General features: G+C 41.0%; 4 protein-coding genes and 2 pseudogenes across 11 annotated transcripts; 2 read left to right on the top strand and 4 right to left on the bottom strand.

Annotated features, from left to right (window-relative positions):
* The first annotated feature begins 44,886 nt into the window (after nt 1–44,886).
* Nucleotides 44,887–75,995, top strand: LOC144312042 (zinc finger protein 248-like). Of its 6 annotated transcripts, XM_077894345.1 has the most exons (7): nt 45,448–45,991; nt 46,819–46,920; nt 47,017–47,058; nt 57,791–57,917; nt 58,205–58,300; nt 67,896–69,333; nt 71,356–72,510. In XM_077894345.1, exons 3-7 carry the CDS (start codon nt 47,044–47,046, stop codon nt 71,477–71,479), a joined length of 1,800 nt encoding a protein of 599 aa, XP_077750471.1. In that variant the 5' UTR covers nt 45,448–45,991; nt 46,819–46,920; nt 47,017–47,043; the 3' UTR covers nt 71,480–72,510. The 6 variants fall into 6 exon arrangements, with proteins under 6 accessions (XP_077750472.1, XP_077750471.1, XP_077750473.1 ...); XM_077894346.1 differs by lacking the exons at nt 45,448–45,991; nt 46,819–46,920 and adding an exon at nt 44,887–44,994; XM_077894347.1 differs by lacking the exon at nt 46,819–46,920.
* Nucleotides 75,996–82,012: 6,017 nt separating this feature from the next.
* On the bottom strand, nt 82,013–84,427 carry LOC144312053 (interferon-induced protein with tetratricopeptide repeats 5-like). 2 transcript variants are annotated; one of them, XM_077894369.1, is made up of 2 exons: nt 82,887–84,427; nt 82,013–82,307 (listed from the first exon to the last, which is right to left on the bottom strand). In XM_077894369.1, exons 1-2 carry the CDS (start codon nt 83,298–83,300, stop codon nt 82,170–82,172), a joined length of 552 nt encoding a protein of 183 aa, XP_077750495.1. In that variant the 5' UTR covers nt 83,301–84,427; the 3' UTR covers nt 82,013–82,169. The 2 variants fall into 2 exon arrangements, with proteins under 2 accessions (XP_077750495.1, XP_077750496.1); XM_077894370.1 differs by having other exon boundaries at nt 82,013–82,220.
* Nucleotides 84,428–89,143: 4,716 nt separating this feature from the next.
* Nucleotides 89,144–97,137, bottom strand: IFIT1 (interferon induced protein with tetratricopeptide repeats 1). The gene is made up of 2 exons (XM_077894364.1): nt 96,896–97,137; nt 89,144–91,848 (listed from the first exon to the last, which is right to left on the bottom strand). The coding sequence occupies exons 1-2, from the start codon at nt 96,898–96,900 to the stop codon at nt 90,411–90,413; spliced, it is 1,443 nt and encodes a 480-aa protein (XP_077750490.1). The 5' UTR covers nt 96,901–97,137; the 3' UTR covers nt 89,144–90,410.
* A 380-nt stretch (nt 97,138–97,517) lies between these two features.
* On the top strand, nt 97,518–97,594 carry LOC144313118 (U4 spliceosomal RNA; annotated as a pseudogene).
* An 8,266-nt stretch (nt 97,595–105,860) lies between these two features.
* Nucleotides 105,861–107,221, bottom strand: LOC144311759 (protein IFIT1 homolog B pseudogene; annotated as a pseudogene).
* A 9,781-nt stretch (nt 107,222–117,002) lies between these two features.
* Nucleotides 117,003–143,086, bottom strand: IFIT3 (interferon induced protein with tetratricopeptide repeats 3). 2 transcript variants are annotated; one of them, XM_077894362.1, is made up of 2 exons: nt 142,841–143,086; nt 117,003–118,952 (listed from the first exon to the last, which is right to left on the bottom strand). In XM_077894362.1, exons 1-2 carry the CDS (start codon nt 142,843–142,845, stop codon nt 117,488–117,490), a joined length of 1,470 nt encoding a protein of 489 aa, XP_077750488.1. In that variant the 5' UTR covers nt 142,846–143,086; the 3' UTR covers nt 117,003–117,487. The 2 variants fall into 2 exon arrangements, with proteins under 2 accessions (XP_077750488.1, XP_077750489.1); XM_077894363.1 differs by lacking the exon at nt 142,841–143,086 and adding an exon at nt 139,971–140,115.
* Nucleotides 143,087–144,179: the final 1,093 nt, after the last annotated feature.

Genomic DNA, 144,179 nt, shown 5'->3' with positions numbered 1-144,179 from the left:
AGCCTCCGCCCGAGCACCCCGAGCTGCTCCTGGAACCGCGCAGCCCCCTCTGCACGGAGCCTCTTCCTCTGCCCGAGACCCTCCGAGCTGCTCCCGGGGCCGTGCAGCCCCCTCTGCAGAGCCGCCGCCCGAGCCCCTCCAGCTGCTCTGGGTCCGCCGGTCCCGCCGTGCGCGCTGCAGCCCTTAGGGAGCTCGGCGCACTCTCCTGGGCGCGCAGTTGCTGTTACTGTCCCGGGGAGCCCGAGGGCATCCCCGCCCTCCTGGGTCCTGCTCCAACTCCCTGCGAGCCCCTTTCCCCCGGGAAGGTTGGTGCAGCTCCTGCTTCTCCGGGACGGGGCTCTCCTGTCCTGGGGACACTCGCCCCGGCCTCAGCCCGGCTCCTCGCGGGGCCCCTCCCCCTTGGAGGCCTTTTGTTTCTTTATTTCTTTTTCCCCGTCTTCCTACCTTGATAGAAGCGCGAACTCTTCTCACTGTTGCATTCCAGGTGTTCTCTCTTTAATTCTCAGGCCGAATTCATAGATTTTCAGGATGATTGGAAGGTTTTCTAGGTAATTTGGTGGAGACAGGTGATTTGGGGACCATACTCTTCCGCCGTCTTGCCCCTCTCCGGTCAATAATTTTCTTAATGTACTTTTGGATCCTATTGGCTAGTATCTTGTTGAGAATTTTTGCATCCATGTTCTTTGCAAATGACGTATCAGATAAAGGGCTAGTTTGCAAGATCTATAAAGAACTTATTAAACTCAACACCAAAGAAACAAACAATCCAATCATGAAATGGGCAAAAGACATGAAGAGAAATCTCACAGAGGAAGACATAGACATGGCCAACAAGCACATGAGAAAATGCTCCGCATCACTTGCCATCAGGGAAATGGAAATCAAAACTACAATGAGATACCACCTCACACCAGTGAGAATGGGGAAAATTAACAAGGCAGGAAACCACAAATATTGGAGAGGATGCGGAGAAAAGGGAACCCTCTTGCACTGTTGGTGGGAATGTGAACTGGTGTAGCCACTCTGGAAAACCGTGTGGAGGTTCCTCAAAGAGTGAAAAATAGACCTGCCCTACAACCCAGCAATTGCACTGTTGGGGATTTACCCCAAAGATACAGATGCAATGAAACGCCGGGACACCTGCACCCCGATGTTTCTAGCAGCAATGTCCACAATAGCCAAACTGTGGAAGGAGCCTCAGTGTCCATCAAAAGATGAATGGATAAAGAAGATGTGGTTTATGTATACAATGGAATATTACTCAGCCATTAGAAACGACAAATACCCACCATTTGCTTCAACGTGGATGGAACTGGAGGGTATTATGCTGAGTGAAGTAAGTCAATTGGAGAAGGATAAACATTATATGTTCTCATTCATTTGGGGAATATAAATAATAGTGAAAGGGAATATAAGGGAAGGGAGAAGAAATTTGTGGGAAATATCAGAAAGGGAGACAGACATAAAGACTCCTAACTCTGGGAACGAACTAGGAGTGGTGGAAGGGGAGGAGGGCGGGGGGTGGGGGTGACTGGGTGACGGGCACTGAGGGGGGCACTTGACGGGATGAGAACTGGGTGTTATTCTGTATGTTGGTAAATTGAACACCAATAAAAATTAAAAAAATAAAAAATTAAAATACAAAGAAGACTCATAGAAGGTAACAAATGAAACAATAAATTTATGATTTGTGAGTGCTCATTTTGATATTACTGCTTGCTACATACACTCTGATGGGATCAGGATATACTGTATATTCTGTATATAACAGGTATAACACTGAATGTTAAGTAGAGAAACGATGCTGAAAATATAAATATGTAGTTATCAGAATAAATGAAAACCTATTATCTCAGATATAGCAAGGTATTATTGTATTTTCAATATCTGATTTGACAATTTGTATTTTAACAGGCAAATTTAGTCTGTTTCCATTTATGGGGATTACTGAAATATATCAAGTCATCTCTTACATTTCACTTGGTACTTTATATTTGTCAGTTTTACTATCAATTATATTGTACTTTTCTTCCTACCTTTTGAAATAACTTCATATCTTTCCCATTTGTTCTTGTTTTAGGAGTCATGCATACCTGTTTCTCAGCTTTAGATGGCTATTATATCATATCATGAATTTTTAACTTAAAATCTGAAGTAATTCAGTGTCTTAAACCTCTTTTTCTGAATAACAGAAGTATCAAACTCAATTTGATCACCTCTCACCTCATTTATATGCAGTTATTGCTTTGTGTCTCATGGGGTTTTTTTAGCCCTACATATTAGGTATCATAATCATTTTATACATCTATTGTTTCAGATTTAAATGTAAGTTTTTTCATTTCTTATCACTTACTGCTCCTTCTCTCATCTCAAGCACTCTCTGGGATTTCATTTTTCTCTTTTCTTATAGTATCTCCATTAGAATTTTACAATGAAAAAAAAAAGAATTTTACAACGAAATTATACAATAAAAGGTATGGATTCTATAATTTATTTCATTATCAACCCAAATTTTATCATACAGTCTGACAAGACCTCTCCCACTGATTAACCCTTGGTAGGCTCCTCTGAACCCTATTCTCAACCAGGCCTTGATGAAGCCTTCTAGGTCTGTCCAGGCTGAGCTCAGTTTTAGCAGGAATCCATTTAAGTCAGTCTAGTGACAATCCCCTCACCCTTGATATCTGATCAGGTTCCTTACACCCCACCCCTAATGTATGAGTGCCTGGTCCCTATTGTTGATATTTTTCTTAGTGATCTTCTATCCAGTGATGCCCCCATCTTACCCGCTGGCTGTAAATCCCTGGCTGTCTTAGCTGTATTTGGAGTTGAGCTGAGTCTTTCTGAAATGTCTTGCCTCCTATTCCAATAGCTACTGAATAAAATGTGTATCTATCACTGTTAGCTGGTGTCTGGTTTTATTTCTCAGTGATTCAGCATGAGCTCAGTGATTGCTGGAAGAGAAATAGGAGCAGAGAGATAAACTGTCTGTGACACAGGCTTGGATGGGGAGCCAAAAGCTGAATATGGAGCACAGACACTGAGGAAATTCTCCTGACATGATAGAGCCAAAACCTAGGAACAGTGCCAAACATAGCCACACATAAGTAACTGTAGTCTCAGGAAAAAATAAAGGATGAAATATATCAAACCACGCATTTAGGAAACTGAGAAAACAACAAGAAAAATACCTAGGACACCCCCTAAAATAAATCAAAGGTAAACATGGAAACATCAGAGTTGAATCGCCAAAAACCAGAGATGAAAAGAAAATTTTGAAGGTAACAAGAAAAAATAGAATATTAAACACAGAAGAACAAAGATTTAAAAATCATAAAAGGAAGTAGGTATGTAAGCCAGAAAACACTGAGGTAAATCAAGGATGGACAGAAAAAAGAGTGTCAATTCAGATTTTTGTAACAGGAGAAAATATGTTGCACAAATGAAGACCTGTGGGCAGAAACAGCTGCTACTTTGTGGGTTTTTTTTTAAAGATTTTATTTACTTATTATAGAGACACACAGAGAGAGAGGCAGAGACACAGGCAGAGGGAGAAGCAAGCTCCATGCAGGAAGCCCAACGTGGGACTCGATCCCGGATCTCCAGGATCACGCCCTGGGCTGCAGGCAGCACTAAACCACTGCACCACCAGGGCTGCCCTACTTTGTGGGGTTTGATGTAAAATATCACAGAAAGGGAGAGAGGAACAGAGGTATATTGCTAAAACATTGCACAGCTGCATATTAAATAGTACGACATCATTTGAAATCAGACTGTGATAAACTGAAGATATTGTAGGCCATAAGGCAACCTATATAGTGGCTAAAATATTCCCATTAAAAAGTAGAGGTTTTCACATTAGTTTAAAAAAGACCCCACTATGTGCTATCTATAGGAAATCCATTCTAAATATATGTAGGTTAAAAATAAAGAGATGGAAGAAGATATACCATGTAAACATTACAAGAAAGCTAAAGGTACTGGGACACCTGCATGGCTCAGCAGTTGAGTGTCTGCCTTCGGGTCAGGGTATGATCTTGGGTCTGGGGATCAAGTCCCCCATGAGGAGTCTGCTTCTCCCTTTGTCTCTGCCTTTCTCTGTGTGTCTCTCATGAATAAATAAATAAAATCTTTAGAAAGCAAGCAAGCTAGCTAGCTACAGGTACTATATTCGTTTTTTCTTCTTTTGCCTCTAGTACTTCTGACTACACTGCGGGTTCCTGTAACTATTCATCCTACCTCAGATTTGATAATTCACTAGAACAGCTCACAGAACTTAGAAAAACAATTTACTTATATAGTTTGCTCTAAAGGATTCAACTCTGGAGTAGCCAAACAGAAGAGGCATATGAGTAAGGTTTGGGGATGTGTGTGGTATGTGGAATTGCCATACCATCTCTGGGGCACACCACTCGAAGCTCCCCAAACTCTGTTGCTTAGAGGCTCTTATAGAGGTTTCATTACCTAGGCTTGATTAAATCACTGGCCTTGGTGATGGCAACCCCCAATACTGAAGTGATCTAGTGTCATGTCAGTACAAAAGACACTCTTCACACTAGAAACTCCAAGGGTCTTAGGAGCTGTGTAAGTGGAATTGCGGGCAAAGATGAAAGATTTGTTTTTTCTTTGCTTTATTATATTCTCATTACTAAAAACTACAATGGACCCCTATTTTTTTTAATGAAATTTAGATTTTTCAGAATGGCCTAGAACTGTAAGAATAAGTTTATGCCGATTCCTCCAACCTTATTTCAAACTTGCTCACTGTTCTTGTAGAAATACACTAGCCATCTTGCTATTGATTGAACTAATTAAGTGTGCACCAGCCCAGAGCATTCCTTCCTGTCTCAGGATCCATCTTCTCATGGATCTTTGCTATCAATATTTTTCATATAATTTAGCACCTTTTCAAATACAATTCTGAAGAGGCTACCCTTGGCTGAAACAGTCTACTTATCCTCAATACCCTCTATCACATCATCTTATTTTCTTGTCTTTAAAATCCTTCATAGCATTCAGCATGATTTGAAATTATACAATTAATTTATTTGCATCCTTGTTTATTGTCTACTTCTTCCTCTGTGGTCCTTACCTCTATACCTCCCTCCTGAATCTAAGCTCCACAAAAGCAAAATCCTTGGCTTTCTTATTCATTGAGGTATCCTGAGCTTTTAGGAGGGCATCTGTTAAATACTAATTATAAGTATAAACTTCCTGACTGCCTATTTTAGCAAGGCACTGTGTATTTGTATATTGCCTCATCTGATGCTCACAAATACTGTGACAAAGGCCTTATTATCTAAATTTATAGTGAGGAAACAGAGGCTCATAGAGGTTAAGTGACTTGTCTAAGCTAATAAATGGCTTAGCTAGGATTTGCAGAGTGGCTGTATTAATATCAAAGTAGGGTTCAGAACAAAAAGTTCTACCAGCAAGAGAGACATCATCATAAAGGAGTAAACTCATCAAGAGGACATAAAGATTCTAATACTTATACACTCAAAAATTCTTTAAATTGATAAAGCAAAAACCTATAGGAATGAAAGGAGAAATAAATACAAAGTTATACCTGGAGACTTCAATGCTGCCTTTCATTGTATCACTGACAACCCCATTTTTCCATTAACCCTGTCATTTTCAGTACACTAATTTATAGGGAGCAGCAGATTTTTTTTTGTAGGAATACACACGTTATTTTATAACAGAATACTGCATTCATATACCTTCTTTCCTCTCAATTTGTTTTTAGCCTCTTCTTAAATACATAGATACACAACCTTTCTGTGTTGCCCAGATTTATAACTGGTACAATCTTTTCTGTCATCTAGCTCCCACATTTGCTTTAAAATTAATTCTTTGGGGGCACCAAGGTGGACTCTTGGTTTCAGCTTGGGTCATGATCTCAGGATTGCGAGATCAAGCCCCCCATCAGGCTCCATGCTCAGCATCTGCTTGCTTTTCTCTCCCTCTCCCTCTGCCTCTCTCCACCATGCTTGCTCGCTCTCTTTCTCAAACAAATAAATCTTTAAAAAACATTATAAAATAAAATTGGATCTTCAGTTAAATTCAGAGCCCACCATCAGTCTTCTAACCGTGCTTTTTTATGTCCTTCCTTGGTTACCTGATATTCACTACTCTAATAGAGACTTCTAGGCACAAAGATCCTACAGTTCTTGTCTATTCAAAAAATATCTCCTGTTTTTGTTAAAAAATATCTTAACTGGGCATAATATTCTCAATGTGACACCTTGGGGATTTTGTAGAAACTGTTCCACTGACCCTTAGCTATAGATTTTACTATGGAAAAGTATGAGGCTAGTTAGGACTTCCTCTTATATTGGCTGGTTGTCAAAATGACTTTGTTTTTGAAACCTAGTCCCTTTATTAGAATATATACTAATGTTGATGAGGATTGGCTCTTTTAGGGATATGTAGATTCAATTATACAACTCTTCCCCGACAAAAAGCATTACTGAAATATTTCAAATACTTGTTCTATTTCTTTTCCTTTCTATTTTGGAGAATGAATTGTATGTATATATTTATGTGAACTCTTTTTTTTAATGTAATCTTCAAAATTTATTTCATTTTCTTCTTGCTCACATTTCTCATGTCTTTCTGTACAGAATTTTGACAGTACCTATTCTTCCCTGGGATTCCTCTAATTTGCTTTCCTTACTGTGATTTTATTTTCTGTTCCAATTCTTGTCTGAGTATGACACCTCACAATTATTATCAAAGAGACAATTAATTAATTAATAATTCAATTAGTTCACCTTTTTGAAATTCATGGTTTAATATTTGGTCACATTGTTTATCTACTTTATTACTGCTTTGATCAGATGACAATTCAAAAACCAACTAGCTTTCTTCCCAATTTTTTTCACCTCTTTTTTCTTGTAACAGTTTTGTATGCATTTTGTGCTGGTTCCTTTTCAATTACTCAGACTGAAAGGATGTCAGCTTTTTAAGGAACAGCACACTGCAAAAGGTTTATCTGGAAGAGGGAATAGAGTCATAGAGTCTTAGGCTAATATGGTAATTCATTATGAACAAATGTTTTGCATATGTACTGGACTCAGTTTATAAATCAATCAAAATGTGCCTTTCTTCCTAGCTAGAGTAGCCTTAGCAATGGCTGGCTCTTTTGGTCATCACAGTCAGGTCGCTGGGGTTGGCACTTCTGCAGCTCCAAAGTAAGGAACACAAGTGCTAAGCTGACTTCCCCAAAACTACAAGCCCAAGAGGCTGAATTGGGCCCATGGAGGCTCTGACTTCCCTAGCATCTGCCGAGACAAACAGTCTGATGCAATCCAGAAAAGAAAGGTAGACTCTATGGACCAGTTTCATCTAATGAGAGACAGAAACATGAAGATAAAAGATGTAGAGGAGGAGGGGCAAGATGGCAGAAGAGTAGGGTCCCCAAATCACCTGTCCCCACCAAATTACCTAGATAACCTTCAAACCATCCTGAAAATTACGAATTCGGCCTGAGATTTAAAGAGAGAACAGCTGGAAAGCTACAGTGAGAAGAGTTCAGGCTTCTATCAAGGTAGGAAGATGGGGAAAAAGAAATAAAGAAACAAAAGGCCTCCAAGGGGGAAGGGCCCCACCAGGAGCCGGGCTGAGGCCGGGGGGAGTGTCCCCAGGACAGGAGAGCCCCGTCCCGGAGACGCAGGAGCTGCACCAACCTCCCCGGGGGAAAGGGACTCGCAGGGAGTTGGAGCAGGACCCAGGAGGGCGGGGATGCCCTCGGGCTCCCCGGGGACACTAACAGACACCTGCGCCCCGGGAGAGTGCGCCGAGCTCCCTAAGGGCTGCAGCGCGCACGGCGGGACCCGGAGCAGCTCGAGGGGGGCTCGGGGGCGGCTCCGCGGAGGGGGCTGCGGGGCGGGAGCGAATCCAACAGCGCAGGCGCCGGAGCACAGGGCGCCGGGACACAGCCCAGGATCCGGCCTCCCCCGGGACAGGCAGAGCCGGGAGGGCCCAGGACAGCAGGACGCTCCTGCCCCGAGCTGAGCAGATCAGCGGCCCCGCCCCGGAGCCTCCAGGCCCTGCAGACGGAGAGCTCTGGAGCTACTGCGGGAGCTGACTCCAGGGCTGCAGAGCTGGCCCCGCCACTGGGGTTGTTCCTCCTGGGGCCTCACGGGGTAAACAACCCCCACTGAGCCCTGCACCAGGAGGGGCAGAGCAGCTCCCCCAAGTGCTAACACCTGAAAATCAGCACAGCAGGCCCCTCCCCCAGAAGACCAGCTAGACGGACAAGTTCCAGGGGAAGTCAAGGGACTTAAGTACACAGAATCAGAAGATACTCCCCCGTGTTTTTTTTTTCTTTTTGATTTGTTTGCTTCCCCCACCCCCTTTTATTTCCTTTCTTTCTTTTTCTTTCTCTTTCTCTTCTCTTTTTTTTTCTTTTTTCTTTTTCTCTTTTCTTTCCTTCTTTCTCTCAGTTTTTCTCCTTTTCCCAATACAACTTGTTTTTGGCCACTGCACTGAGCAAAATGACTAGAAGGAAAACCTCACCTCAAAAGAAAGAATCAGAAACAGTCATCTCTCCCACAGAGTTACAAAATCTGGATTATAATTAAGTGTCAGAAAGCCAATTCAGAAGCACTATTATACAGCTACTGGTGGCTCTAGAAAAAAGCATAAAGGACTCTAGAGACTTCATGACTGCAGAATTTAGATCTAATCAGGCAGAAATTAAAAATCAATTGAATGGGATGCAATCCAAACTAGAAGTCCTAATGACGAGGGTTAACGAGGTGGAAGAATGAGTGAGTGACATAGAAGACAAGTTGATGGCAAAGAGGGAAACTGAGGAAAAAAGAGACAGACAATTAAAAGACCATGAAGACAGATTAAGGGAAATGAACGATGGCTTGAGGAAGAAAAACCTACGTTTAATTGGGGTTCCCGAGGGTGCTGAAAGGGACAGAGGGCCAGAATACGTATTTGAACAAATCATACCTGAAAACTTTCCTAATCTGGGAAGGGAAACAGGCATTCAGATCCAGGAAATAGAGAGATACCCCCTAAAATCAATAAAAACCGTTCAACACCTCGACATTTAATAGTGAAGCTTGCAAATTCCAAAGATAAAGAGAAGATCCTTAAAGCAGCAAGAGACAAGAAATCCCTGACTTTTATGGGGAGGAATATTAGAGTAACAGCAGACCTCTCCACAGAGACCTGGCAGGCCAGAAAGGGCTGGCAGGATATATTCAGGGTCCTAAATGAGAAGAACATGCAACCAAGAATACTTTATCCAGCAAGGCTCTCATTCAGAATAGAGAGATTAACAACTTCCAAGACAGGCAGCAACTGAAAGAATATGTGACCTCCAAACCAGCTCTGCAAGAAATTTTAAGGGGGACTCTTAAAATTCCCCTTTAAGAAGAAGTTCAGTGAAAAAAAAAAAGAAGAAGTTCAGTGGAACAGTCCCAAAAACAAGGACTGAATAGATATCATGATGACACAAAACTCATATCTTTCAATAGTAACTCTGAACATGAACGGGCTTAATGACCCCATCAAAGGGCGCAGGGTTTCAGACTGGATAAAAAAGCAGGACCCATCTATTTGCTGTCTACAAGAGACTCATTTTAGACAGATGGACACCTATAGCCTGAAAATAAAAGGTTGGAGAACCATTTACCATTCAAATGGTCCTCAAAAGAAAGCAGGGGTAGCCATCCTTATATCAGATAAACTAAAATTTACCCCAAAGACTGTAATGAGAGATGAAGAGGGACACTATATCATACTTAAAGGATCTATCCAATAAGAGGACTTAACAATCCTCAATATATATGCCCTGAATGTGGGAGCTGCCAAATATTTAAATAAATTAATAACCAAAGTTAAGACATACTTAGATAATAATACACTTATACTCGGTGACTTCAATCTAGCACTTTCTATACTCGATAGGTTTTCTAAGCAAAACATCTCCAAAGAAACGAGAGCTTTAAATGATACACTGGACCAGATGGATTTCACAGATATCTACAGAACTTTACATCCAAACTCAACTGAATACACATTCTTCTCAAGTGCACATGGAACTTTCTCCAGAATAGACCATGTACTGGGTCACAAATCGGGTCTGAACCGATACCAAAAGATTGGGATCGTCCCCTGCATATTCTCAGACCATAATGCCTTGAAATTAGAACTAAATCACAACAAGAAGTTTGGAAGGACTTCAAACACGTGGCAGTTAAGGACGATCCTGCTTAAAGATGAAAGGGTCAACAAGGAAATTAAGGAAGAATTAAAAAGATTCATGGAAACTAATGAGAATGAAGATACAACCATTCAAAATCTTTGGGATTCAGCAAAAGCAGTCCTAAGGGGGAAATACATCGCAATACAAGCATCCATCCAAAAACTGGAAAGAACTCAAATACAAAAGCTAACCTTACACATAAAGGAGCTAGAGAAAAAATAGCAAATAGATCCTACACCCAGCAGAAGAAGAGAGTTAATAAAGATTCAAGCAGAAGGCAACGAAATCGAAACCAGAAGAACTGTGGAACAGATCAACAGAACCAGGAGTTGGTTCTTTGAAAGAATTAATAAGATAGATAAACCATTAGCCAGCTTTATTAAAAAGAAGAGAGAAGAGACTCAAATTAATAAAATCATGAATGAGAAAGGAGAGATCACTACCAACACCAAGGAAATACAATCAATTCTAAAAACATATTATGAACAGCTATATGCCAATAAATTAGGCAATCTAGAAGATATGGACACATTCCTGGAAAGCCACAAACTACCAAAACTGCAACAGGAGGAAATAGAAAACCTTAACAGGCCAATAACCAGGGAGGAAATCGAAGCAGTCATCAAATTCCTCCCAAGACCTAAAATCCAGGGCCAGATGACATCCCAGGGGAATTCTATCAAACGTTTAAAGAAGAAATCATACCTATTCTACAAAAGCTGTTTGGAAAGATAGAAAGAGATGGGGTACTTCCAAATTCGTTCTATGAGGCCAGCATTACCTAGATTCCAAAATCAGAAAAGGACCCCACCAAAAAGGAGAATTACAGACCAATATCCCTGACCAACATGGTGCAAAAATTCTCAACAAGATACTAGCCAATAGGATCCAACAGCACATTAAGAAAATTATTCACCATGACCAATTAGGATTTATCCCCGGGACACAAGGCTGGTTCAACACTCATAAAACAATCAATGTGATTCATCATATCAGCAAGAGAAAAACCAAGAACCATATGATCCTCTCATTAGATGCAGAGAAAGCATTTGACAAAATACAGCATCCATTCCTGATCAAAACTCTTCAGAGTGTAGGGATAGAGGGAACATTCCTCAGCATCTTAAAAGCCATCTATGAAAAGCCCACAGCAAATATCATTCTCAATGGGAAAGCACTGGGAGCCTTTCCCCTAAGATCAGGAACAAGACAGGGATGTCCACTCTCACTACTGCTATTCAACATAGTACTGGAAGTCCAGCCTCAGCAATCAGACAACAAAAAGACATTAAAGGCATTCAAATTGGCAAAGAAGAAGTCAAACTCTCCCTCTTCGCCGATGACATGATACTCTATATAGAAAACCCAAAAGCCTCCACGCCAAGATTGCTAGAACTCATACAGCAATTTGGCAGCGTGGCAGGATACAAAATCAATGCCTAGAAATCACTGGCATTTCTATACACTAACAATGAGACTGAAAAAAGAGAAATTAAGGAGTCAATCCCATTTACAATTGCACCCAAAAGCATAAGATACCTAGGAATAAACCTAACCAAAGAGGTAAAGGATCTATACCCTAAAAACTATAGAACACTTCTGAAAGAAATTGAGGAAGACACAAAGAGTTGGAAAAATACTCCATGCTCATCAATTGGCAGAATTAATATTGTGAAAATGTCAATGTTACTCAGGGAAATTTACACGTTTAATGCAATCCCTATCAAAATACCATGGACTTTCTTCAGAGAGTTAGAACAAATTATTTTAAGATTTGTGTGGCATCAGAAAAGACCCCAAATAGCCAGGGTAATTTTAAAAAAGTAAACCATATCTGGGGGCATCACAATGCCAGATTTCAGGTTGTACTACAAAGCTGTGGTCATCAAGACAGTGTGGTACTGGCACAAAAACAGACACATAGATCAATGGAACAGAATAGAGAACCCAGAAGTGGACCCTGAACTTTATGGTCAACTAATATTCGATAAAGGAGGAAAGACTATCCACTGGAAGAAAGACAGTCTCTTCAATAAATGGTGCTGGGAAAATTGGACATCCACATGCAGAAGAATGAAACTAGACCACTCTCTTGCACCATACACAAAGATAAACTCAAAATGGATGAAAGATCTAAATGTGAGACAAGAGTCCATCAAAATCCTAGAGGAGAACACAGGCCACACCCTTTTTGAACTCAGCCACAGTAACTTCTTGCAAGATACATCCATGAAGCCAAAAGAAACAAAAGCAAAAATGAACTATTGGGACTTCATCAAGATAAGAAGCTTTTGCACAGCAAAGGATACAGTCAACAAAACTCAAAGACAACCTACAGAATGGGAGAAGATATTTGCAAATGACGTTATCAGATAAAGGGCTAGTTTCCAAGATCTATAAAGAACTTATTAAACTCAACACCAAAGAAACAAACAATCCAATCATGAAATGGGCAAAAGACATGAAGAGAAATCTCACAGAGGAAGACAGAGACATGGCCAACACGCACATGAGAAAATGCTCCGCATCACTTGCCATCAGGAAATACAAATCAAAACCACAATGAGATACCACCTCACGCCAGTGAGAATGGAGAAAATTAACAAGGCAGGAAACCACACATGTTGGAGAGGATGCAGAGAAAAGGGAACCCTCTTACACTGTTGGTGGGAATGTGAGGGAATGCCCTACGACCCAGCAATTGCACTGTTGGGGATTTACCCCAAAGATACAGATGCAATGAAACGCCGGGACACCTGCACCCCGATGTTTCTAGCAGCAATGGCCACAATAGCCAAGCTGTGGAAGGAGCCTCGGTGTCCATCGAAAGATGAATGGATAAAGAAGATGTGGTTTATGTATACAATGGAATATTCCTCAGCCATTAGAAACAACAAATACCCACCATCTGCTTCAACGTGGATGGGACTGGAGGGTATTATGCTGAGTGAAGTAAGTCAATCGGAGAAGGACAAACATATGTTCTCATTCATTTGGGGAATATAAATAATAGTGAAAGGGAATATAAGGGAAGGGAGAAGAAGTGTGTGGGAAATATCAGAAAAGGAGACAGAACATAAAGACTCCTAACTCTGGGAAACGAACTAGGGGTGGTGGAAGGGGAGGAGGGCGGGGGATGGCATTGAATGGGTGATGGGCACTGAGGGTGGCACTTGATGGGATGAGCAGTGGGTGTTATTCTGTATGTTGGTAAATTGAACACCAATAAAAAATAAATTTATTATAAAAAAATAATAAAAACAGGGATCCCTGGGTGGCGCAGCAGTTTGGCGCCTGCCTTTGGCCCAGGGCGGGATTCTGGAGACCCGGGATCGAATCCCCATGTCGGTCTCCCGGTGCATGGAGCCTGCTTCTCCCTCTGCCTCTCTCTCTCTCTCTCTCTCTCTCTCTCTCTCTGTGACTATCATAAATAAATAAAAAATAAAAAAATAATAAAAACAAAAGAAAAAGATGTATCATTTTTCCTTCCACTATTCTGACTAGCTTCTCTGGCACACAGTGGTTCACATCAAGATTCCAAAAATATCCTGGTGGTCTGAGCAATCAGATGTGCTAATTACAGAGTTACAGCTAACAATGTAATCACCCCCATGAACTTTCCCTTCCTCTGAACCAGCATTACTCCCCAGCTTCCCTCATTTTTGCAGGATGTCTGAACATCCTGACCAACTTTTATCAAGTAAGGTTTGGCTTCAAATTCTGTGTCCTAGGAGTAGCCACTAAGATAGCACTTAAGATTCTATCTCTATATTTGGTGTCTGTGAGGTGGTTTTCCCAAATGTAAAGTGTCTCTTGCACTGTCACAGAAACAGAGAGCTACTGAAAATATGGTTTGTGCTATACTTTACTATGTCTTCTTGCAAAACCAAACTGTGTCCAAAGAAGCTCAGCTATGTTGTGTGCACCACTGTTGTTAATATAAATTTTAAGATTTCACACCTAAGAATATGTGCTCTGTTCATGGAAACACTCTGCCAGTCCCCGTGAGCATCAGAAATCCTTTTGTTTTCTACTCATCTGCTGATACACATACTCCTTGATTAATCAATTTTGCTACATTTATTTGGGATTTCAGATATCCACTAGTGTCATATAATGAAGTTTGTGTTGCTCATTTTCCTTAATGCTTCTGGATGATTTGCAGGCAGAGACAGGAAATGCTGACTTTATATATTCTTCTTCAAGAAGTTCATTTTGTCTGCAAACTGTCTTAACTTGGCTACAGGATACCACATTCTCTGTTTCCACCTTATCCCCACACAGTTCTTCTTTCTTCCTTGCTGAGCTTTCTCATTTCCAGGACTTCTGAAAGTTAGTGTCCCAGGGGACAGCCTTCAGACCTCTCAAATCTGTTCATCCTTACATCTAAGGGAGAGGTAGTTACCCAATCCCTTAGCTTCAAACACTAAATTTAAAAACTTTAAATATTACCATAAGTTGATCATTTCCAAACAAATACCTTCAACTTGGGGTCTCCCCTAAACTACCTCTATTTACACAGCCAAATGCTTATTCCTATGTAAACCTGTGTATTTTATAATTACCTGAAATTTGATGTGTGCAATCTAAACTCCTAGTAACCCCTCCAAATTTGTTCCTCTCCAGTATCCTCAATCTTGGGAACTGGCACTCACTCATCCCATTGCTCTAATGAACTCCTTCAAGTTATTTTTGACTCCTTTCTTTCTCTAACAGTCCTTATCCAACCCACAGAAAATCTTAAGAGGTCCCACCTTTAAAACACATCCAGAAGCCAACCACTTTTAATCTTCTTCACCAATCCCAACCAAGGGAAGTGATCATCACCTTTTCATATATTGAAATACTGTCTTGATGGTCTCACTTTCATCCCCATGCCTCTATTAGTATTTTCTTTGCCCAGCAGCCAGAGAGAAAAGTTTAAACATAACTAAGCATATGTCACTTATATTAGGTAAAATTGCCCCAAGGGTTTCTCAATTCACTCAGAATAAAATCAAAGTCTTTATCACAGTCAAAATGGCTCTACATAATTTGAGCTCCATTGCCTCAACAATGCCAAATCTTACCAGTCTCTGCTCATTTATCACCCCCAATGCACATTGATACTTGTGTGTCCTCAAAAACACCAAATACATTCCTGCCTTGGTAGACTGACATTTAGTGTCACCTCTGCTATCAAGATTCCCCATGATGTTCACCCTCATTTAATTCAAACTGATATCTCATCAAAAATGCCTTCTTGAACCTCCTTTCTCAAGTATTACACTTCATTATTTTCAACCTATAACTTCCTTGCTATTTTATGGACACATCATGTGTTTGTGTGTACATATGTACTGTTGTTTGTTTCTTATCTTTCCCTATCAGAATGTAAGCTCCATGAGGTCAGGAACAAACTTAGTTTGCTGATGTGTTTTGGCACCTAAAACTTGAGTGAAGCAGAGGAGGTCCCCAGTATTTGTTAAATGTGAAAATGAACATATAGGCAAACACATAAGAATAAAAACAATTCATATGATGTCATCTGCTGTCCACCTATTTAATACGTACTAACTCACCTGGGTAGCTCTGACTTGGTGATTCTTCCTCTAATATCCATGGCTGGTCTACTTCTTCCAACTTCAAGATCACTTCTGGTTTAGGGATGCAACACCCTGTAATTGGGAAATGACATGGGAATTGGGCTTGGCTCACTGGCTTCAGGGCCCTTAAATAAGACAGAAAATGAAGCTTCAGGGGCCAGTTACAATCTTTCTTTGAAGAAGAAAACAATCTTTATGGTGTTTCAACAATCCTGCTTAAGCAGAAGCTTGAATCTAAAGCCTAAATATCATTAAACTCAACAAAGCTGCTACAGATGTGAAACCAAGAAAGGAAGTGCATACTAAAAGTCCACATGGAAAACAATCCCTACCCACTGAGATGAGATGGCTATAGTTCTCCAGCATCTCATCCCTGTACAGGGTCCTCTGAGCATGGTCCAGGTGCTGCCACTCCTCCTGAGTGAAGCCCACAGTCACATCCTCAAATGATAAGGATCCCTGAAACAGCGTATTTGTGTTCAAATGTAAGTAATCAGAATGGGAAGACATGGAAAAGCTGTCAGAGAACTGTCATGTAGCTCACTATTCAGTTAATTAGAAAGTGTCCTCTGGCATGTCTACTTTTGTACTTGGTCAGAGAAGAAATCATGATAGACATTCCTCACTGCTGTGATAAGTTATTGGTGTCCCATTATGTGCCTGTATGCCATAAGAACTCTCCTACTTAGAGAATCCAAAAACCAGGGGCATGTGGGTAGCTCAGTTAAGTGGCTGCCTTCAGCTCAGGTCATGATCCCAGGGTCCTGGGTTTCAGCCCCACATCAGGCTCCCTGCTCAGCCTGCTTCTCTCTCCCTCTGCCTGATGCTCCCCCTGTTTGCTTTTGCCCTCTCTGTCAAATAAATAAAATTTTAAAAATCTGAAAACTGATTAAAATCGTATCACTGTTCTTAAGGAGCATATAATCTGATAAACAGACACAAACATTAAGTATCCAACTACCATGTAGCATACCATGTTACTACAGTAAACAGATGTGCAAAGGAGACCTAGGTTACAGAGGGGAGAAAAGTTCTATTACTGCTATTGGGGTGGGTTTCATTGATAACAGATAATCATGATAATCATGACACCTGGAGCAACAGAATAACCATGTGTAATCTAAAATATGTAGTTAGAGAGGTGAGTGAACACACAAGAAAGTACTATTTGGACTATGATCACATAAAGAGCTATAATGGTCTTCAGGGAATACTTTATTGAGTAATTCTAGACATAATTCCTGTAGAATAGGGGAGTCCAAAACATTTGATTACTCTTCCATCAAGGAAAACTTTTTTTTATATAAATAGTAAACTTATAATGTCAATCTATATTAAATTGTCTTTTTTTTCCTAAATCACTTTAATTTTTTTCAACTGAATAAATTTGGCATGTAACATTGTGTAACTTTGATATATTTATATATTGTAATGGTTGCCAGTGTAATTGTATTTATCATATTACATAATTATAGTACAATACTACAGCCTATATTCATTTCACTGCATATTAGATTTCTTCATTCTTATTTTTATGGATTAAAATAAACCTAGGGAGTCATCTGAATATTTTCTTCCCATAACTAAAGAGACTGTCTTGCACAGTTCCTAAGTTATATACTATCCACAGATGACCACTGTGAAAAATACTGCAACAGACATAAGCAAGCAGAGACAGAGATGTATCATTCCCAGGTTATCAAAACAAATAGCTAATCAATACTCATGCCATATACTAAAAATTAGTTAACAGAAAAAATCCTATTTTTCAGAAATGTATAAAGTATTATTGAGAAAAAACAAAGAATACCTAAACAAATGAAGGAATACATTATATTCATGGTTTAAACAATTCAATATTACAGAAGTCTCATTTCTCTACAAATTGGCCTATAAATTCAAGACAAAGCAGAATTAAAATCTTAGCAGATATTTTATGGAAACTGGTAAGCTGATTCTCAAACTTATAAAGATATTCAAATGGCCAAGAACAACCAAAGCTATCTTGGAGAACGAAAGGATAAACTCACACTATGTGTGTTAGGCAGAATCTAAGCTGACTTCCAGTGGATCCAACACCCTGATATAAACTCCTCTTTAGTGGAAAAGACTTATGTCTCTGTGATTATGTTACATTCTATGGCAAAGCAGATTTTGCAATTAATCAGTTGACTTTGGTCTAAAAGGGAGATTGACTTAGGTGGGCCTGACCTAATCATGTGAGTCTTTTTAAAGAAGGTACAATATCAGAAACACTCTTCTACTGACCTCAAAGAAGGAAGCTACTGTGAGTTTTAAGGCTTGCAGAAATAAATTCTACCACATATCTACAGAAGGGAATCCAACCAAGCCTCAGTTAAGGAGTCCCAGGTGACACCCTGACTGCAGTATTGTGCCTAAGAGAACCTGCTAACTTATGCTTAGACTCCTGATCCACAAAAACTGTGAGATGACAAATTTGTGTTGTTCTTACCTGTAAAATTTGAGGTGACTTACTACAAAGTAGAAAACTGATGTACTAGTGAATATAAAAACTTATTCTGAAGTTAGAGTAATTTAACAGTGTGCTATCAGTAAAAGAATAAACTGAAAGATCATTGGAACTAAATTTATAGTATAGAAACTGACTCACAAACATGGACACCTGGTTTATAAAATAATGTGTTACAGCAGGGCAGTGAGAAAGGACATGAAAAAAAAACAAATTTGATTTCAATCTCAAATAATATGTGGAAATCAATTCCAGAGATGGATTATAGATCAAAATGTGATCAGTAAAACTTCCAAAAGATAACATGATAAACTTATCTTCACAATCTGTAGACAATCAAAAAAAATTTAAGCAAGAAACCAAAAACACTAACCATAAAGAAAAAGACTGAAATAAGTTGGATGACATTAAAAATAAGAACTTCTATTAATCTAAAGGAAACCATTAATTAAAAGCAAATCAGAGAGCAAGAAATGTTGGCAACACATTTAAATGATAAAGGGATTATATACCCAGAATGTATTTCTAAAATCAGTATGAACAACGCAATCTAATGGAAAAATGGGAAAAGGATCTAACAATAACTTTACAAAAGATCAGTGACCAATAAACACGGTAAAAGAGGGATCCCTGGGTGGCGCAGTGGTTTGGTGCCTGCCTTTGGCCCAGAGCGCGATCCTGGAGACCCGGGATCGAATCCCACATCGGGCTCCCGGTGCATGGAGCCTGCTTCTCCCTCTGCCTATGTCTCTGCCCCTCTCTCTCTCTCTCTGTGACTATCATAGATAAATAAAAAAATATATATCTTTAAAAAAATAATAAAAAAAATAAACACGGTAAAAGGTGCTCAACCTAAACAGTCAACCACTGGATGAAAGGTCATAGGGAATAAGAACATTCACAGTCTCCAAATGTCACCTGACAGATTATTAGTTTACAAAAGGAAAAAAGAAGACTACTTTTCAAGTGGAGATTATTTGGTGGTATTTAGATAATGGTACAGTCAGACGACATAAGAAATATACAATAAATGAGCCTAATAAAAATATATATTCTGAATCTAATCATGAGGAAAAACAGATCAGTCAACACAAATGTGGGGGCATTCTATAATCATGCTTCTTAACATGGCTGCACACTGCCAGGTGTCACTCCCCAGAGTTTCTGACTTAACTGGTATGGAGTGCAGTCCAGGTATAGGAATATTCAAAGAGTTCCAGATGATTCTAAAGTATAATTAAGTTCAAGAATAACTATTCAACAAGACATGACCAGGACTTTAAAAAGTCCATAATATGAAAGAATACAAGGGCATAATCTTTGCATTCTGAACAGGATATGAGGATGCTTTTATGCCTGTAGCAAATTAAATTAAGTGTATGTGTTGTTAGATCTTTTGGATTTCTGTCAGTCCAACAGGAGTGAAATGGTTCAGTCTAATTTTTACTTACATTCTTCTTTTTTAAAGAGTAAGCTTGATTTTATAAGTTTTAGTGCCATTTGCATTTCTCTTTCTGTGAGTTTTCTCTTCACAGTTCTTGCCCATATTTAGAATGTTATTGGTTTTTCCCTTTTTAGAAACTCTTTACATAGGGAAATTAAAAGAAAAACTTAAAAAAAAGGTCACCCTCATGGTAAGGGAAGGAATAGGATGGAGGGGATGGAGATAGAAGCCAGACTTATCTCTGAATACACTTTGCTTTATATTCACAGTCCGTCTTCAGAAAAATTTAAATATTTTTTATACTTATATAAAAATAATTATGAAAATAAAAGCAAAACCTTAAACAAAAGGAACAAATGAAACAAATGAATTGAATTGTGTCTCAATTTGATGGTATACCTCAGAGAGAAAATACCTGCTAAATTTAAGACAGGAATGTGACTATGTATCACAATGGGAATATACCTAAGGATAAAAGAACTGTAAAAAACCCAAATAAACTCAACAAACCAGAAAAAAAAGAAAGAAAGAAAAAAGAACAAAACAAAAAGAAAAAATACAGTAAAAAACAAAAATAATAAAAAAATTTCATAAATCTGACTACATCAAACTGTAAAACTTTCATATGACCAATGCTATCATAAAGTGAACAGAGAAGACAAATCCTGGGAAAGATATTTACAGTGAATCTATTTAAAACAAAGATTACTATACAAAACTCATAAATATGAGTTATTAAGAACAAAATCAATAGAAAAAATGTAAAAATATACAAAATATATAAACCAACATTTACAGAAGAAAACCGAAAGGCCCAATCTTATCCATAATCAGAGAAATACAAATCAAAACAATAAGGTTTTCATTATCCATCAGACTGGCCATAATTTTTGAATAACAGTATCAACTATCAACAAGGAGGCAAAGAAAGATGTCCTATCATATAAGAGCTGGTATGAGTCATCTGGTCACTTAGACCAACTTGGCAGGAGACAAGTGACATTGGGAGTCTTGTCCTTATGACCCAACAATATTAATCATGTGTGTACTATGGAATGCTTGAAATGCTTCCTTTTATACAGGGAGAGAAAATGTAAAAGACAGTCACTGAAGAATTATACATAATAATGATAAATGGAAATGACATAAATGTCTTTCAAATGAAGAAATGGACAGGAAAAATTACACTTGTATAACAGGATATTAAAAAGATCAAGTATTAACCAATCTGGACAGATCTTAAATGAAATATTAAATTTTAAATACAGGGGTGCCAGGGTGGCTCAGTCAGTTAAGCATCTGGTCTTGATTTTGGTTCAGGTTATGATTTAGGGGTCAAAGGATTGAACTCCGCATTGGGCTCTGCTCAGCACAGTGTGCTTAAGATTCTTTCCCCTCCCTCTCCTCCCCGCCCCCCCCCCCCCGCTGTTTGTTCTCTCTCTCTGAAATAAAATCTTTTAAAAGAAATTAAAAATAAATTTTAAACAGAGCTGCAGGAACATACATAGCAAATAAGAGAGCCTTCATAATTCTAAAAATCATATAAAACAAAAATACATTATTATTTTACGATATATACATACAGTTCTGTCTACCTACACAAATAGAACAACAAATCAATGTACATATACAAATAGAAAGGAACAGTGAGTCAGGGATGAAAACGCAGTAGTGGACTGATTTAATGGCCCCAGAAATATTCATGGCCTAATCCCCGGAACCTGTGAACATTACCATATATGGCCAGAGAGACTTTACAGATAAGATTAAGCTAAGAATCGAAAAGAGGAAATGTTCCTGGATGATCCAGATCAGGCCTGGAGCTTAATCACAAGCATCCTAACAAGCCTTCAGACAGAGCCTGGACTACAGAAGAGAAGGCAATGTAAAGACAAAGTGGAGACTGAAGTAATGCACTTTGAAAACGAAGGAAGTTGCCAGATAGCTTAAAAAAAAAAAAAAAGCCAGAGACTCTCCGCCTCAGAGCCTCCAGAAGATACCAACCCTGCCACTGCCTTGGTTTTAGACCCATAAGGTTAATCTCAGACTTCTGACTTCCAAGAACTCTAAGAGGATAAATCTGTGTTGGCTTAAGCCACTACATTTGTGGTCATTTGTTATAGCTTTTAATGCAGTTATACGTTTCTACCAAGTCAAGACTCCATAAAGGAGCTATCACTATCATTAGACAGGTAGGAAGGGGCTACGTGGAGTCACAGGAGCCTACAGTAGACTGCAGAGGAGCACAGGCAATGAAGTCAAATGCTACAGAAGTCAAGGAACTCAAACACTGCAAAATATCACTGAAGCAAACCTTGTTCAGGAAAAGAGGTATGACAGGAAACTCCCAGAGTGCCAGCCCTCCCCAGAAATATCAAAAAAAACCCCACAACTATCAGAATGAATTTTATCAGAACCCTGGAAAAGAGGCAAAGGCTGACAACCATCAAGCAAATGACTGACCGAGAAGGCGGCAAGTGAAACCTGGTGGGAGAGATCCGTTTCATTTTAACTCCATCTTGCTCCACCACACCCTCTCAGGCCGCACACAACTGCTAGGGCTACCAGAACAAACAACTATAAAAACTGAGTGGCTTACATGACATAAATTTACTGTTTGCAGTTGCAGTTCAGAAGACTGGAGTCCAAGAGTTTGGTGTTGGCACAGTGGTTTCTTCTGAGCACTGTGAGGGAAGAAGGTGTTTGAGGCCTCTCTCAAGGGCTTGCAGAAGGCCATCTTCTCCCTATGACACATCATCTTCCCTATGTATGCAATTCTGTGCCCAAATCTCCCTTTAATGGGGACTCCAGCTTAATGACCTCAGTTTAACTTGATTGCCTCTGTAAAAACCCTGTCTCCAAATGAGGTCATATTCTAAGGTACTGGGTAGGGGGTTAGGACTTGTACATATGACTCTTCAGCAAACAAAATTTAATCCATGACACTAGCTCAGCAACAGTCTTAGAAGATGAAATCCCATATTCTTGGTGTGGATTCCTGGTGCTAGAGAGAGTAAAACAGAGCTGGTTCTCAAACAATTGGGATTGTTTGTTTTGACCTGTCTAGTGGTGATCTGCAAGACTAATGCAGAATGCTAATAACTCTCTCACATTGGAGAAATGACTATGGGGAAAGCATCTAAAACAGTTAAAGGCAAATGAGCCAGCTGTTGCCACCAGGGGCAAAAGATATCAGCTGGGGCAAACAAGATATGACAAAAAAGTCTGGGAAGAAAAGCTGGGGAGTGAAATGGTTTGAGATTTTGAAAAACATCTGTATACTCCTGGAAATCTGGAAGACACCACACATATTCAGGATGAGGCACATGTTCAAAAAAGCCCCAAGCTCACTTCTAATGGCCACCAGCTGTGGGTAAGCAAAAAGTGAGGGTGAAGGAAGAGTTGTAAATGACCCAGCTTGTTATTGGAGGTGTACCCCAATGCACCTAGACCCCAGCAGCAAGGACTCAAGAGATTTTTGGTTTTGTTGGCCCTAGGCATTTAAATCTCTGTTAAATCACTAGTTCAACACTGGCAGATGAAATAGAGACTTTGGTAAAGACATGGAACAATCAGTCTTTATAGAAATAGTTTAGAAACTCATTACACAACCACAAAACTATGCTTCACACAACAGTAACAAGTCTGGGGTATAGCATAAGGGATGACTTGATTTCTGAGTTAACATAATATTCAAAATGTCTGGTCTTCACCAAAAAATATCAGGGCACTTAAATGGGAAAATATACTCCATTCATAAAAATTAATAGATGCTTTCTCTGAGAAGTGCTAGGCTATGGACTTACAAAACAAAGATTATAAGTCAACTGTCTTAAATAGGTTTAAAGAGATAAAGGGAACCATGAAAAAAAAAACTAAAGAAAAACAGAAGAATGATGTTCCACCAAAGCAAGCATCAACAGAGAGATAGGAAGTATAAAAGGGAACCAAACAGAAACTCCCAAGTTGAAAAAATAATTAAAATGAAAGATTCACTAGAGGTTTCTGCTGCAGATACAAGAAGGTAGGAAAGGAAATCAACAAACTCTAAGATCGGTAAACTGAAATTATACAGTCTAAAGGGTGGAAAGAAAAAAGACTGAAGAAGAATACAGACAGCCTAAGAGATCTGTGGGACAGCAACAAGCATACCAGCAGCTACATAATGGGATCCCAGAGGGATGAGCAAAAAAAAAATTTAAAAAAAATAATAGCTGAAACCTCCCAAAGTTGATGAAAAAGATTAATCTATACATCCAAGAAGCTCAAGGAACTACAAATAGGATAAACACTGAGATACAGCATACCAACTGTCAAGACAACAAAAAGAATCTTGAGAGAACAGGGAAGACTCATCATGTACAAGACAATGTTAGAAAAATTAATAGCCAATTTCTCATCAGAAAAGGTGCTAAAAGAAGAACATTCAATGAAGAATTCTATATTCAGCAAAACTATTCTTCAAAATGACAAAAGTAGGGGCACCAGGGTGGCTCAGTTAGTTGAGCATCCAACTCTTGATTTCAGCTTAGGTCTTGATCTTGGGGTCATGAGTTAGAGCTCCATGTTGGGCTCCACACTAGGTGTGGAGCCTACTTAAAAAAAAAGAAAAAATTAAGCCATTCTCAGACAAAGGCTGAGAGAGTTTGTTGTTAATACACCTATCCTACAAGAAATGCTAAAAGGAGTCCTTGATGAATGGAAGACATTAACTCAAAGCCATTAGAAGAAATAAGGAACACCATTAAACTAAACTACAAAGGTAAACATAAAAGCCAACAGTATTGTATTTTTAGTTAATAAGCTTCGTTTTTTTCCTCTGATTTAAAAGATAAAAGCATTAAATAATAACTACAAATCTGTTAATGGGCACACATATGAGATTCCCAGAGCTGCTACAACAAATTCCCACAAATTGGTAGTTTTGTAATGAGAAATATATTCTCTCACAGTTCTGGAAGCTGGAAGTCCAAAAGCAAGGCATCACCAAGGCCATGCTCCCATCTGGGACTCTGGGTAGACTCTCTCCTTGCCTCTTTCTAGCTTCCAATAATGACCAGCAACAGTTGACATTCCTTGGTTTGCAGCTGCATTATTCCAATCTCTTATCACATGGTGTCTTCCCTGTTTGTCTCTCTCCTTGTGATAGAGTAAGAAATATGTGTTTTTGTCTTTGTCTCAGGAAGGACAAAGAATAATAAAAATCATAATTAACAAAACTGAAAGTTGCTTCTTTGGGAAAAAAATCAACAAAATTGAAACACCTTTATCTAGATTGACAAGTAAAAATTAGAGAAAGCTCAAAATATTCAAATCAGAAATTGAGACACTACTACCAACCTAACAGAAATAAAAAGGGTTGTTAAAAAATACTATGAACAATTAATTATATACCAAAAAATTAGGTAACTTAGATGAAATGAATAAATTCCTAGGAACACACAAATTACCACAGACTCAAGAAAAAAATACAAAATGTGAATAGTAAGCAAAGAGATAGAATTAGTAATCAAAAACCTCCCAACAAAGAAATGTACAGAACCAGATGACCTCACTGGTGAATTTTAACAAAGATAAAGAAGAAACAACAATAATCTTTCCCAAACTCCTCATCAAAAAAGAAGATAAATAAATACTTCTTAACACTATGAAACTGGTATTAATTACCCTTATAGTAAAGCCAGATGAAGGCATCACAATAAAAGAAAATGATAGAACAATGCATCTTATGGATACAGATGTAAAATTCTCAACCAAATACTATGAATTTGAGGCAAATGACATACTAAAAGGATCATGAATCATGACAAAGTGGAATTTACATGGGGAATGCAAGAGCAGTTTAACATAAGAACATTAATATATCACACCAATAAAGAACATATACACATACAGTTCTCAATTGAAGCAGAAAAAATAACTACATATAAAAACTTTTTCAGAATACAAATCACTCAATAAATTAGGAGTAAAAGCGAACTCCACCACATGAGAAAAGATATTTATGAAAAACAGCTAATATATTTATTAATAGTGAAAGACTCAATGCTTTCCAGTGAGATCAGGAACAAGACAAGAATACCCACTTAGACCACTCCAAGTCATCACTGTTAGAGAAATCCCAGCCAGAGCAATTAGGTATGATAAAGAAATAAAGATGCACAAATTAGAAAGAGTGAAGTAAAACTTTCCCTATTTATAGAAGACATGATCTTTTAAATAGAAAATCCTAAAGAATCCACAAAAAAACCCTATTAGAGCTAATAAGCGAATTCAGCAGAATTGTAGAACACTAGATGAATACACAAAAAGCAGTTGTTTTTCAATACACTAATAATGAACAATCCAAAAGTAAATTAAGAAAACAATTCTATTTACAATATCATAAAAAAATAAAATACTTAGGAACAGATTTAATCAAAGTGGTCCAAGACTTGCACACTGAAAACCACAAAACTGTGCTGAAAGAAATTTTATTTTTTTATTTTTATTTTTATTTTTTTAAGATTTTATTTATTTATTCACGAGAGACATACAGAGACAGGCAGAGACTCAGGCAGAGGCAGAGGGAGAAGCAGGCCCCACACAGGGAGCCCAATGCAGGACTCGATCCCAGGTCCCCAGGATCATGCCCTGGGCTGAAGGCAGACACTCAACTGCTGAGCCACCCAGGCGTCCCAAAATTTTATTTTTTTAAAAGATTTATTTAAAAAATAAAAAATAAAAGATTTATTTATTTATTTATTTATTTATTTATTTATTTATTTATTCATGATAGACATAGAGAGAGAGAAAGAGAGGCAGAGACACAGGCAGAGGGAGAAGTAGACTCCATGCCGGGAGCCTGACGCGGGGCTTGATCCCGGGACCCAGGATTGCGCCCTGGGCCAAAGGCAGGTGCCAAACTGCTGAGCCACCCAGGGATCCCCCTGAAAGAAATTTTAAAAGATTAAATAAATGGACACTCTTTTTTCTTGAAATGGAATATTTAATATAGATAACACGGTGATGCTCCTCCAGTGTTCTACACATTCAATGAAAAATCCAGCAGCCATTTTTTTGCAGAAATGGACAGGATCTTCAAATTCATATGTAATTGCAGAGGACATCAAATAGCCAAAACAGGGGTACCTGCATGTTGCAGTCGGTTAAGCACCTGATTCTTGGTTTCAACTCAGGTAGTGATCTCAGAGTCATGAGATCGAGCCCCATGTCAGGCTCTGTACTCAGTGTGGAGTCTACTTGAGATTCTCTCTCCCTCTCACTGCCTCTCCTGCTTGTATGCACTCTCTCTCTCTAAAATAAATAAGTCTTTTAACAAAAATAGCCAAAACAATACTGGCAAATTTGTTCAGGAAAACAAATTAGAGAACTCACACTTCTTGACTTCAAACATGCTACAAAGCTACAGTATCAAAACGGGATAGAACTGGCATAATAATATACACATAGAGCAAATGAACAGAATTGACAGTCCAGAAATAAACCCACACATCTATGGTCAACTGATTCTCAACAAAGGTGCCAAGGTCATTCAATGGGAGAAAAAATAGTCTCAATAGATCAAAGACCTAAATGTAAGAGTTATTACATTTAAGAGTATTAACACTCTTAGAAGAAAACAGGAGTGAATCTTCATGATCTTAGATTGACAGTGGATTCGTAGATATGACATCAAAAGCAAATGCAACAAAGTAAAAGAGATAAGCCAGACTTTACCAAATTAAAACCTTTTGTGAATCAAAGGACATACTTTCAAGAGAATGAAAAGATAACTCACAAAACGGGAAGAATATTTGAAAATATATTTGAAAATATATCTGATAAAAGTCTAGTCTCCAAAATACCCTTACAATAAATCGAATTTAAAAATGAGCCAAGGGGATCCCTGGGTGGCGCAGCGGTTTGGCGCCTGTCTTTGGCCCAGGGCGCGATCCCGGAGACCTGGGATCGAATCCCACGTCGGGCTTCCGGTGCATGGAGCCTGCTTCTCCCTCTGCCTGTGTCTCTGCCCCCCTCTCTCTCTCTCTCTCTCTCTGTGACTATCATAAATAAATAAAAATTTAAAAAAAAATAAAATAAAAAATAAAAATGAGCCAAGGATTTAAATGGACATATCTGCAAAGCAGATACACAAATATCCAATAAGCATATGAAAAGATACTCATTAGTCATTAGGAAAAAAGCGAATCAAAACCACAATGAAATAATACTTCATACCCACCAGGGTGGCTATAATAAAGACAATAAGCTTTGTCAATAATGAGGAAAAACGAACTCTTATACATTGTTGGTGGAAATATAAAATTGTGCAGGCATGGTGAAAAACAGTTTGGCATTGTGAAAAACAGTTTGGCTGTTCCTCAAAAAATTAAAACTACAACTGGGGCATCTGGGTGGCTCAGTGACTGAGCATCTGCCTTTGGCTCAGGTCATGATCCCAGTGTCTTGGGATCAAGTCCTGCATTGGGCTCCCTGCAGGGAGCCTGCTTCTCCCTCTGCCTATGTCTCTCCCTCTCTCTCTGTGTCTCCCATGAATAAATAAAAAATCTTAAAAAAAGTTAAAACTACAACAAAAAGTACAATCCAGCATTTCACTTCTCAGTAAATACCCAGAAGAACTAAAGACATATTCAAGAAAACTTGCACATGAATGTTCAAAGCAGCACAATTCACAATAGTGGGAAGGCAGAAATAAGCCAAATGTCTGTTAACTGATAAGTAAACAGAATATAGTCCATTTATACGATGGAATATTATTCAGCAATAAAAAGGAACAAAGTAAAAAAAAAAGGAACAAAGTCTTGGTAAAAAGGTACAAACATTCAGCTATAAAATGAAGAAGGTCTGAGGATCTAATGTATAACATGGGGACTATAGTTGATACCACTGCATTGTACCACTAAAATTTTCTAAGAGAGAACTTAAAAGTTTCTCACCAAAAAAACAAAAACAAAAACAAAAAACATACAAAAAAAGAAATATATGAGGTGATAGATGTGTTAGCAGATTAGATGGGAAGAATCCTCTGACAATGTATACAAAAATCAAAATCACGATGTTTGCAAAGTATCTTACAGTTTTGTCAAATATACCTTAGTAAAGATGGAAAAGAAAAAGAATGACATCTGTAACACGCCCAATATGGACGCATTTTTAAAACATTATACTAAGTGAAGGAAGACACATAAAACAATACATATTGTATGACTGCATTTATATAAAAGACCCAGAAGACAAAAGTCCATACTGAGGGAAAGGAGATGAATTCCCAGGGACTGGGAATTCTGAAGTTGTTTTAAGAACATGTAGTCAGGGATCCCTGGGTGGCGCAGCGGTTTAGCGCCTGCCTTTGGCCCAGGGTGTGATCCTGGAGACCTGGGATCGAATCCCATGTCGGGCTCCCGGTGCATGGAGCCTGCTTCTCCCTCTGCCTATGTCTCTGCCTCTCTCTCTCTGTGACTATCATAAATAAATAAAAAATTAAAAAAAAAGAACATGTAGTCAAATTATTCCAAAGAAATTCTAGGTTATCAAAGGAAAACAAAACAAACTAAGACCAATGGAAAGCTGTCTACATGGGCTTCAGTCATACATCCTCCTAAGAAACCTCACTTAACTAGGTTCCTCTTGGTACTGTTTCTTGCTTCCATTAAAGAATAATTACAGGCATTTAGTTCATGGTTGCCAACAGAAGGTTGTTCATCATTTATATAAACAGAAACAAAATTTTTTTATTCAGCTTTCAAAACCAGAAAGTCTTTAGGTTCCAAAAAAAAAGCGGGCTGCTCTATGCATGTCTTTTTTTTTTTTAGAGGTGGGGGGAGGAAATCAAGGCTAAAAGGCCAGAAATATTTGCAAGTTAAGTTTGATAACCATCTAACTTCATATGATGTGTGTGTGCATCTATCTCCTGCCAACTTTGCCTTATTGATCTGCAAATCCAATGCTACTGGTCATACACCTCATCACCTAAAATTCTATTCAAAAATGAAAATCCTCAGGCCCCACTCTATGGTTGAAAAAACTTCCCAGTTTTGATCTGATGCACACTAAAGTTTGAGAACTACTGTGCTATGCTGTTTTCTTCAGGTTCATTATAGTTCTACTTTTCCATTTTAAATATAGGCATCATTAACCTTATAAAATCCATTATAAAACAAACCAGAAAATGACTTCAACAACTCACACAGGATTTCTTCATATTTTGCTGATCTCTCTTGGAAAAATATAGAGGTCTCTGAAGGTAGAGCTGGGATAGAAAAAGAGGAATGAAGTCATTAGAGGTACAGATTGCCTTACAGTTCTTGGACTTGTCTTTTTTTGTTTTTAAGATTTTATTTATTTATGAGACACAGAGAGAGAGGGGCAGAAACACAAGCATAGGGAGAAGCAGACTCCACACAGGGAATCTGATGCGGGACTTGATCCTGGGACTAGATCCCAGGACTCCAGCCAGGTTCACGCCCTGAGCCAAAGGCAAGCGCTAAACCACTGACCCACCCAGCAATCCCCTTGGACTTGTCTTCATAAAAATCTGCAAACATCACCAGGGTGAAATGCCTCTCTGTGGGAGAGTATCCTTTTCACCTTACAGATCGGGCAGGAAAGGACATAGGATAAAGCACCCACACATCCACATGTGACTGTGACTTGGCCATGCAGAGCTTGGGTGTGCAACTTTTCATGGGATGAATGGAAGTATTGTCGAGGACATTTTAAAAAAGATTTTATTTATTCATGAGAGACACAGAGAGAGAGAGACAGGCAGAGGGAGAAGCAAGCTCCCTGTAGGGAGCCCCAATGTGGAACTCCATCCCAGGACCGCGGGAACATGCTGAGCTGAAGGCAGATGCTCAACCGCTGAGCCACCCAGGGTGTCCCTTGTGTAGGACACTTTTAAAACAATGTCTATACCCCTTTCTTCTGTTTCAAAGAAATTTTTAAAATGAGAAAATTGGTTAGACAAATTGCACTATGTTAAATGAAGCAACACTAAACCTTCAGCAAAGGTTGTATAACAAAAGTTGTTACATGTACATTTCCTTGTTTACTCCTCCAGTTAGAGAACCCAACCAAAGCTATGAAAAAAAGGAGGGAGGTACTTTCAGGTAAGGGTACTTTTTAATTGGTTTTCTAAAGGACGTGCAGATTCTCCAATGGCTGTCTTTTAAGGAATGTATGTTACCAGTGATGATGTACCATTGAATTGGAGAGGCTCAACATCTCTTCTGGGTTCCACCCCTAACACAATGCCAGGGAAACTCACGTATACTCTTGGCATCTATTTCTCCTCAACTTTTAAGAAGAAACATAACTCTTCTTGTACTGTTGTCCTATAAAGAACTCATCAACACATCTTTAAATGCTAGATTCATTGTATGGGAAGAGCTCAGAATTGGGAAAGAGGGAAAAATAAAGACAGTGGGGATTGAACTGGGATTGGTGAGACAAAACTGACTCACATCTAGTGTTAAGGCCCTTCCCCACATATCCCTGGAAGGCCTCCACTGAAGTTTTATTTCCTGTGTTGGAAAACTGCCCTTCACTCCTTTCACCCTGGTTGCCCTCCTCCAGGCCTCCCATCATTGGGCAGCCTGGGAAAGCCTCTGAATGTGGCAACACTCTCAAATCTCACTCATTCTGAACAGGCTGTGAAAATCTAGGGTCTCCTCGTCTCCAGGAACACAGAGGCAGCATAGTTTAAGAGGCATCTTGGGTGGCTGGGTGGGTTAAGCAACTGACTGGGTCTCAGCTGAAGTCTTGATCTCAGGGTCATGAGCTGAGTCCCACACTGACCCTATTTAAAAACAAACTCAAATAGTGGGAAGGTTCTCTCCACCTAACATTCTGTTCTTAGAGACTCCTCCTTACTTCACCTCCTTGTTCTAAGGTAGATGAGAAATGAGCCTGAAGGGCAAATTCATTTTAACTGCAATTGTCACGCAGGCCCACAGTTCAAACGTATTTGTTATTATATAGAATCTGAGGTCAGACTATCAATAAACTCAAATCAAGGCTGCTGAAAACACTGTTACAGACCTAATTTGGAAACAGTTATGCTATCCCTATCAAAAGCTCTGAAGACACCTAGGAATCCCCGAAACTGAACTACTACATGGTAAGATTCCAGCATTCAAAATTGTTTTTTCACATGTCAAATTATTTCTTTTAAGTGCTATGCAGGATGCAATGTTTGCTTTTTATAACCAAGAAACTAAATCGCAGAGACTACGATATTTGAGAAACAACTAAAATTGTCTTCTAGTTTGCTAGCGTTGTGACCCAGGGGTATGTAACATTCCTCGCCGTCTCCGTGTTCTTTTTCGTTACAAGGAGAGCTGCACCGACCTAAGTGAGCGTAAAGTGATGAGCGCTAGGAGTGAGTCTATTAACTACAGCAGTTGGTATCTACTGCTAGGCTCTGAGCTGCAGTATTTAATCCTCCGAACAATCTTCAGTTTTACAGACGTGAAGTCTCGGCGTCGGCGCGGGTCACCACCGCAGAGGATTCTTTCTTGCCCAGCACGAGCCGAGGCACCTGCCCAAGCCCGCCCCGCTCCACCGGGCGCTGCTCCCACGGCCGCCCCCCGCCGCCCCCCGCCGCCCCGTGGTCCCTCCGCGCAGCCGGCGCCTCCTCGTACCGCCTCTCGGTGGAACAGCCGAGTCCCGCCGAGGCCCGCGGGTCGGTCGGTTCCCGCTGCCGGGCACTGCCGCCTGCGCCCGCTTCCTGGGGCCACGCAGGGGCCGCCCAGATCTCCCCACTCGGGCGCGCCGGCTCCCAGGGCGGCGGGCGGACCCGCGGGCTCCAACCCGCAGGCTCCTGGAAACTCCGACCCGTGCCTCGCCGTCGGCGGCGGGGCCTGAGCGAGCCCGCGAGGTGACGCACAGGCGCGAAAGGAGCGGCGGAAGGCCGGGTCCCGGGACCTCGGGCGGCGCGCTCCCAGCCGTCCGCGCCGCAGTGCCCGTGAGCCCGCTCGCCCAGGGCTTCGGAGAATAGCTGAAACATCGCTTCTTCAGCGATTCAGATTGTGGCTTGGGTCGGTGGCTTCTGTACGCAGCCCTGAGTTTTTCAGTACCTCAACGAAATGTCTCACAATCAGTGTGCCTTTTGAACCAAGCTAAATGTAAATCAGTGTGCATTTTGAATATAGGTAGGGTATATTCAAGGGTACTGTAAATACTAGAAATCGAATTAAATAGGAAATACTAGCCATAAAATAAAAATAACTGTTTCAAAGTAAACAACAGATAAAATAACGTTTCAGCTGTGAAGAAGGGTAAGCAACTGGGACCTTCAAATATCAAATAAAAATAAATCCAGACTTCAGTAAAGGGAACCTTATTTCAAAAAGACTATTTCAATAAGAACAACGCTCTGACTTCAGGAACTAAAAGCATCTCAAAATTCAATAGAAGAAAGCTTCTCTGGGGCACCTCACTGGCTCAGTTGGGGGGAGTGTGTGACTCTTGATCTTAGATTGTGAGTTTGAGCCCCACTTGGGTGTAGAGATTACTTACGTAAGTAAACTTTAGAAAAAGGCATTTCTTTTAGAAGGAGGAGTAAGAAGTCTGATAGGAGTACATGATAAGACATTTACAAATAAGCAGGAACTTTTGAGAGGAAACTGGGCAAGTGAGTGCGGAAAATGAACTAAAAGCATGATGGGATAGTCTGATATGAAATGTTCCAGCTGTGGTCAGCCAACCACGGGTAGAGCTGTTCAGGGTGTTTGCTCAGACCTGGGGATGAAACAAATGCAGGGGCTTGTGAAGGGAAGTGAAGCCAGACCAAAGTTTAGTCAAGCTAAGTCAGTGTGGATTTGACGTATAAAAAAATTCTAAAAGCTGTCCTTTAAGCATAAAGAGAGCACTAGACATTATGTAGTAACTTGAAGCCATATTTTTAATTTAAATTAACATATAATGTATTTATTTCAGAGGTAGAAGTCAGTGATTCATCAGTCTTATATAATACCCAGTGCTGTTTAAGTCACAAGGGCATCACCCAGTTACCCATCTCCCCACCCCCCTTCCCTCCAACAATCCTGTTTTTTTCCTATGATTAAGAGTTTCTTATGGTTTGTCTCCCTCTCTCAGTTCATTGTTTTATTTTTTCTTCTCTTCCCCTATGATCCTCTGTTTTGTTTCTTAAATTCCACACATGAATGAAATCATATAATTGTCTTTGATTGACTTACTTCACTTGGCATAATACCTTCTAGTTCCAGCATGTCTTTGCAAATGGCAAGATTTCATTTTTTTTGGATGGCTTAGTAGTATTCCATTGTATATATAGACCACATTTTCTTTATCCATTCATCTGTTGTGGACATTGCTGTATAAACATTGGGTTGCAGGTGCCCTTCAGAATACTGCATTTATGTCTCTGGGCTAGTTCTATTTTTTACTTTTTGAGGAGCCTCCATACTGTTTTCCAGAGTAGCTACACCAACTTGCATTCCCACCAACACCACATCCTTGCCAACATCTGCTGTTTCCTGAATTGTTAATTTTAGCCATTCTCTTGAGATTTTGATTTGTATTTCCCTGACGCTAGGTGATGTTGAGCATTTTTTCATGTATCTGTTGGCCATTTGCATGTCTCCTTTGGAGAAATGCCTATTCATGCCTACTGCCCATTTCTTGATTGGATTATTTGTTCTTTGGGTGTTGAGTTTGATGAGCTCTTTATAGATGATGAATACTAGCCCTTTATCTGATAAGACATTTGCAAATATCTTCTGCCATTCTGTTGGTTGTCTTGATTTTGTCGAATGGTTCCTTTGCTGTGCAAAAGCCTTTATCTTGATGAAGTCCCAATAGTTCATTTTTGCCTTTGTTTCCCTTATGTTTGGAAATGTGTCTAGCAAGAAGTTGCTGAAGCTGAAGTCACAGAGGTTGCTGCCTATGTTCTCCTCTAGGGTGGATTCCTGTCTCACATTTAGGTCTTTCATCCACTTTGAGTCCATTTTTGTATATGGTGTGAGGAAATAGTCCAGTTTCATTCTTCTGCATGTGGCTGTCCAATTTTCCCAAACTGTTGAAGAGACTGTCTTTTTTCTGTTGGACAGTCTTTCCTGCTTTGTCAAAAATTAGTTGACCATAGAGTTGAGGGTCCAATTCTGGGTTTTCTATTAAGTTCCATTGATCTATGTGTCTGTTTTTGTGCCAGTTCCATACTGTCTTGATGATTACAGCTGTGTAATATAGCTTGAAGTCTGGGATTATGATGCCACTAGTTTTGGTTTTTTTTAACTTGAAGTCACGTTAAGAAATAAAGAATACCAGTAAAGATAGCTACATAAGTAAATATAAAAACCAGTATCACTTTATTTTTTATTAGTAACTCCTCTACCTTTTTCTAATATAAGGTAAAAGATAAATGCACCAACGATAAATATAAAACAATGTTAATACCAAGAAACACATAAATTAGCAGAACTCAAGAAGAAATAGAATATCTCAACAGATACATAACAAATAGAGATTGAATCAGTAATGAAAAACCCCTCAACAACAAAGAGCCTAGGATCAGATGGCTTTACTGGTGAATTCAACCAAATATTTAAAAGAGTAATTAACATCAATACTTTCCAAACTCTCACATAAAATAATGGAGGAGAGAACACTTCACTCATTCTATGATGCCAACATTCTCCTTATTAAAAACCAAATGACAAAGCCCTCACCAAGAAAAACTATAGATGAAAATTATCAGTATAGTTATAAAAACCCTCAAAAAAGTACTAACAATCACACACACACACACACACACACACACACACTCATATACATACTCTACTGGCCCTGATATATGAATTAGGTTAGTTTTAAGATACAAGATCAATACTGAAAAATCACTTGTGTTTCTATATAGCAGCAATGGATAATCTGAAAAGGAAATTAAATTCCATTTCTAATAGTATGTATGCTAAAGAATAAAATATCTAGGAATAATCTTAAGGAGATAAAGAAATTGTACACTGAAATCTGTACAACATTACTAAAAGAATTGAAGTAGACTGAAATAAATGGAAAGACATTCCATTTTCATCCTATGGAAGACATAATGTTAAGATGGCAATATTACTCAAAGCATCTACAGATTGAATGCAATATCTATCAAAATTTTACAGCTGTTTTGCAGAAATGAAAAAGCTAATCCTCAAATTCCTAAAGAGTATGAAGCATCTCAGCCAAAGCAATGTTTAAAATGAACAAAGTTGAATGATGCACACCTCATGATTTCTAAACTTACCACATAGCTACATAAAAGAAATAGTAGGAGATATCCAGGTTTGATGTGGATCTGTGCAACTGTTTACGCCCACCAAATTTTTGTGTAAGCAATAACAAACTTTCTAGAAGCTTCTTTATATCATACTTCAAAATGAACATGCTCCTTATCTAGTAATCCTACGTTTGGTACAATGCTAATAAAATAATTGTCAAGATGAAGATAAAAATAGATATAAATCATCAATGTGATTAAACAAACAGGGGAATTTCATTACAGAATATTGCAGCAATACTGTGAACAACTTTCTATGTACAAATTCAACAGCGTAGAAGAAATGGATTTCTTGAAAATCACAAACTTCCAAAACTCAACCAAAGTGAAATTGGCAATCTGAATAGTCCTACTACCATTTAAAAACTGGATTTGTACTTAAAAATCTCCTAAAAAAGAAAATTCAGGACCCAGATTATTTCACTGGAGAATTGCCCCATTTAAAGAAGAATTCATTCCATTTTACACAATACTGTTCAGAAAATAGAAGAGAAGGAAACACTCCCCATCTAATTTTATGAGATGTATGTTATCCTGATACCAATATCAACCAAGAAGTACAAAAATAAACCTACAGACCAATGTCCTCATGAACTTAGATGCAACAATCCTCAAAAAAAATACCAGCAAATTGAATCCAGCTGTACAGATAGATCTATCTACCTACCTATCTATCTATCTATCTATCTATCTACCTATCTATCATCTATCTATAAAATACACCTTGACCAAGTAGAATTTATTCCTGGTAGACAAAGCTAGTTTAACATCAAAAATAAATCATGTAATCCACTATATCTACAGGCTAAAAGTTACCAGCAATTCTACATAAAATCAGTTTTTACTTTCAGGATTTCTCCATTACCCATATAGGCACCAACTGGCCTTCACTGTGATGCCCCATGGTTAGGAGATTGGAGAATCAGTGCTATGAAGTTACTCTGACCTAAAGACTTTGTGTTTTCTGTATTTTTTAAAAAGATTTTATTTATTTATTCATGAGAGACACAGAGAGAAAGAGAGGCAGACACAGGCAGAGGGAGAAGCAGGCTTCATGCAGGGAGCCCGACGTGGGACTCGATCCCTGGTCTCCAGGATCACGCCCTGGGCTGAAGGCGGCGCTAAACCACTGAGCCACCAGGGCTGCCCTGTGTGTTCTGTATTTGTGTGCAAGTGTACATTAGTGATTTTATCTTTCTGACAGCTAATAATTTATCTATATGGCAAGCTAACTTGTTAGCTTGCAAGTTAAGATGAAAATTTCATACCTTCACTATTTATGACTTAATAGCTTAATGTCCACCAAAGGTACTCTTGATCAAGTGCACAAAGTAGTATGGTCTATGAATGTCAGCAAGCCTCTTTCCTCATCTACTACAGTGATCATGGTCTCAATAAATCCATGAATAAAGTACCCATGTTAGCAGGGATAGACATTATATATGGGCAACAATATGGACCTCCCCTTACCAAGGCTGACTTAGTTAATGCTACTGCTTAGTGCCAAATTAGTCATCAAGAATAGATAGGGATAGACATTATACATGGACAACAATAGGGACTTCCCCTTACCAAGACTGACTTAGATAATGCTACTGCTAAGTGCCAAGTCAGTCATCAAGAACAGAGATTAACACCAAGTTCTGATACGGCAACATTATCTGGGAGAACTAGTAAGCTACCTCCTGGCAGGCTGATTTATATTTGACCTCTTCCATCATGGAAAGGACAGAGATTTATTCTTTTTGGAACAGATACATATTCTGGATATGGATTTGTCTTTCTTATCTGCATTGCTCCTATCAGCACCACTAGTCATGGTCTCAAAGAATGCCTTATTCACCATCATAGTATTCCTTTGGTCAAGAAATTCATTTCATAGCAAAGGAAGTGCACCATTAAGTTCATGTCCATTGAATTAACTGGTCTTACCAAATACTTTATTACACTGAAACAGCTAGCCTAACTGAAAAGTAGAATGGCTTACTGGAGATTCAGTTATGTTGCCAATTGGAAGATAACATCCTCAGAAAATAGATGCGGTCTTTAGGAATGTAATACATACTTTCAAGTGAGCAAAGTTACTGCCACTTTCCCAGTGGCTGCTAGGCTCCTGGCACCAAGAGCATTATTGACCCTACCAAATCAATGGGAGGATTTTTTGTATACTCTCACCACCCCAAGATTTCAGGTCTTCAAGGGTCTTAGACTCAAAGACTCCTTAACCCCGAGAAGACTTTATAGGCCTCAGAGCCCACACACGTTTTCTCCTTTAATGCAAATGTAGTAGGAACAGTAGGACCAAGGTAATGTTGTTCTTGATTCATAGGCAAATATTTGCAAATACCATTCTCAACAATGTTTTTTATTTAGGTCTTGGTTCATGTTGAAAATAGTTGTGATGGTTGTTCATGCAATATTATGAATGTACACTCACATCATGTACAATAGTTATCAAAAAGATTACCATTGGAGGCCTGGGTGGTTCAGTGGTCTGCCTTTGACTCAGGGTGTGATCCTGGGGTCCTGAGATCAAGTTCCACATTGGGCTTCCTGCGAGGAGGCTGCTTCTCCCTCTGCTTGTGTCTCTGCCCCCCTCTCTCTCTCTGTGTCTCTCATGAGCAAATAAATAAAATCTTAAAAAAAAAAAGATTACCATGAATAAATGCTCACAAAAAGAGATGTTCACACAAAAGCAAATAATATGCAAACACTTTCAGCAGCTTTCAGAAGCTTTCTCACTAGAAACTAAGCAGACAGCAATAGAATGGCATATATAAAGTGCTTAAAGAAATATCTAACTATTCTCTTAAGAAACCCAAATTACATCTGAATATACATACAGGTTTAGAGAAAAGAATGGAAATATACCATGCAATTGCTAACCAGAAAAACCTGAAAAAACCTATATAAATACTAGATAAACTCATGTCACAAGGAATATTATCCAAGATGAGGAGCAACATTACACAGGGTAAATGAGACCAATTACCAAGAAAGCATAACAATTCTAAATGTGTATGCATCTAACAACAGAGCTTCAAAATACAGGAGGCAAAAACTGATAGAATTGAAAGAAAAAAAATAGAAAAATCCTAATTGAAGACATTGGCATTTTTTTCAGTGGAAAGAAAATCAGTCAGGATTTCAACATAAATAGCACTACCATCCAAATACCTAATTGACATTGATAGAACATTTCACCTAACAGTGGCCAAATACATTTTTAAAAAGATTTTGTTTATTTATTTAGAAAGCAGGTGAGCAGGGGGAGGGAGAGAAAGAAACTTAAGCTCATGCCGAGAACAGAGCCTGATGCGGAGCTTGATCTCATGACCCTGAGATCATGACCTGAGCTGAAACCAAGAGTCTGACACTTAACCAATTGAGCCACCCAGGTGCCCTGTGTATAATTTTTAAAAGTACCAAAACCCAGAATATTTATGCAAAAACTTAACAAATATATACAAGATCTATATGCTTAACTCTATAAGCACTGATGAAAGAAATTAAGGAAAATCCAAAAAAAAAAAAAAAAAGGAAAGATATACAGTGTTCCTTGCTTGTAACCCTCAATATTTTTTTCTTTTTTTAAGATTTTATTTATTTGAGAGAGAGATAGCAAGAGAGAGCATGAGTTGGGGGGAGGGACAGAGGGAGAGGGAAAGAAGTAGGCTCCCCAACTGAGCAGGGAACCCAAAGTGTAACCCTCAATATTATGCGTTAATCCCTCCCAACTTAATCTATAGATCCAGTGTAGTTCCAGTAAAAATCCAAGCAAACCTATGTATTGTTATGACAAGCTTATTATAAAATTAATGTGGAAATGCAAAAGATCTAGAATAGTCAAAACAATTTTGCAGAAAAATAAAGTTGATGGTCTCACGCTACCCAATCTCAAGACTTACTCTAAACCAGTAATATTAAAGATTGTGATATTGGGGATGCCTGGGTGGTTCAGTGGTTGAGCATCTCCCTTTGCCCCAGGACATGGTCCTGGGATCTGGGATTGGGATCGAGTCCCACATCAGGCTCCTTGTAGGGAGCCTGCTTATCCCTTGGCCTGTGTCTCTGCCTCTCTCTCTCTCTGTGTGTCTCTCCTGAATAAATAAAATCTTAAAAAAAAAAAAAAAGACTGTTATATTGGTGAAAGGATGAATACAGAAATCAGTGATGGAACAGAATAGAGGGAACAAAAATAAACCCACACAAATATGTCCACTTGGCTGCTGACATAGGTACAGAGCCAGTTCAGTGAGAAAAGACAGTCTTTTCAGCAAATGGTGCTGGAACATTTAAACATCCAAATGCAAAACATGAAAACAAAATAAAAACACCAATCTATACTTCATACCTCCTCCAAAAGTTAACTCAAACTGGATTTTAGACTTAAATAAACTTATAATTCTAAAACTTCAAGATGAATGGGTAGGAGAAAATTTCTGTGACCTTGGGTTATGCAAAGAGTATTTTTGAGTTTTACACCAAAATTGCAATCCATGAAAGGAAAAACTGATAAAGTGGACTTTATGAAAATGGAAACCTCTTGCTCCGTTCAGAAACTGTTAAAATGACAAGACAAGCCACATACTGGTAATAATAAAATAAAATAATAAAAAAATTAAAATAGAATAAAATAAAATAAAATAAAAAATAAATAAAATAAAATAAAATACCAATCACATCTCTGACAAAGTATTTGTATTAGAATATATAGTTATTAAAAACAAAAATAAAATAAATGATTGAACTTTAAAACAGACAAAAGGTGTGAAATGTTACTAAAGAAGATTCAGACCTAGCACATAAGCATGTGAAAAACATGTACAACATCAGTTTATAAGGAAATGCAGATTTAAACTGCCATAAGGCTATTACACGCCTATTAGAATAGAAAAACGAAACAAAACAAAAAACAGACAAACATTAAACATACAAAATGCCGCTGTGGATTTTGAGAAATAAGAACTCTCATTCACTGGAGCCCACCTGGGTGGCTCAGGTAGTGATCCCAGAGTCCTGGGATACCACTCTGCGTTGTTGGGCTCCCTGGTCAGCAGAAAAGCTGCTTCTCCCTCTGCCTCTCCCCACTGCTTGTGCTCATGATTTCTCTGAAATAAATGAAATCTTACACACTCACACACACACACACACACATACACACACAAACCTCTTATTCATTGTTGATGGGAATGCAAAAATATATAAACATTTTGGAAAACAGTTTTAAAGTTTCTTATAAATTTAAACATATACTTACCATAAATTACCATAAATCCTACTCCTGTGTATTTACTCAAGTGAAATGAAAACTAAGTCAACACAAAATCCTCAACACAATGTATAATATATAGTATAATTATATATATATAAAATGTATAGTATATCTATTCATAATCACGAAAACAGGTAAAAACTCAAGTATCCTTCAACAGGTGAATAAACCGTAATATTTAAAATAGAATACTATTCAGTAATAAAAAAGGAATGAAGGAATGAACTAATGCCTCACACTATCATAGGAAAAATCTTTTTTTTAAAGATTTTACTTATTTATTCATGAGAGACACACAGAGAGAGGCAGAGACATAGGCAGAGGGGGAAGCAGGCTCCATGCAAGGAGTCCGATGTGGGACTCGATCCCAGGGCCCTGGGATCAAGACTTGAGCCAAAGGCAGATGCTCAACCACTGAGCCACCCAGGCATCCCAGGAAAAAAAAAATCTTAAATGATTTTTGCTTAAGTGAAAGAAGTTAAACCTAAAAACTGCATTTTATATCATTCAATCTATTTTGACATTTTTGAAAAGGTTAAATTATAGGACAGAGAACAAATCAGTGGATGCCAGGGGTTTGGGGCGAAAGGGGCAGCTGAGTAAGAACAGGTCACCTGAGGGGAACCTAGTAATTAGGATTATGGCACATGGTACCATGGGGATGCATTCATCAAAACTCAGAGCTGTACACCATGAAGAGAGAATGTAACTCTATTCAAATAAAGAAAAGAAATCAAACAGGGTACAAATACAATGCAGACTGTGACAAGCCATTCTGTGTTTACAATTTTTACAAATGTATCACATAATCTTAATTGTTTTAAAATGGGAGTAAAAGAGCTAACCTAAATAATTCCGTAAACCAATACTTTGACTGGATGTGTTGAGACTGAAAACAAACAGAACTGTACATAAACACTCTAGTTGGTAAATTCTCCAGGAGTTAGCAATTCTGAAACTACGTGTATGCAAGGGCAAGAAGAATATATATATATTGTAGATAATGGTAACCAGGTATCTTGGTGTCTATGAAGTTAAAAATAAGCAAGGGGTGGGTGGGAAGGCTAGAATGAACCTTGGGTTAAACTAAAATATTTTAGTATTAGCTCACTAATTTTCATATATGTAGTCCTGTGTGTGTATACAGATAGGTATAGAAGTATGGATAGTGTGATGCAGATGACTAGCACGGATTGGTACACATACATATATTTCTTAGCTGGGGTCAGCTGAGAGGGTCTAGAAAGTTTCACCCAGGACCGATCAGCACACCTAGAGCTCAGATTTTGATTTCTCCAATTAAAAGGAATCAGGACTCTGAAAAAATGCCTGATCCTGGGGCTGGGGCACAGAAAATACAAGGAGCCTGAAGCATCCTGTGTGACAAAAAGTAAGAAGTACTTCAGAAACAATTATAAGAGGGACGCCTGGGTGGCTCAGTGGTTGAGCATCTGCCTTTGGCTCAGGGCATGATTCCAGGATCTGGGATCGAGTCCCACATTGGGCTCCCTGCATGGAGCCTGCTTCTCTGCCTCTGTCTCTGCCTCTCTCTCTCTCTGTGTCTCTCATGAATAAATAATAAAATCTTAAAAAAAAAAAAAAAACAATTATAAGAATTTGGAGAAAGGACCCAGAGGCCAACCTGTGAGATAGCTCTTAATGCCCAAACTGGAACAACATGAGCAACATAACACAATAGTATCAGATGAAATGAAAAGAGGGAGGAGAAAGGAGCTGATTTGTGAAAAGGAGCAACAATAGGGATGAATCTTAAATGAATTTTGCTAAGTGAAAATAGCCAAACTCAGGAAATACTTTTTTCTTTTTAAAGAAAAAATGTATAATGTACTATATATATATATAGTACATCTATTCATAATCACCAAAACAGGTAAAAACTCAAGTATCCTTCAACAGGTGAATAAAATGTAATATCTAAAATGGAATCCTATTCAGTAATAAAAAAGGAATGAACCTCATTAGAGGTACACAGAGAGAGAGGCAGAGAGACAGGCTGAGGGAGAAGCAGGCTCCCTGCAAGGAGCCCAATGTGGGACTCGATCCTGGACCCTGGGATCATGCCCTGAGCTAAAGGGATGCTCAACCGCTCAGCCACCCAGGCGTCCCAGGAGATACTTATTATATAATTCTGTTGACATTCTGAAAAAGTCAAAACCTTAAGACATAAAACAGATGAAAGGGTTGGGTGAGAAAGGTGGGGTTAACAATGGCGAAGAGTAAAATAAACATGTCTGTACTGATATAAATGACAGAATTAATAAATGGGGGAAATGAAAATCTTTCCTTTACAGAAGAATCCCAATAAATATTGAAGTAAAATAGAAATAGCCCTTTAGAACACCACAGTAAAAGTTGCAGGCAAGATTCAGCAATGAATGATAAAATTAGTGGCCAAAGCTCTAAATAGAAACAGTATTCTTGGGTAGCCTGTTTCTCCTCAAATTTACTAATACATGCGGTGCTTTTAAAATATGACCACAAATTCCAGATGGAGCTTATTGCCTGTGTCTTGGAGTGTGCATGAGACTTAGCAACCCACTTTTTAGTGTAGACCGGAAAGGGAAAAATCCTAACTATATAGTGGAGAAACCTGTCAGACACCAGTTTAACCAAGTGATTAGAGGTAGTATGACAAATCGTGTTGATATCATGTCACCTGATCTATAGCACATCCTCTCTGGGATTTATTTCCTCAAAATTTATAACCTCAGTCCAGTAAGGAGAAAACGTCAGACAAACGTAAATTTAAGGATATTCTTCACTATACCTAACTACTCTTCTTCAACCATGTGAAGGTTATGAAAGACAGGAAAGGCAAAAAAAAAAAAAAAAATCTCTTAGAGATTGGAGCAGATATAATTCAATGTACTGTGGTTCCTGGATTGGATCCCTGGGTCAGTAAAAGGACATGGGCGGGAAAACTGACGGAATGTGAATAAACCCTGTAATCTAGTCAACAGAATCGCACCCGAGTTACCTTACTGGTTGACAAAAGTACCGCAGTTCTCTAGCATGTCAACATCGGGCAACTGTCGGGGAAGCCTGTGTAGGCCGTATACGGGGGTGGGGGGGGGCGTGCTTTCCTCAGGTCTGGTGTACCAACAGTCCCTTACAGAAGAACGGCTTTTCGTCTTGTGTGATACCGAATGGCTAGCTTGCGGCGTCCGCCACTCGGGAACGGGCCTGCTGATCGCAGACACCGCGTACTCCAGGACACTCCTGCACAGCCCCCTCCTAGGGGCCGGCTGAGGCGAGGCGCGCGCCTAGGTGCAAGGACAGAATCCCGGCTCCAGGAAGCAGGAGCCAAGCTGGCAGGGGCTCCCCAGCCCTCTGCTCAGGATGGGCACGGAGCACACCGGGGAAGGGAATCTTGAGGAAGGCGCTGAACGCCCTGTCCTCCCGCCCCTAATCCGCGCTGAGGTCCTGCTAGGGGCTGGCGTCCCACGGCTCCGGAGCGAGGCATCCCTCCCCGCGCGCGGCACGTCCCCAGCGCCCGCGGCCAGGAGCAGATCCCGCTACCCGCCGCCGCGCCGCTCGGGTCCCTCTGCGCATGTGCATCCCCGCCTTCTCCTGCCGGCTCGCCTTTCCCCGGCTCCAGCCCCTCGTGGGAAACCTGCCCTGGCTTCCGGGTCCACGCGGCGAGGGAGCTGCGGGTGAGGCCCAGGGGGTGGGGGCGCGGGCCGCGAGGGCCCCGCGTGGCTCGGGGGTCCGACGGGGGGGCGGTGCCGGGTGGCGGGTGGGAGCCCGCGGAGCCCGGAGGGACCCCGGCGTCTGCGGCGCCTGCGGAGTTGAAGGGACGGCGGGCGGGGCCGTCTCGGACTAGAAGACCGGAGTCCCGCGTGGGAACGAGGGCGCTCGGGCTCGCAGGGCCCGCGGAGTCCAGCCCCAGCGACCAGCGGGCTGCGTCGTCGTGCGGCCGCGGGTGGAGAGTGCGCGTGTGTGACGTGTGCGCGCCGGGCCCACGGAGAGGGGGTGGGCCGCGGGGCGGCGCGAGTGCGCGTGCACGATATGCGTGCGCGCCTGACGTTGTGACGTGCGTCCCTGCGTCCCTGCGTCCCTGCGTCCCTGCGTCCCTGCGTCCCTGCGTCCCTGCGTCCCTGGTGAGCCGGGCTTGCTTCCTCGGAGGGGTGCGGTTGCGGGCCGCCTGGAGCCGGCCGGGCCGGGCGTCTGGTGGGGTGAACCGCTCTGGCCGAATGGTCACGCCAGACTCGGCGTCCTCATCTGTGAAGTGTGGACGTCAGTCGTCCCTGCCGCACGGCGTCGTTCTGAGCACTCCCGTTTTGTCAGCTGCTGTTGCATTGATCTGTTACCTCCGTGATTCAGGAGGCTGGGGCTACCAGTCTCTAGGGCCCTCGCTTCTCAATTCCCTCATTGTGCAGTGGAGGAGGGGAGAGGCTGGACTAGGCAGTCCCCACGGCCCTCGGCCCTCTCCTGGCCCTGGCATTCCCCAGCCCCCAGTGGTCATGTATTAGGTATTCATTTGTTATTTGTTATGTATGAGCATGACGGTATCCTGAAGCCATCGAAGGCTGAGTGACGGTGGAAGGTCTGGGACAAATTTAAGAAGAGCGCGGTGAGCCGGAGCTGAGAGGGGAGGACAGACAGGCCACACAGGAGATGGCACCTCTTCGGAGAGTTCGTGAGGGCATGGTGAGGGCATGGTCGGGAATGAAAGGCTTACCAGCCAGCGCCCAGGAAGCTCCGTCATCACTCCTCGGGGAGCACCCCCGACTCCCCTCATTTTCCGTTCACTATTTCCAGAAGCAAACTGCCCTCAAACAGCGCCCTGTTGTTGATGGCATCTAGAAAGATGCTGAGGGTCCCGCTCTCCTGGCCTGATAGACGCACAGGATGGTAGTGCAGGCAAGTCTTTTTGGAGGTCATCTGTTCTGACCTTAATTGAAAAACGGGGGGAAACAGTTGAGTTTGAGAAGGTGACAAAGTGAGACGGTGCAGTTTGTTAGGGGCAGAACCTAACAGGTTAGGTTAGAGGCCAAGTCTGCAGATTCCCAGGCCACTGCCCATCTTGTCACTGTTAAGTCAAAGATAGTTTCTCTTCTTTTCCTTTTTTAGGACTTTATTTACTTATTCAGGAGAGACACAGAAACACAGGCAGAGGGAAAAGCAGGCTCCCCGTGGGGAACCGGATGTGGGACTCCATCCCAGGACCCTGGGATCACAGCCTGAGCCTCCCAGGTGCCCCTCAAAGATAGTTTCTTACTAAGTTGTAAGCAGGTTAGAACAATTTTTTATCTTGCCTTGAACACTCCCATCTCTTTTTTTCCAGAGGTTTCTTCGATTCTCTGACCTCAAGGGATTAATGGTATTAGAAGGAAAACAGATTAACAATGTGGCTTGGGTTTTTGATTTTTTTCCCTACCACATCAGTTCTGACAAATCCATAGTGTTTCCTCCTTTTAGGTTACTGTAAAATGTTAAACTCATCTTCTCATGTTTTTAATTTTTCTGTGTCACAGAACCTAAATTGGTAATAAATCAATAAGAAACAAATGTTTACATTCACTCAGTGAAAAGTATCATGTCTAAGCTCAACATATATCGGAGCCACACATGGACACGTAAGTATCTTGTATGTGATGCTGTGAAGGCAGGTAAATCCAGGAACCGCAAGGCAGGCCAAGTGTCTCCTAACTTCTTCCTTCCTTCTTCCTCAGCTCTCCCTCCTCCACTAAGAGTGGAAAATGAACAGATCTCAGGTAAGCTTTTTGTTTGTTTATTCCTGCTTTGCTTTAAGATGGGTTTTCTAAAGTTTGTATGGATTCATGTTTTTAAAAAGGAAAAGAAGGAATAGGCAAGAATTACTTTAAGGGAAAAATGTTGAGAGTAGCAAATCAAAGAGCATCTGGCAGAATTAAATGCAGGACTCTTAAATTTACAGAGTTGTGCAAGTTGTAAAATTTTCTCTGATCTTTTTAATAACAAAATTGCCTGTGATCATTTCTGATAGACACAGCAGCGTGCAAAGACATGTGGATGCTTTTCAGGGGACCAAACAATGAGATTTGAGTAGACAGCTCTCTCAGGGTCCTGTTTGATCCAAGAATAAAACTTTGAAGATCTGGCAGAATGGTGGGGACTGCACGTCTTCCAAGTAACTCTCCATAGTATTTGTGTCAGCTTCTTTGTAGTCCTAGCTTGAGTGGCAGAGTTCTGGCTTTGATCACTGTGTTTCTTTCTTTTTTCTTTTAAGATTTTATTTATTTTCATTAGAGATATGGAGAAAGGCAGAGACATAGGAAGAGGCTCCCTGCAGGGATCCCACTGTGGGACTCAATCCTGGGACCCTGGGATCACGCCCTGAAGCAGAAGGCTCAACCACTGAGCCACCCAGGTGTTCCTGGTCTCTGCATTTGTCTTTTACATTTCAACCACGGGAACACATTCTTGTTCCTTAACCACCACCGCTCACCTGAATCAGTTCTAGAAAAGGCCACCAACTTGTCATCAAATCCAATTTTTGTTTTGGTCTTACTTAACTGTCCTGAGGCATAATCCTCGGTCTCTGTTGTCTCTGACACCCCCATCCTAGCTCTCCTAGCTTTCTGTTCCTCACAATGGTGTCTTTCCCTTTTGCCCCAGACTTTGCCTCTCCTTGGGTTTATTGCTGATCCATCCTTGGCTCACTGCTTTTTTTTTTTTTTTTTTTTTTTTTCCAGTCTGTCTTTTTTTCCTGATTGGCTTTGTCTCTCTCTCTCCTTTTTTTTTTTTTTTTTTTTTTTTTTTTAATAAAATACTTCTGGGAGCACCTGGGTGCCTCAGTGGTTGAGCGTCTGCCTTCAGCTCAGGTCATGATTCTGGAGTCCCAGGATCAAGGCCTGCATCGGGCTCCTCATGGGGAGCCTGCTTCTCCCTCTGCTTGTGTCTCTGCCTCTCTCTCTCTCTCTCTGTGAGTCTCTCATGAATGAATAAATAAAATCTTTAAAATAAAATCCTTCTGAATTAGTAATATGTTAACATGGTTAAAGATTAAGTCACATTCCCTCCAGGAAGGGTGACATTTATTTCTCATCTACACTGAGACATTTTCACTGAGAATGAAAGAGGTTCTCTACAGTTCTGATGAGATGATGAGACAGCTGGCATATATTGCGACAGTCCCTGACAAACCTGAGTGGATGGTCACCCTCCTGTAGATGTCAGCCTTTCTTGTTTGTCCTCCCAGTGTTTCTTTATTCAGTTAAAATGTATCCTTATATGCCTTCTACTTTTATTTAGAAGGGAACCCATCATACTCAGGGCTCTTCAAACTTAGGTGCTCCCGTACATCACTGGTATCCTGTTAAATGCAGATTTTGATTTAGTGGATCTGTGGGACCCTGGGTTTTACAGTTCTAAAAACCTAGGTGAAGCTGACTCTGCTGCCCAGGGAACCACACTTTGAGTAGCGAGTCTAAACACTATCTTCCATTCTTTCTTTGCTTTTATTCTCTTTTTTCAGCCTGTCCCAGGCATCTTTCTGTAAACAGAACGTGGATTGCTTCTTTCTTTCTTATAACTGCATAGTAATTCAAGCATGGATGTTCCATAGTTTTTAAAACTGATAACCAGTTCTGATATTAGTTCTGAACTATTTCAAACCTTTTGCTACTACAAACCACATTCTAACGAATGACCTTGTACATATAAGTGTTATTTGTCAGGTAAATTCCCAGAAGTGTGATGCCAGGCCAAAGGGTGAATACAATTGATAAATGTGATCAGTTGGGATTATGGTATCATTTTATATTCCCATTGATACTGCATGAGTGTGTGTCCACAGCTGAGTCTCCCATAGGACACGTGGTTCAACTTTTGGAACTTTGGCAACTGATAGATAAAAAGTGGTATTTTATAAAGTTTGTATCTGTAATTTTTTAAACTATGAGTGAGGTTGAATATTTTTTCACATATCTGAAAGATGTATTTACGTTTCTGTGAACCATTTGTTCATATCTTTTGCCCATTTTGCCCTTGGGTTTCTGGCTGCTGCTCCTCCTCCTCCTCCTCTTCTCCTTCTCCTCTTCTCCTTCTCCTTCTTCTTCTTCTTGCTCCTTCCTCCTTTTCTTTCTTCTTTCTTCTTCCTCCTCCCTCCTTCTTCTTCCTCCTTCTTTCTCTTCTTATTTAGCTCTTTATATATTAGGGATACTAATACTTGCCTATTATATGGTTGCAAACTATTATGGTATATAATTTGTCTTTTGATAATTGATCTGTGTGTGTCCCCCCCCCCCCCCTTGCAGGTATTCTGTTCCAGGATACCACATTTCACTTAGTCGTTTCCTTAGGCTCCCCTTGGCTATGACAGTTCAGACTTTTCTTGTTTATGATAACGTTGGCAGTTTTGAGGAGTATATTCAGGTGTTTTGTAGAATGTCCCTCAATTGGGAATTGTCTGCTGCTGTTTTTGTGATTCGACTGAGGTTATGGGTTTCTTGGAGGAAGAACACAGAGATATAATGTCATTTGGTCACATCATATCAAGGGTGAGTGCTTTCAACATGATTCATTACAGTGATATATTACTGTTGATCACTTGGCTGAAGTAATGTGGTCACAAGTAGCAGTAAAGCTACTCTTTGTTTTGTCTGTTCTTTTTGTGTGTTTTTTTTTTTAAAGATTTATTTATTTATTTATTTATTCATTCATTCATTTATTCATGAGAGAAAGAGAGGGAGGCAAAGACATAGGCAAAGGGAGAAGCAGGCTCCTTGCAAGAAACCCAATGTGGGACTTGATCCTGGATCCCGGGATCATGCCCTGAGCCGAAGGCAGATAGTCAACCGCTGAGCCACCCAGGCGTCCCAATTTAGTCTGTTTTCATACTGTACTCTTGGGAAGGAATTGAGAACTTAAACTCTACCTCCTTCATGCTGGAGTAGCTACATAAATTATCAGGAATTCTGTTTAGGAGATTTTTCTATTCTCTTCTACTTACTAATTCATTTATTTATATCAATATGAATTCATGGCTAGTTATTTTACATTTTACATTTGGTTATGGTACAATGCTACCTTGTTCATTTGTTGCTCAGGTTGGTTATTAAAAAGCATCTTCTAGGGGCACCTCGGTGGCTCAGTCGGCTGAGCATCTGACTCTTTATTTCAGCTCAGGTCATGATCTCAGGGTCCTGAGATTGGGCCCCATGTCAGGCTCTTTGCTGAAGGTAGAGGCTGCTTGAGATTCTCTCCGTTTCTCCCTCTGCTCCTCCCCCTGCTCATGTGTGTGCTCTCTCTCTCTCTCTAAATCAATAAATTTTTTTAAAAAGCATTTTTTGTTGGTTTCTGTCTTTTGACATCTGCCATTATTTTTTGAATATTTCTTACTTCCTACTAGTAGATTTTCCAGATTCATCTTACGTATTTCTTGCTCTAGAATTAGGCTTCTTTTTTTTTCTCCTAAATAGCTCTGGTTCTTTTTTTTTTTTTTTTTTTAAGATTATTTATTTATTTATTTATTCATGACAGAGAGAGAGAGAGAGAGAGAGAGAGAGGCAGAGACACAAGCAGAAGGAGAAGCAGGCTCCATGCAGGGAGCCCGACGTGGGACTCAATCCTGGGTCTCCTGTTCTGGTTCTTTTCATTGGAGCATAGTGTTGAAACCAAGATTAGGGGACTAGGTGTGTCTTTTGCTCCTGGTGTGTCATTGCTTGCAGGCCCTCTCAGTTAACTGAACAAGGAAATATATGCATATATTCAATCATGTATATACTTATATGTACATATAAGTATTTCAATATTAACCATCTATATATTAAGCTAAATATTAGTTTATACTCTTATCTCTTGTTGTAATCATTACCACATGGAACATTCTAACCTCCTCTCCTTGCTTGTGTGTAATCTCATGCTCTAACATTGAGAATCTGCCTATCATCACCTGGATTTCATTTATTTGATTGTTCAATTCCAGCATACATGCACATGATTTCAGAGTTGTTAACTCATGGACTCTTTATTCTTCCAGCTTGGGGTCATTATGAATTAAGGGGCAGAAATTTTCATGTGTAGGTTTTTAAGCAGATGTAAGTTTTCAGGCACATAGGGTATGAAATTGCTGGGTGGTTATGTATGTATGTATGTTTAGCTTTGCAAGAAACCGCCAAACTATTTTTACAAAAGTCCAGTATCAGTTTGCATTCCTACCAACTACAAATCAGAATCCTTGTTCTGATTCTGGAACTGAAATTGTCATTATCTTAGATTTAACTATTCTAATAAATATGTTGTCTCGTTTTTGTTTTAATTTGCATTTTCCCACTAACAGGTGATGTTGAGCATCTGTTCATGTTCATATCCTTATATCTTTGGTGACCTGTTTGTTCAGATCTCTTGCCCAATTTTCAGCTTTTTTTTTCAATAGCTTTAAGAGTTCTTTTGTGGGGCCCTGGGTGGCTCAGCAGTTGAGCATCTGCTCAGGGCATGATCCTGGGGCCCTGGGACTGAGTTCCATATCAGGCTCCCTGCAGGAACCTGCTTCTCCCTCTGGCTGTCTTTGAATAAAATTTTTTTTAAAAATGTTTTTTTGTATTTTTTTGGATGTAAATCCTTTATTAGATACATGTATTGCAAATGTCTTTTCTCAGTCTCTGCCTTGTCCTTTCATTTTCTTAGAAATGTGTTTTGCAGAGCAAAAGATTTTATTTTTAATAATATTCATTCCCGCCATGGAATAATATACTTTATTGTATCTAAAAATTCATCACTAAGTCCAGGGTCACAGGGATTTTTCTCCTATATTCTGTGTTCTGTATTTTCCCCTAGAAGGTTTATAGTTTGCATTTTACACTTAGATCTCTGCTTCACTTTTAGTTAATATTTGTGTAAGGCCTGTTTCTAGGTTAATTTGTTTTACATGAACATCTAATTGCTTAAGCACCATGGTTGAAAGACCATCTTTTCTCCTTTTGTTGCCTTTGTTGAATTTATCTTGGTAGATCTATTCCTGGACCCTCTATTCTGTTCTTTTGATCTGTGTGTCTCTTTCAGCACTAATATGCTGTCTTGATTATTTGTAGCTTTATTGTAAATCTCAAGATCAGGTAATGTGAATTCTCATTTTTCTCCCATGTGTTGGCTATTCTAGATCTTTTCTTTTCTATATAAACTTCAGAATCATTTTGTCAATATCTGCAAAATAGCTGGGGGGTGGTTATTTATATTGCATTAAATTTATAGATTAAGTTGGAGAGAATTGACATTTTAGCCATATTGAGTCTTCCTATTGATGAATATGGACTGTCTCTATTTATTTAGATCTTTGATTTCTTCCATCACTTGTCTTTTTTCTGCATATACATACTGTGTTAGATTTTACACTTGAGTACCTTTTTTTGAGGTGCTTTCGTAAATGATATTTTTTTCAGTTGAAAATTTGGAATTCCAGTTCTTTATTCAGACATAGGAAAACAGTTAACTTTTTTATATCATCACTTTGTATCATGTGATATTGCAATATTTCCTTATTACTTCCAGTAGATTTTTTTCTTTCTTTTTGTAGATTCCTTGAGATTTTCTACATAGACAACAATATTGACTTCAAATAAATGGAGTTTTGTTTTTCCTTTTCAGTGATACTCACTTTTTTGATCTCCTCCTCCCTCCCACCTACCCTCTGGCAATCATCAGTTCTCTATATTTAGCAGTCTCTTTTTTTCATCTCTTTTTTACTTTTTTTTCCTTAAATTCTACATATGAGTGAAATCATATGATATTTGTCTTTCTTTCTTAGTCTGACTTATTTCACTTGGTATTATACCCTCTAGATCCATTCATGTATTGCAAATGTCAAGATTTTGTTCTTTTTTTCTGGCTGAGTAATATTCCACTGTGTATATCTATATACCACATCTTCGTTATCCATTTATCTTATCGATGGACTTTTGAGTTGCTTCCATATCTTGCCTACTGTAAATAGTGCTGCAAAATAACATCTTTTCTTTTCTTTTTTTTTTTTTTTTTTTTTTATTTATTTATGACAGTCAGAGAGAGAGAGAGAGAGGCAGAGACACAGGCAGAGGGAGAAGCAGGCTCATGCACTGGGAGCCTGACGTGGGATTCGATCCCGGGTCTCCAGGATCGCGCCCTGGGCCAAAGGCAGGCGCCAAACCGCTGCGCCACCCAGGGATCCCCAAAATAACATCTTTTCGATCAGTGTTTCCATTGTCATTGGGTAAATACCCAGTAGTGGAATTACTGGATTATAAGATGGTTCTGTTTTAGTTTTTTGAGGAAGCTCCATACTGTTTTCCATAATGGCTGCATCAGTTTTCATCCCTACCATCAGTACACAAGGATTCCTTCTTATTCACATTATCACCAACTCTTGGAATTTCTCTTTTTGATTTTAACCATTTTGACTGGTGTGAGGTATTATCTTGTGGTTTTGATTCAAGTTTCCCTAATGATTAGTGATACTGAGCATCTCTTCATGTGTCTCTTGATCATCTGTATATCTTCTTTGGAAAAATGTTTATTGAGATCCTTTGCCCAGTTTTTAATCAGCTTATTTGGGGTTTTTTTGGTGTTGAGTTGTAGAAATTATATATTTTGGATATCAAATCCTTTTTTTTTTTTAAGTTTTTATTTATTTATGATAGTCACACACAGAGAGAGAGAGAGAGAGAGAGAGGCAGAGACACAGGCAGAGGGAGAAGCAGGCTCCATGCAGGAAGCCTGATGTGGGACTCAACCCCGGGTCTCCAGGATCACACCCCGGGCTGCAGGCGGCGCTAAACTGCTGCGCCACCGGGGCTGCCCTGGATATCAAATCCTTAATGGATATATCATTTGCACATATCTTCTCCCATTAGTAGGTTGTCTTTCTGTTTTATTGATGGTTACCTTTGCTTTTTGTTTTGGTGTAGTCCCAATAATTTATTTTTGCTTTTGTTTCCCTTGTCTGAGGACACATACCTAGAAAAAGTTGTTATGGTCATTGTCAAAGAAGTTACTACCTGTGTTCTAATCTAGGATTTTTATGATTTCAGGTCTCACATGTAGGTCTTTAATCTATTTTGAGTGTTTTTTTCTGTATGGTGTAAGAAAATGGTCCAGTTCCATTGTTTTGCATGTAGCTGTCCAGTTTTCCCAGCACCATTTGTTGAAGAAACTGTCTTTTTCCCATTGGATATTTGTCCTCCTTTGTTGAAGATTAACTGACCATATAACTGAACTGGGTTTATTTCTGGGCTCTCTACTGTTCTACTTTGAATAACCAGAACAATCTTTAGAAAGAAAAACAAATCTAGATTTGTTTCTTTTTTTTTTTAATTTTTTTAAAGGATTTTATTTATTTGACAGAGAGCAAGCAAGCACAAGTGGGGGGAGGAGTAGAGGGAGAGGGAGAAGCAGACTCCCCACTGAGCAGGGAGCCTGACATGGGGCTCCATCCCACGACCCTGGGGTCATGACCTGAACCAGAAGCATATGCTTAACTGACTGAGCCACCCAGGTGCCCCAAATCTAGATTTGTTTCACAAGTTGATCACAATCCCAGATTTCCAGATATACTGCAAAGCTATAGTAATCAAAACATTATGGTACTAGCACAAAAGTAGACACGTAGGTAAATGAAACAGGGTAAAGAGCCAAATCATATATGTTTTATTTCTGGTTTTGGGTTTGGTTTGGTTTGGTTTTGGTCTTACTGCACTAGCTAGGACTTCTAATACATATTTGAATGAGAGTACTTAGATAAAACATCCTTGCCCTATCCCTTCCCTTAGTGGAAAAGTATCCAGTCTCTTAACATTAAATATGATGTTAACTGTAAGGTTTTTGTAGATGGTCTGTATCAAGCTGAAAAAGTTTCCCCTTTGCTGAGAATTTTCATCATGAATGGGTGTTAGATTTTGTCAGATGCTTTTTCTTCATCAATTGATTTGATCATGTAATTTTTCTTCTTTGACTTATTGATCTGTTGGATTGTAATGATTGGATTTTTTTTAACATTGGCCCAGCCTTCCATACCTAGAATAAATTCCACTTGGTTATGGTTTATAATTCGTTTTATACATTGTCAGATTTGATTTTCCAATATTTGAGAATTTTTGTTTCTATATTAATGAGAGATATTAGCCTTTAGTTTCCCATGTCTTTATCTAGTTTTGGTATCAGGGTAATGCCGATCTTATAATATCAATTTGGAAGTGCTCTTTACTGGAGGAGATTGTGGAGAATTGGTATTTTTTCCTTAAATGTTTAGTAGAATTTACCAGTGACACCGTTTGAGCTTGGCACTTTCTGTTTGGGAGTGATTTGATTACTTATTCTTTTTTTTTTTTTTTAACAGATATAGATCTGTTCGGGTTTTCTATTTCTCTTTGCGTGAATTGGTAACTGTGTCTTTTAAGGAATTTGTCCATTTCTTCTAAGTTAATTTTTCAAGAATAGAATTGTTTGTAGTAGTCTCATATTAATGTTCTTAGGATCAGTAGTGTTGACCCATCATTTCTGAGATTCACAATTTTTTTCTTTTCTCTTTGTTCTTGGTTAAGTTTTCTGCAAGTTTATTAATTTATTGATCTTTCCAAAAAAGCAGCTATTGGTTTTGATTTTCTTTTTTTCATGTTTCAATTTTGTTGATTTATTCTAATGTTTATTTTGTTTGCTTTGGGCTTAATTTGCTTTTCTTCTATAGTATACTAAGATGCAAACATAGGTTACTGATTTAAAATTTTTCTTTTTTAATATATACACTTGATGCTATAAGTTTCCCTCTATGTATTGCTTTCAGTGTATCTCACAAATTTTGATATGTGATATTTTTATTTCATGTGTTATATTTAAAAATTTCTTTTGAGATCTCTTTAAATATAGATTATTTATAAGTATATTGTTTAATTTTCAAGTGTTTGAGGGATTTTCCAACTATCTCTTGTTTATTGATTTATATTTAATTCCATTGTAGTCGGAGAACGTATTTTATATGATAGCTGTTGTTTTAAATTTGTTAAGGTATGTTTTCTGGCCAAGGCTATGGTCTCTCTTGGTAAATGTTACATATGAGCTAGAATAGAATGATAAAATATGGGTTTTATTTTTGGATGGAGTATTCTGTAACTGTCAATTTGATCATGTTGATGGATAGTACAGTTCAGGTCATCCGTATACTTACTGATTTTCTGCCTCCTTGATCTCTCAGTATTGACAGAGGGGTGTTGAAGTCTCCCAACTATGATTATAAATTTGTGTATTTCTCCTGTCAGTTCTATCAGTTTTGGGCTATGTATTTTGGTACCCTTTTGTTAGATGCATATATTCTTTTGATACTCTTGTTAGATTTATATATGTTTTCTCTAATAGGATTTTGAACCCGTTTAATGAGTTAATTCCAGTGTTATATTTTTCAGCTCTAGAACACCCATTTTATCTATGTACATATGTGTATATGTATGTGCCTGTATTCACATCTATCAGGAGTCCCCAAGACCATCCCCAGGTTCAGTGACTTACTAGGGTATTCAGCACGTACTTCTACTTATGGCTATGACTTGTTTACAGTGCAAGGATATAAAGCGGAATCAACCAGGGGAAAGGGCACACAGAGAAAGATGAGAGGAAGCCAGGAGCAAACTTCTCAGAGTTTTCTACCAAATCTAGTGATGAGATAGACAACAAACATGAAATGTTTGCCTGGGAATCTCAGTAGATACTCGGTGCTCAGAGTTTTTAATAGAAGCTGATCACATTGGTACTCTCTGCTTGGCACAGAAACTTCTGGATTTAGAAGGAATATACATGTGTTGAATAAGCCGTATTACTTACACAAACAGTTTAGACTCAGTGAACGATTTCTTCTAAGGGAATTTAAGTTTCCAGAAGCCAGCCAGCAGACACGCTTATAGCAGCAGACCTTTCAAAGGATAGCAATCTCAGGTTTGCTCTCATAATTCTTTGCTGCACAGTACACATACTATATATCCATTGTACTTTTCCTTCTTATTTTGTTCAGATTTTCCTCTGTTTTATTGAGCATATTAATAATAATCCATTTTAAAATTCTTGCTTATTAATTCCAATGTCTGGATCCCCTTCTGATCTGTTTTGTCTCTTTATTTTTTCTATCATATAACTGATGATATTAAAGAACTAATTTTTTCTTGGTCTCCTTTCCTTCCCAGTCTACTGTATGCATACTGCTAGATCCTGCAATGTATAATTTAATAAATGTTAATGAATATGTCTCCTCATCAGATCATAAGCACTTTGAGAAAAGGAATGGTGTGTTTGTTTTCATCAGTAGTATTTGCAGCGAAGGGAACAGTTCAGGGCTTTAGTGGAAACTCAGTTTGTACAAGATATTTCTTTCATCCTATATAGTAAGTAGCACAAAAGAAGGCATCCTGTGTGTCAATTCTTAGCAAATTCTAAAGAGATAAGCTCTTTTAAATTTCTTCTACATTATTTAGTTCTGACAGCTTCATATAGAAAAGGAATATACTATTACAGGAACAAGTGTCATTCAAAGATGTATGTGTGGACTTCACTCAGGAAGAGTGGTATCTACTGGATCCTGCTCAGAAGATACTATACAGAGATGTGATTCTAGAAAATTATAGCCACTTTGTCTCAGTAGGTAAGAATTTCATTTCCTTGTAACTACCAGTAGCGTGCATTTTTAGTTGTTGAAACATAGGAACTGCCTGTGGAATTTTGATTGAAGCTTGATTTTCAAGGCACTGAGGTGGCCAGTCCCTCTGGCCACCATAAAGAGTGCTATGTTCTTAATCTCCATAGGGGTTGGTTCATTTGGGCATCTCTCTTGGGCAGTCTCTGAAGCTATACCTTTCTTCTCCATCATTTTCTAAGAGTCCCTGAAGCCAGGCTATTTAGCCATCATCTTGTATTATCTTTTCTTAACAGGATATTGCATTACTAAGCCAGAAGTGGTCTTCAAGATTGAGCAAGGAGAAGAGCCCTGGATATTAGAGGCAGGATTCCCAAGCCACTGCCACCAAGGTGAGTTAGTACACAGACATATGCCAGAAGGGAATAAGATCTTAGGCCATTGGTTTGGGGTTTCTCACTTGTGAAATATTCTTCAGAAATTTTTTTCCTTTTTTTTTTTTTTTTATTGGACTTCAATTTGCCAACATATAGCATAACACCCAGTGCTCACCCCATCAAGTGCCCCCCTCAGTGCCCGTCACCCAGTCACTCCCACCGCCCGCCCACCTCCCCTTCCACCACCCTTTGTTCGTTTCCCAGAGTTAGGAGTCTCTCATGTTTTGTCTCCCTTTCTGATATTTCCCACTCATTTTTTCTCCTTTCCCCTTTATTCCCTTTCACTATTTTTTATATTCCCCAAATGAATGAGAGCATATAATGTTTGTCCTTCTCCGATTGACTTATTTCACTCAGCATAATACCCTCCAGTTCCATCCACATAGAAGCAAATGGTGGGTATCTGTCGTTTCTAGTGGCTGAGTAATATTCCATTGTATACATAAACCACATCTTCTTTATCCATTCATCTTTCGATGGACACCGAGGCTCCTTCCACAGTTTGGCTATTGTGGACATTGCTGCTATAAACATCAGGGTACAGGTGTCCCGGCGTTTCACTGCATCTGTATCTTTGGGGTAAATCCCCAGCAGTGCAATTGCTGGGTCGTAGGGCAGATCTATTTTTAACTCTTTGAGGAACCTCCACACAGTATTCCAGAGTGGCTGCACCAGTTCACATTCCCACCAACAGTGCAACAGGGTTCCCCTTCCTCCACATCCTTCCAGCATTTGTGGTTTCCTGCCTTGTAAATTTTCCCCATTCTCACTGGTGTGAGGTGGTATCTCATTGCAGTTTTGATTTGTATTTCCCTGATGGCAAGTGATGCAGAGCATTTTCTCATGTGCATGTTGGCCATGTTGATGTCTTCCTCTGTGAGATTTCTCTTCATGTCTTTTGCCCATTTCATGATTGGATTGTTTGTTTCTTTGATGTTGAGTTTAAGAAGTTCTTTATAGATCTTGGATACTAGCCCTTTGTCTGATAGGTAACTTGCAAATATCTTCTCCCATTGTGTAGGTTGTCTTTTAGTTTTGTTGACTGTTTCTTTTGCTGTGCAGAAGCTTTTTATCTTGGTTAAGTTCCGATAGTTCATTTTTCCTTTTGTTTCCCTTACGTTCATGGATGTATCTAGCAAGAAGTTACCATGGCCAAGTTCAGCAAGGGTGTTGCCTGTGTTCTCCTCTAGGATTTTGATGGAATCTTGTCTCACATTTAGATCTTTCATCCATATTGAGTTTATCTTTGTGTATGGTGTAAGAGAATGTTCCAGTTTCATTCTTCTACATGTGGATGTCCAATTTTCCCAGCACCATTTATTGAAGATACTGTTTTTTTTCCAGTGGATAGTCTTTCCTGCTTTGTTGAATATTAGTTGACCATAGAGTTGAGGGCCCATTTCTGTTTTTTCTGTTCTGTTTCATTGATCTATGTGTCTGTTTTTGTGCTAGTACCACACTGTCTTGATGATCACAGCTTTGTAGGACAACTTGAAATCCGGCATTGTGATGCCCCCAGCTCTGGTTTTCTTTTTCAATATTCCCCTGGCTATTCGAGGTCTTTCCTGATTCTACACAAATCTTTTTTAATCTTTTTTTTTTAATTTTTATTTATTTATGATAGTCACAGAGAGAGAGAGAGAGAGAGAGAGAGAGAGAGGCAGAGACACAGGCAGAGGGAGAAGCAGGCTCCATGCACCGGGACCCCGACGTGGGACTGGATCCCGGGTCTCCAGGATCGCACCCTGGGCCAAAGGCAGGCGCCAAACCGCTGCACCACCCAGGGATCCCTGATTCCACACAAATCTTAAGATTATTTGTTCCAACTCTCTGAAGAAAGTCCATGGTATTTTGATAGGGATTGCATTGAACGTGTAAATTGCCCTGGGTAGCATTGACATTTTCACAATATTCATTCTTCCAATCCATGAGCATGGAATATTTTTCCATCACTTTGTGTCTTACTCAATTTCTTTCAGAAATGTTCTGTAGATGTTAGGGTATAGATCCTTTACCTCTTTGGTTAGATTTATTCCTAGGTATGCTGTATTTTGTCAAATGCTTTCTCTGCATCTATTGAGAGGATCATATGGTTCTTGTTTTTTCTCTTGCTGATATGATGAATCACATTGATTGCTTTATGAGTGTTGAACCAGCCTTGCATCCTGGAGATAAATCCCACTTGGTCATGGTGAATAATCTTCTTAATGTGTTGTTAGATCCTATTGGCTAGTATCTTGTTGAGAATTTTTGCATCCATGTTCATCAGGGATATTGGTCTATAATTCTCCTTTTTGGTGGGGTCTTTTTCTGGTTTTGGAATTAAGGTGATACTGGCTCATAGAATGAGTTTGGAAGTATTCCATCTCTTTCTATCTTTCCGAACAGCTTTAGTAGAATAGGTATGGTTTCTTCTTTAAACGTTTGATAAAATTCCCCTGGGAAGCCATCTGGCCCTGGACTTTTGTGTCTTGGGAGGTTTTTGATGACTGCTTCAATTTCCTCCCTGGTTATTGGCCTGTTCAGATTTTCTATTTCTTCCTGTTCCAGTTTTGGTAGTTTGTGGTTTTCCAGAAATGCGTCCATTTCTTCTAGATTGCCTAATTTATTGGTGTATAGCTGCTCATAATATGTTTTTAAAATCGTTTGTGTTTCCTTGGTGTTGGTGGTGATCTCTTCTTTCTCATTCATGATTTTATTAATTTGAGTCTTTTCTCTCTTCTTTTTAATAAGGTTGGCTAATGGTTTATCTATCTTATTAATTCTTTCAAAGAACCAACTCCTTGTTTTGTTAATCTGTTCCACAGTTCTTCTGGTCTCTGTTTCATTGAGTTCTGCTCGAATCTTTATTAACTTTTTTCTTCTGCTGGGTGTAGGATCTATTTGCTGTTTTTTTCTCCAGCTCCTTTAGGTGCAAGGTTAGCTTTTGTATTTGAGTTCTTTCTAGTTTTTGGATGGATGCTTGTATTGCAATGTATTTCCCTCTCAGGACTGCTTTTGCTGTATCTCAAAGATTTTGAACTGTTGTATCTTCATTCTCATTAGTTTCCATGAATCTTCTTTAATTCTTCTCTTCCTGGTTGACCCTTTCATCTTTCAGCAGGATGGTCCTTGACCTCCATGTGTTTGAAATCCTTCCAGAGTTGTTCTTGTGATTTAGTTCTAATTTCAAAGCATTATGGTCTGAAAATATGCAGGGGACAATCCCAATCCTTTGGTTTTTGGTTAAGACCTGATTTGTGACCCAGTATGTGGTCTATTCTGGAGAATGTTCCATGTGCACTTGAGAAGAATGTGTATTCAGTTGAGTTTGGATATAAAGTTCTGTAAATATCTGTGAAATCCATCTGGTCCAGTGTATCATTTAAAGCCCTTGTTTCTTTGGAGATTTTGTGCTTAGAAAACCTGTCGATTGTAGAAAGCACTACATTCAGGTCACCAAGTATATGTATATTATTATCTAAGTATGTCTTAACTTTGGTTATTAATTGATTGATATATTTGGCAGCTCCCACATTCGGGGCATAAATATTGATGATTGCTAAGTCCTCTTGTTGGATAGATCCTTTAAGTATGATATAGTGTCCGTCTTCATCTCTTACTACAGTCTTTGGGATAAACTTTTGTTTATCTGGTATAAGGATGGCTACCCCTGCTTTCTTTTGAGGACCATTTGAATGGTAAATGGTTCTCCAACCTTTTATTTTCAGGCTGTAGGTGTCCTTCTGCCTAAAATGAGTCTTGTAGACAGCAAATAGATTGGTCTTGCTTTTTTATCCAGTCTGAAACCCTGCACCTTTTGATGGGGTCATTAACCCCATTCATGTTCAGAGTTACTATTGAAAGATATGTATTTAGTGTTATCATGATACCTATTCCGTCCCTGTTTTTGTGGATTGTTCCCCTGGACTTCCTCTATTACAGAATCCCCCTTAGTATTTCTTGCAAAGCTGGCTTCGTGGTCACATATTCTTTCAGTTTCTCCCTATCTTGGAAGCTTTTTATCTCTCCTCCTATTCTGAATGAGAGCCTTGCTGGATAGAGTATTCTTAGCTGCATGTTCTTCTCATTAGGACTATATATTTCCTGCCAGCCTTTTCTGGCCTTCCTGGGCTCTGTGGAGAGAGGTCTGCTGTTAACCTAATACTTCTCCCCATAATGTTTAGGGATTTCTTGTCTCTTGCTGCTTTAAGGATCTTCTCTTTATCTTTGGAATTTGCAAGTTTCACTATTAAATGTCGAGGTGTTGAGCGGTTTTTATTGATTTTAGGGGGGATCTCTTTGTTTCCTGGATCTGAATGCCTGTTTCCCTCCCCAAATTAGGGAAGTTCTCAGCTATGATTTGTTCAAATACATATTCTGGCCCTCTGGCCCTTTCGGCGCCCTCGGGAACCCCAATTAAACGTAGATTTTTCCTTCTGAGGCTGTCATTTATTTCCCTTAACCTATCCTCATGATCTTTTAATTGTTTTTCTCTTTTTTCCTGTTTCCCTTCTTGCCATCAACTTGTCTTCTATGTCACTCATCCTTCTACCTCATTAACCCTCATCGTTAGGACCTCTAGTTTGGATTGCATCTCGGGATCCCTGGGTGGCGCAGCAGTTTAGCGCCTGCCTTTGGCCCAGGGCGTGATCCTGGAGACCCGGGATCGAGTCCCACGTTGGGCTCCCGGTGCATGGAGCCTGCTTCTCCCTCTGCCTATGTCTCTGCCTCTCTCTCTCTCTCTCTCTCTCTGTGTGACTATCATAAATAAATAAAAATTAAAAAAATAAAATATGGATTGCATCTCATTTAATTGATTTTTAATATGGCCTGATTTGATTAGATCTAAATTCTGCAGTCATGAAGTCTCTTGAATCCTTTTTTCTAGAGCCACCAGTAGCTTTATAATAGTGCTTCTGAATTGGCTTTCTGACATTGAATTGTAATCCTAATTTTGTAACTCTGTGGGAGAGAGGATTGTTTCTGATTCTTTCTTTTGAGGTTATTTTTTCCTTCTAGTCATTTTGCTCAGTGCAGAGTGGCCAAAAACAAGTTTACCGGGAAAAGGAGAAAAAGAGAAGAGAAAAAAGAAAAGAGAAAAAAAAGAAAGAAAAAAAGAAAAGAAAAAAATGGGGGGAAGCAAACAAAACAAAAAACAAGGGGGAGTATCGTCTGATTCTATATACTGTAAATCCCTCGACTTCCCCTGGAACTTTCCAGTGCTGCTTGGTCAACAACTTGCTTTTCCCCTGTCCGTGTAGCTGGTCTTCTGGGGGGAGGGGCTTGCTGTTCTGATTCTCACATGTGAGCACCTGGGGGAGCTGCTCAGCCCCCTGCCTGGTGCATGGCTCAGTGGGATTTGTTTATCCTGTTTATCCTGTGAGGCCACTGTGAGGCTCAGTGGGAGTTGTTTATCCTGTGAGGACCCAGGAGGAACAATAACAGTGGCGGTAGCCAGCTCTCCAGCGCTAGAGTCAGCTCGTGGAGTAACTACAGCAGCTCCCAGTCCGCAGGGTCTGGATGCTCCGGGGGCGGGGCCCTGATCTGCTCAGCTCAGGCCGCCCAGCGGCAGGAGTGTCCCGGCCATCCTCTGCACTGCTGGCCTCTGCCTGTCCCAAGGGGAGTGCCAGATCCTGGGCTGTGTCCCCCGGCGCCTCGGGCTCCAAGGCCTGCGCTGCTGGAATCCTGCCCCCGGGCCGCATAGCCCCCTCCACGCGGAGCCGCTTCCAAGCTGCTCCCAGCCCAGCTGGGAGCGCGCTGCTGCCCTTAGGGAGCTCGGCCCCGGGGTGTGTGGCGCGCTCTCCCCCCCCGGGTCGGAGGTGCAGGTCCTCTGTTAGTGCCCCTGGGAGCCTGAGGGCATCCCCGTCCCTCCTGGGATCCTGCTCCAACTCCCTGCAAGCGCCTTTCCATCTGGGAAGATTGGTGAAGCCCCTGATTCTCCTGGACGGGCCTTTCCTGTCCTGGGGGCACTCGCCCCTCGGACTTAGCCTGGCTCTTCGCGGGGCCCCTCCCCCTTGGATGCTTTTTCTTTTTCTTTTTTTTTTATTTTTTCCATCTTCCTACCTTGATAGAAGCACGAACTCTTCTCACTGTAGCATTCCAGCTGGTCTCTCTTTAAATCTCAGGCAGAATTTGTAGGTTTTCAGGATGATTTGAAAGTTATCTAGGTAATTTGATGTGGACAGGTGACTTGGGGACCCTACTCTTCCGCCATCTTGCCCCCTCCTCCAGAAATTTCTTTTTTTAGTCTTAGACCTTTGAAAGTGACTAAGGACAGTTGGCCCAGATCCCTCCATTACCTTAATCACACTTCTCCACGTGTCACTTCCCCTCATAAATGCTTTCTTTTGTCCTGTGATAGGGTGATTTACCAATACCCATAATGCAGACTCAGCTTCACCTTAGTTTTTCTGGTTAGTTTGTCTTAAAATTGTTCACCTTCCCTTAGACACCTTTTATTAGCTGGTATGTATTTATTCATACTTGCAGTAGTCATTTAACAAACATGTGATGGGCACTCACTACGACCCAGTTTTAGGTAATAAAAAGAATAACGTTCCTTTTATCATGGAACATGTATTACAGTGAGGAACAAGCAGCATATATGTTTGTGTGTGTGTGTGTATACATGTGAGTGTGTATATACAGTGTTTTGATGGTAAGCACTGTGGAGAGAGTTAAAGCAGTGGAGAATGATGGCATTTGCCAGTGGGCAAGGGAGTCAAAGAAAACCCGTTTGATGAGGTCTGCAGGAGAGGTGAGACCCTAGTAAAGTGTAAGTGTGAGTGGTTCCAGGCAGATGCCAGACTTCTTAGCTGTGTTCTTAGAGCGTTTGAAGAATGGCAAGGGGGGCATTGTAGCTGGTGAGTAGGTGTTGGTGAGATTAATAGATGATGTCATAAAAAGTAGTATGGATCATGGTAATTTTATTTTGAGTGATGTGAGAAATCCTTGTTTTTTTGAGTAAATGCAAGTCAGATTAAATCATCAGATTTGATATATATATATATATATATATATATATATATATACACACACACACACACACACACATATATATATACACATACATACATATTGTAGTAAACATAGTGTGGTGGTTAGGTGGTGCTTAGGCATGAGCAAGGAAGGAATACCATTTAGTAGAGTATTTTATACTCCAGAGGAGAGAGGATAGTGGCTTAGGCGATGTAGGAGTGGTAGTTTTGTACATATATGTTGGGGATGAGGCCAGCAAGATTTTCTGTAGGATTGATAGTGTGGAAGGGAGACAGGAATCCAGCATGACTCAACTGATTTGTCTCAAGCAACTGGGTAAATCAGGGTGCCATTTATAGAGAGGAAATTTAGAGAGATTATAGGGGAATTAGGACATACTTAAACTTGGGCACAAGAAGCTGGAGAGAACCACTAGAACTCAGTCTGTGTGTTGAATAAGATGTTGGTTCTCTGTGAGTATGGTGCACATGGCTGAGGCCAGAGCTAGAAGTGCCTGTGTGAGAGGCGTCATCTATGGGTGGTAGAAAAGGCACCAGGCTAGGTGAGAGCTTCTAGTTCAGGGGTTGGTGGCCTTTTTTTTTTTTTTTTTTTTTTTTAAGATTTTATTTAATAAGAGGCACACAGAGAGAGAGGCAGAGACACAGGCAGAGGGAGAGGCAGAGACACAGGCAGAGGGAGAAACAGGCTTCATCCTGGGAGCCTGACGTGAGACTTGATCCCGGGTCTCCGAGATCACGCCCTGGGCCGAAGGTGGCGCTAAACCTCTGAGCCACCGGGCTGCTCTTGGTGGACTTTTATGTAAAGACCATAGCCCATATTTTAGGTTTGGTGGGTCACGTGTGATCTGGGTGGTGGTGGCTGCTGCTATTGCTCTTCTTCTGGTTCTCCTTTTCCCTCTCCTCCCCTCTTTCTTTTTTCTTCCTCACTCCTTCCCACTGCGTCTTTTATCTTCCCCTCTAAAAATGTAAAAAACACTCATAGTTGAAGGACCCTTCCTCAGCAGTCATAGTTTGAAGACTCCTTTTTAGAGAGTGGTTGTTTGCATGTAAGATTAGTGGTCCTGGAATTCTACTTTGAGAAGGCGTGAAAATCCATTCAACCTCATCATGAGAGGAGCTTGCAGAGGAATAGTCTGAGTGAGGTGACAACTGAAGCCTGGTTTCCCAGGAATCCATCCAATAAGGAACATCCTACCGTCCTCGTATGACTAACCCTAAATGGCAGCCTCCAGGGTCAGCACGCTAAACCTGTTATTCCCTACTACTAGTCTCATCCTCGTGGGGTTGCATGCCTTTCAAAACCAACTTCCATATCTTTCTGTTTTCTCACTTCTCACTGATCCCACTCAAAACCAGAACTGTATGTTCCCTCATCCCTAGCTTGATCTAATTCCTAACTGATTTTTATTTTGTTACCTATATTACCAGTTTATCTTTCACTAGCCTGACAGAGTTGCTACTTATTAAGAAATAAAATTAAAGTCTCCTTTCATTGACTGTTAAATTGTGGTCCTCTTGTTCTATCTGTCTTGCTTCTTTTTTGTCTGCTCTCCAGAATTTACACTAGACCCCATACTGTCTTGTATCTTAAATTTCACTTATAAATGCTTTCTCTTCTATCTACAACTTTCATTCTTGTTTACTTTGCTTTTCAGATACTTAAATTAATATCATACACGTAAAGTGTTTTAACAGTGCATGGTACATAGTAATGGCTTCTCAGCATGCATACTAGGGAGGATCCTACCATAGTAGCCAAGCTGTGAGAAGATAAGGACATGAACTGTGATCTGCCTCTGAATATTTCCTCTGCTGTGTTTCTCAGTCTATTTGTAGTTTATTTTTTGTTTGAAAAAAATCTCTTTTTGAATTTATTTAGTTCTCTGAGTTTCCTGCTTCCTGAGTGGATGTCTCTCAGAAAATCTCTGATCCCTACTCATTGTGTTGAGTTTATTTTATTTTCTCTAGCCTGCCCCTTATAGCCTTTTTTAAAATGGTGATTTCTTATAAGATAAGTTAAAAGAAAAACTAGATTCTGGGTTATAGGACTTCTTGATTGAACCCAAGGATGTTTTGGTGCACAGAATAGAAGCATGTGCTTCAGCAGGAATCCTTCCCTAGAAATCTTTACATGAAGGGATAAGGACTGAACTGTTCTGTCTCCCGCAAACATAGTTCTTCCTCTGTAAGCCTTGTCTCTAGTCTCTACCATCACTTTATTCAGTGTGCAGTGTCTCTTTTGGGCTTACCCCATTCTGAGTTTCCCTGAATCAGCCACTCCCAGCTCCCTGTACTTTGAATTTTCACCCTTTTATGTCCAGTTTTTAAGGTTTTATATTTAAAATGTTACATATCATCACCAGTTTCCTTTCCTTGTTTCTACTGCAGCATGTATTTATTTTCCATTGAACCAGGAGGATAAAGGAAACGTATGCTTGGATTTAGTTTACACCAGAAAACTGAGCCTAAAACAAAAGAATCAACTACATGAAAGGGTCATTTGTGTGAGTTCAGTCCCATTAGAAAGTGTACTAGGATTCATAAAATGTGGTTATTTTTCTCATTTCTAGAAGACTGGAAAGTTGCTGACCTGATAGAGAGCAGCCAGAACAATGAAGACGAACATTTTTGGCAACTTGCTTTCACCGCCAACAAAACAGTAAATATAGATAGTGGTGATAGAGTCAGGAAAGCTTTCAATCTGGGCACAGATTCTGTTCCTTCAAGAAATTTTCCATATAAGATATGTGACTCGTGTGAAATGAGTTTGAAAAATATTTCAGGCTTAATTATCAGTAGGAAGAACTATTCTGGAAAGAAGCCTGATGAGTTTAATGTCTATGAGAAATTGCTCCTGGATATTAGGCATGAGAAAACTTCTCCTGGGGGGAAATCTTATAAATACAATCAAAAAAGGAATGTGCTCAATCATAGCCACAATCTCAATCAGCCAATTTTTGACCAGCCTTCTGAATATAATGAAAATGGACAAGCCTTCCATGAGGAAGCGGCCTTTTTTACAAACAAGAAAATACAGATTGGAGAGACGCTCTGTAAATATAATGCATGTGGAAGAACCCTCATCCACAGTTTAGAACTCAGTTTATCTCAGACTACTCATTTAGAGATGGAGCCATATGAATGCAATATTTGTGGGAAGTCCTTTTATACAGATTTAAGATTGGGACATCAGAGAACTCTTACAGGGGAGACTCCTTATGAATACAATGAATATGGGCAAACCTTATGTGATAACTCAACTTTCATTATCCATCAAGAAACCTATGCAAGAAAGATTCCCCATGAATATAAAGTAGATCATAAAACATGGGAAAAATCAGCCCTCTTTAAACATCAGATAGTACACATGGGCAAAAAACCTTACGAGCACAATGAAAATGGAAATAACTTCAACAAAAAGTCACATCTCACCCAACTTCGAAGAGCTCACTCAGGTGAAAAAACTTTTGAATGTGGTGAATGTGGGAAAACATTCTGGGAGAAGTCAAACCTCACCCAGCATCAAAGAACACACACAGGAGAGAAACCCTATGAATGTACTGAATGTGGGAAATCCTTTTGTCAGAAACCACACCTTACCAACCATCAGCGAACACATACAGGAGAAAAACCCTATGAATGTAAGCAGTGTGGAAAAACATTCTGTGTAAAGTCAAATCTTACAGAACATCAGAGAACGCATACAGGGGAGAAACCGTATGAATGTAATACATGTAGGAAATCCTTCTGCCACAGGTCAGCCCTAACTGTCCATCAGAGAACACACACAGGAGAGAAACCCTTTATGTGTAATGAATGTGGGAAGTCCTTCTGTGTGAAGTCAAACCTCATCGTACATCAAAGAACTCACACAGGGGAGAAACCCTATAAGTGTAACGAGTGTGGGAAAACCTTTTGTGAAAAATCTGCTCTCACTAAACATCAGAGAACTCACACAGGGGAGAAACCCTATGAGTGTGATGGATGTGGGAAAACATTCAGTCAGAGGTCAGTACTCACAAAACATCAGAGAATTCACACAAGGGTGAAGGCTCTTTCCACATCCTGATGCCCAGAAGCCTTCACCCACCCATTCAAATTCTTACACCATTTCTAAAAACAAGATGAATGAAGCCCAAAGAATGTCTTACATTACTAGAAAGTGATGTCTTGTTGTACTTCAAGTAATTAATACTGGAATAAAACCTTACTGATATTTTGAATATGTGAAAGTGCTCAAGAAAAACTGAAACTTTTCATCAGAAAATTTATATTGAGGGGAAATTTATTCACTTAAAGAATGTTGTAGAAATCTTTGTCTAGGATTTATGTTGTGTCATATTCCAGATGTGATACCAAATTTTATTGTAAATATAGTGGATGGTGTTCATTCATACCTATATTTACAGTGGGATCTGAAGTTTAAAAAAAGTTGAATCACAATAGCGTGAAGAGTCCTGATGTTTGCAGGCCTGATATAGTAATATAGCAGAAATTGGAGGTATGCTTGATTTGTATACTTGTGAAGAGAAAACATCCTTACTTAAATAAGTGTTATGGTCTATATTAATATCTCCCACACTAAACACCACCAGTGTCTTTATAGGTTGATATAATTATATATGTATATATATGTATATGTAAATCTATTTATACACACATACCCCCACGTATGCAGTGGTGTGTTGGAATAAGCTCATGCTGGCTTGCAACTGCTGAAAGTTAAATTTTCAGGAATTTTGTGAGCCAGTTCTTAAACAGTCATTATTTAAAAATTAAGTTATATTAAAACCAAGGGTAGTAAATACTCAGCACTCATCATTTCCTAATTATTTTATAACATTTTGCTCTTATCTTTGTTCTATGGGTCACCTATATTATCAAATGGCATGGTAAAAATACCATATAACATGCTACTGCACATCTCTTCCCACCTCTGCACTCAGTGTTGTCCTGTGAGTAGGTCGGCTTTAGTGGGAGGACTTAGGCCCTGGACATTGGCAAACTCTACAAACCAGGGTTTTAATTTCCTCAGAGAACCTGTTGTCAAATACTTACCAGCACACCACTGTGTGTGTGTGTGTGTGTGTGTGTGTGTATGAAAATATATCTGGAAAATTTGAACAAACTACATACCCCCCTTTCCCATTTCCTGACATAAATAAATGGTTATGGCCATTATTGCTGAACTGCCTCTTCAGTGAAGAACCCCAAATTTGTTTTTGTGAGTTTTTTTTTTTTTTTTTGACTACCTCTGCATCAGTCTTAATTGTAAATACTACTTGAGTCTCTTTATAGTTTGGCCAGTATATGTTCTCTTAAAACCACATCACCAACCTTCCCTCTGATGTTGCTAGCATATATGAATTAGTATGGCCGTTGTTACTAATCCACTACTTCCCTAAAGAAGCCACTGAGGGTTTTTAGCTGCCTCTGGGTCAGTCCATAGTTATGTGCTGTTAATAACCGTGATATTTATGTGAGTTTTGCAAAGGTTAACATCATTTATGAACAGGAATACTCACTGCACAGCACAAATAAAATTTCTGGTATTTCTAGAATGCTACTTTCTTACTCTTGATATTTCATTATTGTATCTATTTAGGCATGATATGTTGTATGTGACCCAGGAACTATGTATTTGTATTTAAAATAATAGGGTGTCATATACTGTCTCTGCCTCCTTTGTCCTACTGTTTCCTGCACCTCCTTGGAACACACTGATCATCAGTTCCAAGAGACACTGCCCACCTAGCACCCATACTCTATTTTTTACTTGCTGGGCTCTGTTTTGTCTCTCCATTCTTCCCCCAGATGATTTAGGAGTAAATTCAGATTAATCTAAGTTAATCGTGGAGATACTAGTCTAATGATTCTGTTGAAGTGTTTGGGAAATATTCTGTGATTCTTCTGGGAAAGACCTCAGTGATAAACTATTGTTGTGACATGAGAAGACACAAGGGGAGATTGTCTCTCTTATGCTGGACTTTTTCTTTTTTTTTTTTAATTCTTTTTATTTTTTTTTTTAAGATTTTATTTATTCATGAGAGACACAGAGAGAAAGGCAGAGACACAGGCAGAGAGAGGAGAAGCAGGCTCCATGCAGGGAGCCCGACGTGGGACTCTATCCCAGGACTCCAGGATCATGCCCTGAGCCAAAGGCAGACTCTCAACCACTGAGCCACCCAGATGTCCCTGGACTTTTTCATATTTGTATGTTATATACCAAATTATAGCTGGTGACCTTGAAGGGCAATAGCCTGAAGATAGCAGTAGATAAAATGGGACAAGCCTGGCTCAGAGGGGATGTCATTGAGCCACATAACTGCATCTGGGCCTGTTCTCTGCTAGGACTTCATATTACTGTGGTAATAATGGTTGCTTTTTTATACTTAGGGCTGTCTGTTACTTCTAGATGAAGGCCTTCCAATAGATGAGTATTTAGGTTCTAAGTGTTTATGTTCTATACAGTGATTTGGAGGAAGAATGATTTCTTTTGACAAGGTAATACAAAGATAACTATTTGTATCAGCCCTGCTTCTAATGAAAAACAGAATTCTACCCCAACTAAGAGGATTGTGCACAGTAGACTTACTACAGTGATGTGGGCCAGAAACAAGGGATGCTCAAGCACCTAGAGACTAGCAATACCCAGAAGCCATGAGCATTCTAAGTCATAAAGGGGCAAAGGATGGAAACAAGTGTCACCAGAGCCCAATAAGAGCTGCTCTCATGGAGGAGAGACTATCTCCTAGGAGATCTTTTCCCTACCAGAATCATGGCCCTGAACTACTGATGCCTCCCTTTGAAGAATCTAACCAGATGTTATTTCCAGAGTAGCCCAGGTGGATACAGAAAGTGGAGAGAAGGTCTGGGTGCAGTCGATGGATAATAAGCAGCACAGTGTTTGTTTTCTGTAAATTCCTATGTAAAGTCTCAGTATTAGAAATAAACTTATTCTGCTAGTTGAAAGTGAAGTCTTTTTACTTCATTGTGCTTTTGTATCGTCACAAGTAAATTCCTTTTGAAATTGAGCACTGTGGCAGGTATGTCTGTTGACATGCATGAAGCAGATATTATGTTAAATTATATTATTCATATATCCCTCTGTGGTGTTTCTTGTTAAATGTGTTGTGAGGTAAGCAGTTCTGTATTCTTCCAAATAAATAGCCATTTGTCCCTGCATTGTTTGATTAATTTACCCTTTTCATTGTCTGCTCAATAGGGCATTTTTAACATGTACTTAAATATTATGTGTAGTGGCTGTTGCTTTTTATCTACTCAAGGCAAATTTTCTATATTCTTCAGTAGCATAACCTGTCCTTGTGAACACAAGAGTTGACATTTATCCCAGATGATACCATCTCTTCCTGGCTCCACATGTGTATTGAACCAGGAGTCATCATTTCTTACAAAATAGGCTAATGAGAACCCATCCTAGAATATTTTTCACAAGTCATCCTGACCAGATAGTTTGTGTCCTTGTTGCTGCCAGAAGTCCTATCAAGAAATTATGTCTGCAACAGAGAAGACAATGGGGATAAGTGCTGTAAAGTAAAATAAAGATAGGAACAGTTGTCAGAAAGTCTGATTCTACATAGCATAGAGAGGGAATGACGTCATGGGGAAGGATAGAATGGTGGGAGGGAGCCATTTGGTTATCTGGTAAGTGCATTGTGCATGTGTGAGTGATACATGTAGATGTGTAACCAACAGTTTTACGTACCTATGATTTTGCTTCTGAAACAGCACCCTAATTACCTGCACTTTGATGTTTTATTTTGTATTGTACCACATTCTGTTAAGAGAAATGTTTGCCCCCATACACCAAACTGATGCCACAGCCAGTGAATGGGTCATCTTCCAGATTTTAAAAACCAATGCTCAAGTGCAAAATCAGAAAAGGAATTACTGGGTCATAGGTATGGCTTTCTGAATTGACTAAGTGATTTACATTCCACTGCCTGGAAATTGTTTCCTGATAAACTCCCTAGAACCTGTCTTGGGAATTGGGCCCACGGTTCTCTATGTGAAACTTGCCCCCCGCCCTTTCCCAGTGTGCCCCGTCACTTGATATCCAGCCTTATACTTGGCAAGAAAAGGTAGAGCCATAGCCTCTGGAAAGTTCCAACCCATGCCCTCAACCACCTTGCTGCTCCCTGCAGGAAATTGCAGCTGTAGCTGTGCTTGCCCTACCCCTTCTACCTCTGTGTTTCTGGGAAGGCTTATCCTATTTTGATTTCCCTTATTTCCACTGAATCTTGACGTGCCACTCAGTGGTGGGACACTACATAATTTCTGCCTCCTCTCTCTTCCCCACCTGCTCCTCCTTTTAGACTCTACACATCTCCAGGCTCCTCTTTCAGACCACGAGGAACCGAGATCTCTTCTTAGAAGAGCAAGGTCTCCTCAGATACTTGGGGAGGTGGGAAAGTGATGATATCTTGCCTGCTCCACTGTGTCTGGAGTCCATAGTTTGGATGGTTCATCCTCTCTGGTTCAGTTTCCTCATATACAAAATAGGAATAGTTATCCCCATCAGAAAGAACAGGCCTTATTTTCAGCTTACTTGTAGTGACACACAGGCCAAAAATTCTCACTTGTCTAACCCCCCAAAAGTAGTTCACATCCTCAGAGAACAGGAGGGGAGTTTAGAACTACTTGAATGTAACAGATGAGTCGTCTTCACCCTTGCTACTCAGTAGTTGCCTCTCCTAAAATAACTATTGGTTTTTAATTCAGCATGTGTCCTCGGCCTTTTCCTGTGCATTTTAACCATATTTGTTTACCTATGGAGAATTTATAATAAACCAAACTCTTCTGGGCATTTGACTTTGGCAAATCAGAAATACTGTCAAAATATTAAAATTCTATGTTGTGAGCAAAAGTATGCATTACCATTTCCAAATAATATGTTGTTTCTGGAATTAGAGGCCACTTTAAAACTGTTATGCCCAATGATTTGCAAACTCTATTTGTAATTGCTACTAAGGAGAAATAAACCATGTAATTCTTAATAGCCTATCAACAACTATTATTGTTAATATTTTTTGGAGTTTTCTTTCCCAGATGATATGGTGATTTGTGCAAATACTCTGTGTTATTATACTTTAAAACATTTAGAAATTCCTCTAAGGTGTATCCAAAAGTTTAAAAACTGTCAATGTTAGTGGTTGTGATGAAAAACATACCCTAACCTCAGTAACTTTAGAAGAGTAGATACTAGGGAAGGCTGTGAAAAACTTACCCATGAAACAGCATGTTGTTAGTTTAGTATGTAATGATGAAGAGGTAATAATGCTTAGAAAATATAAATGAAATGACTTTTATATACCACAGGAGTCATAGACTTAACATTCTCTGAAATGTGTTCTTCAGTTTTACTTATATGTGAATATTAATGAAATAACACTGTTCCCTATCGTTCCCCATAGGTGGGATGTAGTTATGTCTCTGACATTTGGTTTTGCTTCTAGTTCAGTATTCTTTTTGGAAATACACATACATGCCCGCACACAGATTAGGATAATGTATATACTGTAAATTCCCATTTTTCATTTCACAATATTGTGATTAACATTTTGTCTGTTGGCTTTTCTGCCCTTACATGCTTATTTTTAATGAATACCTAGGATTCTCTCTTATAAAACAGTACCATTTTACTTACAACCTATTGAACTTGCTTAGGTGGCTTCCAGTATTTTTATTATTATAAATTAACATTGTAGAGGAGGGCTTTTGGGCATATACCTTTCTACACTCCTCCAAGTTTTCTTCTTTGGATTTCTTTCTAAAATTAATTTCTGGATTGAAAGTTAAGTTCATTTTCAGTTCTGATGAAATGGACTCCAGAAAGGCTGTATGAATTTCAGGTTCATCCAAAGTTTGGAAATGTGAATTCTCTAAACCCATTTCCATAATGAATCCTATTCTTTTACAGACTTTTACAACCTTATATAATATTCTTGAACTGATTTTCTAGAAACATTGAGCAGTTTAACATTATTTATTGACTGTTCATCTTCAGTTCCTTAGTGTTGACTAATGTCCTTAGCTTCATTTTATTTTTATTTATCATTTATTTTGTGAATTTCTAGTTTTATTGTTTTATATCAGGCTGGGCTTGCAAAAAAAGATAGGCTGCAGATGGACCCGAGATCTGTATTTTGGGGTTCTTGGAGCAGCCACATGTACAGGGAAGTAGAGATCAGTAAATGGGCTTGGGGGAGAGGCCTCGGGCTCCTGGGGGCACAGGTGTCCTGTGGAGTAGAGCTCAAAAGGCCTCACGCAGACCTCTTAGTGACATGATCAGGTCCAGCAGAGTGAGCAAGAGCAGAAGGAACGACTGGACCAATTGCTGCCTATTGCTCCTTGGCTTCCCTCGCAAGGGCTGGCTGCAGCTGTCAGAGCCCTGGCATCTGTGGCGGTAGGACCTACAGTGCCTTTGGTTTCTTAGCCTCGGTTTAATTGAGGTGCTCATTTTATTGCAGTCGATCATAAAAGAGTATTACAATATTTTCCTGATTTATGTGCTCTATGTAATAAGAATCTATATTTTTTATAGCAACAATGAGAACTATACATAATGGCTCTTTTTCACTTTATATTATTCTGTGTCAATATGATTCCATTTCTTTATTTGCAGTGTCCTCTAAAACTTGTCTACAGAAGGATTCTTTTTGAAGTCAAGATTTCATAAATTCAAACTTTTAAACAAGTTTTGTCTGCTGTTGGTGTCATGCATTTTCAATATTAAAATTATGAAACTCATAATTTTTGAACTTTGATAGTTTACAATTTAATATTTCAATTAAGAATACTTATACTTACAGATATGTATTCATTACAATATAGGAGGTAAACACCTACTCTTACTAGTTGTCTAGAGACACCATCAGTTACCCTGCGAGGCTCATTATTTTCTACTTTTTTCAAATTGTGACATTATCACATACTAGATTCTTACATGATATTAGGACTTTATATATTGCTGTTTTTTCATGACTCAGAACTAAAATATGTAGATTATTGTAGCTATTAAAGACATTTTGGGGGATGCTTGGGTGGCTCAGGGGTTGAGCCTTTGGCTCATGGCATGATCCCAGAATCCCTGGATCGAGTCCCAAATCAGGTTCCCTGCATGGAGCCTGCTTCTCCCTTTGCCTATGTCTCTGTGCCCCTCCACCCCGCCCCATCTCTCATGAATAAATAAATAAATAATCTTTAAAAAAAAGACATTTTGGTTCAGCTTCGGTCTGCCTTTGCACAAAATGTCTGCCTCACTATTCTACAATAAAATTTACATTTGTTCTAGCAACAGAACAAAAAATGTCCAAAAGTTTGTGAAGATTTTGTTTGGAATGTTACACCATAATATACTTAATCTTCTTATTTAGGAAAATGATTTTTACCTCTTTTTATTCAACTCTTTTCTTAAAAGATTTTTAGATTTATTTTTTTCATGAAAGACACAGAGAAGCAGAGACATAGGCAAAGGGAGAAGCAGGCTTCCTGCAGGGAGCCTGATGCAAGACCCAAACCCAGGACACCAGAATCACAACCTGAGCCAAAGGCAGATGCTCAACCACTGAGCTATCCAGGTGCCCCATTTACTCAAATCTTTTATTATTCACTGAAGTTCAGTAGTTTCCTTCATATGGACTGTACATTTCTTATATATGTCTAGATGTATTTTTCTTTGAACACATAACCCTCCTGGACTATATTATCATCATGGACATAAAGGAAGAATTTTATATTGTTAAAATATATTTACTAATAAAGATTTCCACTGTGTCTTATTTGATAAAGAGATAGTCGCAAAGCATAGTACTCTTTATAAAAATGTGAGAGTTTAACTTAAAGTTAACTCTAAAGAGGAGGAGGTCTTCTTTTGGATTATATTTCTTTTTAGGATTTTTTCATTTTGTTTAATGTTTGTATAATTTTCCCAAGCAAACATATTTTGCAACTCAAGAGAAATCTGGATAATCATAGATAAGACATTTTTAAATTTTTGGCCTGTTTTTAGCTTTTCTTAAACGTTTTACCTATGTTCATGAATGCTATAGATGTACCTGTGATATATATATGTCTGTGGTAGTTTTATGTCAGTAGTTGAAACACAGGCTATGATTAAAGCCCACTTTTAAACCCTGTCCTTAGAATTGTAAAAACAACGCCTCCAGGGAGAAGATTGTTTTGGGCGTCTCTAAAGGAGACGCCATAGAGACTTATGGACACTGAACTGTAAATAATGGGACCTCTGATGACACCGGGAAGGTAAGGCACAGCCCTTTGCTCTGCACATGTGCAGTTCTATGTGGTCTCCGGCCTCCTCAGTGGGCTGATGCAGGAGACTCTAACCTTTATCCTTTGGATGCCTGGTGCTGGACAGGGAACTGGAAAGGAAGTTTGTGCTCTTTTGGATTCTGTGGAATTTGGCAGAAAAAGAGTTATAATTGCATTGCAGTGGGTAGTGTTCAAAATCTCCAAATGCTCTTAATTGGGTGTTTTAATGTGTATAGTTTTGAGCCTGCCTGGGACTTACCTTCAGAGGATAGGCTGTGCCAAGTGAGTGTTTCAAGGTGAAGGGAAGGGTATAGGGGAGAGGATGAGGACTGGCATTAAGCAGGTGAGCTGTGATCGCCTCTGTTACTTCCTTTGAGGGAAGCTCTTTATATGCAATAAAATGTATGAGCCTTGATTCAGAAAGTCTATTCTTCAGCTGCATATGCTAGGGAATAGGGCTGGCAATTGTGACTGAGGAGAATTGTTAAAGGCTGTCTGATAGGAGCTGGGGCTGTGGGATCTCAGTCCTCTGTAGTGAGATACCATCAAGAAGTATGGACTTGACAGTCAGTCTGGTCTGCATACACATCCAATCTCTACCACTCAACACAGTTGTGTGTCTAGACAGATGACTAACCACTGAAATCCTCAGTTTCTCCCTCACTATAAAGTGAATGACAGCAGTAACTATTTTATGGGATTCTTGTAAGATTTTTAAAATGTAAGTTCTATATATGTTTATCAATCATGGGATGTGACTTAGTTTTGTGGTTGATTATTTATTTGAAAATGGAACACAGGGACGCCTGGGTGGCTCAGTGGTTGAGCGTCTGCCTTTGGCTCAGGGTGTGATCCTGGAGTCCCGGGACTGAGTCCCACATCGGGCAAGGAGCTGGCTTCTCCCTCTGCCTATGTCTCTGCCTCTCTCTGTGTCTCTCATGAATAAATAAATAAATCTTAAACAAACAAACAAACAAAATGGAATACAAAACTGTTGGAGAGTGATGTCACCAAGATGGTGAAGTAGGGGATCCTGCCTCCCTCAATTGAGGTCAATAGTTACACACCTTACTTGTGAATAAAAGCAATTCTGGGATAGCTCAAGAATCCACCTAACAAAACTCAGCAGCAGTGGGGAAAAAAAAAAAAACCCTGAGAATAACTCTTCAAAAAGAGGGGAACAGCTTCATTTTGCCCTGGTTCCATCTGCCCTGGCTGGTGCTGTTCAGTGCCAACAGGGAACTCCCAGCCAAAAAGGGGTCTTGCTGGGAAAGAAAAGAAAGAGCCAGGTGAGCACCCAGCTTTCTGACCCTTTCAGGGCACCATGCAAAGGCCCTAATATGGTTTTGCGCCACCCAAGGACTGGCAAAGCTAAAACATATATAGAAGTTTAGTAACAAGGATGAGCAGGAGCTACCAGTGTCAACACACAGCAGTGGTGCCCACAGTTGCCAGTGTGACCTGGGGTGCAGAGGACCCCGGCAGTTTTGGTCACTGAAAAAACCATTCAGTACTGTATGGATTTGAAAACTTCTCACATACTTGTCTCACTTTGTCCACATAAATCTGAGCGTCTGCAAATCTGCCCAGGTGATAGTAGACCCAGGCATAGTTACCCCAGGTGACCAGATTCCTAATTTCTGCTTGATCAGAGTGCTTCTGCTGGATCAGCTCCTCAGCCTGCCTTAGGCACTGCAGGGCTGCCTCGTTGTGACCACTTAAGTGTTTTATGTAGGCCAAAAAGTTGTACATTGTAGCTTTGAACTCAGTGTTTAAGAATTCAATCTGGTGACACACTGCATCTTCTAGATCAGGTGAGACACCATCTTTTTTAAGTAGGTTCCATGTGAAATGGCACTTCAGCTGTGGAAGGATTTTCTCCAGAGAATTCTTGTTGACCTCACTGTGGAGAAAATAAACATGGTCACTGTGATGTGCTCCTGCCAGGCACCTCACCCCGGGATGCAATTACAGGTTGATTTTGTGGGTCAGCTTGCCCAGGCTGTGGGATGCCCAGATGTCTAGTTAAACATGAGTTCTGGGTGCCTGTGACCATGTCCCCAAGAGAGATTAGCAGCTGACTCAGGAGAATGAGTGGAAGCAGACTGCCCTCCAGGAGTGGATGGGCACCACCCAGTCTGCTGAGGGCCTGAGTAGAACACAAAGGGAGGAAGTGTGAATTCTGTCTATCTGGCTGTGTGAGCTGGACATTGGTCTTCTCTCCTTAGACTGGAGCTTTTACTGTTGGCATTGCTGGTTCGCAGGCCTTCAGACTTGGACTAGAGCTTACGGCATTATACCTCTAGTTCTACCTTTGGAGTCTGACTAGAATTACATTATGAGCTCTCCTGGGTCTAAAGCTTGTGGACAGTGGACCATGGTTATGATCCTCAGCCTCCATAATCTTGTGAGCCAATTCTTTTTTTTTTTTAATTTTTATTTATTTATGATAGTCACACAGAGAGAGAGAGAGAGAGAGAGGCAGAGAGAGAGAGGCAGAGACACAGGCAGAGGGAGAAGCAGGCTCCATGCACCAGGAGCCCAACGTGGGATTTGATCTCGGGTCTCCAGGATCGCGCCCTGGGCCAAAGGCAGGCGCCAAACCGCTGCGCCACCCAGGGATCCTTTGTGAGCCAATTCTTCAATGTTTTAATATCTAGTGAATTTTAAAGTCATTTAATATGAATTAAAGCCTAACATTTAAATATAGAGGCTTATAGCTGTATTACTGTTTAGATACCATAATTGTTATTTTATTGTCTGTGGAGTCCCTACTTGGGAACATACTTTAATTACAACATCATTCCCAATGGAGGAAAATGATTTACTACAAAATAAAATATGTGCTGCAAAATGTGACAAATGTTTCTACTGACAGGTTAGGACATCAGTCCTGAATTTCTGAAATACCTGAGTAAAGATCATTCCCTTCCCTGTTCTTCCTTCTTGAATAAACAAATGAAATTAGTAAAATCAGCAGAGAGTTAAGTAAAACAAACATTAAAAAAATTAATTCATGAAATACATTGCAGTATGGATGTATGTTTGAATATGCATAGAAAAAATATCTGGAAGGTTGCATATTAAATTGTTAACAGGTTTCCATGGGGTTGTGGAATTGGGTTAGGGTGAGGGAAGTGCTCTTAAATTTTAAATTCATTTGCTTCTGTTTTTTAAAATTTTACAATGAGAATCATCACTTTTATAATAAAATCATAACAGATATTTAAAAATAGTAACAATAAATAAAAAATATACATTGTAATCTTACGGCAGTGGCAGTGTGGAGAATCTAATCACAAGGCACTCTTTTCTACTAATACTGTGGTGGTAAATATAATTGTGGACAATTATCAGAGAAACAACATTAGAGAAGCAATTTTCTGCAGCATCTCAATTTAAATAGCCCCTTGGGGTTAAAAGCCCTTAAGCAGTATAGCCTTCAAGGTGGATATGCAAACCAAAAACAGGGCTGAACTCTTCCTGGAAGATCTACAGGAAAATAAGTCTGAAACTTTTAGGCAAAAGAAAAAGCTACACAGAAGTAACTTTGGAATGCTGAAGAAATTAACCAGAGGCCAGAAACTGGGGGTATGAGAACCACCCAGTCCAAACCCAAAACCAAATCACTGAAACCTTGGTAATCTATGGAGGTAGAACGAGGACATATACTGTACCCATTCATTTATCATTTTCCCCAGCTTTTCAATCTGCTCATTTTTTAAAAAGATTTTACTTATATATTCATGAGAGACATATATAGAGAGGCAGAGACACAGGCAGAGGGAGAAGCGGGCTCCCTGCGGGGAGCCTGATGTGGGACCCAATCCCACACCAATCCCTCAGATCACAACCTGAGCCAAAGCCAGATGCTCAACCACTGAGCCACCCAGGTTCCCCACCACCACCCCACCCTCCAGAGTATGTATTTAAATAGAAAGTTGAAGCTCACGGAGAACCTAAGACACTGCATTTTCTGGGTCTATCCTTAGGGCCCACTCAGTACGCAGCAGCTTGTCTCTCTTCTCCCTCCACCTTGTAAACAAAACCCAGGGCTCATAAACTCTGCAGGTCTGAAGCATTGTGACCAAGTCTCTTCCCAGCCAGTGTCTTCAGAGCACTGGTCAGTTTGGTACAGAGGGATGAGCAGTCTCTGATCTTCAAGGCCTCTAAATAATGGTGGATGGCAGTACTTTCTGATTTACAGTAGAATTCCTAAAAGTGGCCATAGTAGTAGTAGAGCTGATGTTTGTGATCATCAGTTATGTTCTCCAGTTGAAGGGCTTTCTGGAAGACTTCTTCAGCTTTGCTATCCTGGACTCCCTCAGCATACATGTTGGCCAGGTCTGTGTAAACAAATGCAAAGGTGGAGTCTTGTTGCACAGCTACTCTGAAATGAGAGAGCAACATTGTAAGAAGCCTATCCACTCTCCATTTATCCTCCCACGGGTCTGTTGCCTGTGGCCTTTGATTTGGATCATTTGTGCCCTCTGGTAAAGTCCCATCTGGTGATGCAGGAATGAAGACCTTGGTGTCACTTTCAAGACCTTTTTTCAAAAGTTCGAGAGCGTTGTCCCAGGAATTTTTTCTCCTGTAGAATTTGGCTGTGTAACAAAGGACGTAAGGTTGGGAAGATATCTGGTCCAGGATTTCTTCAATAAACCTTTCCACTTCAGCTTCTGCATGTACATCTGTGGGACCCAGGAAATTTAACAAAAATCCCCTACCCCTGGACAAGCAGAGCAGGACTAACTCCATTTTGTGGTACACCCGCCATCTCATGTAAAACCCCCCACATGACCTGCCTGTTGTTTAAGGCACTCCCTCACCCTAGTTTAGCTATTAAGCACACCCTTATCAGAAACTAGCACACATAGGAATGCGGGACCTCTGACCTTTAACCGCCAAGGAATGAAAACCCCTCTTTTGCCCGCCAAACCTGTGCACCAATTCTAACCAGAATAATAGGCTAGTTCAAATGGTCACTGTAGGGTGAATCCTAATTCAATTGGCCACCTGCGTGTGGACCGACATGACTGTGCAACTTTCTACGTATGTTACAATCTCATTGGCCACGGACCCCTATAACACTACTATGCTTCTTAGTCTCGGGGTCCAAGTCCCTGCTCTGCTGTATGGAGTATACTTGGACCCAAGCTCGAGCTTGTAAATAAACCCTCATGTGCTTGCATTGGCGTTGGCTCCTTGGTGGTTTCTCGGATTCGCAATCTTGGGCACAACACATCTTGGAACTTTGGCACAAGTCAGACCTTAATGTAGGCATTTGCTGGGTTCAGGGTGACAGCCTTCCTCCGTGGGCCCAAAGAAGAGCTTTGTGTAGGCCTGTGGTGGTCAGAATGGTCCAACCAATATATTGTGATGGCATAGCTGATGTTAAATTCTAGATCATCGGGTTCTGCTTCTAGAGCCTTCTCAAAAGCTGCTTTTGCCCTTTGGTAATACTTTCCTCCAAATTTCAAGAGTGCCCACCCTTTCTCACAATCAATCTCAGGCCTCTCCAATTCATAGTCAGAAGGACTGGACAGTTTCTTACAGACGGTCCCTATCTTGTCTAAATACTTCTGAACTTCCTTGAGCTGGTCCATGTGACAATACAGCCACACATAGTTTCCCCAAGTGACCAGATGTCGTACTTCCTTTTTGTCTGAGTGTTTTCTCTGCATTACGGCTTCTGCTCAGTCCAAATATTCCAGGGCATCTTCATTTGGCCTTTTAAGTGTTTCATGCAGGCCAATAGGTTATAAAGAGTAAATCAGGATTCTGTGGCGAAAAATTCAAGCGGCTGCCCAGTTGTATCTTCCACATCAAACAGAATGTCTTAAGTAAATTCCATGCAAAGTGACATTCTAACTCCAGGATAGCCTTCAGGGGGTTCTTAGGAATTTCACTGTCAAATATAAAATCGTCTTTAAATTTTTGAAGAAATACGTCAATTTTTAAACCTTACACATTGTTCTCTGCTTAGCAACCAAACTGACTTTCTATTGGAATTTACAGTTGAAACACTAGGCCCCTATAACTTTGTAGTAGTTTCCTCTGTGTACAGCTATATCCAAGAGATTTTTTCATTAAGTTCTTGTTACTTATTGCAAAACAAGTCCTGGAAAGATGGCAGGGTATTGATTGCCTTTTGGCAGTCACTAACCCCCCAGTGCCACCAGTTTTTACAGAGGGAAATTTAAATGTTTTGTTCACTAGCCTGAAAAATTAAGAATCATAGATATATAGTCAATAACAAACATAAAAATCCCATTTCTGCATGGTGAGTAGGAAGAGAGAGGGGAAGTGAAAAATAAGAAAAAGAAGTACACCAAAGGAGACCCAGAAGCCATACCAATATATCATTTTTTCAGAGGGAGGAAGAAAGGGAAGGAGGGAGAGAGTGAGGAAACCCCACAGGGAGAAAAGGCTCAGAAACAGACAGGAACCAGGTATATCAAGAGATGGGAAAGCATAAGTTTGAGATAGATAAGAAGAGTAACAGATTTCAAAGGCGATAGGAAAAAGACAAAAGGAGGCTGAGTAAGCTCAGTAGGTTTTGCTGTAAGTGCCACATCCTTCTGACCTCTGGGGTTGTGGGCAACTATTATGAACTTATCAGTGCCCTTAATACATTCACTCCACAAATATTTTGTGGAGTGAATATTACACACAAGCTCCCCTTGTGTGAGGCCCAATGTAATTTCTGCAGAACCCACTGGAAACATGATCTCTGAAACTAGATGAAGGAAAAAGGAAGGGACAGGAGATATTTCTTCATTATGGGCAGCCTTCTATGTGCAAGATCTTCTAAACACGGGATCCCTGGGTGGCGCAGCGGTTTGGCGCCTGTCTTTGGCCCAGGGCGCGATCCTGGAGACCCAGGATCGAATCCCACATCAGGCTCCCGGTGCATGGAGCCTGCTTCTCCCTCTGCCTGTGTCTCTGCCTCTCTCTCTCTCTCTCTGTGACTATCATAAATAAATAAAAAAAAAAAATTAAAAAAAAAAATTAAAAAAAAAAAAAAAAAGATCTTCTAAACAACCCTGGGGATGGAACCCTGATGGAGACACGGCCCTGCTCATATAGAGCCTATAAGTAAACGGACAGTTAGAACTCAGCATTGCAGCCAAGGTCCATAGAATTGACCCAGGAAATGTATACAGCCCAGGGCTGTGGACATCTACAGCTTCCATTTGGTGAGGATCCCTTCTCTTGGATTTCAATTCTGGAACATCGTTTCCCTCCACTCTCAGTCCACATGATTTGACATGGGCTGTTCACCGTTCACTCCAGTCTGGCAAGGCACAGGTATTCCAGCCATTCCTGGTCCCAGTGATTGATTCAGAGATAGTCCAATTGAAGTATTTTGCTGAAATGGGACTTTTGCTAGAGCTAAGTCTCTTCCTTCTAAAAATTTTAAACTAGTAGAATATAAGGTTGGATTTGCCAGTGGACAATCTTTCCAAACTTGGGGACAGCCTTCCTGAGAAGGAATCTAACAGAGTGGACAACAGAGCTTTGGCAGGAGAAGGACAGAATAGAATGCTCATGACAATGCCTTAACAGTCTTGCCTGGATCACCCTGTCTACCCCTGAACCTCTATTAACTTAAAGAAATAACTTTATTTAAGCGAGTTTGAATTAGGTTTCTACTGTCTGCAATGGACAAAATCCTGATTCATATTACTAGTTTTATTTGTTTTTTTGTTTTGTTGGTGGTGGTGAGGCAGTCAGGAAGCAGAAATGCAGACAATCCTCACCTCCTGGTGGTGGGGGTGGGGGGTCCTGGGAGGCGGCCTTCTGCCCAGGATGGGGAGCCCGGGCTGGCTGCCGAGCCGGGGCGGGGTAGGAGCTGCGGCGGGCACGAGGCGGGTGGGGGAGCTGGGGCGGGAGGGCGGCTGTGTGCGCCCAAGGGTAAGGAAACGACATAGTGACTCTGCGTCCGGACTAGGCGCGTCCCCTCCAGGAAACAGAAACTTCTGTAAGAGCGTGGAGAAGAGTCTGCGGAACCGAGGGTGGTTCGCTGTGGGATTTGCAGCGGGGCCTCTGGACGCGGGTCTGGGCATTCACCTAACTCGCCGACTATGCGTGCCACTCAATCGACCCTTTTTTTTTTTTTTTAAATAATAAAATGACAGGAGAGGTGCGCCTGGGTGGCTCAGTCATTTAGCCTCTGCCTTCCGTTCAGGCCATGCTCTTGGGGTCCTGGGATTGAGCCTGGGGCTCCCTGCTCAGTGGGGACTCTGCTTCATCCTCTCCTTCTGCCCCTTCCCCTGCTCGTGCGCCCACTCTCCCTCTCTCTCCCCAATAAATAAAATCTTAAAAAAAAAAAAAAAAAAAAGGAGGGACGCCTGGGTGGCTCAGGGGTTGAGGATTGAGTCTGCATCAGGCTCCCTGTGAGGAGCATGCTTCTCCTTTCTGTCTCTGCTTCTCTCTGTGTCCCTCATGAATAAATAAAAAAAATTTTTTTTTAAAAAGAAGGACAATAGATTGTTCTGCGTTATTTTTGTTGTAAGGGTTGCAGCGATGCTCTTTATATCTCTCTGCATCCTAAGCAGAAAGAAGTCCCTGCTTCCCATCTTGATTCAACAAACAACACAGGTGCGCTACTATACATCCCACCCATGTCATTATTCCCGTTGGGTAAAGTTAGAGAAAGTTTGGAGTCAAAATGAATATACATTTTAAAATTTAATGGCTGGGGATCCCTGGGTGGCGCAGCAGTTTAGCGCCTCCCTTTGGCCTAGGGCGCAATCCTGGAGATCTGGGATCGAATCCCACGTCGGGCTCCCGGTGCATGGAGCCTGCTTCTCCCTCTGCCTGTGTCTCTGCCTCTCTCTCTCTCTCACTGTGTGCCTATCATAAATAAATAAATAAATAAATAAATAAATAAATAAATAAATAAATAAATAAATAAAATAAAATTTAATGGCTGTGTGCTGAAAGGCTTTGCTGAAAGATTTACACAACTATCTAGAGCTGTATAACACTGCTCGCCTTCTGTGCCCTTGCCAACTGTGCCTTGTTTAATACACTTTCTTAAAAAGATTTTATTTTATTCATGAGAGACACACAGAGAAAGGCAGAGACACAGGCAGAGGAAGAAGCAGGCTCACCGAGGGAAGCCCAAAGTGGGACTCCATCCTGGAATCTGGGATCATGCCCTGAGCCAAAGGCAGGTGCTCAACCACTGAGCCACCCAGGTGTTCCATTTAATATGCTTCTAATGAAGATAGAGGTGGTGTTGAGAGTCTAAGCAGAAAATGCCAAATACCCATATGCTAAAATTTTTGTCCCCTTCAACTTTGATCATTCATTCATTGATTCAACAGAGTATATTGAACTGCTAAGAGCCAAGTGTTGTGCCAGACACCAGCAATATAGCAATGAGAAATGTTTTCATGGAATTAATTTCTAGAGGGAGTAGATAAAAATAATAAAGATCAGATAAAGCATTGTGCGGCAGATGGTGCTGTGGGGAAAAAGCATGGTCAGGGTTACAGTGCAGGGTGTTTTCCATTATTAATATGCTGAGGAGGATAGTTTTCACTGAGTAAATGGCATTTGAGTAAAGATCTGAAGCAGGTGAAGGAGTGAGCACTGAGGTTATAGGGCCAGGGAAGGAAGTTCAGGTAGGGGAAGGATGAGGTACAAACCCCAGGAGGTAGGAGTATACTTGCCCTACGGGGATGGCATAGTTGGAGTGGCCTTAAGAGCAGGGAAAAAGTCATAAGAAAGGAGATCAGAGAGGTAATATCATAGTCCTGAAGGCTATTGTAATGTTTAACTTAAGCAGGAAGCCATTTTAGAAAAGGTACTGAACAGTTTGTTGTGGGTGAGTGTAAATCCAGAATTTTCTCCTTACCAAAGGTATAGAAAAATCCAATAGCACCCCAGGGCTTGAAAAAGTTTTCAGTGTGTTGATTATGTTTTCTGCCCATTCCTACTTCTTCCCTTCCTTTCTCTTAACCATATCTGGGCCAAGAGATTGTCTTTGCTTATTAAGGTTTAGATGGATAGCTACTAAGTAATCAGAGGTGAACATAAAAGGAAAAAAAATCCTGGTTATCTACTTATATTGTTTAAGAATTCGAATTCAGAAAGACAAAAACCATCTGTAAAAATTTTAAAAGAAGATACCTTTTCAGGATTGAGAAGAAACAAAAGCCTGGCTGTTGAGTGGGTATTGAACATGCCAAAATTACTAGATGGAATTTGAATATTGATCTTTTTTCACAGACTATTAGATTGGGTGAGTTCTTGGAAAGATCAGTAGTGCATTGTCTTTCAAATTCTAATCAATATGTAAAACATAGCAACTAGGCACAAAGGGAGATAGAAAGTGAAACATGGCAGTTGATCTAAATTCTGCTTCGGAAACTATTCTAAGCGATGGGTATAGGGCAGAAATTCTCAACTTTGGCACTATTGACATTTGGGCTGAATAATTCTGCATTGTGGGGAGCAACCCAACGTGAGATATCAAAGCAGCGTCCTTCCACCCCCACTAGATGTAGTGGCATCCTGCAACTGTGACAAACAAAATCAGACATTGCCAAAAGCAACTTTCTCTCTCTCAGGGGCAAGGTTCTCTTCTTCCCTCACACCCTCCCTCCTTGAGAATCAGTGCTATAAGTAATACCCTCGTGTGTTTGAATTCATTTGTGTTAGTCCTCACAACACAGCCTGTGAGAGACAGGAGCTGGATTTCAGGTAGGAGAGGGAGAGTTGAACAGAGGCGAAGAGCAGTTGAGGATGGTCCTAGAACTCACAAGGACACCTAGGTGAAATGGTGGCTAGCCAGGGGAATGTCGGAGAAGACCTGCTCCCTTCAACGTGGGATTCCAGAGTGGAGGCAGCTGTTATCACATTTGGTCTGGTTAAGGACAAGCCACAGAGCTGTGGATTCAGACTGAGGGTAGGTCACTCAAGCTGGGGCAGGCTAGAGGAAGGGGCCTTCCTTCCCAATGCAGGCACCATGAGAATGGAGATGTCGATGGCCAAGGAGGGTCCCCAAGGAACTGGAGCTTGCAGGGGTATGCAGAGAGCAGTTAGCAAAGATCTGGCTTCAAGTATTAACAGCAGTGAATGGCAGGAGCTGTGGCCCAGCCTGATTTAGGGGACACAAGAGACATTTCCTAGGTACTTGGAGAAATTTTTTAGTGGTGGGAGCTCTAAGTAAGGGCACCATCTGAGGTTCTGCCAGTCATTTCCATAGCAAGCTCCTGGAAGTCAGCTGTCAATTTAAAGAGATTTCTTGGTAATGCCTTGGAGATGGTCATGTGTAAGCTTGGCAATAGTGTTTTCAATACCAAAAAGCATCTGTTTTTTACAGATTTGCTGCTTGTTGTCTTTCTCTACAAACATCCAGGTTGTTGAAAAGGTTAGAGCTACTGAGCCCTGAGGGTGCAGAAGCCTGTTTCAGAGAGGGCAGAGATGGGTTAGAGAGATGGTATTAAGTTGTAAGACACTCCAATCACCATGGTCTCTGCAGATCATCAAACACACCTCACAAAACACAATCCATAATCCAGAGATTTATTTTGCATACATGAGCTCTGTTTTCTGGTGACAAATGATGGGTAGCCATACCTGGGAAGAGTTGCCTAGCTGAGAGTCAACCAATGATCCAACAATTATTTACCTTCAATATTTCTCACTCTGAGAGAGTTGGCAGTGATCAGATTCATTTTAGCACCACCTGGCCTCCTTCCCCAAACATAAGTATTATGAGATGCCATTTTGTTCGATCTAATATATCTCTGGTTTTAGTTACAAGTGAGTAGGGAAGATTGCATCTATGTACCTCTGATCCCTTCAATGATAAAAAGTTTGGTCCCTTCAATTCCTATAGACAAGTCTATGCCAGCCATCAGCCCAGAGTCACTACCAGAGAAATCTACATGACAAACATTATTAACTCGCTCTTATTTTCCATTAATCTCTCCCACATATTTACCTTCCTAGAGTTTGCCACATAGAAACTCAAGGTTCCCTTCCTTTTTTTTCTTTTAGATTTTATTTATTTATTCATGAGAGACACAGAGAGAGAGTCAGAAGCACAGGCAGAGTTCTTCCTCTGAAGAAGCAGTTTCCCTGCGGGGAGCTTGATGGGGGGAGCTTGATGTGGGACTCCATCCCAGGACCCCAGGATCATGCCCTGAGCCAAAGACAGACACTCAACCACTGAGCCACCCAGGGGTCCCCCCTTCCTTTTCTTATACCTTCTCTAAATGTAATATTAATTTCTATGTAAGTCCAAGTTCTAACCACCCCTTGAGTTACTCATTACAGGGCACTCCCATGTGTATGTGCGATGCATGTGTTAATAAGCCTCTGTTTTTCTCTTGTTAATCTGTCCATGTCAGTCTAATCATGGGGTCCTGGCCAGTGAACCTATGATGGGTAGAGTAAAAAGAGTTTTTCCTCCCCTATATCACCACATTCATTATCTAATGCTGAAAACTATTTATTGGTGAAATGAATTAAGCATTTATTTTATGAAAGTCCAATGCTTCATTTGCTACAAATCTACTCAAAAAACTGTTTTTCTACTATATAACATTCATAGAGAAATGCTTCTTCTCACTCTCACACACAGAGATGTATATATTTTGTTTCACTATTTTCTGAATACAACCAATATTTTATCAGGTTTGAGTATAATTGTTAAAAATTTATATTGCTATGGTGGATTACTAAATATGTTTCTTAAAGTAGCAAGCTGAAAAAATGATTAGATGATTAGAGTTGACATGTTTACCTAAAATCAAATAAAATGTGAACGTGGTTTATATTTCCACACCTAGGAATCCTGTCCCAGTATTCTCAAAGTCAGCAGCCAGCCGCAGGGCCTGCTCATAGTACTCCAGGGCTTTGTTCAATTCTCCTTTGACTTTGTAGATGAACCCAAGAATGCTCAAACTTTCTACATCCAATGCATTTCTACTAAGTTTCCTTACAGCCAGTTTCTCCAATGCATTAATACTTTTTTCCCTTGTCAATGACATCTTTTCTATTTTTACTGCTTTTAAATATTGGATAATTGCCTTGACCTCAGATTTCTTTTGATATTCCTGAAATTGACCATAGTGGAAATGTATCTTTTGTAGTTTTTCTTCATCAAGGGATATCGAGGAGAACACTTTTTGATAAGTGTCTTCAGCTTTTCTGTAGTCGCCAGCCTCTATATACATACTTGCCAGGTGTATATAAGCAATGTCAAATGTGGGCTTTTGTTCCAGAGCAAGTTGAAAATGAAATATGGCTAATCTTACCATCTTGTCAACATTTTCTCTATCCTGACCTCTGCACTGCCAGTTTGCAGCTCTCTTTATTTTGATCGTGAATGCCTTGTAGCAAAGCCCTATCTGGTGATGCAGGAAGGCAGAGGAGGGTGTTGCCTGTTGGGCCATTTTTAGGAGCTGAAGAGCTTTATCCAGACAGCCTTTCCTACGGTAAAACTTGCCAGCATATCGAAAGACATAGGTCTGGGAGGATGTGTTGTTCAGTGCTTCCTCAATGTACTTTTCTCCGTCAGCTTCTTGTCCCAGGTCCTGAAGTTTCAGGGCAAGGAGAACCTTAATATACACATCTTCTGGATTTAGCCTGATGGCCTCTTTTAGGGGCTGCAGGCAGAATGCCTCACTAGTCTCTGTAGCCATGTTAAGGCTGTCTAGGCGGTACATGGTGATTGCATACCCGGTGCTGAATTCAGGGTTTTCAGGGTCCTTTGCCAGAGCCTTCTCAAAGCAGGCCTTGGCCCGTTCATAGTTCTTCCTTCCACATTTCAGCAAGGCCCAGCCCTCCTCGCCGTCCATCTGGGGACACTCCATCCTATAGCAGGAGGGAGCTGCAAACTTCATGCAAGTGTTTTCCACCTTGTCCAGGTAAGCCTGGGCCTCTGCCAGTCTGCCCATGTGGTAATACAGCCAGGCATAGTTGCCCCATGTGACCAGACTTCTCACATCTGATTGGATGTCATGTTCCTGCTGGATTAGGTCCTCGGCTTCCTTCAGGCTTTCCAGGGCTTCCTGGTTTTGGCCCTTCAGATGTTTCACATAGGCCAGTAGGTTGTGGATTCCTGCCTTGTATTTGGTGTCTAGGAACTCAATCTCATCCAAGATCCTGTTTTCTAAATCAGGCATTTCAGTGTCTTCAAATAGCAGCTCCCATGTAAAGTGACATCTTAGCTGGTCCAGCTTATCTTTGATCTCATCCATATTCTTACTATAAAAATGAAAACAGATTTTCTTTGTTGAATGAGGAACAACCCACAGAAAGAAGCAGATAAAAGCACCTCCTTTTTTAGAACTGAGCCTTGGATAGGCACACATGCTTTGATTTTCCTTAAAGTCCTTAAGATCTACACAGATTTTGAATCACTTTTCTCAGTCCCATACACCGGCTTCCCCACTTTCCCCCAAGTCACCCCTCTGTGCCTCAGTCTCATCTGTAAGATGGGGATAGTGATAGACTCACCACACTGGAGTCTGGAGTTGGGTGAAAATAAATAAGCCTGTTTCTGTAAAGCTCTTAGAACATACATATTAGATGCTATAAGAGTGTCCTGTGTTCCTGTATCTGTAATCAGGTCAGAAATGTGGAACCTTAGGAAATATTATTCATTTCAGGACCTTAGTCTGTAGCTTTTGCAACAAATTAAGACCACCTAAAGGAGATGATATTTGTACAACCAAGTGTTTTCCCCTACTTATGATTTGGAAATAGTTGTAGATTCACTGATATTTGCAGATATTTGCACAGAGGTCCAGTTTAAGTTTCCCTCAGTGATTATACCTTACAGAATGACAGTTCAGTAATGTCAATGCTGACATTGGGACAAGATGTGTCAATTCTGTGTCATTTCATCATGGGAGTAAATCCATGGAACCATCACCTCAATCAAGATGCAGAACTACTTTATCATCGCAAACATCTCCCTCACACTTTTCCTTCAGAATCACACCTGTGGCCCTCCCTGCTCCTCAGCAAACATCTCTAGCCTCTGTTAACTTGTTTTCATCACTATAATTCTTGTCACTTCAAGAAAGTGGTATACCGGAATGATAAAGTATGTGACATTTTGAGATTGCCTCTTTCTCACTCATCACAATGCTCCTGACAACCATTCAAGCTGTTGAGTGTATCAATGGTTCATTGCTTTTTACTGGGGAATAATATTCCATGGCATGGCTGTGCACAGCCATATATTGAAATTCCATCGCTAGCATCACTCTCAATGGTGATAAACTGAAAGCTTCTCCATTAAAATCAGGAATAAGGGGATCCCTGGGTGGCTCACCAGTTTAGCGCCTGCCTCAGGCCCAGGGCGTGATCCTGGAGACCTGGGATCAAGTCCCATGTCAGGCTCCCTGCATGGAGCCTGCTTTTCCCTCTGCCTGTGTCTGTGCCTCTCTCTCTCTCTGTGTCTCTCATGAATAAATAAATAAAATCTTAAAAAAAATAAAATAAAATCAGGAATAAGGCAAGGATGCTCATGTTTGCCACTTCTCTTCAACATAGGACTGGAAATCCTAGCTGGAGCAATTGATCAAGAAAAGAAATAAAACACATTCTAAGTTGAAAAGGAGGAAGTAAAATGAATCTATTTACAAATGTTATGATTTTGTGCATAGAACATCGTAAACATTCCACAGAAAAACTGTTAGAACTACGAAATGATTTCAGCAGAATTGCAAAATCAACATGTAAAAATCATTTGTATTTCTAACAATGAAAAATCTAAAAAGCAATTCCTTAAATATAGCATCAAAAGGAATAAAATCCTTAAGAATAAAGTCAACTGAGGAGGTGAAAGTTTTGTACATAGGAAATTACAGATCATTGCTGAAAAAAGTTAAGAAAAAAAAATAAAGTAAAGGGCATCCTATGTTCATGGCCTGGAAGCTTTAATATTGTTCAGATGTCAAGGCCATCCAAAGCAATCTACAGATTACGTGCAGTTGCTATCAACATCTCAATGGTAGGAACCATTTCTTGTAGGAACGAAAAATCCATCTAAAATTCTGATAGAATCTCAAGGGGTCTCGAAAAACCAAAATGATCTTGAAAAGGAACTAAGTTGGAGGTCTCATACTTTTGGATTTCAAAACTTACTACAAAGCTACCAATAATGCAAACAGTGTAGTATAGGGATAAAGACAGACATATTGATCAGTGGAACAGAATAGAGAGCCTAGAAATAAACACTCGCATATCTGGTTGTATTAGCTTCTAGGGCTACCATAATGATGTATCACAGATTCGGTGGCTTAAGCAGAGGACATTTAATTTCTCACAGTTGGAGGCTGTAAGTCCTGAATGGAGGTGCCCACTGATCTGTTTCCTGATAAGGGCCCTTGCTGGCACCCCATGACTTTTACTCTGTGGAGCACAGATTGAGAATGAGTTCACTTCCTCTGCTTTCAAGGATATCAGCCAGCCCTTTCAGAGAAAACCCCACCCTTATGACCTCAGTTAACCCTTAGGACTTCCTTACAGGCTCTAACTCTAAATACAGTCACAGCAGGAGTAAGAGATTCCACAGATGACTAGGGGACACAATTAAGTCAATAACAGAGGCCAAATGATTTTTGACACATGTGCCAAGACCATTTAGTGGGGAAAGGTGTTTCAACAAATGGTGTTTGGGGGTGCCTGCATGGCTCAGTCAGTTAAGCATCTGCCTTCAGCTAGGTCATGATCTCAGGGTCCCAGGGATCGAGCCCCAAATCGCACTCTCTGCTCATCTAAGAGTCTGCTTGAGATTCTCTCTCTCTCCATGTCCCTCTACCCCTCCCTCTACTCACACACTCTTTCTCTCTCTCAAATAAATAATCAATCAATCTTTAATTAAAAAAAACACAACTGACTGAAAAATGGGCAAAAGACAGATATGTCTCCATTAAAGATACACAGATGGCTTCAAGCACATGCAAGATCCTCAACATCACCAATCGCTAATGAAATGCAAAGTGGAAACCTAATGAGCTACTGGGTATGAATGAGCTAATGGGTATGGAACCCATTAGGATGGCTACTAACAGCAAAACAGAAAAAACAAGTGTTGACGAGGATGTGGAAAAATTAGAACTGTTACGCATTAGTACTGGGAATGTAAAATGGGGTAGTTGCTATGTAGCATGGTGATGACTCTTCAAAAAATTAAATAGAATTGTTATATGATTTAGCAGTGCCACTTTGGGGTATATACCCCAAATAAATGAAAGCAGAGACTCGAACAGATATTTACATACTTCTATTCATAGCAGCATTGTTCATAATAGTCAAAAGGTGGGAGCAACCCAAATGGCAAAGGGATGAATGGATACACAACGTGGAATATGCATACCATGGAATATTATTCAGCCCGAACATGGAAGGACATTTTCACCCCTGCTACAACATGACAACATGGATGAACCTTGAAGACTATGCTGAATGAAATAAGGCAGCCACAAAACATCAATTCTTGCATGCTTCCTTTTAGATGAGAATCCACAGTAGGCAAATCCCTAGAGAGAAAGCAGACTAATGGTTGCCGGAGCCTGGGTGAAGGATGAGTGGAGAGTGACTGCTATAAGGGCCGGGCTGTCTTCTCAGAGTGATGGCAATATTCTTGAAGTAGATACTGGCAATGGTTGGATAGCATTGTGAATGTACTAAATTCCATGAAATTGTATACTTGAAAGTAGTTAAAATGGCTAATTTTATCATACATGTATGTTATCACAATAAAATATCATACTGCTAACCTGAACAGAAATTCTAAAAATGATATATTTTTTTTCTTCTAGTACTTGTTGAAATAAACACAAAAGCATTAAAACAAAAACTAATTAGTATGCAGTCTGAAATGATCTCATGAACTCCCCACTGGTATACTTTAAGAAACATTGGCTTTGGGCACCTGTTGGGCTCAGTCAGTTAAGTGTCTGACTCTTGGTTTGGGCTCAGGTCATGATCTAGGTCCTGGGATGGAGCCCTATGCTGGGCTCCACACTCCACTGGGAGTCTACTTGAGATTATCTCTTGCTCTCTGCCCCTCCCCCCACCTCTCTAATATAAACAAATCTTTAAAAAATAAAGAAACATTGGTTTAAAGGTTAAATAAAGCATCACTCAATAGAGACTCTGGCTCATGTGTCAGCTCTTTATTTACTATTTGTGTGATCCCTAATGTTTCTAAATCTAAGATTCACTATTGCAAAATCAGTATGATTTGAGTACCTGCCTCATTGCTGTCTTTTAAGGGTTAACTATAAGAATTTACACAATACTTTTAGAAGCCAGGCTGGCATTCAATAAGCATTGAGGAAGTGATAGCTACTTTTATAAGATGATTATTATTAATTATTGTTTTCTTTATCAGTGATAAACCATTCCATCTGTCTATGGACCAGGGAGGAGGGTTGATCATAGGTGTGTAATTATGCATTTTCTGGGACTTTTGTCCCTTCAAAATTTTGTCCACTGGAGCACCGGGGGTAAATTTGAAAGTCAATATTAATTAGTTGTTTTTCAGTCTGTTGATATCAAGGGTGGTTTCAATCAAGATTCAGTTTAGACAATATAGAAATTCCCACATTAGGGCCCCTAGTTAAGGAAGATGTGGATGTTCCCAAGTGCATGACTCTGGCCAAGCCCGGCGGCCAAGAGGATATCAAGATCTGCAGACCTTGGGGAGGGGAGAAGTAATCCTAGGGGAGAAGTAATCTGCTAATCTTACATCCAGTCAGATTGGGAAGACCTGACATGGGCGCCCAGTGGTAGAGACAGTGAGACCAGAAGCCTACAGAGAAAGGTCTTGTTGTCCTTGTTGGCAGTGAGCTTCTGCCACCACATTTTCCTCAAGAATCTGAGAGAACCCAGTACTGTGGCTCCTCCAGCTCTATGGGTCCCACTTTTCCCCCACAGTGAAGAGTCAGCAAAAAGCAAAGTCTCCTTCTAGACCAATGTCCATTCATTCCCCAGGTCAGACAGGAAATTTAGGGAAAAGAATGTCAGAGACTGGGGGTCATTTTCTCCCTTCCTAGAAAACTCTTTTCCTGCATCCCTCTGCTTCTTTGGGCTTTATTCTGAGGTCAGCTTCCTCAGGCTGATGCTAACAAAAATGAAAATGCGTGAATTAATGAACACTCCATCCATAAGCAGGTGCTCAAATTGAAGAGTAAGGAAACTTGACATCACTGAAACTAAGTCTCTTGAGGTAGTATTGTTTAACATTTTTTCCAAAACTTTAGACAGAAAGGTAGAGAGGTAGAGAAATCCTTACCTCATGGCTGCTGTGAATTAGACAGCGGTTCTGCAGTGTTTTGCTGAGCTGATGGGCTCCTCTGAGATCCAGCCAGTCTGGAGGATGTGCAAAGGACTTGGCCCCAACAAAGGGGTTTATAAGAGAAAGAGTTAATGATGTAACCTATGGGCGTGTTTTTACCAAGTTAAACTGGAAACCAAGATAAAAACGAAAGTGGAAACTGAAACTAGTTAGCAAGGTTCCAGCTTGAGGAAAATGAAACAGGGATTGCTTTCTGTGTTCCCTTTGGGAGGCTGATTGTTAAGAGGCTGGTGAAAGCAGTTTCACTGATGGGCTACTTCCTTTCTCAGGCTCTGAATGACCTCACGGAGAGCTGGTGATGGGGTGTTGCCAGGTGTCCAGAGTCCACTGAGCTTGGAGCCAGTGCTGGTGAATACTGGCTTGTGTGAACTTGCCAAGCTCAAGCCCCAGATTTGTGCTTCTGTTTGCTCATCTGGAAACAGAAGGTGTTCCTTTCATAAATAAAATGATGCATATATTTCTAAACTGGAGTCTGAACCCAGATTTGCTGCTAATATCTGAGAAGTTGTGTTTCACTAATTCTTCTTTGCCTTTGTCTTGCATACACTTCCTGAGAATGAGCTTTGCGCAGTGGCAGTATCGTAGCCAATGAGGTTAATCTGAGGCACGATTATTGCTAACTGAAACCCTTCCTGAGAATGGCCAATGACAGTAAGAGCCTATAACCTCTTCCTTGTTCACTGGCACAGAGAAAAAGGCTGTGCTAGCATCTTGAGACTTCAAACAGAACACGTTATAGGCTTTAATGACAGTGCTTTTAATGCTCTCTATGCTAGTGGTCTAAAGTGTTCTTGTTTGTCAGATATGACTCTCATAGATGTGCAGGAGCACTGTCCAGTTCCCTAGATGCCAGTGGCCCTGTTTAATCGGCTTAAAGAATAGTAAGGGCTGGGGTGCTTTGGTGGTGTAGTCGGGTAAGCATCTGACTCTTGGTTTTGGCCAAGGTCGTGATCTCAGTGTGGTGAGATTGAGTCCCATATCAGGCTCCAAGCTCTCAGGGAATCTGCTTGAGATTCTCTTTCCTTCCTCTGGCCCTCCTGCTCACGTTCTCTCGCTCTCTCACAAAATAAATAAATATATAAATAAAGAAATCTTTTTTAAAAAGAACATGAAGTACTTATATAGATTTAGTATTTATAACAATTCTCAAAATTATAATAGCAACTATTTCAAATAAGTTTCAAGATCACATGCCCTAGGTTAATCTTTAATAAATAAAAGTTAATTGAAGTGTGTTGGTTTAATTAAAACAGGCATGTTTGCAGAGTTACCAGCATTAGATGTAATCCAGATAAGCAACTTTTTCTACCTGGATTTTATTAATCATATAAGATCTTGTTACCTCTGTTATAGAATTTGTCTTAATTTTTACTTAATTTTTACAGGGAGACTAAATATATATTCTCTCTGTATATGTCTATTTTCTTTTGGTTTTTAATTTTTACTGAGAGAATGTATATCTATAGACTTTCTATATATTTTGGATTTTAATTTTTATAGAGATTGTGTATATATATAGATTATATATTTTGGTTTTTAATTTTTACAGATTATATATAGAGAGATATATTTTACACTTTATATATATTTAGGCCTGTTAATAAACAGGTTTTATGCCAAAAGAGGACAAAATAGGACAGCTGTTTAATGTTTTGTGAAATGTTCATAAGTCATCTAAATATAATTATGAAGAACAAGTGAATTAAAGAGATGTAAGTAAGATAAAGTTTATAAATAAACTTTCCAGCAATAGTAATGTCTTCAGAAATAGTGTTCCCAAATCTTTTTGGTGACTTAAAACTTTGGAGGTTTGCTGAGTTAAATTAGATGATGGCTAGCCATTAAATATTTAGGTCATTTCCTAATAAGATAATACACTGAGACATTGCTAAGCATTAGTTTATTTGCTCTTGACTTAATTTTTACAGGGAGACTAAATATATATTCTCTCTGCATATAAGTCTATTTTCTTTTGGATTTGATTTTTACTGAGAGATTGTATATCTATAGATTTTCTATATATTTTGAATTTTAATTTTTATAGAGATTGTGTATATATAGACTATATATTTTGGTTTTTAATTTTTACAGACAGATTATATATAGATATATTATGCACTTTATATATATTTAGGCCTGTTAATAAACAGGTTTTATTGCAAAAGGATTAAAATTATTATAAGGAGGACTAAGCTTCTGGAAATTATGAAATGTGTTTATAAATTTTCCAGGCCACAATTGCTGCTTTCTTAGTTTACACTAGGAAATAGGAATTCTAAGAGTTAAAAAATCTAATTAGTAGATGTAAAAATAAAACTACTGAAAACAACATTTTCTTGGGTTATGGTCTGTTCTTTATTTTTTTAATTTTATTTATTTGAGAGACAGAGAGAGAGAGCTCGGGTGAGCAGGAGCAAGGGCAGAGGGAGCGGGAGAGAGAGAACCTCTAGCAGACTCTATACTGAGCAGAGACTCCGATGACTTGAGCTGAAATCAAAAGTCGGATGCTTAACTGACTGAGCCATCCAAGTGCCCCATATGTCTGCTCTTAATAAGAAACTGTAAGCAAAGTTTCTTTATTGCTAAGGTAATCTACCTGGGAAGCAAAGATTCTGTTTCATCTTTATCACATCATCGATTACTTTGAAAAACTTAAGTCTTCTCTCCTCAAAAAGAGCTAAGGCTTTTGTAACTATATCATTTTCTGTATTTGTCTTTGAAATCCTTTTGTTGCCTTGATTAAATTGATAACTAAGTATGTTTCATAATTTTCTGTGGTCCTATTTAGCCAAGTGTCCAAAACTTCTGATATGCTTTATAAATCTCCCCAAATTAAATTATAAATAAAGTCTTTTTGACCTGGAAGAAACTTTGGGATTTTTTTTTCAGGATGGTCCCTGGAACATTACAAAGATCTATTAAATTAATTAGTCTTATCTGATACGTTAAATTAAATGGGTTAAATAAAGAGTAATCCTGGGGTACCTGGGTGGCTCAATTCATTAAACATGTGACTCTTGATTAAGGTCAGGTATTGATCTCAGGATCATGAGTTCAGGTCATGCATTGGGCTCCACACTGGGCATAGATCCTACTTAAAAAGAAAAAGTAATGCTAAACCTTCTTTATGTTATATCTATACGTGTATGTTAAATGTAAATTATAGAAATTTCTAACATTCTAAATGAGACTAAATGAGACTTATTCTCTCATTTAACTGTATCAGGACACTCAGTGTACCTTGCCTTGCTTCCTTTGATCCATAGCTGATACAACAGGGATATGCTTCAATTTCACAACAGCCTAATCAAATTTGTAGAGGATAGTCCTACTTTGGTGGAATAGCCTTCCCACAGTGTGCTCCCAGGAGACAAAAACATTGAAATCATAGCTTCCAACCTGGACATGTGGTTATTGGAAAAAATATCTTCACAAAGACTTCACCCTGCCCCCTCTAGTGCCACAAAATCATGGCTTCATGTTTCTCATTCTAAAAAGACTGCATCATCCAACTGGATGACCAAATCAATTGAAAACCTTAAACTGGGGCACCTGGGGGGCTCAGTGGTTGAGCTTCTTCTGCCTTTCTCAGGGCGTGATCCCAGGGTTCTGGGATTGAGTCCTACATCGGGCTACCTGGATGGAGCCTGCTTCTCCCTCTGTCTATGTCTCTGCCTCTCTCTGTGTCTCTCATGAATAAATAAATAAAATCTTAAAAAAAAAAAGAAAAGAAAACCTCAAATTGACCACATCCCAGAAAAAGAAGCAGATGACATCTAAATATACTTTCCCAAGAGTCAGGACCAAACCAGTATAATAACTCTTTCATAACTGTCAAAATTTAATGGAAATTCCTAAACTCACTGAGATGAGACTATTTTTCTTTGTGTAGGAATTCTTATGATTTTTGCTGTTTTACTCTCAGTAGGACTTCTTCACTGGTGGTAACCAAATCTTAGAGGCTTCTGTATACCTATTGTTCTTTCCCTGTCTTTACATATATCCAACCCTCCTCCCATGGCCCTCCATCCTCAAGCTTGCCAACTCCCTCAACTTGTGGGCCACTCCCCAAAACTGACCTCTGGCTTCAGTGCACCCTTCCTTTATTGCCTGTTATATTACTCTATAAATATGTCAACATGTCTGGTTTGATGTATGCACTTAAGGGTTGTGTTTCTGTGTGTGAATATGATCACCAGTCTTGGCCTTAGGAATGTCTTGATAGCTGAAAAGGCCTCGGTGGCACATGTTTTTCTTGTTTTGTTTTTTGTTGTTGTTATTGTTTATTTGGCATTTGCTATCCTAGCTTTCTCAAAATGGCTACAACCACTACTCCTGAATCTCAAGAAGGAGAAGGGAAGGGCCTTATCAGTAGTAGATGATTACACTGATGAGGATCTTTTTTAATATGAAGACAACAGTTGTGGTCATACCGCAGTCTGTGACCTTCCTGCCAGATATTCTGGAGATCAGCTTAACCAATACCTTGGAATCATAAATTCATGACTTGGAATACACATGGCAGACTTAGAAGCTCTGATGAAAAACCTTCCCAGAACTGTTAACAGAAGAGCTCACTCCACCACCTGAACCATTAAGACCCAACAAAAATCTCTAGATTCCTGAGCCCACATGGTCCTCAGTTATAGAATAGCATTAGACTGTTTAATGTAGTTCAAGAAAGGGTCTGTGCTGTTGCTAACACCTCATGTTGTACATGGATAAACACTTCTTCACAGGTGGAAGTAGAACCCCTACATTAGTCAGATGAGTTAAATCCTTAAAGAGACATTCACACTTTACTTCCAAATGATTTTATTTTAATTTCTCCTATTTTTAGCTGGCTTCCTACTGGACTCAGAACTCTCTTATGCTCAGGATTGCAAATTTTTGTGCTGTTAATCATATGTATGCCCTATTCAGCATCTTCAAACTATTTGTGTCATGCATTTATTTCTTTTTGCCGTTTCTTCCCAAAATGTGATGGTAATTCAGAGACTGGAAATGATTGACCAAGCCTTACCACCTGAGCAACTTAGCTCATCTAGTCTGCTAATACATCTGGCTAAGGACAATGCCCAAGATTCACTTCCCTGAGCCTCCCTGTTGCTCCAGTGTGGCCAATATCTTAGCACAACAACTGGCATACACTTCTTTTTCTCCTATGTGGGACATGCCATACCCTAAATGAAACTTCCTGTGATGGAGGATTCAAAACATAAAATTAATCATCAATGTTTTCAGAAAATTTATTGACCATGGGTACTTTCTGAAGAAAGATTTTTTTTTTAAGGATTTTATTTATTCATTTGAGAGAGAGAGACAGAGAGAGAGAGAGAGAACGTGCACAAGCAGGGGGGAGGGGCACAGGGTGAAGCAGACTCCCCACTGAGCAGGGAGGCCAAGGCAGGACTTGATCCCAGGACCCTGAGATTATGACCTGAGCTGAAGGCAGATGCTTCACTAACTGAGGCACCCAGGTGCCCCTGAAGAAAGATCTTGATCAAAAGGGGGAAATGTGAACAGTGACCAAATAGAATTATAATTGCTAGGGGTCCTCAACTAGAGCTCCGTTAGGGAAATAGAGCTTTGTTTGTTATACAGCCTCAGCTTGAAATTTGTTAAGAGAAGGGGAACCTGGGTGGCTCAATCGCTTAAGCATCTGCTCAGGTCATGATCCTGGGTTCCCAGAATTGAGCTCCACAATGGGCTTCCTGCTCAGTAGGGAGTCTGCTTCTCCCTCTCCCTCTGCCCCTTCCCCTGCTCCTGCATGTGCTCTCTCTCTCTCTCATAAATAAATAAATCTTAAAAAAAAAAGAAATTTGTTTAAAGGAGACAATTAGACTTACTTCTTGGAAAGCTGAATCTGAGGCATGTCAGGCCTGTAACATAGGTATTTGGTACCGTTGTCAGCCATGTTTTTACATGTGGCCTGAAAATAATAAAAACAGAAGAAGCATATTGAGAGAGAACAGTAAGTGGTTGAGATGAGAGACTAGAAAACTGAGGTGAGAGACAGAAGATTCTTTTTCGTCCACAGCTTCACCATCAGGAATCAAGGGGTAAGGACTGCGTGCAGTGCCTTATGGGGTTTCCAGGTGAGTACAGAATTGGATAAAACCAAATTACCAATGTCGGTGGACCTGGCACCATTCTGAAGGGTGTTCCCAGTAGTGTAAAGACTCAGTGACTGGCCAGTGTTTGGACCCATTCAGTCCTGGCCCATCATGAAGGTTGGTGGCTGGATTCTGGATGGCTGTGCAGGAAAGGAAGGATGGGCACGTCAGCTTGCTGCGGTGGCTTCCTTGTGCGTGGTACTTCCCTCAAGCCCAAAGTGGGGGCAAAATCAATGACTGCACCCTATCTGCTTCCCCTACCCTTCCTGTTCAGCCAGGGACACAGTAGCTCAGAGGCCCGAGCACTGTGCACCCCATCGCCCCCCATGGCTGCATAGGCTTCTGGATGGCATCAGCAGCCCCCCTTCATGGCCTAATCCAAACCATACCCCTCTTTACCCTTACACCTGACCCTGTGATGGTTGGGACAGGCATCTCCTTTCTCTACTTACTGTCAAGGTTAGCAGTAACATGTTACCAAGGCAGCTTGTCCTGGGCTGAGAGGTGAAAGGGATGGGGTTTGCTCATGGATCCCCTCAGTCCTTAATGAGTGCAGGAGAGAAAAACCATCCTCTTCTCCCCTCTCACACCACGAGGTCCAGGGCTGAGAGCCAGGGGTGCCCCTTTCTCCCTTGGTGCCGATGCCTGTGCATGTTGTGTGTGTGTGCAAAGTCCCAGGGGTGGGGAAAATAAACATCTGGCACTTCAAACAGATCACTTGGAATATTTCATCTCCATGTAGTTTTAACCTCTAGCCCATTTATATTTTGGTTCATTTGCCTTATTTGGTTTACTTTTTAGATATGGCTTTTTTTTTACCTTTTTATCCTAACACTTTTGTTTTGACCATCATCAAACAGAGAAAAGTTGAGAGAATTTTACAACAAACACTAGTTTACTCACCACCCAGATCCTACAGTCACGTTTTACTAGATGTGCTTCATATCCTATCTATTTATCCATTGGGTTTCTACCCATTAGTTTTCCTTTTTGTGGTTGTGTAAGAAATCAGTCAGTACAATTAGCTGATAAACCGGATGACTTCAGTCCATGCTGTTTACAAGAAGAAGACAATATTCCTGCTCTAGTGGTTTTTTGTAGGCTAAATATAATAAATCCATTCTTGGTTTAGTAGCAACGAGGTTGAAATGGGCGCTACTTACATGTTTTGTGTCCCTCCACACCGGTCAGTTCCAGCTCTCTGGGAGAAACCAACCTTACATTTCCATGGCCTGTTGAAGTAAGTCCCTACTCAACACTTTTTTTTTTTTTTTTTTTTTTTTTAGCAAGGGTCTTTTTTTTAATTTTTATTTATTTATGATAGTCAAACAGAGAGAGAGAGAGGCAGGCAGAGACACAGACACAGGCAAAGGGAGAAGCAGGCTCCACGCACCGGGAGCCGGTGGCCAACCACTGCGCCACCCAGGGATCCCTATTTATTTATTTATTATAGACATAGAGAGAGAAAGAGAGGCAGAGACAAAGGAGGAGGGAGAAGCAGGATCCACGCTGGGAGCCCGATGCGGGACTCAATCCCGGGACTCCAGGATCACGCCCTGGGCCAAAGGCAGGCACCAAACCGCTGAGCCACCCAGGGATCCCCCGAGAAAATATTTTAGATAGAAAAGGGAGATTACATCACCCACCACAGAGCAAGCACTTAAAAACTGCATTAATATTTTTGTCACTTTTATATTGCACCTCCTAAATAGGCTTTTCCCATATTTGTCTTTCCCCAATACATTTTAATTTTTCTTAGATATGAGTACATGTCCAGCAACATGTCTGGAACACAGGGATCCTTTGTGATTGCCAGTGGCTGGACTAACGTACACAGAAAAGTTCGAGTTTCTATGAGGTTATATAGACTTGGCTCACTGACCAGCAGGTCTTGGGTGTGGGAAGGCCTTGGGAAATGGGCCTTGGGGCAGGACACAGTAGTGACCCCATGAAGTCCCTTCTTTTTCCTTTCTTATCTTTGCTTATTTGCTTTGCTTTCAGATCTGGTGGGTCCCTGCCCCTGGCCCCATGAAAAAAAGAAATCCTTTCTCTTTTTTTGTCTTCTGTTTACTATCCTTTTTAAATTCTGAGTGGGTAGCAAATGTCAGGTATTTTCTCAATACAGAATATATGTATGCACAAATATGCAGAAATAACCCGGTATGAGCTCCAGGATCAGCGTGTGTGTGGAGCAATGCCCGATGCATGTCTATAGGAGCAATCTGAACTCTTGGTTCAGGATCACTGTCATGTCAAAAAATTCATGTCCTGAACGTGAGAACCAAGCAGCAGAAGTGTCTTTGGACCAATGTGTATCCATCCTATGGGTGTAGTTCTGAAGCCATAGGGGTATGTGCACATAGCTCTGCTGGCATGTGACTGGAGTGTGGGCCTAGGAGGGGCTGAAATCATCCCTGTTTAAGACTCCTTTATTTAGAACACCAGTTAGAGTGAGGATGGAAGCTGCTCATTCCAAATGCAAAACTGTAGGGAAAAGGACTCATACTGGTCCAGCAGGTAGTAGGTGCCCTAAATAGCAGTAATCAGCCTTGGCCAATGAGTACAGGGATGTGTTCTAGAAGAATGGATGCTCTTTTCGTAGACACATGGATAGAAAGGGAAAGAAAGTGGGGGGGGGGGTCGGCAAGGAAAGAAAGAGGGAGTTCAGCAGGCAGCTGAATATGTGTTTTATCAACTGTTTTGTATTTCAACATGTTATGTGTTTCTGAAAGTGGCAATCAGCAAAGATGTTAGTCATATTTAGTTATGAACACATTGAACAGATAAAAGTGACCTATATTTCAAATCACCCTGTTGAAGTCAGCAACCAGGCTAATAGCCTTCTCATAACACTCCAGGGCTTCGCTCCCTTCCCTTTTCAACTTGTGGATGAACCCAAGGGTGCTGAAACTTTCCACCATATGTACGTTCTGATGAACACGTCTTTTAGCCAACTTCTCTAAGGTAGTAAGAATCTTTTCCCTGGTGCGGGAGGTTGTTTTGATTTCGAGACCTTTTAAGTAATGGGTGACTGCTTTATCTGCAGATTTCTTGTCCTGTTCTTGGAAATGGCCATAATGGTAATGAATCTGTTGCTGTAGATGATTGTCAATGTTCTTCATGTACAGCACTTTCTGAAAAGTGTCCTCAGCCTTTGTGTATTGCCCTATTTCTGCATACATGCCAGCCAGTTCAATATACGCAAACTTAAATGTGGGCCTTAACATCAAAGCCTTTTCAATTTCATATATAGCCAAGTGAACCAGTCTGTGGACATTTTCTCTATCCTGACCTCTGCACTGCCAGTTTGCAGCTCTCTTTATTTTGATCGTGAATGCCTTGTAGCAAAGCCCTATCTGGTGATGCAGGAAGGCAGAGGAGGGTGTTGCCTGTTGGGCCATTTTTAGGAGCTGTAGAGCTTTATCCAGACAGACTTTCCTACGGTAAAACTTGCCAGCATATCGAAAGACATAGGTCTGGGAGGATGTGTTGTTCAGTGCTTCCTCAATGTACTTTTCTCCGTCAGCTTCTTGTCCCAGGTCCTGAAGTTTCAGGGCAAGGAGAACCTTAATATACACATCTTCTGGATTTAGCCTGATGGCCTCTTTTAGGGGCTGCAGGCAGAATGCCTCACTAGTCTCTGTAGCCATGTTAAGGCTGTCTAGGCGGTACATGGTGATTGCATACCCGGTGCTGAATTCAGGGTTTTCAGGGTCCTTTGCCAGAGCCTTCTCAAAGCAGGCCTTGGCCCGTTCATAGTTCTTCCTTCCACATTTCAGCAAGGCCCAGCCCTCCTCGCCGTCCATCTGGGGACACTCCATCCTATAGCAGGAGGGAGCTGCAAACTTCATGCAAGTGTTTTCCACCTTGTCCAGGTAAGCCTGGGCCTCTGCCAGTCTGCCCATGTGGTAATACAGCCAGGCATAGTTGCCCCATGTGACCAGACTTCTCACATCTGATTGGATGTCATGTTCCTGCTGGATTAGGTCCTCGGCTTCCTTCAGGCTTTCCAGGGCTTCCTGGTTTTCAGATATTTCACATAGGCCAGTAGGTTGTTTAGAAAATAGGAAAAATATCCTGTTTTCTAAATCAGGCATTTCAATGTCTTCAAATAGCAACTCCCATGCAAAGTGACATCTCAGTTGAACCAGGCTCTCTTCAATAATATGCCTGTTTGATTTGTTACTGAAAAAATAGACAACAATTATTTGTATTTTTCAGAGTATTCAGTCTGATGGAAATGAAGCTAGCACTTTGAATTGTCAAATACTATCCCCAGAGTTCTTTCCTTCCTGTTGGAAGGAATCTGTTGCTCCTCTGGCTTCTGTTGTCAATGTCATTTAGGACAGACTGACATAAAAACTTTAAGGAAATGCTAATCACTTTATGGCGCCAACAAGTAGATTATGTGTTGTCTAAAATACAACTTGAAAGATATTAATTATGCTAATGTAAAACTAATTTTAGCCCTTCCCTCAACACTGCAAAACCCCTGTCTCCTCCTACCTCCCTCTCAACATTGTGGTTCCCCTAATGCTGTCAGAAGAAAAGTGGAGAGAGTTTCACCTTGTGTTTGGCCATTTTTTGGACCCAGCTGGACAGCGTTCATATTTTTGTCTGTGTTCAGATTGTTCAGATCTGTTTTTGGAGTGACCTTGTTTTTGTCTTGATCTGTCATGGTGTCAGGGTGGCCTCATCTGGTGTTAATGTAATGTGCTACAGAAAAACACAGGTTCTTGCTGTGGGTCACTGTCCAGCAACACCAGAGCCTAGCTGTTAGTGTCATGCTGGCTCCCAGATGTCTGGGGCTCTTCTTTCTCTTCAGAGAACTTCTACATTTTGCTTCAGCACCTAGAGAAGTGTCCTGACATTTCTAAAGTTGAAGGTTATATAACAGGAAGGATTATCCAAAAAAAGAAATATGAAACATGAAATGTATCTATTTTATGCATTCAAATATAAATTTTTTTTTAAGGAAAAGTGTGTGCTTAAGAAGAACATCATACAAGATCCCTCTCTGGATGAGTTAAAGTCATCTTTGTATCTCTCATCCAAGGAGGGACTTAGGCAATTTGTGGTAGACCACATTTGTCCATTCCTAATTCCCGGAACGATGTACTGGCCCTCTTAACATCTTATAAGCACAGGATATGGTTTGGATCCATGTGTTCTTCCTAACTCAGCATGTCTCAAGACTGCCCAAATATAGAGAATCCCAATTCCACTCCTTAGTATGCTTTGATGATAGAAGTAGGCAGTAAAATTCCCTAAGCAAAATGAGAGTATGGAGAAGGAGAGTGGAACTACCCAGGGAGCAGAAGGAAGGAAACTAGGGCTAAGCTGGCCCACTGTGGAAGCATAAGTTCACTTAAAGGGAAGAGTGGCTATCAGCCAAACATTGTTTTATGTGGAGTGAAAAAGCCATTAGAGTTATTAGGAAGCACATCTGAGACTTGTCATTTGACAGAATCAACTGATGGTAGGAACTTTCCCAGACGCATACCATCTCAGATAGTTTAGGGCTGTGTGCTCCGAGTGCAGGAGGTTAAAGCTCCATCATGTAAGCAGGTACTGGCATAAAGGTTAGAAAGGCTGTTTGTACTGACAGTTGTATGGCTTTGGAATTTTTGCGCATAAAATTATTTTGCGTAAACATTATTTTTTTATTGGTATGGTTAACATGCAATATTATATTAGTTTCAGGTATAATACATAGTCATTTGACATTTATATACATTATAAAATAATCACCCGATAAATCTAGTTATCACTTGTCAGCATAAAAAGTTGTTAAAATATAATTGACTATATTTCCTATGCAGTACTTCATATTCTTTGACTTATTTATTGTATAACTGGAAGTCGGTGCCCCTTAGTCCCCTTCACCTCTTTGATATCTATTGACAACATGTCAGTCAGACAGAGGAAGTGTTTATGTATCCCATGATTGCTATGAGTCTGGCAGTGGTCCTGGTTCTGTGGGGCTCCAGCTCAGCTCATCAGGTTTGTGGAATCTTGCCAAGTGGCTCCTTGGGATAAACAGACCCCCAAACTTCACAGGACAGAACAGCATCAAGGAGAGAGGAAACGGCCAATAAAGTATGTGAGCGTGTGTATGTATGCATGTGTGCAAATCGAAAAGAGCAATGGAAACAAGAGAGGGCAACTCCTTTCTAATGGACTGGGCTCCTGCCTGAAGATAGGAAACTCAAGCATGGAACTATGAGTCCAATGTCAGAATTCCAGGACTGGTTCTGGGTTTGATTGACAAGCTGGGTGCGTTGAGTTTCATTTAAACTCTGCAAGTTCCTTCAGCAGCTAAATAAAAGGGTTAGCCTTGGACAGTGTTTTGCAACCCTGAGTGCAAAACAGAAAGTTCCCTGGGAATCTTTGCAAAATAAAAACAAGTACTGACACCTGAGTTAATCTATAGTCCTGAATTAGAATCTCTGACAGTGAGCCCCAGGCATCAGAATTATCACTGATTGATTGACTAAGGGAGGGAGGAAGGAAGGAGCTCCAATGTAATTGTGTTTCCAATAATTGTGGCTAAAAAGCACTGAGCCTGACTTTGACTTCTCAGTGTGGTCTGTGGACCAGCAGCATCAGCATCAACTAAAGCTTAGGAAGTGCAGAATCCCAGACCCCTCCACAGACCTACTGAATTAGAGTCCTCCTAGTGTTCAGGTGATTTATTGGTATGTTAAAGTTTGAGAAGTACTTTCTTAGATAATCCCTAGGTCCTTTTCAGGCCCAAGTGCTATGGAAGAGTGGGCAGGAACTCATTGCCAGTACCTACTTATCTTTCTTTGAGGTTCTGAGTCAGTAACTTCATTTGCGCATGCTTTGGTGTCTCTGCACCTTAATAATTCACACAATATGATAAAATATGAAAATGCTGGTCAAAGTGCTTTGGCCTCTATATACCCATGACCTCTAATATTTGCCTTGGAGATTACTCATGTTTGCAAATACATGACATCATATCCATGAGAGAAAATACTCATCCAGCATGAACTACTCTTTTCTGAAAGCTTCAGTGATTGTTGTACCATGTTAGAGGTCATAATGGCTGTCTTTGACCTACCATAACTTTGATTTCTGGCTGATTCCCTTGTATTGTAGTTATAATTGAAATTTTTTATGGTTTTATTTTTACTTGTCAAGCATTCATTCACTTGGCATTGTCAATGTAAATTTTAAGGAACATTTACAAAATTGAGCTAGGCTTAAGACATTGCATAGCAGGGATCCCTGGGTGGCGCAGCGGTTTGGCGCCTGCCTTTGGCCCAGGGCGCGATCCTGGAGACCCAGGATCGAATCCCACGTCGGGCTCCCGGTGCATGGAGCCTGCTTCTCCCTCTGCCTGTGTCTCTGCCTCTCTTAAAAAAAAATTAAAAAAAAGACATTGCATAGCATGCTCTTACAATGTCTACAGCATAAGTTATCAGGATCCTAGGAGGTTCATAGTTTTAGACTTGTCTGAAATATCTTGAGACTTTCAGAGAGTCTGTGTCTTTAGAGACATGAGAAGAGGTAAAGCTATTTTCTAGTTGTAGCTGGAATTTAGGATTCTAAACTGGGCTGCAAAGCATTAGTTCCACTACACATGCCATTTCCAGGTTCTGAGAAGCCCATAAATGCTTAGGATCCTGTAGTTCAAACATGTTGTTGGGATGTCTGAGGCAGCCTTCATTGCCATGAGCTCCTTATTCACTTCAAAAGTCTGCAAACCATGAGTGACCATTAGTTATGATGTTTGGGACATGGATATGACATGTTTCCTCTTCTCAGGTGACTTGCCATCTAGTTGGAGAGACAGATTCATAAGTATTTAATTTTAACAGGAGCAGGGGACATTGGTTGCTTTGTAATCATAGAGGAAACGTTCTTTCTTTCTTCCCGAAAAACCTTCTTGGGTTAACTCTTAATCTTTCAACTGAAATGTTTTGGCAGAATCATTATCCTTCTGGCTCCCCACTCAGAGAATACCTCCAAGAATGTGTGCTGTGACCACACCTGGCTCTGGAAGGGAGGTTTTTGAGGCTATTCAAAGGTACAGTGATGCTGGTTGCACACACTAAGGCTTCCAGAAGGCTTTAGCCTGGAACTACCAAACCGGCACTTGTATCTCAAGTCACAGTAAACCTACAGAAGCAGATAAGGATATGGGGCTATGAAAGCTGGCCATGGTGCCAGCTGACACCAGATTGGTACTCTAGAAATAGAACATTTTATATGACAGTTGCCCCAATATGTGAATAACATCCTTACGGTCCAGCCAGGCATGCGTTTGTTTCAGGTGTCTTGGCATTAGTACCCCCGAAGGGCATCACTTGTTTGATGGTCTGTAGATAATACCTAGCCCCTTACTTTTCTTAGGACAGTCAAAATACCACCTGGGGATTGGGCTCAAAATGATATAACACATTTCCTCTCAGTGAGTTGGCTAATTGGGTACCCCTGTTGGTGCCAAAATTGAAAGCAATCAAGGTGTTCTTCAGCAGGTGAGGGGATAAATGAACTGTGGTACATCCACACAATGGAATACTCTTTAGCAGTTAAAATAAACATGCTATCGAGCTATGAGAAGACATGAAGGAACATTAAATGCACATTGCTATGTGAAAGAAGCATCCTAAAAAGTCTATATCTTGTATGAATCCAACTTCATGACATTCTAAAAGGCCAAACTATAGGATTAGTAAAAAGATCAGAGCTTGTCAGGGCTTTAGGGGAAGTGGTATAGTTGGAGCATAGGGCATTTTTAGGGCAATGAAACTGTATGATAAAGTAATGGTAGATACCTGGTGTTGTGCCCAATACAAAGAGCCCTCATGTAAACTATGAACTTTAGTTAGGAGTAATATTTCAATATTGGTTCATCAGTTGGAGCTATACACACAAATGCAAGATGTTAATAATAGGGGAATCTGTAGGAGGAGTACTTCCCATGCCTTTTTCTGTATGTCTAAAAGTGCTCTAAAAAATGGAATTTATTAAGTGAGAAAAAAAAAGACTTGCAATAAAGGAAAGTGATTATGGTAATAGGGAGACAGTTCTGGTCTTAAGATCTGCAAAAGTCTGAAAGATTAGTCAGAAGAGGGCTTTTTATTTAGAGGTATAAACAAGCTTGGAAATTAGGTGTAAGGGAGGAGAAGAGAGGGTGGTGAGATAGGGAAATCATTCCTTGTCAGCCAAGCTTTGAAAGGGATTGTTTGGCCTTTCCAATACTTGTTTAACCCTAGGGAGGAGTCTTGTAGGGAGGGAGAGAGTTTTGGCCAAGTCAAATTTATAGACATTTTGTTCTGATTGATCATAGGGACAAATAATTCAGCTAACCATTTATGAGACACAGAATGGGAATTTGGAGGGTCTGTGTCTGGCCTGTCAGAAGGAAATGGGGGACCCATGGTGAGTTTTATCTAAGTCATACAGGAAAGGATACTTCTTTATGGTTTAACAAAAAAACCACAAGACAAGTTGAACTGGACAAATTTCTTCCTCACAGGTCCTATAGTCCCATGATGGAAGGGTCAAAGCAGACTGAAGGCAGAGAGAGAGAGAGAGGCATAGCCAGAGGCCTTTATCATGGGTTGTGAGTGAAATGCTTTGGGGTTCTGGGCCTTGGGCTGGATTGGTCTCTTCAAATTAGAAAGAGTGGGGTCTTTCTAAGCTCCTCAGGGGACTTACCTAAGGGGAGGTGGGCAGAAGAAGAAGGCCCTGAGAGGCAGGGGAGAGGGTTGCTCAGGCGGGCTGCTGGGGAAATCCTATCAGGAGCCTATATGTGCTTGTAATTCTGCAGGCTGTTATCGAGAGTGTGTGCTTGCACATGAAGGCTACTTAGTTCAAGACTCCCCCCCCCCCACCAACCCACCCCCGCCTCAGGCTGATATAGCCAAACAAAACAGATACTGAGAATGCAGTCCCACAGATTAGCTTGGCTTAACTCTTCCCCACTCTCAGACACCAAACGTTGTGGGATGGGCAGATTTTTTGACTGTAGCTTCTGTCTGGTAGCACGGGGCTCAGGTAAAGTTCAACATTGTCAATATCATTCCAGATTGTGGTGCTCCCCCTACAGCATCCCACTTCAATTACCTCTGGCCTCTCTGGGCTCCACATGTCCATGGAGACAGGAGACTCCACACTAGACAATGAAGCCTTAGGAAAATTCATTGAGGGGCGCGTGGGTGGTTCAGTCAGTTAAGTGTCTGATTTCTGCTCAGATCATGATCTCAGGCTCCACACTCAGTGGAGTCTGCTTCTCCTGCTCATCCTCACCCCATCCCAGCTTGTGCTCAAATAATTAAATACAATTTTAAAAAAAGAGAGAGGAGGGGGATCCCTGGGTGGTGCAGCGGTTTGGCGCCTGCCTTTGGCCCAGGGCGCAATCCTGGAGACCCGGGATCAAGTCCCACATCGGGCTCCCGGTGCATGGAGCCTGCTTCTCCCTCTGCCTGTGTCTCTGCCTCTCTCTCTCTCTCTCTGTGACTATCATAAATAAATAAAAATTAAAAAAAAAAAAAGAGAGAGGAAAATTCATTGACATCATGATGTCAGCAAATTCATTCTGCCAGGTTTGAATACCAACTGAAGGGGATTAGGTCTGCCAATGACTCATTCACTAACACTGCATGATGGTCTGTAAGCCTCAATCATCTGGCACCTCTGGAAGCCACGTTTTCCCTGTGAACCCTAGCATGTATGTTTGTAACTAAAACTATTTTTTCTCTTATTAACCTGGCTCTGATCAGTTTGGCTCATGGGCCCAGCTACTAAATGCAGAAGGATAGAGAGAGAAAGATTTTTCCTCCCCTGTAATATGTAAGCTCTAATTTTATCCATCCCTTTGAGTTTATCACGGCTAAAATGTTTGTGTAAACAGTGGGATGTGGTTAATGTTGACACCTACTTTCCTTCTAGCATCTGGAATTTTGATATGTACTAAGCAGAGGGTGCCTGTGTGACGAGTCCCTTGAGCATAAAGCCCTGAGTGTTGAGGCTCCAACTGGTGTTTGAGGTATGGTTGCATTCCATGCTGGAGGAATTAAGTATAACCTGTGAGATTCTACTGGGGCAGATCTCAGGGCAATTTGTGCCTGGGTTTCTTTGGCCTTCACTCCATGTACTCTTTGTCTGTGCTGCTTTTGCTTTTGTTGTAATAAATCTAATGCACAGGTAGGATATGTTTATTCCTGTGAGCCTTTCTTGAATCACCAGACCCAGGGGGTGTCTTAGGGATCCTTGATGCCAACTTCCTAGAATTCTCACTGGAGAACAGGATATAGCAGATTATTAGGGAATGGTAACTACATCCAGTGGAACAAAGGAAAGAAAAGACAGGCCAAGACTTGCTGAGTGTGGATCTCTCCACCCTTCTCAATTTCCTATGAGAATGACTAAAAAATGTACTGCAGAGGAAAATCTGAAAGTTCAACGATACTATCCCCCATGCATTTCAGAGATCCTTGCTGTCCAGGCCCGACTTTTACAAAATGGAGCTTACTGTGTCAAATGCTGGTGGTTCCAGAGGGGTTGTTGCAGCCCTGTGTGGGCATAATTCTAAATATCTTTGCAGGTAGCTTGAGGAGTGTTACCACTATCAAGGTCCTATGAATTAGCTGTGTCAGGCTGAATTTAAAAACCTGACACTAGATTGCAAAACACAATGGGAAGGAGGAGTAACATGGAAAGCCAGAATGCTCAGAAATCAAACAGAGTAGTCAATGTGAAGGAGGGCACTTTGTATTAAATGGAGAAAATGACAGTAAAAGATTCTAGTAGAAATCCACAAGTCAGGAGTCTGAGCTGCCCTTACAGTAGAGCCTGAAACCTCTGGCTTATGCCAACAGAATCAGGACATAGCACATCAGAATGTACACAAATCCATGGGAGCAGGGTGGCTTGGTTTCATAGTTATGGAGCTGAGTGCCAGTTATACCTCTTCCTAGCTGTGTGGCCTTGGACAAGTTACCAAACTTTTTCTTTTTTTCTTTTTTTGTTACCAAACTTTTCTGAGCCTCATACCTTCCACACTGGTTTTTGGATGCTAAAAATGGACTCAGCACAGATCCTGGAACATAGTTCAGAGACCAGTATGTAAACCTGCTATTGTTTTATTGTTATGGCTTCATAGCTTGAGACATTTGCTGTTTTATCTTCCCAGTACCCTCTTCCAGGATTCAAATAACTTGTTTTGGAAGGTGTAATCCCTGAGCTGGTGATGATGGCAGTGTCATAGTTCTCAATGGAGCCAAAGTGTTCCTATATTCCTCAAAATTTTCTGAGAGCCTAGTTCATTTCAGGCATACAGTTGTGAGTCAAGGAGTCAGGGTTCCTGATACCCTGGAGCTGATAAGCTTGAGGGGAGGAGCCCATGATTTCCCTTGTGGAGACTGACACCCACACACACAGTCCTCCAATACTCTCTTTTGTGGACAGCCCTGGAATCTGCTGGGACATGCTGTGTGGCCATCAGTCAAGCCTGCCCACAGCCTAGGTGGTAAAATGGCATAGGTCTAGAAGTTCTCAGTACCCACCAGTTTACTAGTTGGGTAAGTTTGGGTATGGCCCCACGTAGTAAGAAGGAGTAGATGTCTATGAAAACTAGCAATTTATGTTATTCCCTCTAGGTCTCCAGAGGCAGAGTTGTGTGAGGTCAGGTTTACATACAAGGAAGTGCAGATTGGGTATTCCCTTCAGACAATGGTAGATTGTAGATGCAGAGGCATCTTTTCAATAAAAATCATCTAGGCAGCAAAATAAATCATGGCATAGATATGTAGGTCAGGAGCCTCAATACCGTATGGGACTCTGAGCATGGGGGGACAGCCTGGGTGGTATCCATGATCCTCTTAGGAGTCAGCTGTGTGTCATTTCTGGGGATGAGATGAGGTATCCCTGTTGGGGAAACCTCCAATCTCCCTGATTACCACTACTATTCAGAATTTTTGTGTCCTTGAGCATGTGTGCTTGCACATAGATAGGCAGATCCTCAGCTAACCCCAAGCTGTAGCTATGGACAGTCTCCACCTTGCCCCCAACTACCCTTCCATGCTCTTCCATGCTTTCAGTGTTGGTTTTCATTGTAATATTCCTTGTTTGGGCCCAGCAACTCCTCAGGAACCAGATACAAAAGATAGTGCTGCTCTAGGTTAAGGCTGGCCAGGAGTTAACAATTGACTGCTGGGCACTGGCTGCTCTCTCAGCCTTGTTGGAGCCAGCAGATAATTCAGGGATGGGGGGCACCCTCATCAAAGTCAGCTGTTTTTTTAGCCAATGTAACTTAGAAAGAACCTTCCCAGAATTCCCCTTCTATGTGAGTGAAGAGTCCAGTTTCTGAACTCTCCACTTACAAAGGAGATGGGAATGCCGGTCCCTCTGTCTTGTCTGGGAATTGGCACATAACAATCTTCCTCTGCACATAGACAATTGATGATACCAGTAGAAAAGCATATGAACACAGGCATTGTTGTGGGTTGAGGAGAGGTCGATAGAGCTCTCAGTAGACCTCTTAGCTGCATGATGGACAGCACTAAGGGTTTCTCCAGCTGGGAGGATACTTGAATATTTTCATTTGCTTTGGAAGGTGAAGATCCTTGTCTCTATAGCTAGCCTTGTACTGGTGCCCCTTACACATTGTTAGGGAGGCCACTGCCCAGGTATTTCTGGTTGCATAGCAACCCTGCTCAGTAGCAGTAGCTGCCAACTTGGCCATGGGCTCAGCCAAGGCCCCTGGACTAGAACAAGAGTCACAGCTCCCATGGCTAAAGGCAGGCCAGCTCCTCCTTGGTGCTAACATGGGGCATGTTGAGAATAGTATGGTATATGGCTGTAGCAATGACCCACTGTCCCTAGACAGTGTCCCAAAGAGAAATTTTAGGAATGAATATCACTCACAGTCACAATGCAAACCACACAATTGCTTTCTATCCTGAGTCAAGATTTTAAAATTTATTGTAGCATCACTGTCAAGAATACATATTTATCAGATTATCACAATCAATTTATATAAACACAAGGCTGGAGCCAAGAGTAAGAGATAAAGTATATTCTAGGGTTAGTCAAAAGGTGGTCTTTCAGGGGTCCCACCCTGAAAGGCTAGATAGCAATGGGACAGGAGAGCTGTTGGCAGGCGGCAGCCAGCTGTTTGCCTTGGTAAACAGGGCAGAGATGGGGGATATCTGATGACCTGAGTGCAAACTAAGACTTAATCAGCATCACACAGCCCTGAAGCCGTTTCCACTGGTAATTGTGTATGTAGTAAGGCCTGCAGACTAGAAGGGTGTGCATGGCTGAGACTGACAGGGGAGACAGATATGAGGAAGCAACTCTACAAATGTCCTCTAAAGCCATCTCGGAGTGTCCTGGGTCCCTGGACAGTGCTCCTGTCCCTCCTCTGCATTTCAGCTCAGGGCTCAGGAGCTCTGAGAATGGGATTGCACGGGCCCTCACCCACTGCCTCACCACCTTCTTCAAGCTCAGAAGACAGCAGGAAAAAGCTGCCTATGCCTGTGGGGCTGTTCCTTAAGAGATAGCCCAGCTCCTTCTCATAACACTCAGCTGCTTGCAGTAGCTCTCCATTCAGCTTGTGTTTTAATCCTTGGAGATACCAAGAATTCGGTGCATTTTGTGGAAGCTGATTTCCAGCCATGTTCTGTGGTGAGTATTTTGTCTTTCCTTCCTCTGTTGATTTTGCTCTTGTGGGGAAATCCTCCAAATCATGTTGGGTAGCGGTGTCTTCAGACTTCCCCTTCCCCTGATGCCCCTGAAAATTGGGATAGTGCTGGTGGGGTTGTTGCCTCTCAGTGCTGGGGAGCTCCTTACTGCAAGCTACCTGATAATATGGTTCTGTTTCCAGGAGATCAGTGATATCAGCATATGCATACAGAGGATCTACTCCCTTCTCAATAGCTTTAATCACAAAGTCAATAGCACACTTCTTTAGATCTTCAATCTTTTCTCTGTTCCTACTAGCTTCACATCTTCCTGTATTCTGAATTTGTTTGACTTTTGCCCTATAGCAGCATGCAATCTGGTGATAGAGGTAACCATTGTTTGGAAGGGATTCCGATGCCCTTAGAAACAATTCAATAGCTTTGTCTAGGTCACCTTTTTTTTGGTAAAATGTGGCTGCATTACGAAGGACATCTGTTTGGCAAGGAGCGTTCTTCAAGGCCTCCAGAACCAACTGCTCCCCGTCAGCTTCTTCATTCATCCTCTGTAATTTCAGGGCCAAGAGAACTTTGATGTACTGATTGTCATGATTCAGCTCAAGGGCCTGCTTCAGAATGTTGATGGAGACTGGCTTCTGTGGTTTATTATCCAGACAGTACATTGCTATGGCCAGTCCGGAAGCGAATTCTGGGTTGTTGGGCTTCTCTTCCAGAGCCTTCTCAAAACACACTTTGGCCCTTTCATTGTGATTTGCTCCACACTTTAGCCGTGTCCACCCTTCTTCGCAGTAGAGCTCAGAACACTCAATACTATATGGATTTGAAAACTTCTCACATACTTGTCTCACTTTGTCCACATAAATCTGAGCGTCTGCAAATCTGCCCAGGTGATAGTAGACCCAGGCATAGTTACCCCAGGTGACCAGATTCCTAATTTCTGCTTGATCAGAGTGCTTCTGCTGGATCAGCTCCTCAGCCTGCCTTAGGCACTGCAGGGCTGCCTCGTTGTGACCACTTAAGTGTTTTATGTAGGCCAAAAAGTTGTACATTGTAGCTTTGAACTCAGTGTTTAAGAATTCAATCTGGTGACACACTGCATCTTCTAGATCAGGTGAGACACCATCTTTTTTAAGTAGGTTCCATGTGAAATGGCACTTCAGCTGTGGAAGGATTTTCTCCAGAGAATTCTTGTTGACCTCACTGTGGAGAAAATAAACATGGTCACTGTGATGTGCTCCTGCCAGGCACCTCACCCCGGGATGCAATTACAGGTTGATTTTGTGGGTCAGCTTGCCCAGGCTGTGGGATGCCCAGATGTCTAGTTAAACATGAGTTCTGGGTGCCTGTGACCATGTCCCCAAGAGAGATTAGCAGCTGACTCAGGAGAATGAGTGGAAGCAGACTGCCCTCCAGGAGTGGATGGGCACCACCCAGTCTGCTGAGGGCCTGAGTAGAACACAAAGGGAGGAAGTGTGAATTCTGTCTATCTGGCTGTGTGAGCTGGACATTGGTCTTCTCTCCTTAGACTGGAGCTTTTACTGTTGGCATTGCTGGTTCGCAGGCCTTCAGACTTGGACTAGAGCTTACGGCATTATACCTCTAGTTCTACCTTTGGAGTCTGACTAGAATTACATTATGGGCTCTCCTGGGTCTAAAGCTTGTGGACAGTGGACCATGGTTATGATCCTCAGCCTCCATAATCATGTGAGTCAACTCCTGATAACAAATCTCTCTTTTTCATTTTTTGTGTGTACACACACACACACACACATTTTAAACCAGAAGTAGGGAGAATCTTTAATCTTTATTTTACTGGAAAGTAGAGAAAAAAGTAGGCAAAATTAAGTATATGTAGAAATTGTTGTAGAAAGAATAAAAAGAGGGTTAAAATTCTCTGTGAGGAAAACCAAAAAATATGTCCAATTATATAAAGACTCTTGTATAAAGAAATGGGAATAAAGCTAAAGATCCAGCTCGGTTTTGCTATTGACAAATATACAAAGTCACAGAAAAAGCAGTTGGGGTAGAACATTGTAAGGCCACTATGTTTACCTGCCTACTTTTGATCTGAGCAAAGTTGATGGCTCTAGTGCAAGGCATAACTGATGACAGGACAGCCAAGAGTTCTCCATCCCAGAGTCCATCCTGTCTTAACCTTCAGGTAGAATCTGAAGAAAAGGCCTTAGTGGAGGAGGAGGGGCAAGGTGGCGGAAGAGTAGGGTCCCCAAGTCACCCTGTTCCCACCAAATTACCTAGATAACCTTCAAATCATCCTGAAAATCTACGAATTTGGCCTGAGATTTAAAGAGAGACCAGCTGGAACGCTACAGTGAGAAGAGTTCGCGCTTCTATCAAGGTAGGAAGACGGGGAAAAAGAAATAAAGGAACAAAAGGCCTCCAAGGGGGAGGGGCCCGCGAGGAGCCGGGCTGAGGCCGGGGCGAGTGTCCCCAGGACAGGAGAGCCCCGTCCCGGAGGAGCAGGAGCTGCACCAACCTTCCCGGGGGAAAGGGGCTCGCAGGGAGTTGGAGCAGGACCCAGGAGGGCGGGGATGCCCTCGGGCTCCGGGGACACTAACAGAGCAACTGCGCCCCAGGAGAGTGCGCCGAGCTCCCTAAGGGCTGCAGCGCGCACGGGGGACCCGGAGCAGCTCGGGGGGACTCGGGGGCGGCTCCGCGGAGGGGGCTGCGGGGCGGGAGCAGCTCGGGGGGACTCGGGGGCGGCTCCGCGGAGGGGGCTGCGGGGCGGGAGCAGCTCGGGGGGCTCGGGGCGGCTCCGCGGAGGGGGCTGCGGGGCGGGGGCGCGAATCCAACAGCACAGGCCCGGGAGCCCAGGGCCCCGGGAAACAGCCCAGGATCCGGCCTCCCCTGGGACAGGCAGAGCCGGGAGGGCCCAGGACAGCGAGGACGCTCCTGCCCCAGCTGAGCAGATCAGCGGCCCCGCCCCGGAGCCTCCAGGCCCTGCAGACAGAGAGCTCCGGAGCTACTGCAGGGGCTGAATCCAGGGCTGCAGAGCTGGCCCCGCCACTGCGGTTGTTCCTTCTGGGGCCTCACGGGGTAAACAACCCCCACTGGGCCCTGCACCAGGCAGGGGCAGAGCAGCTCCCCCAAGTGCTAACACCTGAGAATCAGCACAACAGGCCCCTCCCCCAGAAGACCAGCTAGACGGACAAGTTCCAGGGGAAGTCAAGGGACTTAAAGTATACAGAAGCAGAAGATACTCCCCCGTGTTTTTTTCTTCTTCTTATTTTTCTTTTTGATTTCTGATTGCTTCCCCTACCCTTTTATTCACCTTTCTTTCTTTTTCTTTCTCTTTATTTTCTTTTTTCCTTTTTTTCTTCCTTTTTTCTTTTTTCTTTTTCTCTTTTCTTTCCTTCTCTCTCACTCTTTTTCTCCTTTTCCCAATACAACTTGTTTTTGGCCACTCTGCACTGAGCAAAATGACTAGAAGGAAAACCTCACCTCAAAAGAAAGAATCAGAAACAGTCCTCTCTCCCACAGAGTTACAAAATCTGGATTACAATTCAATGTCAGAAAGCCAATTCAGAAGCACTATTATACAGCTACTGGTGGCTCTAGAAAAAAGCATAAAGGACTCAAGAGACTTCATGACTGCAGAATTTAGATCCAACCAGGCAGAAATTAAAAATCAATTGAATGAGATGCAAACCAAACTAGAAGTCCTAATGACGAGGGTTAACGAGGTGCAAGAATGAGTGAGTGACGTAGAAGACAAGTTGACGGCAAAGAGGGAAACTGAGGAAAAAAGAGACAATTAAAAGACCATGAAGATAGATTAAGGGAAATAAACAACGGCCTGAGGAAGAAAAGCCTACGTTTAATTGGGGTTCCAGAGGGCACCGAAAGAGACAGAGGGCCAGAATATGTATTTGAACAAATCCTAGCTGAAAACTTTCCTAATATGGGAAGGGAAACAGGCATTCAGATCCAAGGAAATAGAGAGATCCCCCCCTAAAATCAATAAAAACCGTTCAACACCTCGACATTTAATAGTGAAGCTTGCAAATTCCAAAGATAAAGAGAAGATCCTTAAAGCAGCAAGAGACAAGAAAGCCCTGACTTTTATGGGGAGGAATATTAGGGTAACAGCAGACCTCTCCACAGAGACCTGGCAGGCCAGAAAGGGCTGACAGGATATATTCAGGGTCCTAAATGAGAAGAACATGCAACCAAGAATACTTTATCCAGCAAGGCTCTCATTCAAAATGGAAGGAGAGATAAAGAGCTTCCAAGACAGGCAGGAACTGAAAGAATATGTGACCTCCAAACCAGCTCTGCAAGAAATTTTAAGGGGGACTCTTAGAATTCCCCTTTAAGAAGAAGTTCAGTACAACAATCCACAAAAACAAGGACTGAATAGATATCATGGTGACACTAAACTCATATCTGTCAATAGTAACTCTGAACGTGAATGGGCTTAATGACCCCATCAAAAGGCGCAGGGTTTCAGACTGGATAAAAAAGCAGGACCCACCTATTTCTTGTCTACAAGAGACTCATTTTAGACAGAAGGACACCTAAAACCTGAAAATAAAAGGTTGGAGAACCATTTACCATTCAAATGGTCCTCAAAAGAAGCAGGGGTAGCCATCCTTATATCAGATAAACTAAAATTTGCCCTGAAGACTGTAGTGAGAGATGAAGAGGGACACTATATCATACTTAAAGGATCTATCCAACAAGAGGACTTAACAATCCTCAATATATATGCCCCGAATGTGGTAGCTGCCCAATATTTAAACCAATTAATAACCAAAGTGAAGAAATACTTAGATAATAATTATCTTATAATTGGTGACTTCAATCTAGCTCTTTCTACCCTCGATAGGTCTTCTAAGCACATCTCCAAAGAAACGAGAGCTTTAAATGATACACTGGACCAGATGGATTTCACAGATATCTACAGAACTTTACATCCAAACTCAACTGAATACACATTCTTCTCAAGTGCACATGGAACTTTCTCCAGAATAGACCACATACTGGGTCACAAATCGGGTCTGAACCGATACCAAAAGATTGGGATCATACCCTGCATATTCTCAGACCATAATGCCTTGAAATTAGAACTAAATCACAACAAGAAGTTTGGAGGGACTTCATACACGTGGAGGTTAAGGACCATTCTGCTAAAAGATGAAAGGGTCAATCAGGAAATTAAGGAAGAATTAAAAAGATTCATGGAAACTAATGAGAATGAAGATACAACTGTTCAAAATCTTTGGGACGCAGCAAAAGCAGTCCTAAGGGGGAAATACATCGCAAAACAAGCATCCATCCAAAAACTGGAAAGAACTCAAATACAAAAGCTAACCTTACACATAAAGGAGCTAGAGAAAAAACAGCAGATTGACCCCACGCCCAGCAGAAGAAGAGAATTAATTAAAATTCGAGCAGAACTCAACCAGATCGAGACCAGAAGAACTGTGGAACAGATCAACAGAATCGGGAGTTGGTTCTTTGAAAGAATTAATAAGATAGATAAACCATTAGCTAACCTTATTAAAAAGAAGAGAGAGGAGACTCAAATTAATAAAATCATGAATGAGAAAGGAGAGATCACTACCAACACCAAGGAAATACAAACGATTTTAAAAACATATTATGAATAGCTATATGCCAATAAATTAGGCAATCTAGAAGAAATGGACGCATTCCTGGAAAGCCACAAACTACCAAAACTGGAACAGGAAGAAATAGAACCTGAAAGGGCAATAACCAGGGAGGAAATTGAAGCAGTCATCCAAAACCTCCCAAGACACAACAGTCCAGGGCCAGATGGCTTCCCAGGGGAATTCTATCAAACGTTTAAAGAAGAAATCATACCTATTCTACTAAAGCTCTTTGGAAAGATAGAAAGAGATGGAGTACTTCCAAATTCGTTCTATGAGGCCAGCATCACCTAGATTCCAAAACCAGACAAAGACTCCACCAAAAGGGAGAATTACAGACCAATATCCCTGATGAACATGGATGCAAAAATTCTCAACTAGATACTAGCCAATAGGATCCAACAGCACATTAAGAAAATTATTCACCACGACCAAGTAGGATTTATCCCCGGGAAGCAAGGCTGGTTCAACACTCGTAAAACAATCAATGTGATTCATCATATCAGCAAGAGAAAAACCAAGAACCATATGATCCTCTCATTAGATGCAGAGAAAGCATTTGACAAAATACAGCATCCATTCCTTTTTTTTTTTTTTATTGGTGTTCAATATACTAACATACAGAATAACCCCCAGTGCCCGTCGCCCATTCACTCCCACCCCCCGCCCTCCTCCCCTTCCAACACCCCTAGTTCGTTTCCCAGAGTTAGCAGTCTTTACGTTCTGTCTCCCTTTCTGATATTTCCCACACATTTCTTCCCCCTTCCCTTATATTCCCTTTCACTATTATTTATATTCCCCAAATGAATGAGAACATATAATGTTTGTCCTTCTCCGACTGGCTTACTTCACTCAGCATAATACCCTCCAGTTCCATCCACGTTGAAGCAAATGGTGGGTATTTGTCATTTCTAATAGCTGAGTAATATTCCATTGTATACATAAACCACATCTTCTTTATCCATTCATCTTTCGTTGGACACCGAGGTTCCTTCCACAGTTTGGCTATCGTGGCCATTGCTGCTATAAACATCGGGGTGCAGGTGTCCCGGCGTTTCATTGCATCTGTATCTTTGGGGTAAATCCCCAGCAGTGCAATTGCTGGGTCGTAGGGCAGGTATATTTTTAACTGTTTGAGGAACCTCCACACAGTTTTCCAGAGTGGCTGCACCAGTTCACATTCCCACCAACAGTGTATGAGGGTTCCCTTTTCTCCACATCCTCTACAACATTTGTTGTTTCCTGCCTTGTTAATGTTCCCCATTCTCACTGGTGTGAGGTGGTATCTCATTGTGGTTTTGATTTGTATTTCCCTGATGGCAAGTGATGCAGAGCATTTTCTCATGTGCATGTTGGCCATGTCTATGTCTTCCTCTGTGAGATTTCTCTTCATGTCTTTTGCCCATTTCATGATTGGATTGTTTGCTTCCTTGGGTTTGAGTTTAAAATGTTCTTTATAGATCTTGGAAACTAGCCCTTTATCTGATACATCTTTTGCATATATCTTCTCCCATTCTGTAGGTTGTCTTTGAGTTTTGTTGACTGTATCCTTTGCTGTGCAAAAGCTTCTTATCTTGATGAAGTCCCAATAGTTCATTTTTGCTTTTGTTTCTTTTGCCTTCGTGGATGTATCTTGCAAGAAGTTACTATGGCCGAGTTCAAAAAGGGTGTTGCCTATGTTCTTCTCTAGGATTTTGATGGAATCTTGTCTCACATTTAGATCTTTCATCCATTTTGAGTTTATCTTTGTGTATGGTGAAAGAGAGTCGTCTAGTTTCATTCTTCTGCATGTGGATGTCCAATTTTCCCAGCACCATTTATTGAAGAGACTGTCTTTCTTCCAATGGATAGTCTTTCCTCCTTTATCGAATATTAGTTGGCCATAAAGTTCAGGGTCCACTTCTGGATTCTCTCTTCTGTTCCACTGATCTATGTGTCTGTTTTTGTGCCAGTACCACACTGTCTTGATGACCACAGCTTTGTAGTACAACCTGAAATCTGACATTGTGATGCACCCAGATATGGTTTTCTTTTTTAAAATTCCCCTGGCTATTCGGGGTCTTTTCTGATTCCACACAAATCTTAAAATAATTTGTTCTAACTCTCTGAAGAAAGTCCATGGTATTTTGATAGGGATTGCATTAAACGTGTATATTGCCCTGGGTAACATTGACATTTTCACAATATTAATTCTGCCAATCCATGAGCATAGAATATTTTTCCATCTCTTTGTGTCTTCCTCAATTTCTTTCAGAAGTGTTCTATAGTTTTTAGGGTATAGATCCTTTACATCTTTGGTTTGGTTTATTCCTAGGTATCTTATGCTTTTGGGTGCAATTATAAATGGGATTGACTCCTTAATTTCTCTTTCTTCAGTCTCATTGTTAGTGTATAGAAATGCCACTGACTTCTGGGCATTGATTTTGTATCCTGCCACGCTACCGAATTGCTGTATGAGTTCTAGCAATCTTGGGGTGGAGACTTTTGGGTTTTCTATGTAGAGTATCATGTCATCGGCGAAGAGGGAGAGTTTGACTTCTTCTTTGCCAATTTGAATGCCTTTAATGTCTTTTTGTTGTCTGATTGCTGAGGCTAGGACTTCCAGTACTATGTTGAACAGCAGTGGTGAGAGTGGACATCCCTGTCTTGTTCCTGATCTTAGGGGAAAGGCTCCCAGTGCTTCCCCATTGAGAATGATATTTGCTGTGGGCTTTTCATAGATGGCTTTTAAGATGCTGAGGATTGTTCCCTCTATCCCTACACTCTGAAGAGTTTTGATCAGGAATGGATGCTGTATTTTGTCAAATGCTTTTTCTGCATCTAATGAGAGGATCATATGGTTCTTGGTTTTTCTCTTGCTGATATGATGAATCACATTGATTGTTTTATGAGTGTTGAACCAGCCTTGTGTCCCAGGGATAAATCCTACTTGGTCATGGTGAATAATTTTTTTAATGTACTGTTGGATCCTATTGGCCAGTATCTTGTTGAGAATTTTTGCATCCATGTTCATCAGGGCTATTGGTCTGTAATTCTCCTTTTTGGTGGGGTCTTTGTCTGGTTTTGGAATTAAGGTGATGCTGGCCTCATAGAATGAATTTGGAAGTACTCCATCTCTTTCTATCTTTCCAAACAGCTTTAGGAGAATAGGTATGATTTCTTCTTTAAATGTTTGATAGAATTCCCCTGGGAAGCCATCTGGCCCTGGACTCTTGTGTCTTGGGAGGTTTTTGATGACTGCTTCAATTTCCTCCCTGGTTATTGGCCTGTTCAGGTTTTGTATTTCTTCCTGTTCCAGTTTTGGTAGTTTGTGGCTTTCCAGGAATGCGTCCATTTCTTCTAGATTGCCTAATTTATTGGCGTATAGCTGTTCATAATATGTTTTTAAAATCGTTTGTATTTCCTTGGTGTTGGTAGTGATCTCTCCTTTCTCATTCATGATTTTATTAATTTGAGTCTTCTCTCTCTTCTTTTTAATAAGGCTGGCTAATGGTTTATCTATCTTGTTAATTCTTTCAAAGAACCAACTCCTGGTTTTGTTGATCTGTTCCACAGTTCTTCTGGTCTCGATTTCGTTGAGTTCTGCTCGAATCTTTATTAACTCCATTCTTCTCTTGGGTGTAGGATCTATTTGCTGTTTTTTCTCTAGCTCCTTTATGTGTAAGGTTAGCTTTTGTATTTGAGTTCTTTCCAGTTTTTGAATGGATGCTTGTATTGCGATGTATTTCCCCCTTAGGACTGCTTTTGCTGCATCCCAAAGATTTTGAACAGTTGTATCTTCATTCTCATTAGTTTCCATGAATCTTTTTAATTCTTCCTTAGTTTCCTGGTTGACCCTTTTATCTTTTAGCAGGATGGTCCTTAACCTCCACGTGTTTGAGGTCCTTTCAAACTTCTTGTTGTGATTTTGTTCTAATTTCAAGGCATTATGGTCTGAGAATATGCAGGGGACAATCCCAATCTTTTGGTATAGGTTAAGACCCGATTTGTGACCCAATATGTGGTCTATTCTGGAGAAAGTTCCATGTGCGCTTGAGAAGAATGTGTATTCAGTTGAGTTTGGATGTAAAGTTCTGTAGATATCTGTGAAATCCATCTGGTCCAGTGTATCATTTAAAGCTCTCGTTTCTTTGGAGATGTTGTGCTTAGAAGACCTATCGAGTATAGAAAGAGCTAGATTGAAGTCACCAAGTATAAGTGTATTATTATCTAAGTATTTCTTCACTTTGGTTAATAATTGATTTATATATTTGGCAGCTCCCACATTCGGGGCATATATATTGAGGATTGTTAAGTCCTCTTGTTGAATAGATCCTTTAAGTATGATATAGTGTACCTCTTCATCTCTCACTACAGTCTTTGGGGTAAATTTTAGTTTATCTGATATAAGGATGGCTACCCCTGCTTTCTTTTGAGGACCATTCGAATGGTAAATGGTTCTCCAACCTTTTATTTTCAGGCTGTAGGTGTCCTTCTGTCTAAAATGAGTCTCTTGTAGACAGCAAATAGATGGGTCCTGCTTTTTTATCCAGTCTGAAACCCTGCGCCTTTTGATGGGGTCATTAAGCCCGTTCACATTCAGAGTTACTATTGAGAGATATGAGTTTAGTGTCATCATGTTATCTATTCAGTCCTTGTTTTTGTGGACTGTTCCACTGAACTTCTTCTTAAAGGGGAATTCTAAGAGTCCCCCTTAAAATTTCTTGCAGAGCTGGTTTGGAGGTCACATATTCTTTTAGTTGCTGCCTGTCTTGGAAGCTCTTTATCTCTCCTTCCATTTTGAATGAGAGCCTTGCTGGATAAAGTATTCTTGGTTGCATGTTCTTCTCATTTAGGACCCTGAATATATCCTGCCAGCCCTTTCTGGCCTGCCAGGTCTCTGTGGAGAGGTCTGCTGTTACCCTAATACTCCTCCCCATAAAAGTCAGGGATTTCTTGTCTCTTGCTGCTTTAAGGATCATCTCTTTATCTTTGGAATTTGCAAGCTTCACTATTAAATGTCGAGGTGTTGAACGGTTTTTATTGATTTTAGGGGGGGATCTCTCTATTTCCTGGATCTGAATGCCTGTTTCCCTTCCCAGATTAGGAAAGTTTTCAGCTAGAATTTGTTCAAATACATATTCTGGCCCTCTGTCCCTTTCGGCGCCCTCGGGAACCCCAATTAAACGTAGGTTTTTCTTTCTCAGGCTGTCGTTTATTTCCCTTAATCTATCCTCATGGTCTTTTAATTGTTTGTCTCTTTTTTCCTCAGTTTCCCTCTTTGCTATCAACTTGTCTTCTATGTCACTCACTCGTTCTTCCACCTCGTTAACCCTCGTCGTTAGGACTTCTAGTTTGGATTGCATCTCATTCAATTGATTTTTAATTTCTGCCTGATTAGCTCTAAATTCTGCAGTCATGATGTCTCTTGAGTCCTTTATACTTTTTTCTAGAGCCACCAGTAGCTGTATAATAGTGCTTCTGAATTGGCTTTCTGACATTGAATTGTAATGCAGATTTTGTAACTCTGTGGGAGAGAGGACTGTTTCTGATTCTTTCTTTTGAGGTGAGGTTTTCCTTCTAGTCATTTTGCTCAGTGCAGAGTGGCCAAAAGCAAGTTGTATTGGGAAAAAGAGAAAAAGAGAGGAGAGAAAGAAGGAAAGAAAAGAGAAAGAGGAAAAAAAAGGGAAGAAGAAAAAACGAAAAGAAAAAAAAGAGAGAAGAAAAAGAGAAAGAAAAAGAAAGGAGAAAAAAAAGGGGGTGGGGGAAGGAAACAAATCAAAAAGCAAAACAAAACAAAACAAAACAAAACAAAACAAAAAAAAAAGAAGAAGAATCACCGGGGAGTATCTTCTGATTCTGTGTACTTTAAGTCCCTTGGCTTCTCCTGGAAGTTGTCCGTCTAGCTGGTGTTCTGGGGGAGGGGCCAGTTGTGCTGATTTTCAGGTGTTAGCAGTTGGGGGAGCTGCTGTGCCCCTGCCTGGTGCAGGGCTCAGTGGGGGTTGTTTACCCCGTGAGGCCGCAGGAGGAACAGCCCCAGTGGAGGGGCAGCTCTGGAAACCTGGATTCAGCTCCGGCAGGAACTCCCTCTGCAGGGCCTGGAGGCTCCGGGGCGGGGCCGCTGATCTGCTCAGCTCTGGGCAGGAGCGTCCTCGCTGTCCTGGGCCCTCCCGGCCTCTGCCTGTCCCGGGGGAGGCGGGATCCTGGGCTGTGTCCCGGCGCCCTGTGCTCCGGAGCCTGCGCTGGTGGATTCGAGCTCCCGGGCCGCAGCCCCCTCCGCGGAGCTGCCGCCCGAGCACCCCGAGCTGCTCCTGGAACCGCGCAGGCCCCTCTGCACGGAGCCTCTTCCTCTGCCCGAGCCCCTCCGAGCTGCTCCCGGGGCCGCGGAGCCCCCTCTGCGGAGCCGCCGCCCGAGCCCCTCCAGCTGCTCTGGGTCCGCCGGTCCCGCTGTGCGCGCTGCAGCCCTTAGGGAGCTCGGCGCACTCTCCTGGGCGCGCAGTTGCTCTGTTACTGTCCCGGGGAACCCGAGGGCATCCTCGCCCTCCTGGGTCCTGCTCCAACTCCCCACGAGCCCCTTTCCGCCCGGGAAGGTCGGTGCAGCTCCTGCTCCTCCGGGACGGGGCTCTCCTGTCCTGGGGACACTCGCCCCGGCCTCAGCCCGGCTCCTCGCGGGCCCCTCCCCCTTGGAGGCCTTTGTTTCTTAATTTCTTTTTCCCCGTCTTCCTACCTTGATAGAAGCGCGAACTCTTCTCACTGTTGCATTCCAGCTGGTCTCTCTTTAATTCTCAGGCCGAATTCATAGATTTTTCAGGATGATTGGAAGGTTTTCTAGGTAATTTGGTGGAGACAGGTGATTTGGAGACCCTACTCTTCCGCCATCTTGCCTGAGAACCCACAGCATCCATTCCTGATCAAAACTCTTCAGAGTGTAGGGATAGAGGGAACATTCCTCAACATCTTAAAAGCCATCTAAGAAAAGCCCACAACAAATATCATTCTCAATGGGGAAGCACTGGGAGCCTTTCCCCTAAGATCAGGAACAAGACAGGGATGTCTACTCTCACCACTGCTATTCAACATAGTACTGGAAGTCCTAGTCTCAGCAATCAGGCAACAAAAAGACATTAAAGGCATTCAAATTGGCAAAGAAGAAATCAAACTCTCCCTCTTTGCCGATGACATGATACTCTACATAGAAAACCCAAAAGCCTCCACCCCAAGATTGCTAGAACTCATACAGCAATTTGGTTGCGTGGCAGGATACAAAATCAATGCCCAGAAATCAATGGCATTTCTATACACTAACAATGAGACTGAAGAAAGAGAAATTAAGGAGTCAATCCCATTTATAATTGCACCCAAAAGCATAAGATACCTAGGAATAAACCTCACCAAAGAGGTAAAGGATCTATACCCTAAAAACTATAGAACACTTCTGAAAGAAATTGAGGAAGACACAAAGAGATGGAAAAATATTCTATGCTCATGGATTGGCAGAATTAATATTGTGAAAATGTCAATGTTACCCAGGGCAATTTACACGTTAATGCAATCCCTATCAAAATACCATGGACTTTCTTCAGAGAGTTAGAACAAATTATTTTAAGATTTGTGTGGCATCTGAAAAGACCCTGAATAGCCAGGGGAATTTTAAAAAGGAAAACCATAGCTGGGGGCATCAGAATGCCAGATTTCAAGTTGTACTACAAAGCTGTGGTCATCAAGACAGTGTGGTACTGGCACAAAAAGAGACACATAGATCAATGGAACAGAATAGAGAACCCAGAAGTGGACCCTGAACTTTATGGCCAACTAATTAGATAAAGGAGGAACGACTATCCATTGGAAGAAAGACAGTCTCTTCAATAAATGGTTCTGGGAAAATTGGACATCCACATGCAGAAGAATGAAACTAGACCACTCTCTTTCACCATACACAAAGATAAACTCAAAATGGATGAAAGATCTAAATGTGAGACAATATTCCTTTAAAATCCTAGAGGAGAACACAGGCAACACCCTTTTTGAACTTGGCCACAGTAACTTCTTGCAAGATACATCCCTGAAGGCAAAAGAAAAAAAAGCAATAATGAACTATTGGGACTTCATCAAGATACGAAGCTTTTGCACAGCAAAGGATACAGTCAACAAAACTACAAGACAACCTACAGAATGGGAGAAGATATATGCAAAAGATGTATCAGATAAAGGGCTAGTTTCCAAGATCTATAAAGAACATTTTAAACTCAAACCCAAGGAAACAAACAATCCAATCATGAAATGGGCAAAAGACATGAAGAGAAATCTCACAGAGGAAGACATAGACATATCCAACAGGCACATGATAAAATGCTCCGCATCACTTGCCATCAGGGAAATACAAATCAAAACCACAATGAGATACCACCTCACACCAGTGAGAATGGGGAACATTGACAAGGCAGGAAACCACAAATGTTGGAGAGGATGCGGAGAAAAGAGAACCCTCTTGCACTGTTGGTGGGAATGTGAACTGGTGCAGCCACTCTGGAAAACCGTGTGGAGGTTCTTCAAAGAGTGAAAAATAGACCTGCCCTACGACCCAGCAATTGCACTGTTGGGGATTTACCCCGAAGATTCAGATGCATAGAAATGCTGGGACACCTGCACCCCAATGTTTCTAGCAGCAATGTCCATAATAGCCAAACTGTGGAAGGAGCCTCGGTGTCCATCGAAAGGTGAATGGATAAAGAAGATGTGGTTTATGTATACAATGGAATATTCCTCAGCCATTAGAAATGACAAATACCCACCATTTGCTTCAAAGTGGATGGAACTGGAGGGTATTATGCTGAGTGAAGTAAGTCAATCGGAGAAGGACAAACAGTGTATGTTCTCATTCCTTTGGGGAATATAAATAATAGTGAAAGGGAATATGAGGGAAGGGAGAAGAAATGTGTGGGAAATATCAGAAAGGGAGACAGAACATAAAGACTCCTAACTCTGGGAAACGAACTGGGGGTGGTGGAAGGGGAGGAGGGCGGGGGGTGGGGGTGAGTGGGTGACGGGCACTGAGGGGGATACTTGACGGGATAAGCACTGGGTGTTATTCTGTATGTTGGTAAATTGAACACCAATAAAAATTATTTTATTAAAAAAAAAAGAAAAGAAAAGGCCTTCGTGAAGCCTGAACTCTGGAGTAGGCTGACTGATTTCCTCTATTATGGTATCAGAAGAGTCTACTTCTTGGCCAATAAACACATGGAAGAGTCTGGAACAACTGCCTTTAACAAATGCCTGTTCTGTCTCCCCAGTCTTGGTGGATGGGGCCTGCCATCACCTAGCAGCTTAAATGTACATATATGTATCTCCTACTAGTTCTGTTTTTCAGGAGAGTGCTGACTAATCCACCCCTAAAGTTTTTCTAGACAGTAGAGGAGGTACTCTTCCTCTTGCTTCCTGGCTTCACCTCCAATTGCTGTGGTCTGTACAGGAATCCATGGAGCACGTCCCTTCCAGTGTGCGGGCAGACATGCAGGGCAATTGGGGTGGATGGGAGGAGAGCACAGCAGGGAGAGGTACTGGGATCTCTTGTCCCACTCCATTAGAAGTCACTGCTCAGCCTTCACATTCTGGGCTAGTTTGATGCAGCTATCCAGCGACCCTCTATAGGGCCACTCCTTTGTGTCACTTGGTTAGTTTTGAAGGATGCTAAGAAAAATAAAAGTTAGTTATCCTGGTCCTTTGGCCTAGGAGCTCCCAGACTGGTTAGAAGGAGCCATAGAGGGGACCCTGGGTGGTTTACTTGGTTAAGCATCTGCCTTCAGATTAGGTCATAACCTTGGGGTCCTGGGATGCAACCCCATGTCAGGCTCCCTGCTCAGTGGGGAGTCTTCTTCTCCCTCTTCCGCTGCCTGCAGCTCCCCCTGCTTGTTCTCTCTCTCTGTCTCTCTCTCTCTGTCAAATAAATAAATAAATAAATAACATCTTATTTTAGTTTTTATTTATTTTTATTTTTAATAAGAGCCATGTAGAGAAACAAAATGTCAGGGGTGTTTGCCACCATACTGTGAGACTGAGCCTTCCCCTTCAGCATCTCCACCATCTCCCTACAGTCACACACACAGACCCCTGGAGGTTCAGTTTCAGCCTGATTTATGCAGTCTCCTTGACACAGGCCAGATCCCCAGACAGAATGAATTTGTTTTGAGAAACAAACAAAATTGACAAATTTGAGCTTTGTAGTTGGAGGACACCAAGAGAGACCATTTGCTTTATTTAGTTAAATAAGTTATGGAGTTCTCAAAGTGTGTTCTCATGTCAATATTTGCCTGGGGCTTGGGAGGTGTTTTATTGAGTTGTGTTCCTTCTTTCTTACCAGTAGGTTCCATGAGATTGGAAAGAAGCTCCAAAAATCATGAAACCCAGTTACTGTTCCTAGTTTCAGATTTCACATACTAGCACAACTTCAGAAAAAAGGTTATGAGCCAAATAGATCTGCCAGCTTATTTGGCAAAACAATGACATTGGGAGAAAATGTATCCCAAAAGATACCAACCACCTATGCTCACCAACACTATTAAAAAGAAAGAGAGAGAGAGAGAGAGAGAGAAGGAAAGAATCATTTTTATCATCACTGAAGAAGTAAAAAATATAATCAGAATGAAGGGAAGTCCTTTAACTGGTCAAAATACATTTTGCTCACTGAGGAGCCAGTGAGTTTATTTGCAGTTTCCTATGGATCAGCACCAGCCCACACACCACTGATGCAAACGCTCTGCTCTAGCTTCTGTGTTTCTCTGGCAAAGCTCATGTAAGCCAAAGACACAGAGGCGAGAGAATTGACTCAAGGTAAAGGAAGAGGGGGATGTTGCTATCTATCTAGATATGTTTTTATGTGTGGGCCTCTAGTCTTGGTAGTCTTTTCCATTCTCTTGGTCCCTGGCTAGAGAACCACAATGCCATTGTCTTTTGTCTCCATTCTAGGGCTTTCCAATTTGGCTTCACCTGGTGATTCTAGCTGCCCTGTTTGAAGGACTAGAGATCATAACTCAGGGTAGCAATTATTAGAAAAGTTATATTAAGAGAAAATTACAAAGATGATTACTGAACAAATATGTTTATAACTGTTATGCAATTAAGGACTGATAAAGTCATTTCCATGTTTCAAGATTAGTTAACTTTGCTGATTGCCCAATTAGGGCATGTAGAGAGAAGAGGGAAGGCACGAGTTTCAGATCAGTAGAATGTATCTGTAGGGTTAGGTGCCTGGAAATGATAGGTGAACATTCTAAGGATTGGTAGAGAGTATTCATCTAGCTTCTCAGTAAGCCTACAGAAGGGCGGGTGACTTTGGATGTTTTTGCTGCAACAAAACCAGAAACCACCTTGCCAGTTTGATAACACTTTCTTATTTTTCCCCATGGTGGTGATGCAGGTTGACATATCAGTAAACCAGAGGGATCTTACCAGACTACATTTCTAAGCAGTTACTGATAAAGATTCTCTCTCCAAGATGAAACATATTCTAACCCTGTCATATATAAGCTCTAGGAGATTGCAGTGGCTCATGATGTGTAAGGCAAGCAGAAAAACTCACTCAATGTTACTGAACCCATAAGAGAGCCTTGTGGATTGAACTCTTACAGATATTCCATCCATACCACCACTTTATGAATGCTAGAGCTGGCCATGCTAAGAAATTTATGGTAACAAAGGGCAGTTTATTCAGGGAGATAGCCAACTATTTAAGTGGCTTCATAATTATAAAATCTATTGAAAACTGATATTAAATTGGTATCATAAGCCTTCCTCTGTAGGTTTTGAATTTGATTAGATATTCAATACCTGATACCCTCCCCACCACCCCGAAGTAAAATTTGGTGCAAAGTATATTGGACAGGGAGTCCTGATATCTTGATAAGAAGAAACATGAGGGCAGCCTGGGTGGCTCAGCGGTTTAGCGCCTGCCTTCAGCCCAGGGTGTGATCCTGGAGACCCGATCCCCCCGTCGGGCTCCCTGCATGGAGCCTGCTTCTCCCTCTGCCTGTGTCTGTGCCTCTCTCTCTCTGTATCTCTCATGAATAAATAAATAAAATCTGAAGAAGAAGAAGAAGAAGAAGAAGAAGAAGAAGAAGAAGAAGAAGAAGAAGAAGAAACTTAGAGCTGGCATTCAGGAGATTTGCCCTAAAATGCCATTGCCTTGGTAGGTAAATTGCTTATAAATGCAATATGATTAAAAGATAAAGTTCTTAAAAAATAACTATAACTACCATAATTTGTTAATATATAGACAATGTAAAAAGATACAGATTGTGACATCAGAAACACAAATGTCAGGGCAGGAGGATTAAAAAGGTATGCATTCAAACTTTAGTTATAGCAGCGCCTGGGTGGCTCAGTGGTTGAGCATCTCCTTGGGCTCAGGTTGTGATCCTGGGGTCCTGCGATCAAATTCCACATTGGGCTCCCTGCAGGGAGCCTGCTTCTCCCTAAGTCATAGAGCCTATGTCTCTGTCTCTCTGTGTGTCTCATGAGTAAATAAATAAATAAAAAACCCTAAGTTATATACTTAAAATAGTTTGTTATAAATATAAGATGCTTTATTTGAGTGTCACAGTAACCACAAAGGAAAAATATGTATTAAATACACAAGAAGGTAAAGAGAAAAGAATACAAGCATGCTACTAATACAGAAAAGCATTAAATCACAGAGGGAGTAAGGGAATTGGAAGGAAGCAAAGGGATTGTCAAGTGGGGAGAAAACAATGAACAAAAGGACAATAATAAGTCTATAAGTATCCAAAATTGCTTCACATATAGATGAGCTAAATTCTCCAATCAAAAAACATAGAGTGGTTGAATGCATATAAAAGAACACATGCTGCCTTCTGCTTTTGGGACACACACACACACACACACACGGAAAAGGAGGGGACGCAAAGGTATTTCATGCAAACCAAAGAAAGCAGCGGTAGCTACACTTATATTGGACAAAATGGACTTCAAGTCAAAGAGGGAAGGAAAGTCATTGTGTAATGACAAAGCAGTCAGTCCCAGAATAGGATGTTTATGCACCTAAGTATATAAAGCAAATATTAATAGACCTGCAGGGGGATAGATAACAATACAGTAACAGCAGGGGACTGTCACATCCCTTTCCAACAGTGGATAGATTCTCCAGACAGAAAATGAATAAAGAAACATGGGACTTAAACAACACTATAGACCAAATGAACTTAGATATTCACAGAACACTCCATCCAACAGCAGCAAAATACACAGTCCTCTGAAGTGCACATGGAACATTATCTAGGACAGATCCTATGTTAGGCCACAAAGCAAATCTTAAAATTTAAGAAGCCTGAAGTCAAATCAGGCATCTTTTCTTTTCTTTGTTTTTTTAATATTTATTTATTTATTTATTTTAGAGAAAGAGAGAGCGCGTGTGAGGAGGAGCAGAGGGAGAGGGAGAGAGAGAATCTCAAGCAGACTTCCTGCTGAGTGCAGAGCCTGACATGGGGCTCAGTCCCACCACCCTGAGATCATGACCTGAGCCAAAAACCAAGTCAGATACTCAACCCACTGAGCCACCTAGGTGCCCCCACTTGTCTTTTTTAAAACTAACACCCATTTGCCAAGGCTTCCTCACTTACTAATTTAGCTCATATGTGTTTTTCAAAGTTGCTCTAAACACTCTTTGTATGTATATGTATGAAATTTATGAAATTACTGAGCAATAATTAAATTCAGATATTTAAAGGGAAAAAAAGCAAGCAGGTAGGATGACTGTTGCAGAAACTTGATAAAGAGAATGTCTAAGTTCAGGTGAAACATGGAGAGTTGAATGCCCTTCCTATCTGGAGATTCTGTGTCTAGAAAAACCCTGGGAGGTGGGAGTCCCTCTGGCCCAGGAAGAGACTTCTCATGGCCTCCAGCTGCAGCCATGAGGTTTTTCTGGCCAAAGCAGATAAAACCAGCAGTACCAGTCCTTAGGAAATACCTGGATTTAACCCACGGATACTCTGTGCTTCTCCCACTCATCTCCCTGGGTGGTGACAGCCTGTTGGCATTACCCACAGACCCCAGCGTAGATGCTACTTCTTCCAGGGCCTAGTCAAAGCCGTTACTTGAGTAGAATCTTGAAATCTTTGGAAAGAGTTCTTACCTCATATGATAAGAATAGGAGTTTCCAGGGAATTACTGAGGCAGCTTATACCAAGGGATACTCTAGTTATGCTCCTGTTGACCTTGTGCAGGGACAGGCAGACCTCATGCCCAATGAGTTGGTCAGAACAGGCACAACCCAGGGAGCCCATCACTTCAGAAAGTGAGCCAAAGAACTCTCCAGAGCAGTGCTTTGACGTGCACAGGGGCCAAGTCACCCAAAGACCTTGTACAAATATAGACCTGGATCTGTAGGGGGTTGTTAAAAAGGCAGCATCCCACCCCTACTGGATCCAGGTCTGCATTTGTACCAGGTCTTCGGATGATTTGGCTCACACCACACTGTGAGTGAGCAGTAAGGCTCCAAGAAGACTTCCCTTTTTGGCAGAGATTGCCAGTGGCCAGTTTCTCATCTTAAAACAGCCCCTAAATGGGCAAGTCTTACTTTGTATCAAAGTTCTTCTGATATAGTTTCATAATGCAGATTCGATTCCTAGTCAGGGAACCAAATGATGTAGTTTTGGGATATAGGTGAAGTTTGATGGGGTGAGGTTCAGAGCCAAGGGCCAAGAAAGAATTCTTGAGTCTTCGGTGCAAAAAAAAAAAAAAAAAAAAAAAGTCTTCAGTTTTATTCAAGCCCCGGGGGAGGAGGGGGTGCGGACAGGACCCATGGGCAGGAAAAGCTGCCCTGGGGTTGTGGGTGCCTGATTATAGACTTTGGGGTTGGGGGAAGGTAAAGATAAAGGAAGTTTCAAAAAGATTTTCATATCTTACAGGATATCAGAGCCTTGCCATAGTCAGTTAGGGTTGTTTTCCCTTCTAGCAAGTCATTAACATTAAGATAGTTGAGAGCTTCCTGGAGGAACAGGACACTCTAACAGCTTCAAGTATCCATCAATGGGCTGCAGGTTATAAGGACATTTAATTTTATCTACATTTCCTTTTGAAAGCTAGGTTATTGATAAAAATGCTTTGTTCTCATGAATTACTAAGACATTGGTAAACTGAGGGAGATTCATATCTTGTAGGATTGTGATCTCTATAGTCAACTATTTGTTTTTTCCTTTCCTTAGCTTTAGGGCAGCCAGGAATGCCTGAGGAATGTCACCCAAATCCCACCTGGGGGGTGGGTGCTGGGTGTCTGCTCTGCTTTCTCCTCAGCTTGACTTCTGCTTCCTCATCATTTCCCATGCCACCCCATCTCCACTCACTTTGGATGTCCTTCACTCATATTTACATACAAACAATGGAGGGAACATTTAATGTGTAGGTAAGGTACCTGTGGTCCTCTTTAAATATGTATTTTTTTTTTTTCTAGGCCTTGTTTCTGATCTGGATTTCAGAATGCAGGGCCTGCTACTTTGCATTCTATCAGAGGACTCAGATCTGTTGGGATACAGGCCATCTGCTACCATTTGGGATACCTGTGGATGATGTCAGATCAGTAAGAGGATGCCTAAGGTAGACACTACCAGTCCAGAAAAATTGTTTTCTACTGCTATAGGTTCTTTGGCTAGTCTTAATAGTTAAATTGACATGACAGATGAGCAGGAAAGAAAAAAATCCATTTCGTATGTGTAGGAGCCCCATTAAAGTATAAGACCCAGAGGCAGGCAGGTAGGTGAGGCTCAGGTTTCATCTTCAGCTGACTGAATGGGGGTCTGGAAATTCAAAGCAATGAGGAGGGATTCCCAGGAAAACCAGTGCAGATGGTTGATAATCTACCTTTGTCCTGCTGTGCAAGCAAGTCTCTCAGATAAAAAGTTATTTCTGATAACAGCTGCCTTTGCGGGGAGGCCCCACATCTAAATTCTTTCAGGCAGTTAAGGGAGTGGTAAAAGTTTTCCAGGAGTCTGCTGGGTCTCGATTGCCTTTGGCTCAAAATAACTGACAAGCCAAAGTGGCACATTTTTGGGTGGTATTTCTTCCTTCCCTTTAACATATTTCTCAGTTCTGAAAGAGCAAGTTCCTGGGCAAAAGCAACCTCATTATGAACTGGAGTTTTGCAGTGCTGACTTAGTGTTTAGCACATTTGCAGAGAACTAAGCATGCTTTTGAAAGAACCACAGCTACCACAAGAAAACCCACTGATTTAGCCTTTTCACAGGAGAAACAAAAGAGGGACCTGGACCTCCAGTAACTATTCTGGGGGGGCCCCAGCCCTTTTGATGGGATTATGCCAAAGGGATCTGAGCATGCTTTCCCTTTGGGCTCTCTCAGCTCCTGTCCTTCCCATCTGCCAGTTCCAGCTCCCCTGGGAACACTTCCTTCAGTGTCTGTAAATCAGACATGGCCACAGAACTAAAAATGCATGCGCTGTTAAGATACCTTTACTATCAAATTAGATAAATATGTATTTAATCTATAAGCAAGCCCTGAATCAGCATAGTTCAGGAAGCTGCATGCAAGAACAAGATTTGTGAGAAATTCTCAACTTTCTATTAGAAAAGTAGGGCATATTTACCTCATGTTGGCTATTTCTCTCAATTCTGAAAAGCTGGGGTCCAGGCTGATTTTCTTTCTCCTTGTGGATGGGAAGCAAATGCCAAAAGGCTTTTACCCAGAAAGCTAGCCCTGAGGTCTGTGCTTTTATCAAACAGGAAATGACAACGAAACTGATGCCATGCTATCTAGATTCCCTTCGAGGAGAAACTGAAACTGAATGTGTCAGAGCTGAGGTCACCCTCCCCTGGGAACAGGGCTCCTCACAAACTGGAGGTTTGAGAAAAGGCATTATATATCCAGGCCCTATTCCCAGAGCTTCTGTTGAAGTCTGGGGGTGGGCTTGGGCTCAGGAATCTGCATTTGTACAAGCCCCTGGGAACTCTGTACCTGCAGAAGCCCCTGTACCACATTTTGAGAAGCATCCTTTCAAGAGGATTTTGAAAAGCGGTTTCCCATGTACCTGTCAGAGATAATGTAGTGTATTAACCGGTGAGTCAGGCAATCTAGAATAGAGAATGACCACAAGACATCTGGATTTCTATCTGTCACCAGCTCTGGAATATTTCTTACATGGTGTCCTAAGCCTCATTTACTTATATTCAAAATGGCCTTGAATGAATTTACTTTTTCCTTCTATCCAAATTATAGGAAACTATGCCCTGGGGAGATCCACTTTTTCGTTCATCTAGGGTATGGCACTGTGCACTTTACAGAGTGAGTCTCTGCCAAAGACAGTGGTCCTTGTTCTCCAAATTGGGATCCTGAGGGCCCAGACCTTTTAGTCCTTTCTAATCCTCTAAAGTGAGCATCATGAAAAGCATTAAGACAGTCCATCATTAAGACACTCCACCCTCTTGGGCTTTACACACAGAGCTATGAGATGCCTAGCACTAATGATCCTGCTCCTACATCTAATCTCCTGGGCAAGTTACTCGCCCTCTGGACCCCAGTTTGCTCATCTAGAAAATGAGACTAATAAAAAAAAATCACAGTTCTTCCTTCCTAGGGCTACTGGGATGGCAATATGAACATGTAAAGGACTTAACAGAGTGGCACTACCAACTGCTGACCACGCAGACATTGTTACCACCACCACAATCACTGGCATATTCATGCTGTAGTTTTAAGTGAATTTTTTGTGGGGCAGAGGAGGGAACCCATCAGCCAGCCAGCAGGTGCTGGGGTCTCCTCAAGTGCTTTTCCACTTTGGCAATTTTCAGCCCAGCTGGGGAGAAGCAGCCCCACTTGCCCCTGTCCTTACAGTCTCCGCAAACAGGGCAGCTTGATGTGGACATCAGTTTACCAGGGTCCAAGAGCCCTCTGCACTCCCAGACTTCCTCAGGTCAGTGGCTCTGAACACACTCAAACACAGGTCACCATAAAGCTTCTTGGGCAAACTGGCTAACAAGGCGCTGGGCAGGGCCAAGGTTTCTGGTCAACTCTACTCATGGAGATAAATGTTTAGAAAAATGTAACCCGAGGCACTTGATAGTGACTTCCTCTTAGCCAGCACATCCCCAAATATAAGCCACAGAGCACTTGGGAGCCTGGGGTGGGGAGTGTGGGGGGGGTCTTTCTTAATCCTCACTCCCTGAGTGGTCACTGGGGTCCCCAAGGGTGTTTGATGGGAACAGCTTGTTCTTCTCTTAGCTCCATCTAATGGCAGGACTTAAGGATATCTACATGCATTTTAAAAAGCCAAATTTGTGAGGCACCTGGGTGGCTCAGTGGTTGAGTGTCTGCCTTTGGCTTAGGTCATGATCCCAGGTCGAGTCTCCCCTTTGCCTATGTCTCTGCCTTTCTCTCTGTGTCTCTCATGAATAAATAAATAAAATCTTAAAAAAAAAAAAAAGAAATAAAAAACCAAGTTTGCTAAGATTATACTTTACATACAATAAAATGCACGCATTTTCAGTGTAGAGCTTGGTGAATTTTGACAGGTGTATATACCCAAGCAACCACCACCACTATCTCCTTATAGACTTTACATCATCCCCAAAGATTCCCCAGTGTACCTTCCTAGCCAGCCCCAACCCCCTCTCCCATCCAGGCAACCACTGACCTGCTTTCCATCACTAGAGATTACACCAGTATTTTTTTTTTATTGGTGGTCAATTTGCCAACATATAGAATAACACCCAGTGCTCATCCCATCAAGTGCCCCCCTCAGTGCCCGTCACCCAGTCACCCCCACCCCCCGCCCACCTCCCCTTCCACCACCCCTAATTTGTTTCCCAGAGTTAGGAGTCTCTCAGAGATTACATCAGTATTAAAAAAGATTAGGTCACTATGTTTTGAAGAGAGATTGGTTACTGCTCCTCAGCTCTCAGCAGAGAAATAAAAACAAACCCTAAGCTTCTTGTTTTGTTTTCCTATAAGATTTCTGGGAAAATGCCCATCTGTAAGAATTGTTTCTTCTAGTTCCCACCTTGGACTGACCCAATGTTTCAGAGCAAAATTCCTCTCAGCAGAAGTTGAGTTTGCAGTACTAATTCCATCTTTAATAATATCTGCTGAAAAGAAATACTTTTTTTCAAAACAGCAAGAAGAAAGCCCCTTAGTCCTTTCAAAGGAAACAACCACCAAAAAGCCCATAAAGAGTAAATCCCCACAAGGTATAACTTGGAATCTGCAAACTGTGCTCCAGTGGGTCTGACATTCCTGCAAGCCTTTCTGTCATCCAGACTCCCAGCTAGAAGCTCCACAAGCCTGAGTGGAGTGTGTCCACCAGAAAAAAAAACAAACCCACAGACATAGGAAGTGCCCCCACTTAGAAAGGCAGGCTGCATCCAAGAGCAGCCACCTACACAGGACCCTGCCTGCACCCAGAGCTGCCTTTACAACCTGCATCCGAGATCAAGGGCGCTGACACATTCCTGTGTCACTGACCTCATGTCTGCAACTGCTCCTCTTCCAAACTGAAAACCGGGGTCCAAGCAGATTCCTTCTGAAATTTCCCGAGTCTGCCTCAAATCAGCGCTGGAGCAGCTATATAAGCGGCTTGCGGGAGGCCATCAGCTAATGTTTTCTCTCCCTTTCTGAGCCATTGCCTCAGTGAAAGGGAAGGGAAGTGGAAAGTGAAACTGATTCAGCCTGAGAGGAGGAAAAGAAGACTTATGGGGGCAATCTGTGATGACTCAGTCTGAGCAAGTCGAGCATGTCGTTTAAAAACGTGACCCTGAAACTTACAGTTGGAGAGAACGTGAAAGCACTCCCTGAATCTGACCATAAATCTAATCTAGGGCAAGTCCCAAGAAAGGGCTTTCTTTTCTTGCAAGTGAACATTTTGTTTATTCTTTTTGAAAACAGCAACAAAAAAACCTGTTAAAAATAATAAAATCATTATTATTAATTATTAATCACAGGTACAAGACACAGGAAAAATATTATTTAAATAAATTATTTTTCTATTGAAAATGAAAAGAATAATGAAAAACCTAGAATGAGAAAACACAAAATATAAATGTTCTGGTGTTTTGTGGGGTGTCATCTTGACTAAATATCCCTAGTATTGAATCAAATGTGAATCAAGGTGTTACTTTGAAGGCATTCTGTAAACATGACATATTCAATTGACTTTTTTTCTCAAAATTAAAAACCTTTTTTTTTTTTTTCTTTTAGAGGGAGAGAGGGTGAGAGGGGCAGAGAGAGAGAGAGAGAGAGAGAGAGAGAGAGAATCTGATGTAGGTTCCACACCCAGTATGGATCTCATCACAGGGCTTGATCTCACAACCCTGAGATCACAGCTTGAGCCAAAGTCAAGAGTCAGCCACTCAGCTGACTGAGCCACCCAGCACCCCAAGAATTTTTTTTAAGTGTAGTTGATGCACAATATTACATTAGTTTCAGGTGTACAACTTGGTGATTCAAAAAAAAAATGTATACATTAGGCTGCACTCAGAAGGAGTGTTGTGTCCTGTTGTGTCATTATTACAGTATCACTGACTGTTTTTCTTATACTCTGCTATTTATCCCTGTGACTTGCTCATTCCCTAACTGGAGGCTGTGTCTCCTTCTTCCCTTCACCGGTTTGGCCCAACTTCCCACGGCCTCCCGTCTGGCAACCATCAGTTCTCTGTATGTATAGTTCTGATTCTGCTTTTCATTTGTTGATTCATTTTTTAAAGTTTCCACTTATGAGTGAAATTGTGTGGCATTGGTCTGAATCTGATTCTTTCACTTAACATAATACCTTCTAGGTCCATCCATGACTTCTCAAGTGGCCTGA

This window comes from Canis aureus, chromosome 4 (assembly GCF_053574225.1).
Source record: "Canis aureus isolate CA01 chromosome 4, VMU_Caureus_v.1.0, whole genome shotgun sequence".
In the NCBI taxonomy this organism is placed as follows: Eukaryota; Metazoa; Chordata; class Mammalia; order Carnivora; family Canidae; genus Canis; species Canis aureus.
The sequence above is the reverse complement of the archived record's forward strand: the minus strand, read 5'-3'. Positions and strand labels throughout refer to the sequence as shown.

What these genes read in the sequence shown, in the direction of transcription:
- LOC144312042 (XM_077894344.1), top strand. Translation starts at nt 49,765, where the DNA reads ATGGGTTTCTTGGAGGAAGAACACAGAGATATAATGTCATTTGGTCAC. An exon ending in TTGGTCACATCATATCAAGG is followed by an intron (nt 49,825 to 57,790) that starts GTGAGTGCTTTC and finishes ATACTATTACAG; the next exon opens with GAACAAGTGTCATTCAAAGA. An exon ending in GGGAAAACATTCAGTCAGAG is followed by an intron (nt 69,334 to 71,355) that starts GTCAGTACTCAC and finishes TTTTTTTTTAAG; the next exon opens with ATTTTATTTATTCATGAGAG.
- LOC144312053 (XM_077894369.1), bottom strand. Translation starts at nt 83,300, where the DNA reads ATGCAGAGAAAACACTCAGACAAAAAGGAAGTACGACATCTGGTCACT. An exon ending in CAGCAAATGCCTACATTAAG is followed by an intron (nt 82,308 to 82,886) that starts GTCTGACTTGTG and finishes TGGGTCCCACAG; the next exon opens with ATGTACATGCAGAAGCTGAA.